A 144,179-nucleotide genomic window follows, 5' to 3' on the forward strand; every position below is an offset into this window, starting at 1 on the left:
AAAACTAGGACCAGAATGAGTAACTGACAATCATTAATAAAATAGTAAATAGGCTAACCAAGCTGACAGAAAATGAGTATGAGGGAGGCAAAGTGGAATCATGTCTCAGAGAACCATTGTCTTCACACAAACAACAGCTAATTTGATCAAGACCCTCTGGGATGCTCTCTGCCATGTGTCAGGCCAATTATCCTTACAACACCCTAAACATTACTTCATTTCTCTTCATGTAAGAACACTGAATACTTGTATAAGCCTCGTGTTTTTCAGATCTTATGAGATGATTTTTAGTCCCCAGAATCCTTTGTAGCCTGTATGAACTCTGTATGCAAGAAAGCTTCAGCAGTCCTGATAACACCAGGAACTGGAGTCTACCTGCTGCTATACAATATATGCTCATCTTTTTCCTTACAGTCAGAACTATTTGCATTTTGTACCATAGCTCCTTCGATGAATTTGGATGACAAACCCTAGCAAATGATGGATGTGATTCAATATTACATTGATTGCTTCATTTGAAAGGATACTGAATTGGCTCCTCACCTGGTGCAAGTAACAGTACCATCTGGCCCATGGATAACAAGCCTGAGGATATAATGTATGAATCTCCACAACAGTGTAAACAAACAGTGCATGTGTGCATATAAAATGCACACAATTAACTTTTTAATGTTCTATTTTCAATAAGCCACATTCTTTTTTATTGGGTCACTCCAGCCGAAAACCATAACAATGAGGAAGCACTTCTAACACTTATGGATGTATCTATGACAAAGGCTGACATACAATATTAAACACATTCCTTCCTGATATTTTATTTTCTTCTCTTTTTCCTCTTGGTAATATACACGCTAGGTTACACGGAAAATGAGATTTAAGGTAAAAATAAACCAACAAACTTATCTGTAGCTCTGTTGCCCTGAAGTTATGATGGAATCATAGAATAGTTTGGGTTGGAAGGGATCCTCTTCTAACTACATGTCTTTTTTATTAAAATATTCTTTAATTCCTCTTAAAAGATTTTAACTGCTATTATTCTAGCTTGATTATAATGAGTTGTCTGAAAATGCTGACTTGTATGTTAAAGATTGAACTGTCAGAGACACGGTATACCTGGTGCTTTATTGTTTTAATCAAGGAGGTGCCTACTCCATTTCAAAAGCAAAAAACTTTGCATTTTTAATTAGAATTATATAACATTTATACCAGTATTCACAACATGAGTGTTCTAAAATTATCAAGCAAATTAGTCTTTTTGCCTGTGTCCATTTCTGCCATATAAACATTCATACCTATTAGCTGATTTATTTTATTTTAAAGAAATGGCATTGTACAAAAAATATAATAATTTTGTTTTGTCAACCCATACCTACTAACCTGAATTACCAATGACAACTGATTATACTCAGTACAGGAAACACGGATTGTATTTCATTTGCCCAGACTCCTTGTAGCAGCACAGATTTGGCTGTTACATAGTCAGGTGCTGCTTCTTCTGTATCATCAGTATTAACACACAGAGTTGCTATTCCTCCTATTCGGCAATGTTATTTTTTGATGTACACCATATGCCAATTAACATCTCATAAATTACCTTGTTATCATCAATCTGTACTTACCATTCTGACTTAATCTTTTAATATTACACATTCCCAGCAAAGAGGGGTTGGGTTGGCAGAACTGTTCTGCTGTGATTGCACCTGATGGGCCATGCAGAACAGTACTGCTCCCAGAAAAGGGTGGCTGCCATGGTTACTGTGATAGCCACGGAGGTGTCAGACAATGAATTTCGTACTTCTTTTGGTTTTAAAAAGGTTTTAAAGGTGCCCCTCTGCCCTGTCTATCGTAACCTCTAAGTTGGTGGTTAAGATAATCTTATGAAGGACTATAGCCAGCGATATGGGGGCTAAGAAGAATACTGAACCCACAACTTTTTTGAATGCTCAACTTTTCAAATGTACCCAAGAAGCAAGCTATACCACCAAATAGCTATCCTTTCAAAGAAAAGGCTAAGCCTTGCCCTGCTGTTAATGAATAATCACAGACGCATGCCCTGAAGAGATGGCACAGGGTAACCAGACCAGAGAGAAGGGCCTCTGCAGAGGCATTTGTAAGAAGTCTGTTTTCAAACATCAAGGCAAGAATTCAGCACACAGCTCTCTTCCCAGCCCTTCTTGATAACCAACTTTAAACAACACATTGCATTCCTTGCTTAATGCTTTAGCCATTCTGACATGCCAGACAGTCCTCACACAATGACTATTACAATTGTGTACCTAACTGGCCTTTGGGTTTCTGTCTCAGGAACAAACCATAAATGACAGAATTACAGTATCCCAATATAGCACATCAATATTTAAGTCAAGTCCTTTATTGGGTCTGCTCCTAATTTAGAGACATTTGGCTTAAAGGGAGCTAATTCTACTCCTGGTATAATGCTATCAGCTTCCACAGAGAGCAGCTGTTCCATTTTATTCCAGTCATCCCCAAAATTTTCCTAAATAGCTAATTCCTAGATCTTTTTGTCATCTTATCTCAGATGCTGGTGAATGAAGGAACAGCTGTGATAGCTCTGTGCCTCTGCGTCTAGTACCTACTCCAGACACATGGAGCAGAGACACTTCAACATGTGAAGCAAAAGATAATACAAATTACTAGTGCTGCTAAGGCTGCAAGAAAACCTCTTTAATGACTAGTACGCTGGAGAGTGATGGCAAAAGGGGCTGAACAAATTAAACATCATGGGGGAAAAATTTGGATTCCTGTTCTGTTCCCATTATTCTGCATGAAATCTCAAAGAGAAGATAAAGAAACCCTCAAACCCCACAATTAGGCCACAGAGGGTTACCTACTATGAAAAACCGTGGCCTGGTGTAGAACTGCTGTCATGTACCAGAAGCATCCATTCCCACTCCTTTAAAAATGGGAATACAGGTATAAGACAGAGTTCAAGCTGTAGATCCCAGAGTAATGAAAAAGTCAGGAGGGCCTGTATTTCAGCTGTTTATCTGTGCCATTTCCCTTTCCATTTGATGCAGCTGTGCTCTCCTCCAAATGTAGATGACTCCACACCCCACCTGCCTCAGATTTAAAACTACATTCCCCTTGCAGTGCATATGAAATGTAGCTATGTAAATCTAGGTCTGTTTTGAGTGGTGAGAACTTACAGAAACAATTGTGGTTTAATTTTATCTTTTATAGACCAATGTATTCTCTTGCATCTTCTTCTCTCTAAGCTTTGCTTTTGTTTATGTATCTCAGATAAATTAAACGGCTAGTCAACAACAGGATATTATTATTTTCTTTGGAGCACCTTGATTAGGCTCTGAATCTCAGACTCTGTCTTTGTTCCTAGAGCACAATTATTAGGAAAGCCTTGAGAGGCTTTCATAGTTAACAAAAGATATTTCTTCATATCATTTTTATTATGAGAAAGCCTACCCCCACTCTTGAAACCTCACTACAATTCTTTCCTGCATTGCCATTGTTTGCTTTAACTGTCTCCTTGAATACTTTCAGACTTGAAGTCCTTCCCAACTATCATTCATCCTCTCTTAAAGCCTTCACAGTAAGTACACCGCATGGCAAGTGGCATATATTCTGCTATCCATAAGCTGCACCTTGTCAATCACTTTACTTGGCTTTTGTGGTATTTTAAAAAGCAAAATAAAACTTCTTCTCTTAAGGATCCCTGGTAGACTCCTGACTTCTCTTATACATTCTCCTCCATGCTTATTTTAAACCTCCAGAACTTGCCCTCCCCTTCATCTCCTGTTTGCACCACATTGTATATTCAGAAGACTTTCTCCCTGTCCGAACCTCTGGTTTGTATCAGAAACCTGCTTTACAATTTAGCTTTTGGCACTGAAGCACATTTTGCCTTTGTCTCTCATAATGCAAGTCTCCTCTCACTAGCTCATTCTTGAAAGTTTCCACTGCTAACTCAGAAGCTGTTAAATTCCATCCTATCATTCTGCTCCTTGCTGTATCTAGACCTTTTCTGCTGGCATCAGACTCCTGGGCAGCACACTAATGTATGCTGCTGTATGCATACAACATATCGTTGCGTGCTGTAAAACACGTCCATAACAAAAGGTGTACCTTTTTCTTATTGCTCAGATAATTTTGTCTCATTTTCTCTTCCTCACTAGCCAGAGTGAAAATGAGACAGTATATTACTCTCCTAGCATGAGGCAGTAAATCCTCCTACCATGGCTACCAGAATGATGTGAATAAATCATCCTGCTGGAACAGGTGACATTCACACAGCAAACCTGTATAAATACTATATACTTCTACAGGAAAAAGAAAAAAAGAAGCTACAGAGCTTTCAGTCTGGGAAAATGAATTTCTCTGCAGCAAGCCTTCAATTTTACAGAAATCCAGGCACTGTTTACTTTATTAGGCTTCCACGGTACACCACATTGTGTAGCCAGTATTATTGTAAAACTCACCGGAGAGCCAATGCAAAAGTCCTTTGGGTCCAATAGTTATTTCTTAATCCATTTCCCCCTTTATCGAGAGTTTTAGTGAGAATCTGGGACATGCAATAAACATTTAGTTGGTCTTCTAGAGCACAGTGGTTTTGTACATTAAAAATATGACAGTGAACTCTTAAGCATAACTGGGTGAGCAGTTGTGCATGTATTTCACTGTATTTCACTGTATTTCACTGTATTTCACTGTATTTCACTGTAACTTGCATGCATGTTTTATTATTGAATCTCAGAGTTTTCACTGCCACGTAGGACAATACTTCTCTTATTAAACTGTATTCCATGATTTAGAATCCCAAATATACAATTTATGTATTTATTGGCTTCTGTGCAGACTTAACTAGAATGAAAAGCATAGAAAATATTATCCAAGGAAACTGAGTTGTAAAATAATCCTGTTGGGAAAGTATTCCAGTTTTAAGATCTGTTTTAAGATCTGTTTTAAGATCTGTATTTTAGAAGGACAAATAGATTTTTAAACACAAAATTGTTTATCCTGTGAGAAAGGAAAGTTCTTTTTTGTTTCTCCTTCGATTTTGTTCTGAGGAAAAAATAGGAATTTTGAGAGATAATTACTGACCACTAGCTCTGCTTGCATTTCTTTTTTACTCTTGTGTCAAGCAGGGACAAAATACCTCAGCTGAGAGAAATATTGGCCTTATTTAAGCCACATACAATTGAACTGCCTCCTGTGACTAAATCATGAGCTTTGGAGGTGCTTTCAAGAACAGTCTGTTCAAATCCATTGCAAAAACTGTACGATTGTAAATTAGAAAAATCAACATCCCTTTCTTGCCAGTACCACGCAGGTGCCCCACATGCAGCTACCATGTAGGGCACCTGAATTCAAGGGGCATGGGCAGACGAGCTCTTGCTGCCTCAGCAGCAGGGGTTCATGACAAAGCTGGCAGGGCTGCCCTCCATTGTCAGAAGCAGCTCAGTTCATAGCAGGAGCAGCAGAAGAAGGGTTTGCACATGGTCCAACAAGTTGTGCACAAAAGCCCATGACCTCTTATTTCTCCATCATCAATAAACAGATAGTTCTTCACATCTTTTTCTTGGCTCAGAAGATGGTAACTAGCTGTGATGATTCGCTGTGGCTTCTGGTGCTTGACAAAGTGTGGATGGTGAGTTTGCAGTCAGATGCAAGAGCTGCTGCTTCCTCAAGTTTGCTGTAGGCCACAGCCACCTCCATTTTTCTTGTCCTACAAATTTGCCACAGCACTATAACCTTCTCTACCTCCAAAGTCATCCTGTCTCCTTAAGTTTTAAACAACAACTTCCATGGAGGCATTAACGGTAACAGAAACAGAAAAGGAAATATGTACTGCCACATGGCACCAAGTCACGGACAAACACGGACTTAGCTAAATGGTAGTATTTAAAATTTGAGAATGCAGTCACTAGAAAACTAAGACTATTAAAGTAGGGTTTCAATAACTGTGAATTCTTAAAGAATCCTACTAAAAATTTTGAAACAAAGACATAATGCTTATTTGCTTTCTGTGTAAGGCTGAACGTATTTTATCTTTGTCGTTTTATATTAGACATCTTTCATCAAAAAGGCAAAATGATGCAGTTTCCTATGAGGAGTGAGAAAGGGTAAGTGAAATTAAATGAATAAATGAGCTTCCCTATTGAAAATCCCATAATTAACTTAACGGAAATAATGAAGTAAATGGATTTTTATTGTTGTTTTTTCAATTACAGCACACTGTTGGAATGTAACAGAGATACAAAGGAATAACATTGAAATTCTGCATTGTACTGAAAAGTGTGAGGTTTGGGTATTTTTGCTGATTTTTGTTTGTTTGTTTTTAATATTTCCTCTTATTTCCACGGTATTCAACCTATTTACTCAACAGCAAAACAGTTTTCCAAGTGACAAGTGTACTAGGTACACATTTATTGTAAGAGTGAGCTCGTATTGTCATTAGTTGTGAATTCCTTCTGAAGTAATAAAACTTATTAAGCTACTCATCAAATAGAAGTCTGTCCACTTCTGAAATCCTGTGTTACTGCAGTTTATCACACCAGTCAAAATCCATGTGGCTCTTGCAGGGCACATGAATAAAAGCTTTGCCAATATTTTTGGTTTGCAATGTTCTCTAATGTCCACATTTACACAAAGCGCTATTTAAGGTGTTTATGCTTTTCATCTCTTGTTTCAATGCATTCACCAACAGAATGATTTCCCTGAAAAATGCTAAAACCAGTTTGGCAATCATTCTAATGCACTTCATGTGTAACATTGTATAGAACAATTAGTAAAGCCTATTTGCTCTTCTACAAGATGTTTTTACTGCAGAAAGAAGGCAAATTGGTTAAGCTTTCAAGATTTCTGCCATTAAACTTGCTCCTGTCAAAGTCCGCTAAATAAAAAATGTCAGTCTTTCAGTGCAAGTGAGTTTTGCTCCAGTAATCACAACACATCCCAGGTGGCACATGCTGGAAATATTTGAACCAAAAATTACTCGAAGCTTTTGAAGATTACAATTTTCCCTAGGTTTACTGCATAAAAGATTAAGAAGCAAGATGATGTCGATAGGTGTATTTTTCTAAGATTAGGAAGAAATTTTGAGAGAAAAACTTTTCTTACTTCAGACTGAATTTTCTGAACCTATTTCAATAGTATAAAGAAAAAAAAAGCCTACTGCTTAGCTAGCGCAGGATCTGTTCTTCGGCAATGACAAGAAGACTTAGAATTTAGAAATGAACACATGGGTTGATTCCCACTGCTACATCAATAATCTTTAAAACTGACATTTAGATTCTATTTTTAAATGTAAATGTAAGTTTGGGGACCTAAAGTGAAAAATTTAAGTTATCCTTGTTTTTGAATTTAATTGCATAAAGTTATTTCAAACCCATTATAGTAGGAGCAAATTTATGAAATTTAAATACAGTTTAAACCTCATAATCTATTGCAAGTTTCTCAAGCAATATTGAATGTTTATGTAAAAATTATTAAAATCCCTCAACTATCACACTAATAGAGAACCTTAATGCCTTCCAATGTCTTCAGGGAACATGTAATTATTCCCTCCCAGTAAATAACCATACTTATTTTTACATAATACCCTGCATCAGAACAATCTTTCCATTCCCAGGGCATGATTTTTGGTCTCAGCCTACTGGAGATCTTTGTCTTAGTCAGATGGGCATCTATGGTCTTTACTATTGCTAATTTTTTGTATTTTCTGAGGCTGCCAAGGAGTTGCAGTGTTGTTTCCTCTGTAGGCACATCCCACTAACTGCTAGTGAGAAAGGCAGGGTTGCCACTTCTTAACACTAATGATCACAGCTCTGCTTAAAATAAGTCATCATCAGATGATGTTGAGGAGGTCAAGATGTACTTCTCATTTCCTATTTCACACAGAATATGAAATATGTTGTTAATACATTTTTAATTGCATGCCCTCCTATAACAAGTTTACAACCCACCAAATGTAGCACCTATTAAAACCCCAGTACTTTACATTGCCGTATTTTTTCACAAATACATTGGAGCATGATTGAAATATTAACAAGAGAATAACAGGGCTGAAAAAGACTATACAACTGATAGAAGAGTAAAGGATCAAACAACACATTAAAATAAAATTAAAGTTGTGATCTCTCACTCACACCAAAATGCTATTGCATGCATAATTTCAGAAAATCCTATTTAATTTCGCTGCATTTTTATGCATTCAGTAAATCTACCATGGAAATGCAATAAATCAGAACATTTTACCTGAATGTTTCCAATAAACTTGTCACATAAAGTCAGGAATAATATGCCTAGAGAACATCATGGAATTGTTTCAATGCTCGATTTTGTGTCAGGCCAGGTCTCCAGATTTATTTTCTCAGAGGAAGAAATACATGTAGTTCAGGGTTTCTCAAATAGCATAAACAAGCAAATGTGCTTGCATAATAATAAGAAAAATGTAGTACATGTATTAATCAATTTGGGATCCCATGACATTTCTTTAAAGTAAAACCACATCTACTGACACTTGCCCTTTCCAAATTTGTACCGTTGCAAAAGCGTAACTAGGAACAGAATTATCTTTTCTGAATCACAGACAGCAAAAGAAGCATAGCTATGTACAATCTTAATATGTCATCATCAGTTGGGTAGAAAAAATTATAGCAGGTTGGACTAAAAGGATAGAGGAAGATTTTCACTGAAGCTTGTTTTCTGGACCACTCTTCTTTGGATGCTGGACTACATGACTAGGTTCCTTCCAACCCAAACTATTCTATGATTGTTTAGAATATTAGTATTTTCCAAAGATAATGGAAGATGACAATGAAATCACTGGACAGCAGACATAAAGTTAGGAAGAATTGTCAAAACAGAAGAAAAATCACAAAGAGGGGTATATTAAAGGAGCTTGTACCCATTGTGCGATAAATGAACTAGGAATTGGATGCTGTTGTGAAACAGCAAAAGTATCAGGGAAAGTATTGCTAATAGAATACAGCAGTACAAATTTCCAAGAACCTGGCGAAACAACATTTGGAATCCTGTGTACATATTGGACCATGATGCTCCAGAAAGATGAACTCCAGCTACATAAGTGAAAACAAAGTCTCTTATGGTGACAGGATGAAAGAGAGCTGTCCTGCAAGAGCTCAATGTCTATGCTATTCTAGGCTTATCTTAACATACATTATAAAAAGAGGCATATTTTGCACATGGAGCAAAGAATAGTGATGCTATGGTCACTAGCTCTGTTGAGTGAATTGCTCTTGAATTAACCTCCTAGAAAGCCCAATTTCTGACTTGGAGAGCTCCTTGCTGAGTCACAGGGTGGCTCAGAGGCTCAGTATAATGTTTAGAATGGTTGAGCCCAGGACTTTCATAGATGGCAGCTTGCATGCCGAATTTGGAGGACAGTCCAAATGTTGAGTATGTAACATCCACAGCTTCCTCAAGATACCCCACACCACTCTTGAGAGCTCTGGAAGACCCTGACTGACAGAGTGCCATGCTCTCTCTGCCTTGTATTTAACCGCGGTGTACCTTCCTCTCAAAGCACATGACTCTCATATGCTTCTCATTAGTGACTTTATAGTTCATTTTAGGGGGACAAAACTAGTAATTTAGAAAAATAGCTTAAGTAACTGAAGATATTTGCTAAGTTACTGACAATCTTGGAGTCAATGATGTAATTTGAAAGATCAATTCTCTGTGTGAAGATTATGATTAGAGGAAGAAGTGAATAACAATAACAATGACTGGGGCTAAATTACTGTAAATTGTTCAGCTAATTAAACAATGAATATATCAAATCAAAGACTGTGTGAATCAACAATAATTTGCTTCTGAATTTTGAAACCATCAAGTCATTGAATTAATACAGAGAATAAATTGTGAGACTGACATAAAAAAATGTCTTAGAAAAAACACTCAACAAACAAAAGAACCTTCAAGTCACGCATAGGGATAGTGCTGGAAGACATATTGCATCACTTTAGAAAACATAAAAGCCAAAAACCTATCCATACCAATGCCCTGTTTGCCACTATGGCCTTGATTTAACAGCTGTAAAATCTGAATATCCATACTTACTGTAGCTCTTTGACTTAGGAGTTCACCCAAAAGGGCAGTGAAATAAATTTTGCTAAATGCAGAGAAATAATCAAGTTAAAGTAGTTTCCCTTCATTCAAATCCTAAAATCTCACTGTGGCTAGAATGAGGTTTTCCTCTTACTTCTTTTGCAGAAATTAACAGATGACTTAAGCACAGAGGTAAAGTACTGAAAGATTAACAACTCCAGAAACATTTCTTTCATCTTAACTGAACTTAATCAGATAATAGTCTAAATGAAAAAAAAAAACCAAACAAAAAACCAAACAGAAAACAAAACCCAACCCAACCAACCAACCAAAAAAAAAAAAAAAACCCAACATAAACCCCCAAAACCAACCAAAACCCCCAAAACCTCTTAATCAGCAAACTGTGAACAGAGGAGCAGTTCAAGACAAGTGGATATTTAAGGTCTGAGGTCTTGTTTGATCTGTGTTGTTCTTGGTGGCAGTTGTCAGGTCAAATGGGAGGAAGACTTTGAGGCCAAGACTAGAGTAGAACCAGAAGAGGCAGAGAACACAGGAGCTGCAAGATCAAGCAGAAGCCAAGGCCAAGAAAGTGGGAAAAGAAGGCACTAGCTTAAAGTCCAAGACAAGAGAGGATTCAGAAGCTGAGATGAAGATTGACCAACTTTATACCAGTCTATATGCAACTGGGGAAAAGGCTGGGTCAAAAGAATATAAATGAATGCTAGAACAGGACCCAGGGATATACTGTCTAAAATAGCATCAGACAGCTTCATACATGTGGGTAGTAAATTTTCTGAGCAGTTCAGTGTGATTATTACTCTGGGACTGGCACTGCAAAATATAACTTCACGTAGGCTGTCTTCTGGTAGTCTATCAAAATAGTTACTCCCTTGAATCAAACTCAAGAAATATGTTACTAGTGGAGCAGTCCACAGAGGTGTGCCTGTGGTCCCCACTTGAATGCACTAATACTCACTCAAGTGCAATTCAGTTTTTAATTTTAAAGTGTCTGTAAGCAAAAGCACAGAAGATCATATGAACATGAATGTGTGGAATAACCTTTCTGTTATACCTTTGAGTCATTGCCTGTGGGCACACACACACTGGATGACTCAAATCTTGTCCCTGACGTACATGGCTTGGAGTCTAACCAAGAGAACCGCAGAAAGTACAGGCACAAAACAGCTAGTGCTTTTGGCTACACGAGGCACCAAGAGACTATAACGCCTGATAAAGTGCACTTGAGTGGAGGCAGCAGCGTAGTATGTGTCAGTAATGGAAACACTACTGACATCTGTATCATAACCAGCTATAGCTATCACTTGATGGAGACAGAACTAAGGATAGTCTCCATTCTGGTAGTCTCATATGGGACCTTGATAACTCATGTATCCAGTTTAAGAATCTAAAGTAGGAGACAATCATACATTTAACTTTCCCAATCACCAGCAGAACCAACTTTGAGGACTGTTTTGTGTAGTGAAAAGCAATACTCCCTCGACAAAGAAAGGATTGAAGAATAAGTTCACTTTTGAGATGTGACATTCTTGGTAAACCACAGGTAAACTAGTCCTCTGAGTTAGGTAGATCTCAGAAACTGCAGGGAACCCATACATTCTGAGCAGGAATGGTAGAACTCAAATCTACTGGCAATGCCACCAAAAATAGAAAGCTACCTAAAAATGTTGACATTGCCAAGGGCTTGAAAAACAGTCTCTCAGACTCCCTTATGTCTTGAAAAAAAATCTCCAAAAGGGGAAAGGCTGTGAGACAGCAAAAGCACTCTATGGGCGTGCTAGCAAGAAAAAAAAACCAACACAAATGCCTTGAACTTTTGAACAGCCTATCAAGCAAACAGAGAGGCCTCCTTTTCCTTCCTTCACTTTCTCCCTAAAACATGGGGATCTCTTATAAGAGTAAGTTGTTTGGACATTTTCTCTTTGTTAAAAAGACCTTGTTCTAATTTAGTTTTTATCTGTTCTCACACCAATGGGTTAAACAGAATGAATACTTCAAACTAATTTGGGCTTTTTTCTTTTTCATTTCAGCTGAAAGCTCAAGTTCCTGTCAGAGAGCAAAGCATTACTTAGTTCTGTTTGCACTTTAAATCAATCCTTTTTGAGCAGTAGCTCAGCTAGAGGATGCTCCCTCCATCTGACAACTCTTTTCTACCCTGCTGATTCATGCCAGTAACCCTGCAACCTTCAGTGTTACATATGAACAAAAAATTGGAATCAGATACAATATTTAAATACACCTTGTATGTACTTGGAAGATGCTATTAATGGCTTCCCTATATTTTCTATTCATTAGCCTAAACAATTCTAATTTTCCAGTGTTCCCCCAAATGTTATGTCTAATCATGAAGAAGTTTAAAACACAAACAACCCTATCACCAATTATCTGCTATTGGTCTTTACTTTTTCTTGTGATCTTATCAGTATCAGGATGTGGAGAACAATGATTTCATATTTTGAAAGCTCATGCCTCTTATGAGCTAAATGTTTATCAACTGTGCAACAGTGTAGTATGACGCTTAGCTCGTTTTTCTGAAAAAGTGCTGAAATTACCAATGGACTCAGTTTTAGCATGTGTGTTACTTTCAGTATACTTACACTTTTAAAACATTTTTTAAAAAAGGATTACTGTTGGATTGGGGTAGAATTACTCTGGCGTATATGCTTAATGTTATGCATGAATTTGTATACTTTATTCAGGCAGCTCCCTGATACACCTGCCAAAACATTATTTCACTTAAGAAATAAAATGTATAAGAAAAGTAATTTTCTTGTGACAGTTGATCATGCAAATGGTCCACTGTTCAGAAGGACCCAGACAGAATAGAATAATATGCTAACAGAGACTTCTTGAAATTCAGCAGGGCAAAAGACAGTGTGCTGCACCTGGGAAAGAAGGACCCCTTGCAGTGGTACAGGCTGGGTCTGCCCAGCAGGTGAGCTGAACATGTGCCTTCGGTGGACCTGGCAGCTAGGAGCACCAACAGCATCCTGGGCTCTGTCAACAGTAAGGATAGCTGATCAAGGGAAGGGATAATTCTCTTCTGACCTGTACTTATTAGGCTGTATCAATGCTCCTGCAGCCCATAATGCACTCTCTTCTCCCCTCCAAGTGCAAGAAAAACTGATAAAATGGAACTGTGCAGGCACCAAGGATGGTCAGGGCTGGAGCACTTGCCTTGTAGTGGGGGCAGCTGAGCCTGGAGGAGGGATGGCTTCAGGGGGACCTAACAGCATCCCCTAGTGCCTGCAGGTGTACTATAGAGGCTCCAGAGCCAGGCTCTTCACAGTGATACATGGAAAGAAGAAATGAGATAACAAGGATAATTGGCAACAAAAGAGATTAGGAACGGATAAGGAGAAATGTTTTCACCACAAGGCCAAGCAAACAGCAGAACATGCTGCCCAGAGAGGTCATGCAGTCTCTATCCTTCGAAGTTTTCAGAATGCAAATAGATAAACCACTGACCAACCTTCTAGTTGATGCTGCTTTGAACAGGCGGTTGGGCTAGAACTTTTGAAGTCCTTTCCAACATGAATTTGCCTACAGTTCCAAACCCCATACCTTTTGGAGATAGAGTAAAACTCTGAAAAAAACAGGGGAATGTCACATCTGAATACTGAATACACAAGTTCAGCATGTACTACTTTTTTACTTACCTACAACCTAGTACATTTACTACTTATGCATGAAGCTGCATTTAAAACTGTCAGCCAACTATATGGGCTTTAGTGGGATTTCTGAGCTTTTATTCTCATTCCAGGGAAGGCTAGAAAAAGAAAAGCTGAGCACACAAAAAAGCCCTGCTCATAAAGAACTCCTTGGACATTTTATTTGTCCCTTATTCTGCCCTTTATTGGTTGCCAGTCACATTTTTCTTTATGTTTAACAAGTTCTACTTGCAAGGGCAAACAAGTTTTCTCCTAATGATGTTCTGATGGAAGAAACATAATTGCACACCATAAAATCTTAGTACCTATTTTAATTGCTCCACAAATTATCTTTAAGTGCTCTGCATGATTTACAGTAGCAAACCATCCTTCCAACTGCCCCCCCCCCCCCCCCCAGCACCTAATAGGGCTGACTGAGATCTTTCAAGAAAACATTTTTTTTTGTAGAAAAAATATCCTCCTGAAAGACCAGCCTTTTTTCAGGGAAGTTTTAATTAAAAAAAATAAAATTGCTGGGAAAGGTTTTAAATTTGGGTAGAAGTTTTAATCAGGTTTAAAATACCAGGTTAATTAGATCTTAATCACAGCAAGGGTACCTGAGTTGTGAGACAGGCAATTTGTAAACTAAGCCAACAAGGTGACAGAAACAGGTTCAAGATATTGCCTTATCCAGGCTGCAGATGAGCAAAAGGCTTGATTTGAGGTCTAGGTAAGAGATCTATCTTGGTTGAAGCTCTGTCTTTTCTACTGTGCTGGAAGTAAGTAAATGTAAAAAAAAAATAAATCAGTAAATTAAAATTTTGTTTGCTGATGAGCCCTATCTTTAAATAATATTTAGGCAGCTGTGAGACAATAAGTAAACATATATGCTTGCACAATCACAGTGATTCCTACACCCCTCATCACCTCAGCATTTTGTAATATCAGACTAAGTGGCAAATCTGATGTAGAGCAGCATGATTTTCAGATGGAATAGTGCTGAAAGTAGAAAATTGAGAGGATTAACATTTCAGAAAATGAAAGCAGTTTCTCTACAACAAAGCTTCACACTAATTAGGCTATAATTTATTGAGTAGGAAATAGAAATCTGTGAGGCATTAGGAAAAGCTTTTAGAAAGAGACAAACTTTGTAGCTGTTCCATCAGAGGACTATATTCTGGTATAATTAGAGTTTATTTATTTAAAGGCTTGTATACCAGTGGGCTCCAACTCATTAATGAATAACATTTTTTTCTATAGAATTAATTGTTGACACGTCTAAACAACGTTGAGCTGTACTTAATGGAATCTGATCTGCTGAATGAAATCCTTAATTATTAGTACTTTATGGAGCCACTTGTACTCTAAAGCTTTTTTGAATACAAAGTACTGAAGCAATCCTGCTCTGTATTTAAGTTGGATATAATTATTTTCTGAATGTGACAAGTGGATGGAAGAAACAACTACAGAGTTTTAAGCTGGAAATACATACAAATGATAAACAAAAACAGACTGTAAGAAGTCTAGTAACTCAAGTCAGATATGCAAACTTTGTAATTAGATAAAATTATGGCCATCAGATTGGTGGCAAGTACTACTCAAAAATCAAACTTAAAGACAGATATTTTTTTGCTGTTCTGTGCCACAGGCTTTACTTAGGAGACAGTGACTTTAAAAACCCCTCAAGTTTCAAACTTGAGGCACCAAAAGCGAATTGACAACACATTTCAAGCAGAACTGAACAACAGTTTCTTATAAGATTTAAAATAAAGTAACAATTCAGATAATGGAAGTTTCAGCTGCTATGGCATATTAATAACAAAGTATGTTTGCATAACTTATGTACCAAATTACGGCAATTAAAAGAAATAAGCCTAAAATAAAAATAAATATACAAGTAAAATATAAATAAAATAAATGTATAATATATATATATACTATATATATTTAAAAACAGAAATAAAACATATAAAAGTGAAATTTTGTGGTAAGATTCCAGTAGGACAAGCAAGAGAAACTGCAAAGTTGCAGAAATCATATTTCATGCAAAGTAAGTGTTATCAGAATTTCACAACTCTGGATGAAAGCAAATTTTGATATTTCAGCACTTTCAATTCACTCCATATTAATCTTACACTTTTGTCCTGGGTTTACCAGGAGCCGTTTTGCTCCTTCTTAGTAACTGGTGCAAGCTCTGTGTTTTGACTTCCAGCCTGGGCAGAGAGCTGATAACACCGATTGGTTTTAATTGTTGCTAAGTAATGTTTATTCTGGCCAAGGACTCTGTGAGTCTCATGCTCTGCTGGGGACGAGGGAGGCCGGGAGGAAGCAGAGACAGGACACCTGACCCAAGCTAGCCAAAGACGTATTCCATACCACAGCACGTCATGCCCGGAGAGGGAACTGGAAGTTACCCGGAAGGGGCAGGCTCTCTCTCTTCGGGGGGGTCGAACTCGTTCGGCAGTGGTATCGTATTCTCTTGTTATTTTCTCTTATCAATATTATCATTGGTGGCAGCAGCAGTGGTTTGTGTTATACCTTAGTTACTGGGCTGTTCTTATCTCAATCCGTGGGAGTTACATTCTCCTGATTTTCCTCCCCATCCCTCCGGGAGTGGGGAGGGTTAGGGGGGGGGGTGTGTGTGAGTGGACGACCTGTGTGGATTGGTTTAAACTGCGACAACTTTACATATTCTCTTTGAAATTATTCACAAGTTAAGTTAGTGTGTTCATACTTTTTGTCTTTATAAGTTACAGTTTCTGTGCTAGAGGATTGTCTCTTCAATGTGTAGAAGTCAGTAACTGGGTACCGCTGGCTTCGATTTTTAGAAATTAAAAAGTAATTTTCAAAATGTGCTTGTAAACACATTTACAGTTACTATTTCCTTCAGGATGATAAACACCAGAGTAGATGTAAGGATAAGATCAGCAATGCTGTCAAAGATTTAAAGAGGTGCTGGATATGGAATCTGAATATATAACAGGACCCCTACCTTTGGTTATTGTTTCTCCAAGCCTGGCTTATTCTCCTCTGCCTTGCGGGCCTTATGCTGACTGCCATTTGAATTTCCCCTTGGAAGTTTTCCCTGGGCTCCTACTTGCTATAACTTCAGTAAATTAAAAACTGACGAAAGCAGCATTCACAAAATGTAATGATAAATGTTGGCAAACTGACTGCAGATGGAATATCCTGACGTGTATTTCAGAAGAAGGTGTTAAGACCCACAACGTTTGACATTGTCTTAAGTGATCTGCAAGTGTATTAGTGACATGTAAACATATGCAGGGCATAAGGACAGAACTTACAAATCACAATAAAGTCAAAGAAATCAACAGGAAAGATTAATCACTGGAAAAAAATAAAGCACTTTTTTTTTTTTTTTATTTTTCAGTTAACAGAAAAAATAGAATTAACGCCTGCAGGAACAAAATAATCTTGAATATACTTGAGGTTTCAGCCCAGGACGATCTCCTGCCTCCAACTGCTGATTTGTGATCTAGCTCTCACATGCCATACTTCGGAACCACAGGCACCAGATCTACTTTTCAAGAATCCTTTTACTCTAAATTCCCTTTATTCTCCTTCCTGGGAGTTCAGGCATTGTGGCTTGTCACCTACCTAAAGCTCTGCTTGCTTGCTTCCTCTAGGACTTTCCCTGGCACCCTTTCCAGACCTTCTGAGAACCTCCAGTGACACTTCTTTCTGGGTAGGATAATGTTTAAAGCAAAGGGCACAAACATTATGATGGAATTTGTAAACACACACATACCTAGATGTTAGGCACCTGCCAACACATATACCCAAATAGGCATGTCTGTGCAAAAACCTATTTCAACCTCTGCATGACCTTAGGAACATAAGGACTTTGCCTGTACCACTGAATTAGGGAGTGTCAGGGTAGAGGAGTTAACTCACCTATTGCTGACATGCTGGAACTGTCCTTGGTAGCACCCTTCTAGCACTTGTCATCAAGCATTTCCCCCGTGACTTCCTACAACTCAGCTCAGGTGCTTGCACAGGCCAAGAACCATCCCTGCTCTGGACATGGCAACCTTGATTAGAAGACTATGAGAATTTAAGTTGGGTTGATGGACAGAGGAAGGCCCTGGGCACTGATGCTGTGGCTAGTAGAGATGCAGCCTTTGAATCTTGGGCCTCACAAGGGTGGCACATATCTTGCACATCTCAGAACTGGAATCACAGCAGGAAGCACAGCAGGCAAGGAGCCATCTAAAGCCAATATGCTTAGCAAGGTCCTGCTCAGTATTAATCAATGGGAGAGCAACAAGAAGGATGTATCTTAAATACAAAATGGTAGGAAAGTACTTGGGAGCCACAGATTATATCTTTTCTGAAAATATCTGTCCAGAAGCCTGTCTTTGAAAGACTGAACAGGGATCACTGATTTTCCACACTTTTCACACTTGGGCGGATGACCCCCCCTGGATACTGTGTGAGAGGAGAGAACGAATATAGAATCATAGAATAGAATCATAGAATAGTTAGGGTTGGAAAGTTCCAACCCCCCTGCCATGGGCAGGGACACCTCACACTAAACCATCCCACACAAGGCTTCATCCAACCTGGCCTTGAACACCGCCAGGGATGGAGCACTCACAACCTCCCTGGGCAACCCATTCCAGTGTCTCACCACCCTAACAGGAAAGAATTTCCTCCTTATATCCAATCTAAACTTCCCCTGTTTAAGTTTGAACCCGTTACCCCTTGTCCTGTCACTACAATATCCTTACTACTGCTTCCTGGCGTCACTTCTCGAAACAAGGTATATCCCCAAATGTATTTTGTGAGAAGATGAACAGATCGTATTGGCTTAGGGTAATTCTTTGCAACTATGTGGCAAGTAGAAGTATCTCCCACAAGAAGAAAATGAGGAAGGAGAAGGGAGGAAGACAAAAAGGAGTTAAGTGCACAAGAGGAGAGGAGTCAGTAAGGTTGCAGACATTCTTATTTTTTCCTAAATGTAGCTGAACTGACTGATAAGGTCTCTTCTCAAAATTACTTCCACATGCTCATGACTGCAGTTGCCTGGGATCATAATGCCCAACTGAACTGTTCTTCACACCCCAAACCCATCCCAGTAGACATGAGCTACCATGACCCGTTTTAGCTGAAACCTATTTCAGTGTGATCAGAAACCAGTTAGAACAGGTTAGCTACTTCTTGTACTGAAAACAAAAGGATGCACATCTGAATCTTCATGCGCGAAAACTCCCAGTAGCATTAGCGGTCTTAAGTGCCTAATGTATCCAGCACAATGTATGTGGTTTTGTACAAGCAGCTGCAACATGCACAGGGAAGGCCACAATCATACCAATCAGAACAAGGTACAGTCACAGCTAAAATTACTACTCTCCAAGCATTCTAATGTTATCAGACAGTTATTATTAAATCAGCTCACAGGATATCAACACAAATAATGCTGCCTGGAAAGTCTGAATCACAGGGGACAGTCAAGAGAGATAAATGAAAGCAAATGAAGAATCTAAGATCTGATCAGGGACACAGAATATTAAATGGATCTATTCCTGTTTATCAACACTTGGTAGCACATTACCAAGACAACATGTAAAACGATCTGTTGTTCATCAGTCTGGAAATTAGTAAGATATTTGTTCACTTATAATTTCTAATCTTCCTTCAAAGTGCTGCTGACATAAATTGTCACTGTGCCAAAAAGTGGATTTGATGGTTAGGTTATGATAAGCACTTTTCTTCAAAATGTTTTTGAAAACAATCTGTCCAGAAGACATACAGGAAAATAAAAAAAGGGGAAACTGCACAGGCTTCTTCACCAGTGTATAATACTTTTTTCTGCTCTTTGAAGCAGGATTGCTATAGGAGCTTAGAACCCATGCCTCTGCTTTTTGGCTAATTCCTGCATTATGTGTGCGTACTGAAGCTAAAATAAATTAATAAACCAGAAATAACAAAAAAGCCCCCACCCAAAGTTACCCTGATTAAGGAATGTAAAATCTAACCCTTAGTTATGTCTGCATGCTTGCAGCAACCAAAATAAAGGTGAAATATCACCTTTATTTTTTTCAATATCACCGACATAAGAAAACCTCGGTAATGTTTCATTTTGAAGGTAATCACACAATTTCAGCACTTCACTCTTCCTGTTAATTGCTAAACAGATGCAGGTAAGCTCACACTGTATGGTCTGCCTAACCAAAGCTCAAGACATGAGGGAGAGTGTTTATAGTAACGGTAGATGTGTCATCTGTGCAGTCTAGTCACAGAATACATAAAACCTTTCAGCCATCAACTTTTTCCCCTGTTAAAAATGTAAATCCTTGGTTTATTTCAAAATAACCATAAGGGCACTTTGTGCAGAACAGGATCATTAACTCTGCAGTGAAATAACTTCACAGCGAAATTACTCGAATGTAACCTGCCTCTAGGACCCCCTTCAACTTCACTGGAATGAGACAAAAAAAATTGCAAGTGCTAAAAAATAATCCCAGTGAGAGACATGACTGACATATATTTCTTTGTCTTATTTGTTTCAATTATTACCTTACGTGATTTTCATACTACAGCATAAATTATTTTAAACAGATTTTCTTTCTCATTTGGAGAAAAAAAATAGAAATGCCAAAGAGAATCCTAAAGTTCATAGTCAGTTTACTTCCTTGTTTTGGATGTCAGTTTTAGTTTGCATAATCATTAGGAGAAAAAAAGTTGAGTACACTGCACAAGAACATATATTAATATTACACAGAAATGCTTGCAGCATTACCTTAGTGCAACAAGGAATTTGGAGTCAAGTGGTATCCATGCGGAACAGGTTTCCTTTGTGCTTCTATTAGCTTCTAATATATGAGTAGACTTTTAAAGGATCAAATAGTACAAACTGTTTTCTGAATAGTGGAACAAATTGCTGCACCAAAAACATACAAAAGAATCTATTCTGTTACATTCTAATGGTGGCAGACTAACATTTAAAATGTTACCTAATTTCTTATAAATTCTCCCTTCTCAAAAGAGCCTTTTATACAAAAAGTGAAAAACAAGGTCTCCTTTGAAATAGAGTTTTCCTGTTTGCTTTAAAAAGTAACCGATCATTAACAGGAAAAGAGAACACCGAATGGGATTTTAGCAATCTCCGTTGCCCACTTATGTGAGGTTCGTATTTTTTACAAGAACATAGGAAAACCTGCAACTGGCTCTGTATTTAGGAAGCAGATCATGCTTAATTTTTTTAAGAAGACCGGCAGAGAGAGAACTACCCTGCTAAGTGTTGGGGTGCCTGCCCTGGTAATGCAAACCAGGTAGGGCTGCAGATCCCAGAAGTGCACAGTGCTTAGGACACCGCACAAGGCTGTAGGAGATTTTTTCCTGCTGCCTGTGCTAACTCCAGCCTAATGGCAAGGAACCAACAAGGCATGATTTGGTCATGCCCTTGGACCCTTGGCAGGATGACGTACTGCTGAAGGCTTTTAGAAAATTCCACTGGAGTTCGCAGTTTCTGATATATCTCATCAGGGTTTGTCTTTTTGATTCTTTGTTGTTTTCATCTGTCTTTCTTTTAATCTTGTATTGTGAAGTCAGGAGAGCCTCACTCTAAGGTCAGTGTGGAATTACCTTGGTCCTCAGAGCTGTTTTTATGGATGGCTGCTAAAATAAATAGAAAGAATAGCTGAAAGACGCTTTGCTATCTCTAAGGCCTGAAAAACTTTGATGTTGGTAGGACTCATTACCATGGGTAATGAGTACCAGTGAGGTATCAGTGAGACATCCCGATATCCTATAAATTCAGAGTCCTGAAAACAGGTACTGAGATTTCCCCCATTGGAAGAGTTAGCCCTCTTCCCTCCACCCTCCCCTGCCCAACCCACCCCCCCAAAAAAAACCCCAAACCAAACCCAAACCCCAAAACAAACCAAAAGAGAACCAAAAAAGTTCAAAGGAGTTAGTCCCTAAGAAAAATAGTAAGCTACAAGATCAGTCTCTCATTCTTTCTTTTTCTGATTGATTTCCTCATCTCTGGTACTAAAGACAAAGCCCGGAATACCCAATGGCCAAAAGTAACAAATTTCCAGAAGACAAAGCAGTGAAGGGCTGTGAAGGTCAGAGATGCCCCACTATCTGCCTCAGGTAGCAAAAGGAGTAGTATATAAGTCTGTTCAAAGCCTTGTGTGGATGAAAACTTATCTTGTTAATTCAATATGTCGCAAAAATAGAAAATTAGGCTGACACAGTTTTTACTTGCATTCAGCAGAAAAATGAAGTAAATGCTTCACTAAGTCAATGAAGCTCATTTATGTTAGATGAAAACAGATTAGGCTCTGTATTTCCCTTGTAATAATACCTTTGCTTTCAATGTCTTATCTTCTTTCAGTGCATAACAGTAATTTACAGGAGTTTCAAGTTGTTTCCTCTGGAGTTTTTCCTTCATAATATTCCTTTGCTGTACAAACTTGGCTGAATGTATCAGACTATACTTAGGAAATCTGTAGGTACCATCATGCCAGAGTCAGGGGAGAACAGTTACTCTAGAGGTCAGAGAATAATTTCAGTCTCCATAGGCTGGAAAGGAGGTCTTCAAAGAACATAACTAAATTCACTAACGATAACCACAAAAAACTGTGCTTTGACAGCAGAAACACCAGAAACAGCAGCTGACAGGAGGAGGCAAGAAATCACCACAACTTCCTGGAGGAGTAAGTGCTAAAATCTGCAGCGTACAGTTTCTCATGTTGTGATGGAGAAAATGCTGATGAATGCACATGTGCTGCTGTTTATACCTCACATGCTGAAGAGTTGAATTCTGTGAGGTGCTGGGGTGGCATTCATCAAGTCAGGTGAATCTCTGGCAACTACAGGAATAAGAAAAGAAAGAAGACTGCCCTTTTGAACAACCCCAAAGATCTTGTCTTAGAACTATTTCTGTTCACCAGAGGATTTTCCTGGCTAGCAGAGACTGTATCCTCAAGTATAATTTGAAAGAGTTATCTCAAACATGAACTCAAGCTGGTAAGCAGGTGATTTGCAAATATTGCTCTTCTCAGGCATAAGACTCTCTCTCTTCAGTACAACTATTTTAATAGCGGACTGGCATGGTTTAAACCCAACCACAAAAGCTCGTTCACTCACTCCCCCCTTCTTGCCCTCCCCCTACACCCGGGGGGATGGAGAGGAGAATCAAAAAGAATGCAACTCCCACGGGTTGAGATAAGAACAGTTTAGTAACTAAGGATAACACAAATCACTACCGCTGCCACCAATAATAATAATGATAAAGGAAATAACAAGAGGAAAGAATACAACACCTCAACACCAGCCGACCAATAACTCGCCCCATTCCCCCCAGCCGAGCACCGACCGATACCTCTCCAACCCTGCAGTCCCCCAACCCTTCCGGGGTAACTCTCCGTTACATCCTGGCCATGACGTGCTGTGGTATGGAATACCTCTTTGGCTAGCTTGGGTCAGGTGTCCTGTCTCTGCTTCCTCCCAGATTTCCCTCCTCCCTGGCAGAGCATGAGGCTCAGAAAGTCCTTGGCCAGACCAAACATTTGAGCAGCAACTGAAAACATCGGCGTTATCAACACTGTTCCCAGGCCAAAAAATCAAAACACAGCACTGCACTAGCTACTAAGAAGGAGAAAAATGACTGCTACTGCTGAACCCAGGACACGGACACAAAGAATTTGTGATGAATTTGAAATCAGCAAGTTTGGAAGAAATTATATTGAAGGAATGGCTTAATTAAAGCAAGAATGAAAACTAATGTTGCTTGTTCGATTAAAAAAGAAGGGGCAGACTAAGTGATTTTACCTGTAAGAAAAAAGGGAAAACTAAAAGGAAACGTAGCTAAGGAGGGCAAAAAATTATATAAGAGGAGGCGACTTAAAGAAGGCTTTAACTATCTGGGTGAAGTTGCAGAAACTCTTATCTCAAATCAAGGCAATTAAAAGCTGCAAAACAGAAAAAGACTCCTTCTGGCATGTTACAGATGAAAAAGCAACAAGCCAGGAAAGCTACAAGTATATAGCTGGGCAAGACTTATCTGAGCAGTAAACGGGAAGGTACATATATTAACGACTGCTCAGAGAATGAAAACAAGCACTGAAGAAAAACCTATGAAATTTCATCCTTTGCTTTTCCTGATTTTGTGCTCTGCATTATGAATTAAAACTACTTACAAATTTGTCCTCTTTTCACTATTAAATTGACACAGGGTAAGATGCTAATGTTAACATGGTCCTTTGGTTATTATCTTGACTGTAGTTCTTAATTACTTTCTCAGGCTGATCACTGAAATCTGCAAAGGAACACTAAGGCAGAGAGTTTTTTAAGGGTTAGAACTGATTACGCTGGACTCAGGTTTGTGGCTGTGAGGGAGTGAGGTAGCAATGCTTAAGCTTAAAAGCAATCTAATTTTGCCCGTGTCTTTTCCCTCTTCTCTCTGAGATGAAGGTTAAATGGTATTTTTTTACAGTACCAGTATCTTTGCACAGTATCTCATTTTGTCATGCAGTCATGTGATATTCCCATACTCCTCATCTCACCTAGCACCTCAGCACTGTCAAAGGCTCCTGCTCATCTGTACTTCCTTCTTCATCTTCTCCCCAGTCTATTTTTTGGGCTGAACTGCTTTCCCCTTGTCAGGGAGGATATGCTGAGGATAGCTAAAAGAGTTGCTACTGTGCAAGAGCTACAAAAGGTTCTCCATGCAAATACTGTATTTTTAATGCCCTTACTCAGAAATCGCTGCTATTTTACCTCACAGACAAGGAGTACTGCAGCATTTCCTTGCAGTCAGTTTTGGAAAATGCCTTGCACTTCTGTGGTGTAAAGGAAGTTATGAGTACGGCTTTCCACCTCTGAGAAGTAAATGTTGTTTTGTTCTATTTAGCCGTCCCTGTAGGCTAGACATGTTCTTGCGTTGCTGTCATGGTTTAAGTGCAGCCAGCAACCCAGACCTACACAGCCACTCACTCACTGCCCCCCCCCCCCACCTTTCCTTCCTTCGCTCCCAGAGGGATGGGGAGAAGAATTGAAAGAATGTAACTCCCATGGGTTGAGATAAGAACAGCCCAGTAACTAAGGTATAACACAAATCACTGCTGCTACCACCAGTAATAATAATGGTAAGGGAAATAACAAGGGAAGAGAATACAGCTGCTTACCACCCGCTGACCAATACCCAGCTCAACCCAAGCAGTGATCTAGCCCTTCAGGGTAACTGCCCTCCAGTTTATATAGTAGGCATGACGTGCTGTGGTATGGAATACCTCTTTGGCTAGTTTGGGTCAGGTGTCCTGTTTCTGCTTCCTCTCGGCTTCCCCTCCTCCTTGGCAGAGCATGAGACTCAGAAAGTCCTTGGTCAGAGTAAACATTACTGAGCAGCAACTAAAAACATCGGTGTTATCAGCGCTGTTCCCAGGCTGAAAATCAAAAACACAGCACTGCACCAGCTACTAAGAAGGAGAAAAACTGACTGCTACTGCTGAACCCGGGACAGTTGTGGAACTAATAAAAAAGCAGAAGCTGTAAGATATGTTTTTTGTTTGATAAAACAGTCATTCCGATTCCTCTCTTCCCATACCAGCAAAAGATCTATATTCCCTTGTCTAGATCAATAAAATATGAACATATATTAATCAACCCCAACCTACAGCTTTTTAAAACAGGCTAAGATAAACTGAATTTCAGATTAAATGATTTTATACAAATCTGATGTTAATTCTGAAATTTCAAAGCTAGATCTCTTGGAAATGCAAAGATAAACTTAATTACATTACTGATGACTTTCAGATTGATTTACATCACAGTATATCACAGATGGCTTTAAATCAAATTAAGGATATATGAAGGATGGAACTCTTAGTGACAGCAGGCACAGGTAAGGCTGATGAAGTTGATGCCTTTCTTTGTCTTCAATGACAAAGTCTCCTAGGCCTTTCTGCTTAGTGCAAGTGTTCAAGGACAGGAACTATTAGGAGCAGCTGAAGATCAAGTTAGGGTATTTCTGTGCAAGACTGATGGAATCAGGTGGTGTACATTCACAGGTGCTGAGACAAACCAGGTTAAACAGGTGGTTAAAACCTGTTGGTGGGTGAACAGGTTAAAAACCAGGTGCCTAAAAAAAACATTTGATAATCAAGCTCAGTGTAGTGCTTAAGGTTGCACTTTACCTGGCTGCTGTCACAAATGGAGTGACAAATGTCACACAAGGAGCTACCCTGGGACATGTCCTGTTTAACATCTTTATCAGTGACCTGAAGAGGAGGTCATGGAGTGCACCCTTATAAAATCTGCATATGACACCAGATCGGGAGCCCCAGTTGATGTGCTTGAGAAGAAACTCCTGGCTGCAGGAATGGGTTGATAGAGACTCCTAAATTCAGGAAGAACAAGTGCAAAGTATTCAGCCTGTGAAGTGACACAGCATGGGAATGCCTGCCCGGGAAACAGCTCAGTGGGCAAAGCCCTTGGTGGCCCTGGGGGGCGGTGAGCTGAGCTCACACCTGCAGCGTCCCTGGCAGCAACAAGGGCTGACAGCATCCTGGGCTGTGTCAGCAGGAACACAGATCAAGGGGAAGGATTACCCCTCTCTCATCAGCACTTGTGTTTCTCCATCTAGGCTAGTACTGCCTATTCTGGGCTGCAAGTAAAAAGCTGTTGATAAAGTGAAGCATGTTTAAAGTCCACTAAGATCACTGAGGGTGGAGCATTTGCACAATGAGGTAAGGTTAAGGGAGTTGGGCTTGTTCAGCCTGGGAGAGAGATAATTTCAGGGGGACCTAAAAGCACCCTCCAGTACCTATAGGGAAGGTCCTGGTCCACCCAGGCTCTGGGTGGTGGGAAGACTAAGGACACTGAGCATAAAATGAAACAGAGGCTCAGACTGTATATAAGGAATTATTTTTTTTTCCCCACCATGAAGACAGTAAAGCAGGAGGGGAGATTATCCAGAGAAGTTGTGCAGTCTGTGTCCTTGAAGGTTTTCAGTATCTTACTGAATACTGAACCATCAACAGACAACTTGCTTTGACAGCACAGCTACCCATACTTGAGCATGTGGTTGGACTGGAGATCCTGAGGTTCCTTCCAACCCGAATTCTCCTATGATCACATAAAGGTCATCTGAATGTTGCACCACAGTAAGCTATAAAGTGTACTCTGTATCAACTAGCAATGCATAGATAACTGAAAGAAAAAAATAATTATTATTACAGAATTAAAATAAGGTCTAATTTAATTTCCACATTACCAACATATACGAGCAATAACTAACCTCGAAAAATCACAGATTACCAAATGATTCCAAATTAAGTTTACAAAAATATCCTGACAAAGTTCACTTCAAAATCCCACTCACTGCTGTCATTAGTAGGCATGTAGAATTCTTTAGAAAGTAGAACAGTTAATGGAGCTGTATGAGAATAAAAATTTATTTTCCTTGTCTCACAATTTTTCTACTGTCATAAAGAGAGACACTCTACCATAAAATTCTTTCTAAAACAGATCAAGATGAGTAAAAAACACTGCCACCTGGGAAGCTGAGAATGTGGCAGGGTTAAAAATTGCAAAATCACAGACTGCTATTAGGCCGTTAACTAATAAGCACTGCTAATTCAACCATACAAATACCTAATTCAACCATACGTCTGTGTGTATATATGTATAAAAAGTCTGAACAATTTGCATTTGCAGAGCATTTTCCCAAATCCTCAACTACATATATTTACAAAAAAAAAAAAAAAAAAAAAAAGAAAAAAAAAGAAATCAGCCAGGCAAAAGAAATATCCTTGTACTGTCAATTCTAAAACTAAGGGTCACTCTGGTGAGTCACTTCAGGGAGTGATGAGAGGTCAGACCAAGTACTTTTTTTCATGTTTCCTATTCTTCTGGCCTATGACATGACACACTTAGCACATGGGACTTTGAGATTGTTCTTTTGAGGCACTGAATAGTCTCCAGTCAGCAAAGACCATAGGTACGTTCTCTGGATTTGACAGTCCCCTCTGGATATGTAAAAGCTGGATGCAGACATACCTATTTAAAGTACTTTAAGACAGTTACAGCCCAAGCTGCAGGAAGGTTTCTTCAAACAGGGTCACAAATCCTCACCTGCAACAGCTAACTCCAGGGACTCGCCCAGTCATTCTATTTTATTTCAAAACTAAAGACCATGATGTTTACTCCAGTTGCATCTAACAGTCACTGAACAAAAACAGAACTTGTTCGAAGAGCATGGACTTAAATTTAGGATTTCCTACTGCTACAAACAGGTAAGATATCATATGGGCAGGATTAAGTTCTCACTAAGATACCTAAATGCATGTTTGTGTCAGTGAGCTATGTATGTATGCTCATGCTATCATCACTGCTTGATTCAGTTGTCTAGACAGACACATTTAGTGATAGTGCCACTAAAGATCCTCCAAGGCACCTACATAGAGAAAATGTGACAAGACTTACGGAAGATCTGCAGGCCTTTGAGGTAGTAGCTGGAGACTGCTAGGGTACATTGTGTTTCATAACTTAAGACATCCCAACTACAGAGAAGCACCTAAATGCACACATTGTGCATCTTTATCTTGAGGTGAGTTTCATCTTGGTGAAAAATCTCTCTAAGAAACATAAGACAGCAATCTGTCTAATAACTATTCTGTTTGCAACAGTTATTGCTCCCACAAAAGCTGAGGTATGCTCATTAATGTGGTTCAACTGCACTATTTAGTTTTGCACTGAAATAGGTAAGGAGAGCCCAGGTGACCAGTTAACAGCACTTCTACAGAGAGTCTAAACTGTGTCTAAATTGCTGCAACGGCATTACGAGGGGAATTCTCACTGCGCCCCAATACTTTCAAAGCTGCGTAACAAACCGTCTCAAATCCCTGTCAGAGTGAAAGTGCCATGTATTTATTCGATCTCTAGACACAAAATCCCCTCTCTATGTTGTGAAAAAGATTTCAAAAAACATGTCCCATCAGCTGTTACTTCAAGATTTATCAAGGATGTGTGTATTTCCCAAAATATCCATTGTTCTTTTAGTGGCATAGAGACATCACTGGTGAGAAAATGCTACCATCTATAAAGAAGAAAATGTGTCCCTTTGTGCCTGAGTTGCTCTACTAATAACCAAAATATTTATTGCTGATAGATCAGCAAATATGCAGTGGTGTGCAATCTAGTGTTGAAACTGTTCTTTAGAACAGGAATATTGAAACAATACGTGTTTTGCTATTACACAGATTCCAGTATCCTCTGTTTTGTGTCTTTACAAAATACTTTTGGATGAAGCTTTTTTAAAAAATTAAAATGAAAATTATTTTAGCAATTAGATACAGGTTCCTTTTGTTTATTCCTTTCCTTGCTCTTTTTGGAATCACGCTTTCAGTGCTGTGGAGGGAGGTGGAAGAACTGATCCTCTACCTTAATCAAAACAAATAAACAAGTAAAGCAGTAACAAAAAGGGCACAGTAGTTCCTGAATGACTACCAAACTTACATACTTATTTATTTTCTTTAATTTGTCTAAACTTATCCAAATTTCTAATGTGATTATTCAGGAACACTTGTTCTGCAAATCAAACGTTTCTGTTGAAAGAAAGTTTGCTAAAAGAAAGCATTAAACAAATGTTACATTCATATACCAAATACATTAATATACCAAATATGAAGTTTAAGAAACAGAACAGTGGTGCGCGTCTAAACAAGTGTAAGAATCACTATTTAGGGAGCCAATGCAAGATCAAAGTAAGTATTTTTTAAAATATTGATATATTTTACATATATAGAAAACAAGGGTTTACTATCTGATATAAATGCATTCAAATTAAGATAAATTATTTACAGTATTTTTAAAAGCAGTGTTTCAGAGATTTTTGCTGACACAAAAACTGAGCTGATGAAACAAGTGAAAGGTAAAGGACAAGATCTAATGCTAAAAATGTTTTCTATTTACAGTGAATATGTACTACTAACAGACATAAAGCTAAAATGTTGTTTATCTATTAGACAAAAAAATGCTGTTCATCATGAACAGTTACCCTCTAAATTTACCACAGATGCTGGACCAGTTAAGGTACTGTTGAACTCGTAGTTTAAAGGCCTTCGTGTTTAAGATGATTCTGTTTAAAACACGTTACTTCAGTTATTATGAAAAATATAATTTCATTACACAGAAATAAAAATTTAAAAATCAGATGATACATAAATATACAAAGGGGATTTTATCAATATTCATTAATTTTGAACAGAAAGGTTCAAAGCAATCATTAAAAGAATTAAATTCATTCAGATTAGATCTTTGAAATCATTAATCAACTCTGAGTGAATTAGGCCTATGGTGCCTACATTTGTGCATACACAAGTAAAGCCAAGCAGTACACAATGAATGTAAGAAAGCTGTAAAACTGAGCACCAGATTTTATTTTGCTCAGGTAAGGACTCTTTTGATTAAATTAGAAACTAAGTCTGCCCTATAAGAATTTTTGGTGATAAGTTACCAAGTTTAAAAATAAACATTTTTATTTCTGCCAACCAACTATTGTCTCTAAAGCACAGAGAAGCTGTACAACTCTTAAAAGACAGGCATTAGTTTCCTAACTTTGAACCTCTATACACCCTTTATGTCTTAACTTAACTTTAAAATTCATAGTGCTTATATTAAACATCACTTGAAACAACTTCCTTTGTTGCCATCTTCACTGTGTATGCAAACAGCAACATACTGTTTTCCAATATGAGAAACTATTTATTCGAAGAGCAGCATCTGGATTATTACATTTTTTCTGTATTTAAAATTGGAAATAAATTGCATTATCTCTGAAACTGCTGGATAGCACAGCAGTTTAAAGTAAATGTTTTCCAATAATGACAATTTTCCTGTCTGGCTCAAAAATTTCCAATGCAATCCTGTAATAAATGCACTGTTAAAAAGTAGGTTGCTTGTTTTAATCAATTTGAATTTGAGCAGAGTTCAAAAGAACACTCACTCTCCATAAAAACAAAGAAAACAAAGGGAATTCATCTGAGAGACAAAGAATAATTTGATCAAGGTTCTCCAGAAATTTGGTTTTTTCTTCTCCATCATAGTCTGTGCTTGAAACGTTACTTTCTTCTGTCTCATTCTGAAGAAGCTGTTCCAGAATCATGCACAAAGGAAAAATATTCTCATACTGGGTAATATCATACATGGCCTGGATCTGGGAATAAAGAAAAATCAATAATAAGCACAGCGTGAAAACATTTCTGCAGCCCACCATTCAGATGACAGTTTAAGGAGTAATGTTCAAATGTGCGGTATATAATCAGAACAGCTATATGCTTAGTATAATTACATCTAAGAAATTTTTTCTTTTTTGTGATAAGAGCCAAACATGTTACAAAATGAAAAGTCAACATAACCTCCTGTTCATGAGTCACAGAGCATTTTCTCTGCCTAATTATCCACAGGCTGTGACATACAATAATGACCTACATCACCACCACTTTGTTTGGTTTAGGCATATAATTAAAATTGGTGGATTTCAGTGTTCTGAGTAAAAACTATTTTTCTTTTTACTTTCCAACTCAAGTGACACCTCTAGAAAGCAAATAAAAAGTCCAAATTTTCACTCTCAATAAAAAATACACAAGCAAGTACTACATATCTGAGACAGATACAAAGTGTAAGAGTAATTTTGTCAAAAAAGCTCACTGACCAAACCATAAAGTTATTAAAAATCTTTAATATAAATTTACTTGTCCTGTATTTGGAACTGCAATTTCAAACTGAAGCTTTCAGAATATCTGCTGTAGATAAAAAAATTAAACCATGGGGAGATTTCTGGAATGAAACTCTGTGTCCTCCTTAACAGCAAATCTACCAGTAATATGAGATGACCTTGTTCTGAAAAGGCTGCAGTTACAGTAGATAGATTATAAGAACTGAAAGGTAAAATCTTAGCTGCTAGAAAATTAACTATGTATTTTAGAAAATGGACCAACAACTGTTTAGGCCTGTGGTACAAAGGCAGATGGTTCTAGGCTTTAACATGGGTCTATGACTTCGTATCCATTTTATCAACCTAAACTGCATCCTGCTAGACTTTCCAAAGTATAAAATTTGTTATGTAATAGTTGTTTTCACAAATAATGTAAGTCATTTTTTATTCCAGTGTAGAATCTAACAAAAAGAAGGAACTCTGCCTTCCTCAGGTAAAGCTGCTACTATCTTCCTCTGCAGTAGATGGTGGCTTTGTCTTTCTGAGCTAGGAGGTCTTAAACGCAAAATCTGTGTTGAAGTTCCCAAAGGTAATGTCTTTCAGGTAAACTCTCACCTCAGGGACACCACTAGGACACAACAGCAAACCTATTGCAAAGCCTCTAAGTAGCAAAGTTATTTTTCTCAGTTTTCAAGACATATTGAAAATCAGCTTAATCACCGAAAAATATTACCCCTAGCCTTGCATGCTCCAGTTCTCTCTTCCCAGAAGCTGGTAAGAATTTGCAGTTCAAAAGCTGCCATCAAGAATTTGATACTGACATTCATATCACAACAGACAGCAAAAAATCTAAAAGAAAAAATGTTTTAAGTATTTTCATACTTCTAAAGTTCAATGAAATCAAATTATGTAATTAGGGAAAACCTTCTTCTAAAGCAGAGGTAACAAGAGAGACTGTTTCTCCAAACATCAAGCATCTGACTCTATAGAACATCTATGTCTATACACTGACTATTTTCACCGTTAACTAATACTAGTGAGATAAATGTATTTATTTGGCTTATTAGACTAAATTACAGCTTTCTAAGTAGAGAAAATAACTGGTATTAGCAATTTCCTAAATTTCCAGGGAATAGATGCTTCTCAAGGCCTACAAAGGCTGCTCTTGAGACTTTCAGTGTAGGAATCATCTGACCAAACACAGGCATCAGCAGGCTGAGATAATTCCTGATTCAATCAACAGAGGTAAGCAGAGGGTGGGATTCATTTGCTTGAATGCCAGTATCTATTGCCATTTTGGATGTTCAAGGGTATCCAAGGCATGTGCAGAAGCAGAGCTTTATATCAGAGTCAGCAGCTCTAAGCTAGGAGTGCCAGTTAGAAATCTTGAGTTTTGGAAACCAAGTAGTTCTCAGGGACTTTCAGGATGTAATTGATCCCATTCTAAACTAGATCCTCTGATGTACCATGTCCTGAAACTCTTTACAGTGATAAAATATGACTGTCCCCAGAAAAATTACTATTTAGAACCTCAAAATTGCAGTTCCATGCTTTTATTTCCTGTAATGTGGATATTGGAAGTACATTACAAGCAAAATCCTTTGATTCTAAACTGTTTGCCTTCTAAACTCACTTAGATCTTCCTTTCACATAAGGAATCAATAGGAAGTATTTTAGAAAGGCAAATTATGTCACTTCACTTATCCCCACAGCCTCAGGCTCTTCCAAGCAGTTAAGCAATCGTGTTACTTTCAGTGGGTCTTAAAAAGTGCAACTAATTGCAACTTCATAAACTATCTAATTGATTGTGGATAATAGAAACCACAAGCTAACTAATTATCTTTCCTCTGCAAATACTACTACACTAAAGGAAAATTATGTTAGTCACACAGAACTGACTTTGCAGAGACAGGGTAAGAACGGAGGAAGTATTTTCTGAGGTAATTGCTTTTCAGGGGACAAATGCACTTTGAAATACTGTTTTATAAAACCAGGAAAAAAAAAACCCAACAGTCTAGAACATTCTCTGGCTCAAGGCTTATTAACCTTAGCAACCCGTTTAATATAATCTGAACAAAACATGTCTCCATTTCTTCTTTAGATGTTTTTTCTAGTACTAATCGACCAATTATTAGCAATGCAAATTTATGCCACACAATTTGTAGAGGCATACCTTTATTGTGACCTAATGGGGCAATCAGGTAACAGTCCTACTAATCTCATCAATGTGTGTAAGTAGGTAGTGACATATATGCATGTACATACACACACAGCTAGTCCATCCAGAAAGTTCAGAAGGTATATCTGCAAAGCAAACCTTATATATAGATGACAATTCCAAAATACCTAGCACCAACATTAAATAACTTTATAACTAACCCCATTTTTCAGAAAATTTTAATATAATCAGTCTTTTTACTGATCAGACGGGTATGTAATATGGATTTTGAACACTTTTTTTTTTTTTTTTGAGATCAGTCCTTGCCAAATTTTCCTAAGTATTTGGAAATGTGTTTTTTAGCAGTAAGATGCATTTTGCATGCACCTCAGTTTTGAATTTAACTTCTGAAATTGTACCCAATCTGTGTTCTAGGCCCCTGGGCCTTTATTATACTTTCTCTTTGCAAAGTAACAGATCAGATGGTCCTGGATTAAATTTCAAGCTACTGCTCTCTTACTGGACTGATTTATTTATATAGAATATATTAACAAAATTTTGGACAAAAAGTAGGTATTTGAAGGCACAGAATTAATTGAACGAACCTTCACAGAATGGCTGATGTAATTTCTGAAGGTTATTCAACCAGATTCAGAAAAAATCCCAAGTGATATTCTAAGCTCAAAAACAGCACTTAGAATATTTTTGTTTTCTTGGCTTAGTGGCTCATCCACATTCATATAATTTATTCAAGTGTTATTCAATAACAGCAATATAAAAAAAACCAAAACAGGAGAATAAATATTAGCTTTGAAGAAATTCTGTACAAGTCTTCAGCCATTTACCAGCCACAACTCATATTTCTAGTGATGAAGTCTGTTAGGGCTCGAATTTTCACAGGCAGAAGACTGATGCTGCCTTCTGAGTATAGGCAAATAAGTTTTACTCCTTTTATATGTCAAAGGACCTACGGAACGAAGACAATACCTTTAGCAGTGCAAACACGAATTATATGAAAAGAAGGAGAGTATGTTCATGGCAACTACTATTTGCTTCCATGCCACTATATATATCAGCAACACCTGCATACTTTCTGGAATAAGCCAAAAAAACCAGCTCTAGCTCAAGAAAGCTTCTTTTTAGTTTAGAATGCAATGTTGAAATAATGATTTTTTTTTTTCCAAAATTAAAACCATTAAAATTCATTGAGAAGCATCATTATGTTTGATTAAGGACAAAAACCTTTCCTCCTTTTCTATCCCTGTAATTTAGTAATATCTGTTTACGCTTTTTTAGTCCCATGAAGATAGTAAGTTTAAACATAAATTGCAAAAAATAATTACACACAACATAATGCTATATAAAATACTGGCATACTAATACAAATTTTAATTCAACTGGAAAATATAAGTGTTTATACAGCTCTGCTGTTTAGAAAGGGATAAAACTGACACCTCTCGAAGACGATTATTTTAGCAGAGAAGTGTTCTGCCCATATCTTTCCATCCTATTCTAACACCATTGTTTCTTAAAAATTTTTTCTTGCAATTTTTGTCACTTCCATTTCTTGGCAAACTTTTCCTATTCATCAGAGAAGTAACTTTTTGCTAGCAAGGTGTCTTTTCTATGTCCCAAGAAATTCTACTTCAAACTTCACTGAAATACCAAGTGTTAACAATTGGTATTTCTATTCTTTTACAGGCATATTTTTCAGAGAAGCATAAAGGGTAGACTGAAATAAACAACAGGAACTGCTAAAGCCTAGTTAATATTTCCTCTCAACGGAAGAAGAGGCAGTAGGAACTGCGGTAGCACCAGCTGCTGCGATCACTTAGTTAAGGATGGAGGACAGAACAGAACCAAATCTGCCATTCAGCTATTTTCAGCAAAAATCCCCCTCAGCCCGTCCCCTCCTTAGGGAAAAAATATTTCTGTGCTCACTATGCCTCCACATAGGAGGGATGCTTCTCTGAATTTATTTTCTGTATTTTACCACTACAGTTGTCCTAAAATGAATATAATTATAAAAACAAGTCCCTTAATGGAGACATATTTGACATCATCACTTTTTTAGGAAAAAAGTTTCTAAATCATCATAATGAAAAGTAAGAAAGAAGTGACTGGCTGGAAACGCTATCAACAAGTGATAAGTATTTAGTAAATTTTTGTTTGCTAAAGTAATACTGACAAACCTAAGCTTTCAGTAAACCCAACACTGTTTTACCCTACCCATCCCATCCGAGTAAGTGGTTAGTGGAAATACATTTCAAGAATGATTGTTTTCTCAAGTTGCAATTCTCACTTTATAAACAAAAAAGATTAATTCTCACACAGAATTCTGTTCTCGACCCTTTATTTTTCCTTGGAGAAATCCCTATTTAGGCTACTCATTGTTGCGCTCAAGTCCTAAACACAAGACAAGCTTTTTTCAGAGTGTGGCATGTACTTTTGGGTAATAGGCATTTTACTTCAAAACAGCAGAGCAAGTCTTTTAACTGGATGATCTACAAGCATGTAAGTAAGCTCTACATGGATTATTAAAATTTACAAAACCAACAACATCCATGGAATAAGAAAGCACACAGCAGGATAAAAGAGGTTATCTCTAATTGCTGCTCAGTTTTTAAATAACATGCTGATAACCATCTCTAAAATATTTTAAGGCAGGCATGCATGAAAGACTTTACTAGAAATATTTGTTCTGATTTTAATAGTGTCATATTTGATTAAAAGGTAATTACCTTGCAAACTGCCACGACTGAGGTTTCTGGTTTTAGTTGATTAGCATTTCTCTTTAATTGCTTTTTGTTTCATGATTTGAAATGTGTATTTCCCTAATATCCCCCCACCAGTAATCATAATCATCATTAACCATAGCAATATTCACCTGCCTAGCAAATTCAAACTGATTTATACCCTCTTTCCTTATGTAAAACGAAATTCACATCACCTACAATTCCTTACTTAAATTTATATCCCCACCCCCAACTTTCAAAGTATTTTCATCTTTTATTCAATGAGCCACTAGGAAATCTCATTTAGAGAAAGAACAATCAAAACACTGAAACCTTCTCGGGATAATGGAACTTTATAAATCTATTTTACTTCAATCTACAAGGCATAAATTTGACCTGTCACTTCTTTCATAGATGTCATTTAAAAAAAAATATTCTAGAATTAAAAATAAAGTCAATTCTTCACAAGCTGAAGCATAAAATATGTTTTTTGGGGGGATTTCTTGGTTTGGATCTGAAATAGACTGTGTAAGTATCTATCACTATAGACTATGTAAGTATCTATTTGGCTCCTTCCAAAACAAATGGGCTACTTGAGCATATTTCTAATTAAAAAAGAACACACACACAAAAAAGTTCTAGACCTGACAGTTGCATGCAAGTTGCTATCAGGATGGAAAAAAACCCAATGAAAATAATGTAATTTCTCAGTTATGAACATTTCAGTATTAAAGAAAGGTTTTTCTTGTGGCTTTTCTTCTGTCAGAGGAGGAGGGATTGCCTCTATTCCTGTAAGCTCATAGCAAAATAGAACTGTGGGAAAGCAGTGGAAAGAGGCTGGTCAATTAAACTAAAACCCCCCGGTTTTAGTTCCCTCAGAGGTATACTTCCCTCTAAAAAGGAGCCTTAATACAATTTACATTGACTTTCAACTGCAGCTGGTCACAAAAAAAACTGACAACAGACTTTACTACATGTTTTGTTCTGCCTCAGCTTCTACCCCATCTTGAAAGTCCTATTTCTCTATCAAGTGTTCTGTTTAGCTTTCTGGGAGCCAAAGGATGGAAGACAGATGATTTAGATGTGGTTATGAATAAGATGCTAATTATTTTATAACCAGAAGGTCAAGTGTTGTATCAAAGTTATTCTAACATATCAGGAAAAAAAACTTGGAAAAGCAGAAAGAATACAAGCTGTCAACCCATGAGTGTCCCCATTTAGTAGGTACTGCCAGTTAGAAAAGCATAAAGTAGGATAGAAAAGAGCTCTCATATTCTTTCTTGTTCTCAGCTGTTCTTAAAAGTGGTAAGGAAGCTCCCCCAGACAAGAAACCTTATGGTACTTTGATGGCACCTGATGCTTGAATGGGCCTCCCTAGACAGAACTCTTGTGTTCACAGTCAGACTTGCCTGTCCTTCAAGATTTCCACTCAGTTCCCTAGGTTAGCCTTACACATATCACGCTTCTGCTTTTAGCAAAAAAGGTGAGAGGTTACAAATTCATAACATCACTGTCTGAAGTGCAATTCTTTAACACAAGCAAGTGTAGGAATACCATACGCAATAACCATATAATTAAAAAAATTGACGTTTTTTCATAGACATAAGAAATTACATGCTCATCCTACAGGAAATCTCATAAAGTTAACAGCAGTGCTAATAATCTAAGCAAGTCTTGAAAATAAACAAACATATAACATTTTTGTAGGTAAAGAATGACACTAAGGTAATAAAATTAAGTTTTGAGTAACCACAATAAAAAAATCCTCTATTAATTAAACTCATCAGAAAACAATGGATTGCTGAAAAATACAGCTATATTAGTTTCAAAACATTTATTGGTAGAAGTTTACATACCTTTAGAAAAGACCCTGAAAACAAACAGTAATAACTTTGCTTTAGTGACTCTAACACAGAGAATCCTGACAGTAACGCAAGATACATACTTATTATTTCATAATACCTAGTAATTGTTCATAATTCATTCTTTTTTGAAAAGAAGCTTTTGAACATGCTTTTCATGTCATAAGACTTTTCTTTTTTTTTCCTAAAAGCATGATAACCTTGCCTCACATTCAGCTTGACTTAGGAAAATCGTCTCTTTAAATATTAGGGATGGAAAATATCAAATTAAAGAAGTTATCTGGCACTGTCAAGTCATTATCTGCTGCAGAAGAAGAGGAGCACCATGAAAAACAACAGAAAACAAAACCCCTAACAAAAAGTGAGACAAGTGATTCTAGGCACTGCCTTACATGAGGAAAAAGTCAAAGCTTGTTGGAACACAAGCCTAAGACTTGTAAGAGAAAAAGTGACACCTCCTTTCTGAACCACTTCCACAGAATCATAGAATGGTTAGAGTTGGAAGGGACCTTAAAGATTATCCAATGAATCCAAAGTTTCTGTATACTTTTCATAAATAATAATAAAAAAGGATAATGCTAAAGAAGCCAGATTTCCTTCTAATTATGCAATTATTGTGTTCATAGTTAGAGACTGAATATTGTATAACTGTTTAAGGATATATTCAACTAAATCAACCTTTGGTTTAGGAAGAAGTGTTTTACTTATCTACTTATACTTCCTCTTGTTTTGGAAAAAAAAATCTTACAGTTTATTGTATAGAAAAAAAATCTTAAGAAAATACTTGTATTTCATATAATGTTTTCACAAACTAGTTACTAAAAATGGATGAATAATTCCCTTAGATATTATCATGAAACAAGACAACAAAATGACGTTTCAACGATCCTAGCATTTGCCTAAATCACCAGCTTTCCACTACAATTATGTCACCAAATCCCATTAAACCCCCCCCCAGTTTTCAAAGAATACCATCAGTCTTCCAAATTTTAACTGGAAGACTCAAGAGGTGTGGTAGGATATTGTAATTTCACAAAAATCAGACAGGATAGACAAGCAGTGCTACTTTCTTATTTAATGTATTTAAAACTATGTAGAATATATACATATATGTAGAAAATAAATCTTGAATGGATTAATAGCATTTAACAATATGAAATTGATGGTTATTCAGCTTAAATACATGAGAAATTAGAGAAGCAAAAATATTTAACTGAAAATCATACACTATCTAAAATATGGAATCATGAGTACACCAAAGTACATCTAAAAGTTTATGTACATGATTAATTTTAGAAGCAATTACTCCTTTGAATAAAACATGACAAAACAGAAAATGGAACAGATTGCTTCCTACAATCTTTTTAGGCTTCACAGCAACTAAATGAGTATAACTGTGAGCAAATATGGTTCCTCTTTCAAATTTTAGTTTTCTATTAATTTTCCATCATACTTTTGTGGAAAGCCCCAAACCAGTAGTTTTCCAGACATTTTCACAGTTTTAATGTGTGTTTCTTTTTTCTTTTCAAATGCTACAGCAGCATAGTAGTGTTAAAAGACAGGTTTTTAAGAGCTTTAGAGCAGCAGTTTAGAACTTGTGAGTGTCACAGTGAAACTGGTGCTGGAAAGCAGTGATATGCAGTTCAAGATTGGCCCTCTAAAACTCAGCATGCCAGGAGTAACTCTAAAGAAAGTTACATTTAGAAAGATCCTTTTGAAACGGGAAATCTTCTGCAGTTTGTGTGGAAATTGCAGCATCCTGACAGAACACAAGAAAGCAAAATAAACTCGAAGGGGATTAAACTATAAATTGACTGTCAGAAACCAATTAGTTTTTCTTTCAATTTTTGAAGCAGAAAGGAATGCAGAAAAATATACAGGAAGGATTATGCGCAGGAAATGCTTAAAATTTAAAATTCTACAAGTTATTATATCATCTGAAACAGATCATGGAAAAATTACTGAAGAAAGATCTGTGGTCTAAGCATCATCATCAATATTGGTATTATTACTATATTATTAAGTTAAATACACTAGGTTATACCAAGCAAGCCCAAGTCCAAGCGCTTTCTACACTTTGATCTGGAATAGGTGGACTTCCATTTAGGGAGTTTGGTGAAAGTTCTCTTGTTATGTAAGTCACAGCTTGCACATGGCCAAACCTGTCATCTGGATTGTTCTGTAAATCTCAAATGCGTCAGCTGGCAATGGTGCAACCGGCCTTAACTAAACAAAAAGATGCTGGTGGGTGCAAAATTAAACGAAAATCTGGATGTATAGCACCACCATTTTCAGCAAGTACATACAGAGTCACAGCAGGCCTCATTCCTTATCCTAACAGGATGCTATTAAGAAACGACAAACCTGGGAATACCAGGATTTGAAATTACCTAGAAGAAAGCAGAATAAAATTTAGGAATATTTATATATGACAACAGAAGCATATGACTTTTCTCTCTTCCCTATCATTTTTTATGCAAAAACTTCTCACAACTCAGTAAGACTACCTAGAACTGACACATAGTAGGGTGGTACAGGCCCATTTACCCTTCCTAGAATCTGTTTGAAGGTTATCTTCTGCAGTTGAGTTGGCTATCTAAGAGCTGGTTACTCTAGCAAAAGTACAGGTGATTTCATCACATGGTTGTGATAAGCCAAAGAACTAAGAAGAATAAAGCTAAAATTTATCAGAAGTCTCCTAAAAGGAAAGGTTTAAAACAATTACGTTTGAAGCAGAAGTATCCGTTCCAGAAATAATTAGAAACAGAAGCCCAATTGGAGCTCAAAGTATGTTCAAAGACAAAAAGATCTGAACGAAGTCCAGTGAAACAGCATCTGCGTTGAGAAACCTAAAAGGTAGCGCTTTAGGCAAATGTATGAGATGTCTGACAGACCTGTTACAGAATGCTGGCATAAATGTACCTGTAGAGGCTCATATGGTACTCTGATAATACTCAGTAAGCTGAAGTTTCCAGAAACAGATTTTCATTCATGTGAATATGGTATGATAGCTGCATAAAAGAATGTCATGGTGTCGAACGAACCCGCCAGAGAATAACGTAAACAGCAGCAGTAGAATGCTGTGTCAGTCTGACACCACTGGAAACCAAGAACATACTTGCATCTGGTAGAAGTAAATGTTGTAGAGTACAAATCCACCTTCCAGCTAAGGGTGTGATATCCCCTAATGGCCTGAACCAGCCGCAACATTAGGTGAATTACATATGAAAAGCTCTCCTGTCATCCTTAGCAGTTACAACCTGTCCTGCCATTCCTTTTCCTGTTGTATTCCCATCTCCATTCTTTTGGCTCTTCTTTATTTTTTCCCTCCCCCATCTCAGGAAAACAGAAGGTAATTAAAATTACTGCACTGGCATGACCATGTTCTGAGCCATCATGGGGCCACATGAATTTGAAATACACAGGAGGTATTTCAAATTGTACTTCATCGATCACCACAAATTCTTCTGCTCTTAAGGTCTCTGAATTCTGAATCTGTACAAAATACATTTTTTATTTAATCTGAACTTCCCACAAGAACACAGTCTTGGGAAAAATAAATAAAGAAATAAAGAAGCAAATAAATAAATAAACGAGTAGAAAATAAGCTGCCATAGTTTAAACCTAGCTGACAGCTGAGCCCCACACACAGCTGCTTGCTCACTTCCCCTGCATCAGGATGGGGGGGAGAATCAGAAGGGTAAAAGTGAGAAAACACATGGGTTAAGATAAAGGCAGTTTAACAAGTAAATCAAAAGCCATGCATGCAGGCAAAGCAAAACAAGGAATTCATTCACCATTTCCCTCTTGCAGGCAGATGTTCAGCCATCTCCAGGAAAGCAGGGCTCCATCATGTGTCATGGTTACTTGGGAAGACAAACACCATCACTCTGAACATCCTCCCCACCTCCTTCTTCTTCCTCAGCTTTATATGCTGAGCATGATGCCATATGGCCTGGAATATCCCTTTGGTCAGTCAGGGTCAGCCGTCTCAGCTGTGTTACCTCCCAGCTTCACGTGCATCCCCAGCCTACACACTAGTGGGGTGAGAGGCAGAAAAGTCCTTAACTCCCTTTTAAGCACTGCTCAGTAACAACTGAAACAAACACCCTGTACTATAGGCACAGGTTTCCAGCACAAATCCAAAACACAGTCCATATTATCTACTAAGACGAAAACTACCCTAGCTAAAACCAGCACATAAGAAAATCTGCAAACTGAAGAAAAAAAGATATAGATCTCTTCATGTTCCCTTCAAAACTACGGATGTTTTGAGTTTAAAATGAAACTAGAGTTTAAAAATGCAATTAGAATATGTCATTTACCTAAATAATTTCAGAACTTAATACAGTTTCAAGAAAGTTACAGAAAACAGTTCCTAATCAACACCACCATTAAGAGATCACAACCTTTTGTGTAAAACAACAGCTAGCATTGCACTAGCAGGATTAAAGGTAACTGACATTCAGAATAGATTCTCAGAGATCATTCTGTTCTTTCTGCAGGTGCCATAATACTTGCCAATTACTAAATGAGCACACAGTAGGCGAAATGCAATTCTAATGTCAGATTTACTGTGCAATCAGAATGCAATGTTAGATATAGCATGGTATTTATTAAAAATTTGTCCTGATGCGATTAAAAAAATTCCAACACTTCAGAGGATTACTAGCCTGTCAAAAGGGTAGCTACACTTCAGATCGGAGGCAGGTTTATTTTGTTTTATTAAATGGTCTGGGAAAAGAAATAAAGCATCTTCCTAAGTGTGGAGCAGATGCAGTAATTCAAATACCTGCTAGTTCATTTTACACACAAAGCTATTTACAATCAACTCTTTCTATTTAATAATTACTAGTAGGCAATACATACAAGAATGTAGCAATGCTTCAAGTGCTGCTAGTAACACAATAGCATTCCTCTTTTTTTCTTTACTACTTCATACAGATAAAATGCTGTCAATTTAACTCAATTTAACATAATTGCTTAATATATTTAGGCAGGAATAAAACCACTGTGAAAGATATTAAAAGATCATATTAACAAATCATACTAAATACACAGGTGACCTAGCTCTTCAAAATTATTTCAGATGACTGCAGGAATTACATTTACAAAAATGTGATAAAAAAATTATTACAGATTGACTAATTAAAAGAGAAGAAACAAAATCAAACCCTATTAAAATTAAGGTGCACTGATCATCTTTCTTATGCTGCAACCGACTCCTAGGAAATTTCTAGTTATTGGGAGGTCTAGGCTACCTGCCATAGTAATTTTTACATTCCTATTGAGTGAAAGACATCAGCTGCAACGTAAAGAAAGCCTCCTACTCTAATGCTCCTACTTACATGATTAGAAAAAAATCACTATCCTGAATATGAGCTTTTATAAATTCCATTACTATCAATGCTCTTGTAAAGAATATGTATGCCATAGTAGAGGGGAACACTTCTGGGAAAATACAGCAATATGCAAACTGTGAACAGATAAGAAATAGACTACTGCTACATTTTAATGGCATTAAGGTAGCCATGTAATACATTCCTTGCAAGTTTTCCTGGCGACAGCAAATTAGCCAATAAGGAACTCATGCCGTGACTGTTTCTGCTACCAAACTTAACTCATGTAGATCAAATTCAGGTTCACCTATGCTACACTGGCATACAGCCATTGCTTCAGAAAAGTTTTTAAGTTTTCCAGTCTACAAACTCTTGAGAACTTGTCATTTGTTTTTGTCACACATCCATCTCTCTTCCGTAATACTGTGTATGCTATATTCCCTACTTTAGGTGGGATTATCACCACGTAGAACTATGGTTCCTTTAATGTTCTTTTCCGTTCTCAGTCCTCTGGCCAATAAGAATTGACAGACTTTGACTTCCTCAATCCTAAAGGCTTCTTCCACCTACTGCTTCCTCCGTGAGATCTCACTCTAGTGTTCAGAACTGTACAAGGTCAGCCTTGGGCCATTACCACTCTGTATGTTGTCTCACCTTCCCATGAAACTTCACTGATAGCTATAATCTCTTTCCAAAATACGCCACATGACTTATTCCAAACCCTTTTGCCCCAGGTGACACAGGGATTTAGCAACAAGTAGGAAATCAATCTGTTGTTTTTTTCCCTTTCCCAACTCTTGAATGTCTGAGATTTGTATCAGAGGGAACTTAAACACTTACGTACAGATGAAGGAACTTAGTACCTGGGTTCTAGACTGATTTTAATTCCACTCCTTTTTGGAGGAAAAAAAAACAAACCAAAAAACAAAAAAACCCAGCATCAAGAACCTATGAGCTGCAGAGCTTTCTTTCCTCTTACAGGAAGCTGCTCTTGTTTTCAGGATCAGAAGAAAACCTGTTTTGAAAGATCTTCATGAGCACCATCCTTGAAAAGGGACAGAGTTAACAGCGATTCATGATGAAAGAAAGTAAGGAAAACTACATGGAACAGCTTCTGGCTGTATATACATTTGTACTGCAACACAGTAAATGTAGAGAGTACATGACCTTAAAGCAGGGGTTATAGTCAAAACCGAAACAAAACAAACAAACAAAAAAGTGATAAATAGCAGGAGGAATGTATCAGGCCTCTTGGGTATATCTACAGTGTGAGGGTAGGTATCTCATCAAACTTTCTCTAACTAGGCCCTCATCTGGGTGACACTAATGCCATTATTTCAGTGTACCCAACTCAGGCTGTACCTGTAGAATGGCCCAGAAGCACGGCTTCTCTGAGTATAAGCCATACAATGGGATTCTTCTGAAAAGTGATTGTCATAAACCCAAGGGATCTTACTATGGTTCTAAAATATTCAGTAAAAAGAAAGACCTCACCCACTCTGTCATCAGAAAGAATGAAGTTACTGATAGGTAGATGATCATACAGAAAGACTTTTCTTTAGGTAAGCACAGAGACTCAAACTAGCAGGTATTCCTTGTGAAAACTGTACATACATCTTGCTTGACAGGTGTCCTGGTTTCAGTTGGGATAGAGTTATTTTTCTTCCTATCAGCTGGTGCAGTGCTGTGTTTTGGCTTTGGTTTGAGAACAATGCTGTAACACACCCATGTTTTAGTTGTTGCTAAGTAGCACTTACTCTGATCAAGCACTTTCCAGTCTCATTCTTTGCCAGTGAAGAGAGGCACAAGAAGCTGGGAGGAAGCACAGACAGGGCACCTGACCCTAAGTAGCCAAAGGGGTATTCTGTACCACAGCACAGTATGTCCAGTATATAAACTGGGGGGAGTTACCTGGAAGGCCCAAATCGCTGCTCGGGTCAGCCTGGGTATCAGCCAGTGGGTGCTGAGCTTGTGTTTTCTGAGTTCTATTGCTTTTTTCTTTGTTCCCCTGTTATTATTGGTATTATTATTTCTATTATTACTATACTTTCATTTATTAAACTGTTCTTATCCCAACACACAGGTTTACATTCTTTCGATTTTCCTCTCCATCCCACCAGGGGGAGGAGAAGGACTGAGTGAGTGGCTGCGTGGTACTTAGTTGCTGGCTGGGGTTAAACCATGACAACAGGGAATATCAGCACAACCACTGCTGGGTCTAACAATCTCGTGATGAATGAATAACCCTTGGGTGGAAAACTCTCCTTGAAGTCAGTACAAAAGCACTGGTGAAGAAGGGCAGTTTATGCATAACTCTGCATTTGTATAGACAGCTTGATAATTAGCTGGAGAAGCTGATGACTCAAAAAAGTGTTAACTTCTTCCCAACTCCACTGTCATGCTTGTAAGCCTTATCTCTACACTTAACAGTTTTCTATTTACACTCATCAATTAGTTCTCATGCGGTCACAGAAGTAACAACAAACCCCCACCACTCAAACCAAATGAAAAGTCACCCAACCTATGCTGTTATTTTTTTTTTTAAATCTATCTATCCATTAGATAGCTTAAAAGTGGAGATGTATTATAATGGCTATGCCAGATGTAAAATGGCGTTGTTAACAGAAATATTCTAGCCAACAAAGGATGCATTCTTCAAAAGGATGCACAGGGATCACATGATCAAACTACAGTGAATGACTGGCTGAAATGCCTCAGGGATCAAAATGGAAAAAAACCTGCAGGCTCATCCCAGCACACAGAGTATGCTGAACTGTGAAATACCCCCTCTTACGACTTTCACACAGGTGACATCTAGCTTTCTAGAAACCACTCAAAATTACTAACAGCAGTAATGGTACAAAGGTCTGTGAATTTCTTCTTAATGCTGGAAAAGGGTAGAAGAAACTGAAAACTCAGCTTTCTGCCTTCTTTACGCATCAGCTGGAAAACATCATTGCTTGGGACAAACATCTTTCATCTCACAGCTCTATTTGAATACTAAATTCATACTGCCTGACTTAAGACACAGCCTTATTGTCAAACAAGACTGCACAACAGCAAAACTGAAGAAACACATGTGACTACTAGCAGGGCTGTAATAATACCAAGAGTAGATAGTCAGTAGAATATTCTTCCTGAACCAGTACTCTTTCTTACCACATTTGTACCAGAAAAACAGCTGAACAGATCAGGTGGGTAACACTTAAAATATTTTATGGAAGTAATCCACATGCACCGTTACTAACAACAAGCACTATTTGAAGGTGAGACTACTGTGACAAGGAAATAGTTATTCCACTCATATTTGGTCTTCCCATCCTCGCCACCAGGTGCCCCATTCTCCTTCTGAAAAACTGATACAGCTTTGAAACATTCAGAAACACTGAGTGGGGTTTTTCAAGGAAACATTGAAGTTTTTGAATTCTTTAGCACATTTAGGACTACTTATATAAATTGCAGCATCTTTTAATGACATTTCCCGAGAAGAAAAAGGTTAGAATCACAGTACATCCTGAATCTACTCTTCTTACTCACCCTTTAGAATCCATTAGATGTGGATCATCAGAGAAGCACAAAGTATTGTATGTACTGCCTTAGTGAGAAACACAACTGCAGTGATATCAACAGTCCAAAGAGAAAAGGTAAAGCAAAAAAAAAAAAAACCCATTACAGAGAATAAACTCATATGACAAGAATTTTCATGGAATATCATCCACACAGAAAAGTAGCTAGAAAGTTCTTGTGCAGCATCTGGAAATCAGAAGAGAAAATAGTCTCGATATTACCTTTGAACAGAAGTGTCTCTCAGATGCAAAAAGCTTTTTTTACCTTCAAATCTCAATGCAATCTAGTTCTTGCATAATGAAAAGTAACAGAAAAAACCTCAGTTTATCTTCTTTATATCGCACACTGGTTTATACGCTGTTTCCTCTTTAAATCACAACCTCTCGTTCTCTCAGAATAGATGACTCTACAAACCTTGTAAGTCTGTTGGCTTTATCCAAACCCTTTCTAGTCTGTTACACATTTTCTGAGAAAACATTACCACATGACCAAGTCTGCTACAACTTATCACCTGTATCTTTACCAGTTTACCTCATAATCCTAATAATGCTTTAGAACAGTTGCTCATCATGGAAATATGATAAGAACCTATCTCCTGTACTTAGTAAATGACACCAAATTTAAAGAACTCACTCTTAAAGGTTAAAAATGTAATCATTCATTACAGTTATGAGTAAAAATTAAAATAACCCATCTTCAAAACTTAAACCTAAAATAGCTAGCACCACCCTGCTACACTAACTGATGAAAAAGAATAATGACAAAATACTTAGAGTGATTTTTAATTTGCTCCTCTTGCAGTGCGAAGCATGATTTATCTTAGGATTTAAAAGTGTGCTTAATTGCATATTAAGAGATAGAAATATGTGCAATGAGACTTTATTATACCCCTGTCATACTTCATACTGAAAACAATATACAGTGGCTCACCTATAAAATGAACTCATAACAAAGGCTTACTTCATGCAAAGTAGCACATTAATATTCTAAACAGACTGTAACTGCTATTCTGATAGTTTTACAGTATTCATGTTTGTAAGCAGTTTTGAACAGCAGTTGAGGACTTGTTCTTTTGTAATGCTTCCCCTGCATTTATATTAAAAGCCTTGGAGAAGACAGTCACTGACTGGTGGGAATAATTTTGCAGGAACATAGGTACATTTTTCTTTAGGTTTGTCAAAGTCTAAAAGTATTTATTTGGTCTTTGTTTTTAAAGAAGTTAACTAATTCAAGTACAGTGATTACTCCAGTAGCTACAGCATTCACTAAGGGGACAATCGAGTTCTGAACTGCAGCATGATAGTAACACCATTAGAGCATATTGACACAGATGCTTAAAAGACTGATGCAAATTTGGTAACCTCTTGTAAGAACGAAGTCCAGATGTTATTGGAGTGTGTAAGTAAATAAAAGGAAAAAGGAGTAAATGCAATACAAATATAAATGACCTGTAATAAAATTAGCATTACATAATACTTAAGAATAGCTTTGATGTGAAACCATGAGATAGCAAGACAGGAAAAATGTAATGTATCCGACTAGAGCCATCCTGTGCTGGTAATCCTTCTATGTTGTCCACGTGTTGTGGAAAGTACACAAGTTAAGTCCCAGACTGGTTTTGCTGTGCTTGTTAATGAAATGTGAATATTATATAAGTGGTATTTCAAGTAGTATGGTAGAGAACTTAGTAGCTGCAAAGAACAGTGCAATCTGTTAGTCTACATCAGTGATTAGGGTGTATGAATCTTCCTAAGAAAGTAATTCTCTGTAAAAAAAAAAATAAAAAAAAAAAAATGGGACATTAGAAGCCCTCTTATGTACTGACTTAATTTTAAAGGACATACGCAAATCTTCCCATTTCCAACTTGAAATGAAAGACTGAGGTGCCTCAGCTAAGAAAATCACTTCGGGTTTGTAAACTCCAATACTACAGGCAAGTTACACAGAAAAACAAAATTTAAGAAACATCAATTTCTGTAACTTCTTCTACTTGATAGAATAGCTGTCTCTCACTTGTATCTACTCCTGACAAGCCTATTCTGAAATATTAATCTTTTTCCCAGCATTACACCAAGAGCTTACTGAAAGATTTCACACTGGGAACTACTTACAAATGGAAGCACTGTGTTATTTTTTCAATTATGTGATCTAACAGTCTTAAGAGTCCAAAGAATATCTGTTGTTTTTAAAAATCAAGAAACATGCGAGACAAAAATATGAATATTTACTAAAAATAAGATGATAGCAGCTTAGCTTCTAAATGCAGTCAACTGAAACAAAGAAATTCTGAAACTGGGAAAAGTGACAGCCTTAGAGCAAACTGCAGAGTGAAATAACAGGGAACAATTATTAAAAATGCAGAGTTGACAGACTTGCAGAAAGATGTAAAAAAGGCAGCAAAACCCGGCTGACAGCAAAGAGCTAAATGGACAGTGAATGACTCATTAGCCCACTTTGAGATGTATACCCTAACCAGGAAATCACATCCACTGCTCAGTCTCAAATATTAGCTGCAAGCAGGCACACAAATTAAGAATCAGAAAAAATTGTAAGATGATAAGAAATCAGTTATTTCATAATTTATAACTAGACAGCCCTTGTTTATATATTATGTGTAGCATTTCCTTAAGTTTGTGACAATCTGTTTTGTGTGTGTATATCAGGCTGCAGGAGGCTGAAATTCTAAACACTCCATGAAACCGAACAAATAAAGCCGTCCTTTGCTGCTGCTTTGATTACTTAGAAATCAACTCTCAAACATTTTTCTTTGAAAGCTGAACTGCTGTTGTTCTCACATCTTATGACACACTTTACCTTTCCTAATTCCTAACTCATATCCATTCACTCGCATTTCTAGAAAACCACTGCTCTTGAAGATCATGTAGAAACAAACTAAATAAAAAAGCTCTCATTTTCAGAACAAATAGTTTGACTTAAAATTTCTTACAGCAAACATAGACAAAGCCAGAGTAGTAATTCCAAATTTTTAGTGATCGTGTATCTGAAAGTATTAAATCATGTGTTATGATGTTTTTATATAGCCTTCAATCCTAAATCTATAAGGGACCACAAAGACCACAGTGCTTGATCTGAAAATTGAAGAGGAAAAAAAAAAAATCATATTTTTTTTTCCCAGAAAATGAATTTCATTATCTTTCAGAAAGATATACAGTTTTATCTTAAAGATGATAAAACTATAGAAGTCACTATTTTTCCTTGTAAGCTGTCAGTATGTCAGCTGAATTTTCCACATATCAACATTGCAAATGAGAACATATGCTGATGCAAAAGTGAACCCATTAAAACAAAAAGTGAAAGCACTGATAAAACATTAAATAATCTATACATAGGGAATAGAAAAGAAGGCAATTAATGGCACTGAAGGTAGGGTGAACCTTTACAATGCAAGTAACTGATAAGAGAAGCTAAAAAGATCACAGAATATCAACAAATCATAAAGTAAAAAAAAATAAAAACCCCACAACATACAAACCAAAACAAAAAGAAATTAGAAGTGTATTAGGAATATAAGTAAAACCACAGATAAAGCCAATGATATCCTACTAAATATTGGTAGGGAAATGGAGTTATGCGAGAAAACCGCAACCAAATAGTCAAGAGTGGTTTCTCCTCCAATTCTGAAGCAGAAGAAAAGGCATTTCTATTCCATGTGATACTGTGGACAGAACTGAAGAAGTGGGGATATGAAACATCATCTGCAACAGCCTAACACTTTACTAAAAGATGCTCTCAAGTTCTTTCCAGAACATCTTTGTAGTATTTCTCACAATTAATGCATGTCAAGACCCACATTAAAACATCAAACATATGTGTACATTAACCCCAAGATCACTGGAAGATCTATTTCGACAAGATAATGTATTTGTCCAGCAGGCTGGGGGGTCTGTCTGTTAGGGAATTTTCTTTCTGCTACTACAGTTATGAATTAACTGGAGCACAGCCCTGTCCCCTGTGTTCAAGCTGACTATTACAAACCCAGTTTCCTGTGCAAAAAGCATTATGTACAATACAAACATATTTCCTGGTTTGCTAAAAATGAGTATCAAAGGAAGCAGACCTTTCTTCTACACAGAAAGATCCTGGCATTAACAGATATTTGATTAAATCACAAAATGATAGTTTACTTTTACATAGTTAATTAATTCCAAAATACCATGAAGAGATGAAAAAGTAAAATTTACTATTATGGTTAACCATTTCAGGGACCACAATTATTTCTCAAATAGTGTTTGTAAGATGACAATTTATTTTAAGTACTCCATTTCACTGTTTGTCTTCCTGGATACAACTAGCAACTAATAAAACCCATCTAGACAGACATGCGCTTATTAGCTTTCACATTAATTGCTAGTATTTCCCCACATCAACAAAGCCCTGAAAGTCTTTTTAGAAATATGCCAACTGCAACTGGATGCCTATATCTGAGTTTGTTTTTTCAGATGCAATGATTTACACTTAACTACTCAGGCTTCTGGAAAAAACAATAATAAACAAATAAATAAATGAGTTTTTAATTTGCCAATCATAGACATGGGTATAATCTGACAAAGATAATTGTTCATTGCTGCTCCTGCAGACCCTTAATATGCCACAATGGCAATTAAACCAATATGCCTCTATTTGAATGTAATTATTTAAAAAAGACTGCACTGTCGATCGAGTTTTATAACTACATAAATAGCTAAAAATTCCTGAAAATCTTGCTGTTTCACAGGATGCATTTGAGTGCATATCCTGACTTGCTTTAAACTTCCTACTGAAGGAAACAGGCTCCTTAGAAATTAGTTGGTCTTTTAAAACCCTTAACTTTAGAATTTTATTTTTTTTTAAAGTTTCTTTGGAATTTGGAACTTGGAACACTGATGTCTTTCAAATGTAAGACATTATGGATAAATAGCTACACATGCTATTTATAGCTACAAATTCTAGAAATCTTGTCTCCCACCAAGTCAAATGCAACCAAGAAAGTATCCATGCTTTGTGCACAGATTACAATAACATTTGCCATGTTTGTGTTAGACCAGCTCCTGCGTGTGCATAAATTCATTGAGAGCCATTACTTCTGCACACATAAACCACCCTCAGTTGCTCACAATGAATTCAGACCTGTACACTGACACTGACTGAGAAGAACCAAAAAGTCATCTTCTTTCCTAATAATGCACTGCTTATTAAAAGAGTAAGTGGGTATGAGGAACACTTCTTTACAGACAGCAAGAAATGAAAATCTGAGATCTTCTGGATGGTGATGTGAGTTAAAAGCCATGTTATATGTTATCTGCTATTCTAACAGAATTTCTCATACATGCACCAGTGACAGTAAAGTGTCTTTAAGGTTGTCGTCAAGGATATTTAAAATGCCCTGCTTTGTTTCCTCTGCCCTCATTTTTCAGGCAGAAGAATCAATCAAGAAGCACCTCGGGATGACAAAAGATGTGCCAAGGTGCCAAGTCAGCAAATGCTCCTTTGACTTTAATGAGAGAACTGCTACTTGCAGGCTTGGTGGCAGGCTTTCTGGGGTGCTGTCACACAGGACCTGAGACTGATGGGGTACCAGGGTCACACAGAAAAGCAAGAGCCCTCCCAGTTGCCTCCCCTGTCACCAGAAAGAAGAAAAGCTTTGCCATGGCAACACCACTATGTATTTTTTATCTTTGCTATCTTTAGTACAGCTTATTTTGGCTGTATTTTTTAGGTGTTTGCATTACAAACATAACATTTCTTCCCTATTCCAACACTAAAAAGGAGTAAGACTGAATTGCTGGAGCAATCTCAAACACCTAATTTTTTTGTATCCTGACTATCCCTCGAAATTCTCCATTCAATTTTTTCTTTGAATATATTATGCTACAATTTAAAACTATTCTAACAAGAGGAAGAAGACAAAGAAAATATGGATGACATGAAAACAATCACAAAATAGTACAGACATCTGAGACTATTAAGGTTTGTTCTTCTTTCTTTAAATCAGACATCTGCATTTGCTACTGAATATATATTACTGTAACTGTTGCTTTCTTACAGGAATCATAACAGAAGTGGCTGATAAGAAGTTTCAAAATGCAAATAGTGTACAGGTTTGCTAAATGCGCTACCCACTGTGAATACGGAGACAGATATAGAGAATCCTGTTTCAGAGCATAAGGTAGGAAAGACAACTAAGGCAGATATCACTGATCAAGTGCAGGTAGCATTACATAAGAGTTTGTTTCATATGGAACAAAAAATTACAAAATCATGTCTTACATGGGGCATAATAGAAAGTACTGGTAAAAGTAAGGGTTATGTGAAGTAGAAGAAAATTAATTATAAATCCCCAGATAAAAGGAAGCTCAATTATATTTACATAAACAAATTCTCAGTTCTTGTTCTAAATCATTATTATTTTTAAAGTATCTGAACTCATCACCTGTATAGTACTATCATATTATAAATCCAAATGCTTAATCCAGTTTGACTGAAAAATTGAGTCCTCTAGAGATTTCAACAAGCTCTGGATCTGGTCTTTAGCTTTTTAATTAACTAGACTAGCATCATGCAGAATGCAATTAGACTATTTCATTCCCAACTATTTTAACTGATACTAAAAATACTGGCATATTCTAAGCATTTTTAGCGCTTCTTTCAAATGAATTCTAATAAAAATTTTGTTCCCACCAGTTGGATTTCTTCCTCAAATAAATATTTTAACAAGTAACAAAACAAATCAATATTTAGTTAATACTACTGATTCATGTTGAATCAACATAAAACTATGTAGACAATTGCTTATGCTCCATTCATTACTTATCTACTTATTTATCTACTTACCATATAACTTTATCTATAAACACTTTTTTTCAGCTGTAATACTATTTCAACATATTCTAACAATGTAGATCAGGGCTCTTTTTTTTTTTTGTTAATTATGACTTAATTCTAGGCAATAAAACCTAGACTGAGAAAGCCAAAACTCTGAAGTTATTACTTAAGAATAAAGAGAATAGTAATTGTAAACAATAAACAGAATCAGTAACAGTTTTCTGATTAGATGCATAAATAACACAGTCTTAAATTCAGCTTCTGGAAAAATTTATCACCCGTATAGGAAGGAATTCGGACTAAATGACTCCTTCTGACCTCAGAATCCATGAATCAGTAATATAATTTAACTTCCAAATGCATTTTAAATTGTTTGCAAGGAAGTTAAGAAGTGTATTCTGAAACTGAAATGTATGATAAAATACATTCTGGAGAACAGCTCTTATGATAAACAGAAGTATTTAAAAATGAGCAAAAAGGCTGTTATTATTAATTCTGTCATTAGCATAAAATAACCCAGAATGGTACATATTATTTGAAATGCTATTCAGGTGAACACAGTTGGAAGATACTTATTATTCAGATCCTTACATGTACATATGACACCACTGTAACTGAGCACAACTCTTGTAAGGTCTCGATCAATGGTGCAGTCCAAGTCTTCAGATACATTTTTCTTCCAGTTCCCAAGAGCTCTCTTATATTACTGTTTTCTCCATCTTTATAGATAAAATATATTATACACAGGTGTTACTGTGAATACTGAATGTAAGTGGGGACATCAAAAGTAATCTGCCTGAGAAATACAGAATTCACAGGACACCAAACATGAAACCTCCAAAAGGCTTTCTCTGATGCAAACTAGTCATTCCTGCACAAAATGATCTGCTTAAAGTCCCTGCCAGGTCACGTCTAATCTACATCCTGATTTTTTATAACTGCCTGAAGAAGAGTTTTAGACTCCCTCACTTCAAAATCCTGCTTGTGGGATGTGATAGTAATTTTCTAAAACGAGTCAAATTTTGTAAATTTTCTGTAAAACCTCTTTCTTGACTTACTGGCATTATTAAATCCTCATTATACCATTTCCCCCAAAATAACCATCAACATATTTCATTCGAATAGGACTTCAGTTTCTTCCAATAGTCAGGAGGACAGAGGACACCTGCAGTGGAGTTTTGCCTCCTTCCCCCTTCCCTGCAACTGATTTAAATTTTGATGATAATTATCAATGTCAATATAATACAGAAATAGGAGTGGAGATTTCTGGCTGAAAGGGTCTCCAAGTGTTTTAATCCCAACCCTCACTCTGAGACAGGCTCAAGTATAATTTGAGCACCCTCAAAAGATGCTCATCATGAACGTACTTGAAGACGGATCAGTAAAAGAAGTTTGGTACCTAACCTTAATCACCAAGTACGTTTCTTCTTGTTCACTCCAGAAGTCATAAGGACTGCTCCTTGTACAGCAACTTTTAACAGTCTGGAAGACTATTACAGCTCCTCTTCCCCCTCAGCCCTCTATTTTCTATATTATTTTATGGAAACTTGTATTTTGTCAACAATATCTTAAAGCAGATTAAACATGCACACAAAGAATCCCATGCAGATGATCTATAAAATGTAAAAATAAGCTATTCCATGATTTACTGTATTTTTAAATAGACTGAAAACGTTAAAAACAATACAAAATAAAAATCACCAATAATTACTATTTTGAGTAAATATAACATATTCTTGACATTTTTATCATAGAATCATAGAATGGTTAGAGTTGGAAAGGACCTTAAGATCATCTAGTTCCGCCATCTGGCTCTTTATAGCATAACTTGCTTAGTTGCGCTACAGAATATTTGCACAATTCTAAGAAATATTGGGTAACATTCCACGCTCCTCATCATAAAGCACCTTTTACAGTTTGGCCTATTCAGCACGCTATCTATGGAAAACAGATGAATTTTGAGCAAAGTATTAGCAGGTCTTCAATAATTTAAAAAATTACACTTTAAAGGTGACTAGTAATGCTGTATACCAAATAACAAAACTGTATGACATAAAGAGAATTCTGCAGGCAGTTTAATTTGCACGACTCCTCTAAAACCACTATGGGAGTAGAAACCCTCTTTCTTTCATTGGCCTTAAATCATGCATAAGGGTTTTATATCTTTCCTGAAAGTTAACTTCTTCTGCTTCTTTCTACAGTGGTGTCTACACTTCAAGAAACAGACAGGCATAGTTTAGAAGGAGCCGTCTATCATGTGATCATTAGTTAATCTTAAGAATCCAAGAAAACTGTACCAAGGAAAACTGTACCTTAACAAAAATACAAACTGGAATTAGCTCCTATGTTACAGACAAAAAATATAGGTAGAAACTGCTAATTCATTAAACTCAAACACTAATCAAAGCATACCTTCATCTAAGCTAAGTAGAGCTGAGTGATTCCTGAGCAACCACCATGTAGAATGAACTAGCGGGGGTTATTCCAAAGCTTGGTCAAAGGATTCATTAGAAGAATTGTAAAACAGTGAGGTAATTAAGGTCTGTGATTCAGACACTGTTCTTTAATATTGCACATTAATTCTCTCATTTATTTTACATCATTTCTTAATGTACTGCTAGCTACCTGCTTTTTATTAGGAATGGCAAGTCTGAATCAATACAATGACACTGCAAGCCTAATTTAACTGTCTTATGCCTACATCTTTAATTATGTGATCACTTACTGTTTGGTTATGGGGTTTGGTTTTGGTTTTTTTTCCCCCCTTTTTTTTCAGGTATACTGGTTTCTGTTACTATAGAGGGTAGTTAACATTCAATTGGAAAAAATACTATTCGGTACTTTTTCAGTCCCTGTTATAGCATGGTCACAAAATGTGTAGCATTCAGTCTCTGCCCTGAATAAAGATTTTTTTTTATTTTATTTTAAATTACAATCATTGGTATAATTCCACACATACCACAAATATTACCTTAACTTCGTAAGTGCTTTTACAGCAGAAGGTAATACTTTAGTCCTTTTACAAAATCTTTTAAACAGTCAAATTCATCCTTGATACCAAACTTGGCTGACTAAGACATGATTTTACAATGCCTGCCATTGCATGGAACTGCAAGAACTCAAAGCAAAGTTTTGTTTTGGCTTCTATGAAAGCTGTGAACACTTACACCTTCGTCTTTAAACTTGGACACATGCACTCACAGAAACTAAAATTTTTTAAAAAGCAAATACAAAAAATGGCCTGAAGCAGGTATCTATAGAAAAATTTTCAGCTTGAATGATTGACATTTGCCAAGATTTACAAAATAAAAACAAGCTCTTGTGATTAAACACACTATCATGTACCTGATCTACAATGTGGCTGAATTTTGCCGGTGAGAGTTGTGTCAACTGTGTCCTGGGCTGCATGATGGGAAGTATTGCCAGCAAGTTGAGGGAAGTAATCCCTCCCATCTGTTCAGCACCGGTGAGACACACCTGGAGTGCTGGGTCCAGTTCTGGTCTCCTCAGCAGAAGACCTGGATATACCGGGACCAGTGAAGAGTCACAAAAAATGATGAAGGGATGAGAACATACAGGGAGAGGCTGAGAGAGCTGGAAGTGTTCCACCTGGTGAAAGGAAGTCTCAGGAGGAATCTCAATGTCTATAAATACCTGGTGGGGGAGGGGGTAAGGAAGACAGAGTGAGACTCTTAATGTCACCCAGTAACAGGACACATTAGGCAACATTGAAATACAGGAAATTCCATTTAAACACAAAATTTATTCTTTTTTTTCCTATCATAAAGATGATCAACACTGGAACAGGCTGCCTAGAAAGGCTGTCTAGTCTTCACCCCCAGAAAAATTCTTAACTTGGTTAGATACAGCCCCAAGCAACCTGTCCTAGTTAAACCTGATTTTAGTCGGGTTGTACTAGAAAATCTCCAGAGGTCATTTCCAACCTTATCGATTCTATAATTCTCTGATTCATTCAATGAATTCACTCTGTTTGAGTTAGTCAACAGGACTGAATTACAGTTCACATAATAAAAATGCGTAGGAAGAACTCAAAATGAGTGACTGAAGAAATTAACCTAAACTAAGCTCTGTTTATAATTTATTCCTATAGGCAGAACTACTCCTCAGATTTTTATCTATTACCACACTCTCGTATTCGTCACACACAACTCCCTATAGTATTCTATATTAAATGTAGTAGCTAAGCCTAGCTACTACAAAAAAACCCTTTGATTAAATGATACACAAAACAGACTTCTTTAAAACAGCAACCCCAGCTAGAAGTTTAGTACTCTGAGAACTTGGAGAGACTAGGAGTATCTTCTAATGAAAGAATTAATTATAAGAATGAAATTGAGGCAAAACAATCTTGTTTCAAGACAGTATACCTAGAGGCTTAATTGTGTTTTGCCAACTCAGTCCAGGCATTGACAGATACCAGGAAATTCAAAACACACAAGCTAAACCTTCAAGGGCTGCACTGTAATCATGAAACCTAGGATGCCATCATTCACAAAATGAAACTAAACAAACAACACCACACACATTTTTTGCTTCTTTTCCCTATTTTCTTGCTCTATGCATTTTACTCAATTTATTTCTCCCTATGTGAACTGCTATTGGAATCAAGTGAAAATAACTCATTTTTATATATTAGGAAGTTAAACTGGAGTGGATTCAAGAACGTTATTTCCTAAAATTAGTTTTAATTCTGTAACGTTAGTGCTACATGCATTTCAAATGTATACTCCAGCAGGAAAGAAATAATTCTAGAAGACTTGCATACAGATTGTGCTGCCATAAATTATTCTGTGACTGCGTGTGCACATTGACAATTGTGGTTCAGCCCAGCAAAGGTATCCGGTTGCCTGTATTTCATCCTAGTCCAAGACTGCAACCAACAATGTCTTAATCCTAAATCTAATCAAGTAATATAAATCATATCCTGACCAAGCATACTTTACCATCAACTTTAGCAAAGCATTTTCTGCTGTACCAATCCAAGCATCTAAGCCTTGCTCTCTACCTTAACACCAACCCAGCAACTCATGTCACTAACACTCAAATCTAAACACATTCAGCTGCTGCGCCCTTTCTCCTTCTCCACAAACCTAGCCTAGCATGCTTTCCTGTATCCCCAAACCCCTGTGAGTCCCAAGCTCACTTCTCATTCCTACACTTACCTAAGCTCACCAATATATTACCTCCAGTGAATTAGTTGCGGATTGAGAAGGCTACATCATCAGTACCCGTCTAAAACTGACAACCCTGACTCCTAAGCTCTCAACAAGACAACCCCAAGTCTAGTTCTACGACATCTTCTGTAAATATGTTCAGCTTTAGCTCATCATATTTTATCTCCCTAAATTAAACTTATACTAGAAATCCTGTCAATCTAACAATGAATAGGAGTTGCTAATGATACCAGTCCTGAAACATACTTCCGCCTCTGGGCATAGCAGTAGTTTGCTGGCCTACTAGATCAAGCCTTAACCAGGCAGGTACAGTACTGTTACTCAAAATCTAGACTAAGTTTATGATAAACTACAGAACTGGATTTCGACACATGCACACCTCAGCCATGCAAACTATAATTCCAGCTACAAAACAAACACCAGGTAGCCAATCCCTTTCACCCCAGGCATAAACCTCTTCTATTAATGACTTGTACATCAGTTAAAACCCAGCAAGATGAAAACTCTGCTTGTTTTGGAGCCAAACTAGGGACAGCAGCTCCTTCTGGATGTGGTAGCACTCAGTGCAGCTCATAGGCGTATGCACTCAAAACCACTCCACCACCTCAACTGCAGCCTGCCATAGTTTCAATTGAGGACATAACCAGTGAGCTTGCTCTAACACCAAATCTAACCTGCTTAACAGCAAGCTAGCAGAAAAGCATAGTCTGGCTGGTCATGGTAAAACACTCCAAAGTGCAGCCTTTCAAACATTTTGCCATCCTAAACCTAAATCCTGTTCTAACCGTAAACCTAACTCTAAATGCACTACAGCCATCCTTCCCCAACTAACAATCTAAGCTAAGCTATGTGGTCCCTTGAAAATCCAGAGTTCAATCCAAGCGCAAGCAGGATCAAATCAAACTTATTGCTAATCAAAAAAAGAACATGCAAAGAACAGAAGCAGCTTTTTTATGCTTGACAGCACACCACAGCAGACTGCAGAAGCTATGCCACTTTGCACGTGCTTAGTGGTTATAATGTCTCGCAGTGAGCTATATAATGAGTTTTTAAAAGCACTTCAACATTTTATGGAAAGCACTGAACAAACATTAGTTAATCTTCCTGGCATTGTGATTTAAAGTAGTGATGGTTATGCATAAGCTCTATAGGTAGATAAATACAGCTTCAAAACTATTTTTAGCAAAAAAACCCAAACCAATAAATGAGGTCCAAATGGGGCAAGTTGATGATCTAAATCATTAGGTACAGGTCTGTCCCACGTGTTTGAAGAGAGGCAAGAGTGTGAAAGCTAAGTAACCCAAAGATCTTGATGTGTCCTATAAAATGAAAATAATGTTTTGAAAGAAAAATGATGATTTTATTACTATCCTCTATCATTTCATAGTTTCCATTTACATTGTCCTGTATTTAACTAAAGACAGTTTTAATTTTTGACTGTAATTAGTCTTCCAAACATAAATCCATTTTATCAGTAATTTCTAGGGCTACAACTCTTCTCTTTTCCACTCTATGAAGATATGAAACACTAAGGCAGCACTACAAAGCCACTGACACAGGAACTACGCATTCAGTGATAATGAAAATTTTAAACAATCCTCCAGAAGAAGAAAGAAAATCAAAGGTAAATCTGCAACAAAATGTTACTTTGCCTGTAAACTGAAATTTTAAGAGCACTTATGTTATAAACACTAATTCACATACACAACTCCAACATCCAAAAGCATTAAGGAAGTGGTGCTTAATTTTCTGTGACATCATTCCATTTTGCAAATCACTGTCAGTAAGCAAGAATGCTCCATGAAGAGAGGAGGTTATCAGGAGCATTAAAACTACCTATTTGGAGACACAGATTAATAATCAAATGGTCTTCCAGACTTAGCAGATATACCACATATACCACAAAAATCAGATGCTGCTTCTTATTCACATTCTGCTTTCAAGCATGTAAAAGGATTAACTGAGCTGTTAAGAAAGAAATAGGAAAAGAAGTTACACTGAGAATAAGGAAGTAAAAGCAGCAGTGAAAGCTTATCTGGGCTGATGCACTTTTTATTTTTTTTTTTAACTGTATCAAATTGTGTGTGTGGGTTTGGGGTGTTTTGTTGGTTTTTTTTTTTTCCACTTTTGGTCGATTGGTGGGTTTTTTTGTGCTTTGTTTAGTTGCCTGGGTTTTTTTTAAGACTGGATTTTGTGCATGATTTGAAACAATGAGATTTCCAGGAATATTACTTATTTACTCATTGAGGTATAATATATTCTGATTTCTGTAATTAAGCATTATTCCTTTTCCAATATTATGTTTTCATGAATGAGATGATTCAGCAGTATTAAGAGTAATAATTCTCTACTCGGCAGTAATACAGGGTTCTCCTCATGGAATCGATATTTGTTGCTTCTGTTCCCAAACACACCTGAGGTTTTCTGATTACATGTCATCTTCAATTTGCCAAGCACATAAATGCAGTCAAAGCCCTGCTACCTTTTAGCTCTGTGAGAATACTTCAAAACTCCTTTCTCCTTAGCGTTACCATTTTATGAAAGTATGATAGGGAAGAGAGAAACTGCATGAACCATTTGTCATTGTCCAGTTCTGTCTGGCACACATGCATCTTAAAATCTAATCTGTAACAGGGGATGACATATGCAGCAAAAGCCAATACACACTTCAAAGGTGTATGGCACTCTTCTGACATATACTGAGTTTAGACTGATTCTTTCACTCCTGTCTTTCAGGGGAGAGATTTATGTTTTTGCAAGTACTTATCTTTAAACTAGCTGCATATCTATGAGACAAAATGCAGATCCACTGATTATTCTATCCAGCCATTATTTCACTTGTTACCACTAGCATAAACAGTCACATGGAATGAAAAATAATTCTACATTTACCCAGCTCACTGTTTTGCAGCATCTTTAACCATTCACAGTGTGAAATATGTTGCAACCTGTGCTCACCAACATAAAGAAGGAAATGAAATCTAAAAAAGGATGAGTAGGTGTCCAGACAGAAGTTTATTTTAATGAAGTTTACATGGCATTGATCTCTTTTGTTTTACCTGGGTGAAGTATCAATAATATGACGTGTTAGTAAAAGTCAACAGTACAAACTACAAAAAGCCAAGTATGCTGGATAGCCATTTTAGTACCTTGAACAACAGTGGACTGCAAAATGCAGTCCAGCTTTTCTAGCTGCATGATACTGTCAGCTATTTTTTCTAATTAATTATTTTAGCCGTATCTACCATATCTGGGAAAAATAGTATAGCTTTTTTCCTAACCCATAAAAAAGCCATATTACAACATAAATAAACTTAAGGTTGAATTACATAAACAAAGGAGACTTCTTAGAAAGAGAAGCTTATCTGTTGAATTTTCAGCATCACATCAGATATGCTTTCATTCAGAATAAAGCATGTGGTGGGTACTATACCTGCCTAGAGCATCCACTGGATACAGAATGACTGCATGGAGAAAGGATTATGAAGACAAGCCCTGACATTAATAGCTCTGTCTTTAGCACTTTAAACCTTCTGTTATCTAGCTGAACACAGCTCCAGGCAAACTGCATTTTCCCTGATGGATCGATTACCAACTGAGCTAGTCCATCTTGACATTCTCAATGTCTCTAATTTGCAGGCGTGCTAGAAAAAATAATGGTTCTCCAGCCACAGGAATAGTTCATCCCTTCATTTGCTTCCATGTAGAGCTGTTGCCACAAAGTTTGACATTTCAGTGACATGACTGCTATACAGCGCTGAATGGCAACAAAAATCTCAGAAAATGCTCAAAAATCATACTGCATTCATGCTCCTCCTTATTCGTTTTCTTCCCAAATACATTGCCTGCAAGCACAGTTAGTTTCACAGAGCTTCCTATTTAAAGGCATATATATCAGACACACCACAGCTTCATGCATGTCACAAAAAATCTCAGATACACATATCCTGTGCTCTAGCTCATCAGTCACTTCCAACATGTACACTCCAAGAAGTAGAATACCTGAGAACTAAGTTAACTTATTAACTACCCTATCTGAACCATAGCTTGTTACAAACAGCTAATAAGTTTACTTACATGAGCTCGTCAGTGTTCAGACAAAAGTACAAACTACAATGACTACCTATTACAACTGTTCTGTAGGATTAGGCCCTTCCTGGCATAACAGCTCTGGCCCAGATCACCCAAAAGCAACCTTCAGAGATACAATGGGATTTTCTTCCCTTAATTTCAGATGTCTACAACATAAATATCTGTATTTCAGCTAATCAACTTCAGTTTCATCCCTCATAGCCAGACAGAAGCAGACAACTCTACGGCCAACTATTATAATTATGTACATCCAGTACAGATGGGACAAGAAATGCCTTTCCCTCCCTTGGCTATGAAGGAAAACAGAAGTAAGCAAATCAGATGGAAGCATCACAGAAATCCAAACTTAAGTGAAACAAATCTGACCATATGCCTAACTCCTTCGGCCTATTTGAGTCAAAGCTATTCTACTGTAATAAGACCAACTCTCAAGAATTTATGTAATACTCAAAGCCTTGCACGACTATCCATCTTCACATTGGCAGATTTTTTTAGTTGACCTTAGCTGCTTGGCTGAGTTCTATAAGAAGTAGACAGCACTGTCTACTACATACAACTAAACTAAATAGTCCCACCCTATATCTTGAGTCAAAGTGTAACTGCATCATTAATTTCAAGGGAAAAGTTAGCACCCACATGTGGATTGGGACTTAACACTTACAGATAATATTAAGAATTACATATAAATTGGTTTTTCAATTTTAAAGAAAAACCTATTCAGTGTACAGGTTTTGTGACAGAAATAAAGTTTTAAAAGTGGAAAAATAGCGTTCAGGGGGTAATGGGATATAAAAATGTAATGCCAGACAAGCTATGTATCAGCAAATACTAAATAAGAAGGCTTTCCAGAGCCTTGCAGTATGTCTTCCTTTTTCTATTTTCAAATCTATTTTCTGGGTTTTAATTTTCTTTTTCAGACCTCTTGGAATTAACACCTGGGGTGGGGTGGGGATAGAAATGGGCACTGAACCAGTATGTGCTTTCCATTTCTGGTCCTCTGTCTTTGAAACAGTTATCATGTAGGAAGATCTGTTATCATGGTGAGAAGCTCAACATTTCAAAAATAATCCATCTTTCACAGTATCATTCAGCAATCTTAGTATCTCAAAATCGTATCTGCTCTGCAGTACAAATCCATTTGGGGATCAGATGATTTCTATTCCATGGTAAGATAAGGTTCAGTTACTGTATTCTTATAAACCGTATTTATGAAAAATGAAAGGGTCCTACTAGAAATAAAAATTAAATATATATATCCAACATAAATAAAATGAAAACAATGAAGGGATCCAACTGAGTTTATATTAATATGCTTTTGCGTAGAAGTCAGTGTCCCGGTGTCACCCAAGCAGCGAACTAGGAGTTTCACTTTAAGTACATGATGAAGTACTTCAATGAATTAAAACAAACTACTAACTTGCTTGAGAGTTTACTACCAAAAAACTCATCCTAACTGGGTAAAAAATCAGGATAACTACACTGTTTTATGGGCTTCTTAGTTACTTTTATTTCCTACATTAACATCAGGATATTGGTCCAAAATACTAAAAAAAAAATATTCATATAATTTGTCATATTCTAGCAGTAATTGAGATGCTTGTCATATTCTAATATTAACACATATATTCAATTAGGGGAATATAAAAATACGCAGGGCAATCTGCATAATGTGTAGTTCATTAGACAGATACGCCCTCCTACATTCAACCTATATTTTTAAGTTGTAAAACTAAGGGCATAGATAGCTCTTTAAAACTGTGGATCACAGACAGATAAGCAGGGCCACAGGCAGAAAGATGGCAGATACAAACTCAGTAAAATCAGTCAGAATTTTAAAGTAAAAAATTTTCAGTAAGTATCAAAATACATACCCACAAACCACATAACCTGAGCTGAATATAGTTCCTATTGAAGAAATGACTGAATAGAAAATTGCCTATATCAGAATGCAAATATTTTACAAACTATAACTTAGCTCAAGTCTTAATGAGGAAGTTAAAATTAGATGAATAAGCTCATTTTTTAATTTCTATATTTCACCAAATGCTCGTAAGTCGATTAACTGCAAGTTAATACAGGCCTCAGATTGTTTCTCCTATCTGACAACAACAACAAAAAAAACCCCAAACAACAAAAAACCTAGGCATTACACACCTCTAATCACAGCTAAAGGTCAGAGTCCCTAATTTGATTATCTTACCTGGAAAACATCAAATGCCTTTTCAATTAACAGAAGTTTTGCTTAAGCAACAAAAGACGATTAGGATACTTGGCAGCTAATGAAGTTTGATTATGTAAGGTATTATCCTTCTGCAAATTCTATTTTCAGTATTTATGAAGTTTTTTATTAAAGCTGTCACTTGATATATCTCAAACTGATACTGTATTGTTAGCTTTGATTATAAAACAAGAAAAAAAAATCTTTTTAAGAATCATGACTACTATAAGTAATGCTACATGAAGACAGAAAGATTAAGAAGCAGGTCTATAAATTAGGCTGTCAGAATTACTACAGTTTAGTGTCCTATTGTGTTAAGTAGAAAGGGTTTTGTTAAGCACTATTTCCAGACATAATTATCACATACAGAATGTATAAGGGCTTGTAAATGAACACAATACATCTATTTGGAGTAAATGCAAGAATGCACAAGAGCTTTAAAAACTTTACCATCACAGCATGCTACGCAAATCATAACTTCAGCTACTTTCCCTATGTGAACTGCAGCTTTTCAAATCTTACGACATGTCAGCTACAGAGAGATGCATAGCTCCTGCTTCAAATTCAGAGCCTTGAACCTTCCACTCTTCGCAGCATAAGACCAACACTGTGTTTGCGGATGAACATTTCAAGACTACTTTATCATTCTAAAGCTATTAACTGGCTTCTCTACCTAAGTGCCTGAAGCTCACTTACTCTTCTGATGGTTACTTAAATGCAAAGTGTTTTCAAAGGACTCAAAAGAAAGCCCCATAAGCTTTAGTAAAATCATATGAAAGTCCTATTCCAGACCAGCATTTGTGTTTGGCTGGCCAAAACGCATTAATCTTCCAAGAAGCACTTATAATGCTGGATGATGAAAATATAAATAAATAAAGTTATCAATTCCCTCCCCCAAAAAAAGGGGAAAAAACAAAAAAAAAAAAAAAAAAGGAGGAAAACTGAAAAAGGAAAAGAGACAGTCTATTGCATTTCAGTACCAGAAGAAGGCAGACTGACAACCTAGTGGGAGCAAGCAAAAGCAGAACAGGTAACTCTCTTTATGTAAATGTGGCTCTAAATTCCTGAATACGAGAAAATCAGATTATTTCTCTGGGTGAACAGAAAGGGCTATCTAAAAAAAAAAATTCTGTGGACTGATAATGGCTAAGATTTGCATCAAGCACAAGTACAAGGTAATTAAAGTGAGAAAGATGGAGGGCTTCAGGTTATGAAGCCTTAACCTGAAAAAGGACTTGGTCCTGCAGCTGAAAAGGTCAAGTAACAAATGCATTTTACCATCTCAAATTTCATTCCACTTATACGAAGTATGAAGAAACAGAATAAGTTTAAAAGATAAAAATAACTTTTTGTTTTGTTTTGTCTTTTTGTTTTCCCCTTGTCCATAAACAAATGTAAGTGTCTCTCTGGCAACTCTCACCCACTAGACCCACGCCTTCCCTTCAGTGCTAGACATAACTTTCTTCGATTGCTCTAGAAGTACCATCAAAGGCTTCCATTTCTTAACAGTTGGGGAAGGAGAAACAGTAGCAATAACAACCAACAAACCAACAACAATATAAACTAGGGGTATCAAGCCATCCTAGACAAACTGGCATTTAAGCAGTTTATTATAACAGCTGTGGTATACGAATTGTTCAGGGATTAAATTACCAACTTCTCCATATTTATATATGAATCAAATATTCTAATATTTAGTTGTAAATAAACAAATTACACTGCTGGTAATAAAATAACTTGCCAGTTCAAACAATCCAAATCACTTCTGTAGTTAAAGAGAATCTTTTACAATTAAAATCACAGGATACTAATTTACTTCCATCATCTCAGCTGCAAATTATACAGCTCTGTAATCTCTCTAATTATAAACTTAAAATCAAATATATGATTCTTTACAACATAAAGCAGAGCCAAAGAGGCATCAGACTTATTTTAGACATTTTTAGAAGTAAATTTTATGTACCAAATACAAAAGCAATACTTAATCCCAGTATGGCAAGGTTAACTAGTACTGTAGTAACTAAGTTAGCCAAGTGGAATGCTCAATGTAAACTTTTAAATAGTGTGGAGCAGTGGAGGATTCAGTGTTGCCACTGGCAATAACTCTGCTGAAAGGGATGACTAATTCTGTTAAACAGGTGAGATTTAATAACGCTAAAAATGAGCAACCTATTTAAAACTTAAAACCCAGATTTTTTTAATTATTATTTTTTAAGTACACACTTCCCTACCCTTCCATTTGTTTAATGTCTGTTCTCTTTTGGCTACCATCAATAACTCTGTTATGCTACTAGTGATTTCAGAATAAAATTCAAACATACTAGAAACTTGGGTTGGAAATTATATGGTCCCTTGCCAGCAGTCAGAACTTACTCCCATATCATAACCTAGAGATTAAAGCATAAAGTTTATACTGTTTGAGCAACACTTAAAGCATTAAACTAGATATACCTCTGATTAATGTTTTATATATACATATCAGCAGCTTTATTTGGCACCAAATTAAAAGCTGCATGCTTTCTTTTTATTGACCCTTTGAGGATAAATCATAATGCCAAGTGAAATTGAACAGTTTGCATTAAATACATGAAAATATCTATGAAAACCCAATTTATTTCAAACACCTCTTCTCCAAATATTAAACATCTATTTACCTTTCTTAGAACAAAAAAAATAAAAACCCAAAAAACAGAAAAAAACCCCACAAACCCAAAAGAAAACACACATAAAAACACCACAAACAAACAAACAAACAAAATCAAACCCTCCAAGCTCTCTGCCATTTACTGGAAAAAAAATTTAACCCAAGAATAACTTTCAACAAAAATATTATCCCCATTCTATTCTGTTCTCCATCTCCTACTCAATCCAATAAATTATATAGAATTCTAAGTGTTGGGTAACTTTTGCATCATGAAAATTAATGTTATAATGTGAAACATAAAATCTAATTCTGAAATAATGTTACTTTCTTTCCAGTTTTACATGAGGTAAAGACAGACAAACTTCTTTCTGGGTCCAGCTGGATACCTACATTGTATTATTGCCTGCATAGACAACAATTTACATGTTGCAATAACTGTTTTAACCAATTATTTCAAAGTCTTCTCTAAATTATATAGCATGATCTTAAAACCTATACGGTCTATATATTACACAGTCTGATGATTTTATGTTTGTCCATAAGGGAATTTTCTTTTACTTGGTATCTCTTTTTTTGAACTTGCTGTTAAAGGTAGGTGCTAACATTTTCTAGGTTCTTAAAGCTGCATATTCTGTAGAAGGATCTATTACCTTTTATGAAACAAACAGATACATACAAAACACTTTCGAACACCACTCTTTAGCTCTTCTCCAAAAGATGACAGTACCTGTTGAGCCTGCAACAGCTGCTCAGCAAATTTACGTACTTCTGATAGTAGAAGAGATATTAAAGAATTCCTTAGTATGTTGTTCCTTCCTAGCAAAACCAGCGTGTGTGATACAGCATGCAGTGCCTGAAACTAAAGAAAAATAACAATATATGTAATCCTTTTTATCCCAAGCAATGACTTCAAATAAAAATGTGATTTACATATTAAATAAAAAAGTAAAATTCAAAATTTTAATGTTTAAAACTCTATTAATTGCACACGTATGAGATCTATGAGAAACCACATCCATTTCCCAGAAACTCTCTTTTCTTGAAATATTAGCACTACAGGAAACCATCACATGAACAACTCATCCAAGATTGTGAAATCCCCAGCTGGTAGCTTTTCAGCATTAGCTGTCATCCTGCCCATCTGCTGTCAGAGAAAACTGGTGACTGCCCTGCACATATAGTAATTCTGTTCATCACAGGTAGACGAACAAATGAATTCTTTGAAATTCAAACAAACATATGAGCAAGCTAAGAGCTATACTGAGTTCTTTGTCAATAGAGTTATCAGGACAAACTTGATTAAATGCGAAGTAATACAAGACACCATATTTTCAAATTCAAACAACTCACTATCAGAATGTTGCTTAACAAGCTGTAACCCAAGCATTTCTCCTGAACCACAGGAGAAGTGATACGAACTTGTACGAGAATTTTTTCCCCAGTCTTTTTTTTTTGTATAAACAAACAAACAAACACAAGACCACAAAAAAACCCCAAACCAACCCAAAACAAACAAACAAACAAAAAACCCAAACCGACTCTCTTCTTTGTTTCCTATACTGGAAATGTATAGCTATTATGCAATGAGACATACTACTCTCAAAAAGTAAACACTACTAGAAGAAATTGTCATTTCTATATATAAAGTACTGCAGTTCTTTCGAAGAAAAAATACACATAAAATTACACATTAAATATAAGTGTAATCTATATTTTTATATAACGTACACCCCTATGACATTAACATTCAGCATCTCTTTGTAAATGAGTCTTTTTGACCCACAAAAGGATATTTGACCCAAATTTGTATGTCTAACTACATCTTAACCACTTGAAAGCAGACCACTACATCCTATTAACAATCTTGTTTAGTTCACTAGCCAGCTAATGTGTGTATACACACACACCCACATGCACGCACATATATATATACATATATACACACATATATATACACAAACACAAATAAAAATACTTGCCCACCCTTTACAAGTTTGCACTGGATGAATCGTCCTGGAAATTATTGAAACAACATTTTTAAGTTTTTGTAGTTATTAATGCTATCAGCTGAGATTTAACTAAAATAGGATTTTTCACAAAATTTCGGTATCCTTTCTGGTTAGGAAAAGTCACCATTTTCTAGCTGGAATTTTGTAGGACTAGATAACAGGGGATATTCAAATTTAAAGCCTGAGCCTCTACTAAAGGAAGTAAAAGGGATTTTGTACTGACTGTACTTATGATACTTGAGAGATGGGTATTGATGACACTGAAAAATCTCACCTGCTAACTGATTAATTAAAGAGTATGGACTTAATATTCTATTTTGGTGGAACCTTATTTTAAGGGAAAAAAGGAGACAACAAAAAAGGAGCCAACAAAAAAATTAAGGTTAAAAATAACAGACTATATGCATTAAAATCAAATAGAACAAATTTATATCATATAAGCAATGAACCTGTAAATAGCGAACAGAAGTCTTTGTGTTTCTGAGCAATGCTCATGTATTACTAATTAAACTCTGGAAACATTCAAACTGATACTAGTTCAAATAGTATGTAGCTTCATTAAAGATAAAAGGGTATCTTTAGCTCTCCAGTCTATCAAATGTTACAAAAGGAACTGAAATCTTTTAATCCCTTGGGCTTGCTTAATGGTATAGATGAAATAAAACCTATGCTCTTCAGGGATTCTCAGGTACAAGCAGTCAGAAAATTAGATTGTAAAAAACATACAATCAGAAACAAGAAAATAATGCAGCTCGGTTCACTATTCAGGAGCTGCACCATCCGTCCCCAACTCTCTAACACCTGGGTTTCTGCCCTCTTCCCATGTTCCTCAGGATGTAGAGCAAGAGAGAGCATTGCTGCGCCAGTAGCTGGGAAGGACACATGGATTACTGGCCTGCTGCTGCCAAAATGAATATATAACGCTCTGCTTGCCTCAAGCATAATGATTTGGTCTCTCCACCCAGCTGCTGATTTTAAAGCCTACTGGAAGGTATTTTTTGACTTTCTACTTCTTCCCATGTGATTTCAAACTCACTATCAGTGTCAAAAATTAGTAGTAGAGGAAAAGACTTACAAGCAAAACAAACAGCACACTCCTATGAGTCTTGTTTCCTCAGAAAATTGGGATAAAAATCTTTACTCATGAATTATTTGTTTAGAATTCATTTATCAGAATGTGTTAGACTTTTCTTCAGCAACAGCTATCCAGAACTTCTGAGTTCGACTGCTTCATGAGCTGCCATGATACACTGCACCCCACAACTATAAGAACGTTGCACCACAGTTTCTGTTTTACTTGTTTACAGCTTTCATGCCAACTAATAGCTCTCTTCCCAAAGTGACTGGCATACTTGGCAACACAGGACTAAGGCAAATAATTACTACAGGTATCCTCAGATTGTGAGGTGTTAAAACAGGATTTTTGCCTTTGAATTCACATCACCCTTGCCCTCTGCCGATTGAAGTCCATCCTCTTTTCTAACTCATCAATGTCAACTGAAAGTTTCACTTTCAGACAGAGAACCTTAGTAGCCCTTTTTAAATTTTACTGTCATGTTGCTTCCTTTGTTAACTTGATAGCTGTCATTTTGTCTCTCTTCCTGTTTATGCTGCACTATTTCTCCTATCTTCAAGTCTTGGGATTTGATACATTATTCCAAATCTTTCCTCTGTAAACCTCATCTCAAACCCTTGCTTTGCCCTTACCTTTGCCCTTTGCCTTTCATAATCTTTTTCACTCTTCTAAACCTGATGTTCTCTGCTAGGACCATCAGTTAGCTTGGCTGCTGCAAGCTGCCTTTTATATTACAGTATTTCAGCACTTTTTTGCAGAGCTTTAGCTGAAAACATTCTGGCAGACAGTGTGACATACAATAGACGCAGGTCTCTTTGCCACATTTGACTGCATGCACCAGAAATATTACAAAATCCAAGGAAAAATGCAAAAGGGGTGAACAATTTTTATTTTTTGTTTGTTTGTTTAAGAAAAGGTTCAGAAAAGGTGCAAAAAATAAGAAAATATTTCAGCATCTGGGAAAGAATTAATGTAATACAGCACCTGTATGCTGTGCAGAGGATGGAGATGGAGAAATAAGTAATCTACAGTCTGTCTACTAAATATTCTAAAAATTAGAACACTCTGGTGAATTATATTGGAAAAGCCAGAAACGTCCGCAGTATATATTGTGATACTCACTGAAGTAAATGTGCAACCTACTGACTTAGCTGCAGTTTTGTTGAATTTGTGGAGTGAAGAAGGAATATCTCCAAGAAAGTGTACTTCTGGAGTGTACTGGTAGGAGAATGAACTCCTACCAGTTGTCTTTGCTGACCAGGAAGCTTGTATGTCAGACTGGGAGTATGAAGGTGCACTCAAGTATCTTTTTTAGGTTTATTTCTTCATGGCTACCTAAAAACCACTCTCTGATTCACCACTGATCAGCAGGGTGCCTCTGGTTCCATACATGCTTTTACACAATCCAATATCAATTCACTAGCAAAAGATGCAGCAATTAGTGCATCTGTCAGCTCCTGTCCACAAGGAAAAATAAGCCAAGTCGGCTGCTGCCGCCACATTGTCAAGGAGAAGGAGAGAGAGAGACCAAAGAAACTGCTGTGAAGAGACACTTGCAGCCACCTTCTCATTTACCCCCTCCCCCCTTACTGCTTCTTCACACCACCAAGACCTCTGGTAGAAGTAGATTTCCTAGGTCTTTATCCTCTCCTTCCCTGCACAAGGGAAGAGTTTTACTGCTTAAGTACCAAGGACAGACTCAGACCAGAACCAGCGCACCTGCGGAGACTGGACTGCCCTTTAAGTGGCATGTCCTCTGATTGACTGACATACACAAACCTTTCCCCTTCTCTTCCTGACAATTGTAAACATTTCGTACACAGCACAACTTCTTGCTACTTCTCTAGTTGCTTTCCTTTCCAATTACAAAAGATTAAAGCACTAAAGAATATCTTCTTCAGTTTCATTATTCTTCCAGTATGTGTTCCATAACAAATACTTTCTTGAACACCAGACAGATAAAAGTCACCAAATCTTCCATCTGTAAACAGTTTATTTTACAAAGAATGCTCTTACATTGCTCTGCTACGGTTTACCTCTGGTAAACTCATGTTGCATTTTATATAATTTATCTTTAAATCTTGAATTATTCTTTCATTTTAAATCTGTTATGAAGTGTTTCCTGTTATTGAGATACACTGCCACCCAGGTAACTTCTCTAACCATTACTTTCAAACACAAAGCGTGCTGCATTAGATATTCTACAGTTACAATAATACCATCTCTAAGTCTTTGATTCTAAACTTATTTCACTTCTTTTTTCCTTTCAGTTTCATAGGATAAAGACTTGTCTTTTTCATTTTGAGCACACTACGTACTCCTGAGTTGGATAATATATAAAAAACAATGATACCTAGTTGATTGGATAAATTACAGACGCTGTTGCAAGTTTCTGTGCTTGTTCTTTGGTCTTTTTTAAACAAAAAAAAAAAAAAAAAAAAAAGGCAAACCAACCAACCAAAAATCCCTAACTCAAAACTAAAGCGCAACCTGGACGTCCTTAGAATTCTGGGCTGCAAATCACTGCCATGTTTAATTTAGTTTCTACCTTAAAAACAGTAACACCCACTTCCATACACTAAAACCAAGTACCTTGCATAAATATCATCTCACCCCAATCACCTTTACAGGAAAGGCAACACTTTCCTTGAGGACATGCAAACACAAGTTATCAGTTAATCTGAAGACTGCAAAACTCTGATGTGTAAAGAAATCCAGATAACTCCTAAGGACATTAGGGATCCCGCTGGCATCAGTTTTCATCGACAAATTTACTTTAAACAATGCTATCTTGGCAGAGAGCAAGGACATCTGCATCTTCCTGGGATTCACGAGTTAAGCATCTAAATATCTAATTCATCCAAGAGGCTGGATCCAGTAAATATCGTCAACAGGACGCCATTATTAATCCCAGGTAAACAAGCAGCATTCACAGCAGCTGCCACTCAAAGAACTCTGATGTTACTGCTGCCCATTTTTTTAATACCTAGTGTAAATATTCTACTGACAATGAAGAAGCAGCTCTAGATACAAAATTTTCCATCCCTAAGAGATTAGAATTTATATCACTTTTTATTCCTCCTTCTTAACTAGTCCTGGTCAGAAGCCTAGAGGAGTGAAGAACTGCCTATCTTGGTGATGCTGAGTTGCCAAGCCATGTTAATAGATGCAGGAAACACTAAGCAGTAAATGTAAGCTCACTGAGAGCAGAAGACTTACGGATTAAAATCTTTTATCTGAGGACTGCTTAGAAAAAGTCACTGGATAAATTACAGAAAACAGGTATTCTTCAGCTTTTAGATTTTTAAACTAAGGAGTGAGCTGGTCATACTTAAATTCAGGGATCTAAATCAATGTCTCATTTAAGTATCTAAGATTTACAGACACTTCCTGCAAATGAAAATGGATTTCAGACATTTATTCCCCAATCTTGCACTCTTCTTCCCTCTGCCCACAGTGTGAGAGCTACTTGCAATACCACTTACAGATGCCAAGTACCTGGCATGAATACCTAGGAAGAAGAGAGGTACCTTGTTCAGGGTTGTAGATTTCACTGCAGTTGAGCAGTAAGGAAGTTAGGCAAAGAATACTCAACTGTCTTTGCAACTGGCTGCAGGTAACAGGCTCTACAAAGCTTAATTTCTGTCCTATGACCAGAACATCCCCTCCATTTGGACACACAAAAGTATTTCCTAGGGAAGCTTAATAAATTTAAGCTATGAGAAAACATTCATTAGTAAACAGGCAAAAAACCCCAAAGAAACCCTGTGATTATTATTAAAGTATGTACACGTACTTTAAGAAACGGTTGAGGTCTACTACCAAAAACCCCTTGGGATATACAGCCACCTTCAAAAACTAGAGGATGTAATTTTCCATCAAGACCAAATAAATAAATAAAATTTTATCTGTTAAAAGCAACAAAAGCGAACTTTTCCATGAAAAGACAACCCTTACAGCAGGAACAGCCCTAGGCCTCCATCTGGAAGTGACCCTAATGGAACTGAAGTGCTGGGGTAAGTAATGCTGTGATGGAGCTATGGTGGTCATATAACCCCTTTGACTAATCACCTTATTATGGTACCCCTGAGACAAAAAAAAAAAAGAAAAAGAAAAGAACAAATGTATTCCTTTCGTTCCGTAATACAGCTAGAATAACAGAAGACAAGGCCTAGATAGAATTCAAGCGCTTTTGCACAACCATGCTAAGTGAAGGACTGAGGGGTATGCTTTGATGTTAGTGTTCCACATGGTCTCAGCTGCAAATACCACAGAGATGCCAAAACAGCAAAATGACACTGCTAATTCAATGCTACAGAAAGTTAGGAGAGCTTTGACAGAAAGCATTCACTGGACAGAGACTGAGGGCAGAGGTGAGAAAACAAACAGCTTTTGATATATATTTTGTATCATATTCAAGAAAATCAAGAACTTTCTGCATTATCTCATTAAGGGCCTCCATACATTTAATTTGTAAATCACGCAAATGCCCATTTGTCCTGGGTTTACCAGGAGCCGTTTTGCTCCTTCTTAGTAACTGGTGCAAGCTCTGTGTTTTGACTTCCAGCCTGGGCAGAGAGCTGATAACGCCGATGTTTTCAGTTGCTGCTCGAATGTTTGGTCTGGCCAAGGATTTTCTGAGCCTCATGCTCTGCCAGGGAGGAGGGGAGGCTGGGAGGAAGCAGAGACAGGACACCTGACCCAAACTAGCCAAAGAGGTATTCCATACCATAGCACGTCATGCCCAGGAGGTAACTGGGAGTGACCCGGAAGGGTTGGGACTGCAGGGTTGGAGGAGGTATCGGTCAGTGCTCGGCTGGGGGGAGTGGGGTGAGTTATTGGTCGGCTGGTGTTGAGGTGTTGTATTCTTTCCTCTTGTTATTTCCTTTATCATTATTATTATTGGTGGTAGCAGCAGTGATTTGTGTTATACCTTAGTTACTAAACTGTTCTTATCTCAACCCGTGGGAGTTGCATTCTTTTTGATTCTCCTCTCCGTCCCTCCAGGAGCAGGGGGAGGGCAAGAAGGGGGGGAAGTGAGTAAAAGAGGTTTGTGGTTGGGTTTAAACCACGACACCATTCCATCCCTTTTTTCTCCTCCTAGTGGAAATAATCTATTATACCCTGAATACTAGTTAATTACGTGGTTAAAATCAGGAAATGACATTATTTGTTACTAGGAAAAGAGATGTCCTGACAAAAAAAGCTTCACAGGGAGGTTGGAAACCATAAAAAAATTTTGCCCTTATGGTAAAAAAAAATAAAATCCTGCTAACTTCATTCTGTAACTGCAATAACTGTAGCTTTAGTACATGATGTGTATCAGCTGAGGCTGCCTGAGGAGGCAAAGGGGACAAAAGTCTGAGTCAGACAAAAGTTCCTTTCACTCCTTCATTCATTCATTCATTCCTGTCTAGTTACTCTGATCCACTTTACTGAAGTAAATGAGAGTCAGTCGTTTGGTGATTACTTTAGACTGTAGCGATTTACGAGACAATGGATTTTGATTACCATTTGACTCGAATAGCTCTCTCCATAGGACAACAGATCGCTGAGAAAATTTAATTCAACAATCAAGAGATTAAAACATTGACTCTTACTAGACCATAAAATCCTCGCAAAACATTTTAATATTCATGCAAATGAACTGCTCTTCCACTACGCAAGCAAAATTGTTTGGCCACTGAAAACGCACCATGGCACAAGAACCACAATATTCCCCTTGGGACTCAATTTAGGAAAACTGAAGGCCACTAGTTTTATAGTTGGGAACTACCAGTGACATGAATGACTATTTTTAATTTTTATTTGGCCCTGAAAAGGCAAGACTCTTGTAAACAGTTATGCACTGTCCTGGCAGTTACTAACAAAAGATAATGCAAATTATACATGACTGGGGAAACTTACTGTGACCCACAACTAGTTGGAACGTGTATCAAATACATACTGCTGCATGTATTAAAGCCATCAAAGTTTATGATTACCCTCTTCCAAGCAAGTTCAGTCATTAATGAATCATAAAACTATATCCAAGATATGAAAAGATTCAAAACCATTGCTTTAATTAATGTCTATTTTTTCAACTGCAGAAGCACACTTCCATATATTTAATTATATAATTGCCAATGAGATTAAAATATTCCTTTCTGCTTTTCACTGTACTACATTCCAACTTGTTATTTTAATGAAGAATTGTGAATCCTTTCTCACACAAACAGTGGTAAAGGCATTAAATTACTACCCAGAATGCACGTTTAGCAACAACTAAAACATCAGTGTGTTAGCTGCATTCTCCTCAGACTAAAGCCAAAACACAGCACTGCACCAGCTACCAGGAAGGAGAAAAATAACTGTTGCAGCTGAAACCAGGACACTAAGGAACACAGAGAGAAAAATGGAAACAGGCAGTAAAGTCCCAAACAGGGTAAAAAAAGTTCCTAGACACTGTGCTCATATCTCAGTAACCACAAAGATACTGGATACACAAACCAACTTCAAAACAGCTACCTTAAAGGTAGAGTAGCCAATTTCCAAAGGGGGTTAAAAAAAAAAAAAAAAAAAAAAAAAAGAAAAAAAGAAAAGAAAAGAAAAGAAAAGGAAATAGCACGTAACAATGAGGATTTATTTTTCTTTCATTGTTTGAAGGGAGCAGGCAATTCATGACTCTTGACAGAATTTTCTAAGCCAGTATTGATGCTTTAAACATAGCTGATAAGAAGCAAACGATCAGAGTTCACTGAAAAACATCACTCTTCCTTCTGGGTCTTGTTTAAAAGATATTATGAGTGAGGTGGGGCAGATGGTTGAGGTGTTTGTTGAACAAGAACAAGGCACAAGAAAGCAGTCTCTTCTGACAGCCCTATACAGTTTGACTTTAAGAATCTTGAAGGCAGAATCTTGAAAGCAATATATCACTGTCTTCTATTCTAGCGTTTTGATTAATTCCTGTCCTGGGTTCAGCAGTAGCAGTCATTTTTTCTCCTTCTTAGTAGCTGGTGCAGTGCTGTGGTTTTGACTTTCGTCCTGGGAACAGCGCTGATAACACCGATGTTTTCAGTTACTGCCTAGTAATGTTTACTCTGACCAAGGACTTTCTGAGCCTCATGCTCTGCCAGGGAGGAGGGGAAGCCGAGAGGAAGCAGAAACAGGACACCTGACCCAAACTAGCCAAAGAGGTATTCCATACCACAGCACATCATGCCCTGGATGCAACTGAAAGTTACCCGGCAGGGCTGGCTCACTGCTCGGTCAGGCTGGGTATTGACTGCTGGTATTGTATTCTCTTCCCTTGTTATTTCCCTTATTATTATTATTGGTGGTAGCAGCAGTGGTTTGTGTTACACCTTAGTTACTGGACTGTTCTCATCTCAGCCCATGGGAGTGACATTCTTTCGATTCTCCTCCCCATCCTTCTGTAAAAGAAGTACAAGCAGCGAACTGAACTTCTGTCAACAATGCTGATAAACTACAGTGACACAACTAGGGATCATACCACATAAATATTATGTAATGCAGCACCCTGTGACTGTATTTGTCCATGACAGCTTTGAATACAGCTGAAATGCCCTGAAAGAAGCCAGATACAAAAGTATTTTTGTTCTACTTCCAAAGCAACAAACAATCTAAATTCAATTAACAGTAATTGTTTTGACATTTTACACAGCTCTATATCCAAGAGATGTAAATAAGACATGTATGAAGTATCTCAATTTCTGTTACAGGGATTTGACTTCTAAAGCTGACTCCATATACTATGAAACTACAGCCAGCCCAAGTTCATCACAGAAGGTTTCCACATAGGGCTTCAGGATGCTGTGCAAAACCTTCACCAGAAACATAAACCACACATGCTAGTCCGAACAGCACAGGGAGTTGGCAATCTCCAGTGCTTCTGACTGTTGCATTTTCCTGATATAGGAGAAATAACTCCTTTTTCTGAAACGCCTTGGACAACAGAGACAAACCTCAACAGAACAGGCACATCTCAGTGCCAGTGAGTAAGTGATGCATCTAGGAGCAGGAGAAACGCACATTCGTTATGTCCCTGTGGATACATATAGAGACAGCTGTCGTCAAATCCAAAATGGGCAGATTAAAGAAAAAAAATGTTCCTGTGATTCCTTTCTGCAGGAGAAGAGACAAAGTTTCTAATTCACTGGAACTCTAATCACATACTTCCGCTTTTACAGAAGTTTTCCATAGGAAATGGTTTCCCGTGTTTTGTCAGGTAGTAGAGAACAGTCCATTTGAAAAGCAGTCAGTGGCTCAGCAAACTGAATACAGTCTTGCAGAGCTTTTCTTGTAATACACTTCTGTCTGTTTGAAAGCAGGACTTACAAAGAACCTGCACAAATAGGACAGTGGTTCTGCTGACATCGGAGTGACTCAACATGAATGAACGATTTGCACCTCAAAAGGCAATGCATCAGTAACACACACCCACAACAAACTTCCAAGAGTCTCAGTGCTGAGGACTCAGAAACTGGTGACAACCAAACCGCTTGCTCCAGAGATCAGCAGTGACCATAGCAGATCTTACAACAGCTGGCTGCAGAGAACAACAGCTCATCTGTACCAGAATTACACAGGATCCTCACAAGCTCTTCTGTGGCAGTCATACAGGGATGTCAGCAGAAGGTGATGACGCAGGCCTTTGAGCAGATGATTGAGACCTTTCATGACCTTTAGATGATTTAGAGCGCCCATGCTTCACCCTCAGCAGTTGTGACTTGAGGTTCCTTCTAGATATTTTCAAAAGGCTTCTTCCAAAAGCCTGTGTGTCTGACAGCTGTGTGCATACTTCTGAGCTGCTCTCCAAACATGGAGAGAGAACAAGAATTAAAAGGGACATTCAAGAGGCTACTTTCATTTGCAGTTCTTTGATTTATATGTTTGGGGTGGTTTTGGGGGAGTTTTATAAATAATATTTTATTTTACCTCTCATAAATGATAGATTTTATTCTTTTTTCCCCCTCTGATATACGTGTGATGGTTTGGCATTTCAGGTCAAAATACTATCCAAAATGCACAGCTTTACGCAACTGAATCCATGCAGAAAAGCAGGAGTATGTCTGCTGGTTCCTGCAGCTTCCAGTGCTTTATAATTAGAAACATCTCAAACAATAGGACTCAACAGTTACAGCAAGTAATTCTGCTGCTGTTTTTCTTCCTTTGCATCTAATGTAGGTATAATTATTTCTTTTCCAATTCTCAAAGGTTTTTAATGATTTTTAATTTGCTCTGCAAAACGCTGAGACTACTTTTGAAGATGAGGTTTAAGTGTAATCCACAGCTATTTCTCTCTTTGTTCACTTTTTGAAGGTGTTTCTGCAGCCCTTTGTGCTCCTTGACAGTCCATAACAGTTCTATAGGTGAGGATGGCAATGAGAAAGTTGTGTCAAATAGTATAGCTGCACTGGTGGCTGTCTGTACAAAAGCTTTTTGACAGTTTGTAAGGTCAGCTACAACAAAATTCCTAACGTTTTTATGCTGAAGGGATTTGAGCATCCTTCTGGAACCGAAATTTATAGTTTGCCACTCTTTCCAGATGACAGCCTTGTAATTAATGGTAATTTTATTTTAAACCTATAATCTTGATATTTCAATCACTGCTTGAGTAAACAGTGATGATTAAAACTGAAGCATAAAGTGTCCCTGAGAGTATCTGGTACACAGCACATGAAGAATTAGCTACACAGTCTCTGCTACTGATTTTGATTTCTACATGTTTATTTTCATATTCTATTCAGTTTAAAGAAAACTGAACCTCTAAAAAGGATTTTTTAATAAATCTTTATAAATAATGAAATTACCACATACATTCTTCCTTTTTCTCTAGAAATCTGCGAACTACCAGAGTTATCCCTTAATAATTGGTCTACATAATTTTTGAACTCTTTGAATCTGTTTGATTGAAGTAATGGCTGTCAATAGGAACGACTGTTAAGTCAATGTTTTGGTGGAAGCAAGATATAAAACATCTCATAAAAGCTATGTGTTACAGTGAAGCTATTCAGAGAAAAGATGCCACCTGCAAACTGCATGGACATATTCCACCCTTCTGGAATGACTTATAAAAGCAGTCTGCAGACTTGAAACATCCTGATCTATCAGAATATTTTCTCTCATTTAAGATGTGACACCTCTCACTTTAGGCTTTGCCAGGTTCCTGCAATGAACAAGCAGTCCCTTTCTGGAAAACCTTTTGGTTGCTCTCCTAGAATTAACATTATTTTAATTATTTATTATCTTCCTCTTTGGGTAGAGGAGAAGAACAGGTGGAAACACTGGACACAATCAACTATGAAGAAGTCCTTAATGAATCCCTGCTCATGTTTGCTGTGTTCTTTACCCTGTAATCACACAAAAAAATATAAAAGGAATCACACCTGCATGATTCTATTCCTGATGTCACACAAATGGTATGTAAACTCACATTCTTTCAAAACACTGGCCATGGATACCTCTAATTAAAAACTAAGTATCACACCATGGCAACACTGAAATAAAAAACACCCTGGTATTAGAGACACTAGGCTCTAGCCCTGGAAAAGCTTCAGTATATGAAGACTTCTTTCTGAACACTTTCTAACCAAAATACAGGCACATCCTCTCCCCATCCCCCAAGTCTGGCAGTAATATTTGTCTAATATTTGCATTCTGGGTAAATACTTAATACACTTAATGGGATTAACCTGCACCTGAGACAGGTCTTTTCCAACCTAAATGAACCAGTGAACGCAATTTCAATAAAGATTTTGAAGAATGGTGAAAGGCTACTTCTTCCTTAAAAACAGGTTTTGGACAGAGAAAGATTAACCTTATTGCACTGAATAACTTTCCCAAAATAATTGTTCATTTAAGTATAGGAACAAAACACAGCAAAACACAAAGATAATTGGTGGAAAATGGCTATGTCTAATACATGTAACCAGTGCTGTTTGGCATGTCATGTCAGGCCAGGATGGATGGGGCTTTGAGCAACCTGGTCTAGCGGAAGTGGGGCTGAAACTGGATGACCTTTGAGATCCCTTCCAACCCAAACCATTCTATGATTCTATCTGCCCACAGGTGTAGCAGACGTCTAAGCTCTCATTTTGCTAAAGGCAACTTTCGAGCTCATCCTAAAGTAGGGACCTAGTACCCTGTCAGCATTCATTAGGCTCCATGGATTACTGGGATACAATCTTCATTTACTATAATGGCAGTGTAGTTTACATACATGTGGACACTATACTGGTACATCTAAGTCTCAAACAATTCCACCATGACTTTTCCAAGTTGCTCTAAAAGACAGAACAAAAACCAAAAAGCCTAAGACAGACAATGGAATTCAGTACTTATGAGAAGCCTTGTGAAGACAGACTAGGGATATTTCAGTTGAATGAGGAAACTAACAAGATGATGCATGGAACAGTGCAGAATAAAGAATGCAGACAAAATCCAATTCAGTCCTGCTGCTGTCTGTGCTGGGGACATGCTAGTTCTGAATTCCTCACTCATCTGCTGACTTACTTTTAAAACAGAAATTTGCAAATGTATAGAGAGTGACAGAAGTTATCTGAAGCAAACCAACTTATTTAGGTGCACAAGAAAGACTAAAGAAATCATATAGTCATTACTTTGTGAATATTTACAATATATCTTTATATAGCAGGTGGAACGATGTAGTTTCCTCTCATATTTTCTATAAAGTTGTTTTCATCTGCCATTTTAACAGTTTTTAAAAGTCCTATACTCAGGAGCAGAACAGAAGAACTTGCATGCTTAAGCAATAACTTTTTCAAATGCTTTAGAGCAAAAAAAAAGTCCATATTACAAAAAAAGAACAATCACAAAAATCTCCAAGTACCCTTCAAACTATAATAAGACAAACTAATATATTAAACCTGCATAAAATACAGGAGAATACTGCAGTATACTGAAATGGCATAGGAAAGATGGAAGATGTTTTAAACTTACCCTATTGACACTGCTGTTTCTTAAAATAATCTGTATTAGATTTTTCTTAAATTCTTCCAGCTTCTTGAAACAGTTCTTCAAAACATGATTAGATAATTTATTATTAGTTATGAAACTGATCAAAACAGAAACTGCTTCAGTAAAAAAATCTGAAACTGGAAATTTAGGACTGTTGTAAAAAACAGTCAGTCCATCAAGCAACTGAGACACTGAATTGCGTATGGTGAAAGAATCATGCTCAAGCTCCGTGAACTCTGCTTGAAGGATTCCTTCTTCTGACAGTTTTCTTATTTCAAGCAGATGTTGCAAAAACTGCACTGGAGCAGTCAAAGACTTCTCCTTGCTAGTACTGCACAGACTCAGTGGAGGAAGTCTTTCCAACAAGCATTTAGAAGTGTCAACATTATGTTCAGATTGGTGAAAATCAGAAGCTATGCCTAAAGAATCAAATGCATAGTCATTAGAGACATCACATCCAGAGTCTTCTAGTTGGCTTGAGTAACTCACAGGGTTTATACATTCCTGATCCAGAAGAGTTTCAGCAGAGGCATCTGGTTCTCCTGAAACACAAATGTGAAAAATTACAATACATGCTTATGGAAAGTGTCATATAGCCTTTTTCCTTTTGTTTCCATGCAAAATTCACATAATATACATGTTTGCTCCCCAAGAACTTCCCATGACTAGAATTTAGCTGTGGAAGACAGTGACATAAACTTTCAGAAGGTAGTGTGTATTTGTGAGCAAGATGATTTATGCTCATAGCAATATGAATAGTAATTTTGAGTTTAAAATTCCTTATAGCTTTCAATTTTCACATATATAATTTAAGCAGACATCACATGAACAATTTAACTGGTCATTTATTCTCCCATTAATTCCCTGGGAAGGAAATGCGTGTAAATTCCTGGTCCCCCAACATTTTCACTATTTTTATTCTCAAGAACTCAGACTGCTTTTAAAAGACAGTGAAGGTCTATTACTATAACCGTGTCAAATGAGATCTCTTTTATTTGTACTCTTCCTCCCGTCAGGTAAGGAATTCTAACAAAGTTGAAAACAACATTATACTTTAGATTTTTTTTTATTATTTAACAGAGGAAAACATTCAGAATAAAAAATATCTTCAGTTACCACTTATCTCATACCATCTTCTTCAAAGGCACACAAACTACATTACAGAAGGTATGCATGGCATTCACACTATTAAATTATTTTCATACACCCTTGTAGAACCTCTTTCATTCTATTTCACACATTAGATACATTTGAGTCAGTGCCTCTGGGCATAAACTCAGTACTAGATGATAACAGGCTCCCTCTCTGCTATATGCTACCTGTGCCAAAAGATTACAGTCAAAACAAGCATGAGACATTAGAGCAGTGAATTGGAAGGCCAACACACAAACCTCTCAGTTCCACAAGGCAAGGCTCCAATCATCTGACTAGCTCTTGTTTGTGCCCTGCTTACTGGGTCACAGCCACAAACTGCTTCTCCTCTCACTCTTAAAAAAAAAATGCATATACTGTTCTTATTTTCCACAAGGGTCCATAGCAATACCTCTGTGTTTGTATTCTTAAGTGAATAAAAAGATCTTATAGATGGTTTGGCCTGATGGGAAATGAATGTTTTATTTCATGGCAAGCTAAAAAACCCCAAATTTTAATGTAGAAAACATCAGTAGGCAGCAAACTACAGTATTCTGTACACTAACAAAACATTACCAAAAAAAGTTTATATAGACTTCATTAAATACACAATTTCAAATTGAATTCTTACCATCACTTCACTTTCAGAAAACAGACCAGATCATCCAATGAGGGTACTACTACTGAGATGAAAGCTGGAAATGTGATTTATTTATTGTTTTCATGTCTTGTAATGTTCAAGCATACTCAAAATTGAACACAATTGGTACTGACTCACTGAAAATAAAAGGGCTAACTGTAGGGAAATCAAAAGACATTTGCAGGAGATAGCAAAAGCAGGGCTTGTAAGGCCAGCCTAGCATTTCATATATTAACACTGTTCCCAAATGCCCTGCATTCCCAAGCTTGGAAAAGCAAGCAAAGAAGCAAATCACACTTCCCATGGCCTGACTAACAAAAACAGGCATCAATCTTTCATGTCTTCTCTCTCTAAGGTTTTAAGCAAAAGACATTCCAGAAGAAAAAAAAATTGAAAGCTGTTTTTGGTGCTGTTTACAGAAAATAAGCCCTTCTAGGGAATCCATCTATTGTGAGTTTCACTGTGCGGGTATTTTGTTCTTGTTCTTAAACCCATGGGGCAAACATGAAAATTGCTAGAGGATGTAATGCCAGGAGTCAAAAGAAGCAAAGCAAGAAATATGTGCAAAAAAAGGTACGTGTGTTTACTGCTTCTCTTGTTGAAAGGGGAGGAAGAGGAGGAGAAACAGCAGTGGTAGAAGAAAGGAGAATAAAAGAGAAGAAAAAAAGGAAGTAAAGAATAATACAGAAATAATACAGAAATCAGTAGGAACCAAACTTCAGGCTATCCCCAAATAAAAGAGGTAGTATATTCAGTGAAACCTTCCTACCAGTAGGAAATAACATTGCATTTATGCTCAAGGTTCCTACTCACTGAGATATCAAACTCCTGTGCCATGATGAGTTTCCAGAAAACCCTGTCACAGTAAGTCCCCAATAGCGGCATATTTCCAGTTCAACGAGTAATACAAAATGCTTTAAAAATGTTCAGTTATTTATATGCTCTAGTCATCTGGGAGCAGGTGGAAGTTTTTTTTTTCTTTTAAAATAAATCACTTACCAGAAAACACTCATTATTTCCCTCAAAATGTCTAGAAACAACTTATCATTTATTCTTCAAAGAAGGTAAACTAATCACTTTGTACTTACCCACAAATGAGAAAGTAGCCTTGATAATCACACCATGTGGTTATCAAGTACAAAAAAAAACCACCCCAAAATGAAACAGCGATTAGCCTACCTCACACTAACAATAATCTTTAAACAGTAATTTCAAGAATATTTGACTATAAATACAGTGGAACAAGAAACATGAAAATTTAGTGTATATGATAAACTCACCACAAAATTTTACAATGCTTTTACACAGGTAATGAAATATCTGGACATGAGCAATTTTACAGCGGCCTTAAATATGTCACATCAGATTCAGGAAATATTTAAACTCTTTAATTCCTATTTAGGTCTTTAGCTTCTTACCATATTAAGATCCTGAGCTGAAAATCAGAATTGTGTGCTCCCCAAAGCAAGACAAGGTCACAAGAACAGCTTTGGGGTGTAAAAGCTGAAGAACTCTACATATTCACCACTGCAGAAAGTATCTGTCATGAAAACCAGCAGTCATCCAAGGGACAAAGGAGTGACAGTGTATAGCATGTAACCAACATTTGTAGGCATTTCTATGAAGCATATGAACTCACATACTGCTTTGGGACCACAGAACAGAGTGAGATGCCCATCAGTCTTATGATTAGAGAGAATGGAGTCTTCAACTAGTCCTAACAAAGCAGAGCTCTCGCAAACACCAAAGTCCATCCATCTCCCAAATATGTTCTGTCACTTCTGAATAGCCACCCTAATACAGATACCAAGACTCAGGTTCAGTGATAAGAAAGGGAGAAGGAAGATCCAATTGCTTTATCAGGATAGGAAAACACCTTTTGTCTCCCAAATGCCTGTTGCCAGCAGTCGGATCATAAGGATTCTCAGAGCTGTGATGAGACAATGGAATGACCCAGCTCATGGTACTATCCAACACAGTATAAGAAATGCAGCACCTGTAATGTAGCAGGAGCGGGGATGGTAGAAAACGCTTTCTCAATGTGCTACTGGCTGCCACAGACTGCACAGTGTTTGAATGAGGAAGGCCACATCCTATATGTAGTTAAAAGTTTAAAAACTGAGGACCAGTCCCCAGCTGATAAAACTGCAGTGAAATCATAAAATGGCCTTCAAGACTTTTGAAAAGCTTAATATACCTGCAGTTACACCAAAACCAGGGACTGTAAAAGAGAAAACGGGCTTGAAGTTGGCAGACACAAGAAACAAAAGGGAAGACATGGTTTGACTTCTGTAAAGGAAAAAATTACTACCGTTTCAAGCATTAGGCATTGTTTATATTCTCTCATTTTGAGAGAACACACGCTGATTACTACTTGAAAATAAAAACCAATGATGTTAGACATATAAAGCTCTCTTAAAACTCAGTTACAATTGATAGGATGTCTTTAATGATACTGCATTCTGCTTTCCAAGTAGGTGTTCAGTCAATAACTACTAAAAGGATATGAAAACATATGTGAACTTATTTCCACTTTTTCCTATTGTATTCACTTTTCCACGTCTACATTTTTCAGGAGACTCTGTTAGTCTTCATTTAATCTTCACTGATTGGTTTTTGCAAATGCACTTTCAATGAATGATGAATCAAGCTCATTCTCTTCTTAAAAAATAAATAAATAAATAAATATTATATAATATTATATTATAAATATATATATATATTTATATATATAATATTTATATATATTTATAATGACCTGGATGAGGGAACTGAGTGCACCCTCAGCAAGTTTGCTGATGACACAAAACTGGGAGGAGTGGCTGACACACCAGAGGACTGTGCTGCCATTCAGCGAGACCTGGACAGGCTGGAGAGTTGGGCGGGGAGAAACTTGATGAAATTTAACAAGGGCAAGTGTAGAGTCTTGCATCTGGGGAAGAACAACCCCATGTACCAGTACAGGTTGGGGGTTGACCTGCTGGAAAGTAGTGAAGGGGAAAGGGACCTGGGGGTCCTGGTGGATAGGAGGATGACCATGAGCCAGCAATGTGCTCTTGCGGCCAAGAAGGCAAATGGCATCTTAGGGTGCATTAGAAAGGGAGTGGTTAGTAGGTCAAGAGAGGTTCTCCTCCCCCTCTACTCAGCCTTGGTGAGGCCGCATCTGGAATATTGCGTCCAGTTCTGGGCCCCTCTGTTCAAGAAGGACAGGGAATTGCTTGAAGGAGTCCAGCGCAGAGCCACAAAGATGATTAAGGGAGTGGAACATCTCCCTTATGAGGAGAGGCTGAGGGAGATGGGTCTCTTTAGCTTGGAGAAAAGGAGACTGAGGGGTGACCTCATCAATGTTTACAAATATGTAAAGGGTAGGTGTCAGGATGATGGAGCTAGGCTTTTTTCAGTGATATCCAGTGATAGGACAAGGGGCAATGGGTGTAAACTAGAGCATAGGAAGTTCCACATTAACATCAGGAAGAACTTCTTTACTGTAAGAGTGACAGAGCACTGGAACAGGTTGCCCAGGGGGGTTGTGGAGTCTCCTACACTGGAGATATTCAAGGCCCGCCTGGACAAGTTCCTGTGTGATGTACTGTAGGTTACCCTGCTCTTGCAGGGGGGTTGGACTAGATGATCTTTTTAGGTCCCTTCCAACCCTTGGGATTCTGTGATTCTGTGATTCTGTAAATAGATCTCCTCACACATATTGACTGTTTTCTTTATCTTTTCCTCATGTGTAAGCCTGTCTCTATTCTGCTGTTTTCATGACTAAACAAGCTAGCTGGTTGAAGAAAAACAACACTCTCTCCTCATGAACTCCAAGCCAAACTTATGTATGTATCAAAGCAAAAAATATTGTCTCACATACTTGAACATTTTGAAATAATTATGAAAAAACAATTGAAAGCTTCCAGGATTCTCTAAATGAAGAAATTTTAGAAGCCATGTATACCACACTTTGCTTCTGCATTTCCCTGTTGTTTTGGTTGGTTGGTTTTTATAACCAGCTTGGACAAGAAAGCTCTTCTCTTTAAAGCTAAGGTATTTCATGCTGACGTACTTTATACCATTTCACAGTAATTTCTCAGAAATGAATGAATATAGGACCGAGTACCTAAAATTCTCAAATTAGCTGCTTGGCGCCAGGATTTAAATGCTTCTTGGAAGGCTTAGAAACATATACTTAAATTTGTCAGGGATTTTGCTGACATAAAGCATTAAACATTCATAATTCAGTACAGATTTTGAGGATATAAACAGTCATTTTTAGGAGATTTCTGTAGAAGACAGCACAAACCTTTGTAGCTCAAATCAAATAATGAATACTTGCAGTATAGATATGGAAGGATTGATAATCAGGTGACAAACATACAGATTTGTATCAGTTACTGCTCACAAAACAGCTTTCACAACAAAAGATCTACTGTATGCTTTACAATACTGACCACCTCAGTGAGATGACTGAAATTTGAGTTTTTAGCTAGACAAAGATATTTCAAGAGACTAAGGGAATTAATGTTACCTATGAAGACTACCTGACTGAACTATGTCTTATTAAAAATGCTTTTGCATTTTCAAACAAACTGAGCTTCATTAAGAGGCAAGAAGTACCATTCAAGGCAGACAGCAATGATCGAGGGGCAGCTGTAACTACCTGAAGGCTGAAATTAGGTGGACTCCCTAAGAAATCAGCTTGGGTGCGCATTACTAAAAATATCTTTCTTGAATGCAACATGGTATAAATATTCAGCTTTTTTGTTTTATATATCCAGAGGCCCACAAAGATCTGCTTGAGGAACTCTAATCTATGTTCCAGTTAGTTTAAGGTTGCCCAAAGAGGTTGCAGAATCTCCATTCTTAGAGATACTCAGAAGCTGTCTGTGCATGGTCCTGCCTGCACAACTGGCTATGTGTGGTCCTGCTTGACAAGGGGGTTCGACAAGATGACCTCCAGTGGTCCCTTCCAAGCTCAACCATTCTGTAGTTCTGTATTTCCAAGAAAAAAAATTGTTTGATCCTTAGCTCACCACAGCAGACTTATAGGCAACAGGATCCTAGTTGCCATGGCCATAATTCTTAATGTGCTTTTACCATATACATTCAGTTTTCACCAAAATTATAATTCTGTTACCCAGGAGAAAGGAGATGAATCTACAATAAGTTATGAATTCTACTTGCTTTTATGAACCTTATTCCTAAAAATAGCTATGCATCTTGCCTATACAGGGAATTTATAAAATAATAATAAGTCTTTTCTCGTGCTGAGACAATTCGGTTGGTTTTGCCTCTGAAGGGGTTCCTTACACAGAAATCTGGAAAGAAAAGGATGCTTACTGGGTCCCTTTGCCCCAAGTATGTGCTTAGAACAGCTGTAGCAATGCCATCTGATAAGATAGACAGCATCTGCTTTCAAAGGGAGAAACCAAAACAGACGTGTTATCCATGGAAGGAGCAGTACTGAGATTTCAGTGAATCATTACACTCCAGCTGGTGCTTTTTCCAGATTGCAAATTAACTTATTTAATTATCCTGAAAAGGCCTCAGCTTTCATAAAGTTCCCCATTGTGTCACTACAATTATAGGGAACAGATTTATCTCATCATCATATTCCAAGAGCCACAGTCCCATAAATCAGAGCTAAACACACTTTAACTTCATTTTTGTCATCTCATGTATCTGTTCTCAATTCCCTCCTACAAAAAAAATAATTTTTAGGTTGTGAGACATTACTTGCAATGCTGCTGATGTGCATTAGTACCACTGGTAGAAGCATGCGAGTACAGTAGTACACTTAAGATGACAAATGACAGTTCAGTTTTGAAGGACTGTCTGTCTGACACCATCATGCCTTAGACAAAAAGGCTGAGATGGCTCTTTGTTAGACCGGGCTGCCCTTATGGATGTGTAAGGAGAGAAGGCTGCCTTTGGGATGTGGGGAGCACAGGGAGGGAGGAAAAATCTCTCTATGCAGAAAGATCACATTCCTAAGCACGAGATGAAAATTCTAGTCTATATTCTTCTACCTTACTACCATGCCATAGAAACTAAAATCTTTGCTTAGTGCTATTCAGGGCAGTTTTAAACATTCCACACCATTTAATCTTCTTTCTGGGGAGGGAAGTAATTTCTCCTAGAATAGACTAATTTGTTTTTATTATTGTTAGTCTGATTTGGACTTCTGGTTCCCCCACTATTGAGGAAGATTCCTTTATGAGCCTACAGAGAACATATGCACTAAAGAATCTGCATACATTTTGGTTTGATCTTTATGAATGCATCTCATGGGTTTCTCTTTGAAAACGAGCTTAAAAAAAAAAAATCTATTATCAATTATGGTCTCTCACTGCTCCTTTTAATGTAAGCAGGCAGAGGAAACATCACAAGGTAAGTTATTTAAGTCATAGCGGACAGTTCTGTCCTTTCAGTGGCTTGAAATCAAATTATTCTGAAAAAAAATTAACTGGCTATCACTCTTCCTGCTCTCAAAGCAGGACTTTTCTGGTGTTTTCTTTGCCTACCGAGGAAATGCTGGCTCTTTAAGGTTAGTACCCAGAGTTTCTCCCTGTTCCTACCAGGCAAGAAACACACAAGCTTAAACACCTACAGGGAAGTACAAAGCGAAGCAGTAGGTGAATTCTGTGGCCCAAAACAAGGCTGGTGGTAAACTGGAGCTGTGTATCTTCCACAACCGGTTTTACTTCAGCTGATGTTCAGCTGGTTCCAATTCTACATGCTTCTGCTTTTGCAGCAAGTCTGAGCTCCATCAAGAAGGAGACTGAAGTGTCTTCATTCATACTTATCTACAAAGGAAGTTGCTCCCTTTTTCCCCATGTAGAACTAATTGCCTCAAGAAACACACCAAGTTAAGGAATAAAGCAGGAGATACAAAAATATTTTTTGTCTCTGGCTCTTATTTCCTGAAGAGATACAAGTTGCTCCATATGTCTTGACACAGGAAGCAGAACTTTGGGGACAGTATCCTGAGAAGTTAAACACAGCCTCAGGACACAGCTGAAAATCAGACATTCATGTTAATCACATTCTGACTCAGAGTTCAGCATTTCCCTAAACACAGGCACACTATGGTAGGGTGGGCTGGCAGCCACATGCTGCTGTGGAGGCTAAGAACACAGGAGGGGACTTTGGGCATGACAGATTAAGCTCTACTCTAAATGATCTATATAAGGAAGAATAATTCAAAAAAGGGGGCGGTGGGAAGGAGAGAATCTGAGGTTTTTTTTCCTTTTTAATTAGAGGAGCTAACAGTTCAGTAAATTCCTACCCACAGCATAAGAAGGAAACAATATGAACCAAGATTGAAGGTGAAGCTAAAGAAGAGATAATACATACTCAATACAAGTTTTGCTAAACATATACCCTGGATAACGGATTTGGAAATCCTCATGAGTATCAGCCTAAAAGCAACCACAGCAATAAATGTATATCCTCTGAACTGTCATTGCTAAAATACATGCTTGGCAAAAAAGGGTAGAGTACTGCATTTCTGCCTTCTCAGGCTGGAGTAACAGCTGCAGGCTTTTCAGATCTCTTGAACAGAAGCTGTCAAGAAACAATATGACTGTTGATTTGATGAGCTGATAGCAGCTAAGGAATTTATCTTAGAGGACAGGTGCTTCAATCCATAAATCTATCAATTCATCAATGCTTTGCCTTTTCATGTAGCTCCAAAGCAAAGTGACAACAGAATGCTCAAAATATTTTATATCCTTTCTTTTGGAATAACACCAATAAGATTCTCTCCTCCTTTCTGTGAGATTTCAACCTGAACCAAAATAAGGTAAGAAACTTTGCTTAATGTGACTTTTTTTCTTCTCAGGGAGACAGTTTTCAAGACAATGCTGGCAAGGTGAAGAATAATAAAATGACAATTACAAAAAGATTTGCTTCTCCTCCCCCTTGGATAGCTGACATGCAACCAAAAGCACCATCATATAAAAGGAGTACTAGTGTCCTCATATTCAGAAAGACAGCTGCTGACTTAGTCAAATAAGGAACTTCCAGACACAGCACAGTGAATGAATATATACCACAGTGATTTTATAAACAACACATTAAACTGCAGCAACTCATACTACCTAATCATGTAGCAAAGCATGTTTCTTCCCCTCAGTGAGGAACCCCAAACTTTTCTAGGGTCTTTAAGGACAAAGAAGTACTCACATGGGTCAAAAATAATTTAGACAACGTATCTCTAAAAATGGGATACTTTGTTCTTTCTACTTGATGTGCTTGTGCATCCATGCTGTGGGCCAGCTACCTGGAGAAGGAAAACAGGCGTCACAGCTTCAAAGAGCTCACACATTTCTCACATCAGGGCAATAAAACTCCATGGGCAGTCTCTGATCATTCCAGAAGCCTCTGAAAGATCTACTATTATTATTACAAACAGCAGGTGGGAAAGTCAGAATGCAGAAAGGGAAGATACAGCTGCAATGTGAACCTTGACTGAAGGACTCAAATTCTCCAGCTCACAACAGGCAGCAGCAGATGCAAATGCAGTATCTGATCCTTACTGTATTAAGATTTTCCAGTGGTGGATTTTGTGAAACTCTAGTATTTTTGCATCTACAGAGTTGTTAGAGAACACAAAACAGCCAAAGAAAATATGAGGGTTTGAATTTTTTAAAAGGTTACATTGCTTTTAGCAGAACAACTCCAAAAATGAGGCTGGGGAAATGAGCGCAGGAATAAAAGGATCCATGGTATCTGTTGATTACCTGACCACAAGAACAAGCACAGGTATCCTTGGCCCTAAAGAAAACTTCTCCGGTGTGACAATAGGTAAACTTGGGCAATATACCATCAACAACAAATGAGAACAATGGCTTGATGAATTTGTAGTAGCCTTCACATGAACAGGACAGAACACCACTTAGACCACCTCTTCTCTCAAATTAGGTTCAAGCTCCTTATGTCTTCCTATCTCAGCAGTGGCTAGCCTTTAGCTTCTATTCTCCATGGGCTCAAAAACTCTCAAAACTGGCACAACACACAAGAGAGGATTTTTTTTTCCACCAGAGCAGATGATGCCAGTGGTGAAATGGCCCCTCTTACAGGCAGGCTTTGCAACAACCTTTAAATGTCAACCACAGATGTTCTGCTATTAATATACGTCATCAATTTTATCACCACCAGAGTGCACAGACCTCACTAATAGATAATCCTATCAGCTATCAGTAACACTCTTTGCTCCAAAGCAAGAGACTGAGCATTTGTCTCCAGTGTAACTGTAACCACGACTGCTCATTCAGCACTTATATCTGTCTGACGAAGAACATATTCTTTCCAAAATAACATGTGGCTCAAATCTGTTATCAGAAGGGTTCATATGTCATACCAAGGTTTAAAGAGGGAGGGGGAAGAAAAAACCAAAACAATACCAAAAGAAACAGTCAAAAGGAAGACATAGAAGAAAACACAGAAAATGGCGGTCTCAAAACTAGACTCAAAGAACTCAAAAGTGTCCTTTCAATATTAAGAGAAATCTGTATGAAGAGACAGAAATTATGATACAGTTCTGATTTCCCACACATTACTATTCTCTTACACCCAACTGCTCAAGAGAAACTGAAGGGAAAGACTGTGCCCTACTCCTCTTGGACAGCAGGTGAGGCTGATGTGAACTCCCATAGGTATTTCAAATGTCAAAAGTTTTTCTGTCTAACAGATTTATCAACACTGTAATCATAAACATAAACATTTGAAGTGAAAAGCAGCTATACTCTAATCCTTCAACTTAGTGGAGCATTTCATTGGTTTTGTACCCAGGGGAAACTGAAACAATATAGAAGGATTATAAATACCACATACGCATCTTTACTATTTATGTTTCCATTAGCTAAACAGAGACTGAAACGAAAGTTTGTCTTGGCTGAAAAATAAGACTTGGTCAGCTACCCAAGGTATGCTCGAACAGGCTGCTGAGACCATAAAAAAAAAATAAAAAGACATATCTACAAAGAGCACTTCCTGAACTGCTTTATGAAGCATGGGACTTTTTCAAAACCAGATAGCCTGTTAGTAGCAGAGAGATACTGAAAAGGAATGTCTTTTGTGGACAATTCACCATATTCATGTTAGTGAATATCACAATGGGTCAAATGAACCACAAAGTGTAGAGTAAGCATGCTACTTCCCTATATAGATAACGAAGAAGGCACAAAAAATTTAGTGCACCTGTAGGCATCTAGTATTACAAAAGATTTATCATATTTTAGGTCTATAAACAAACTTCACTGTGACTAGGGCAATGAAAATTAGCATTTTTTGGTCTTTCAAAAGGTATTATCCACCAGCAATAGCTGCTCTTCTCCACCTGTCTTGCAACTAGGAGAGCTTACTTTGTGAAATGAGATAGTATTATTCAGTTCAGCAGCTTAGGGTAAAGAATCTTTAAGAAGTTAGCCTTGGAACACTGAAGTTTCAGCTGAATTGATTTAGTTTCTCGTGTTCTGCTCAATCCACAAAAAATCTCTCCTAATCATATGCATCACACGCAATCAGTTCTTCACAACATTAAGACACCTGGTGCAAACACCAGCTTGAAAGCTACTTTTATTCTTAAATAAACATAATGTTTGTAACAGGGTTGCAGAGAACACACACAAACAATAACTAAGTATGAACAATCACTGAATCACTTCTCTAGAGAAAAAGGTCTATTACTGAGAAACAAACAAACAAAATATCCCAAAACATAACCAAACCACCAAACAAGCAAAACCCTAAAACAAAACATTAGAGCTTCTAGCCAAAGTCTAATACATCCCCCCTCTCAAAGTTAGAATTCAGAAATCTTTTCACAACGCAATAAAGCAGATACCATTTCAGTATGAAAGCACTGCAAGTAAAGCTGCATCAACTTTTCTATCTGGGAACCTACTAAAAATCTCAAGGCATAAACTTGTCAGAAACTATTTCAGAAACTTACCATTTTCCAAGCAGAATCTGGGACAGATCTTGTTCAAAAGAAGTTCCTGACGTAATCGAAGAACTTCAGCTTCCAGCACTTCAACTTTCGATTTCCATCCAAAATCTCGTTCTGATACAGTTTTGGCAAGATGCTCAGTGTATTCTTTGCAACTCTTCCCTGGTGGTTTTGAGTGGATAATTGCAAAAGCCAATGCTAGTTTTGATATTTTCAAATACCAAACTTCATTTTCTCTTCTGCCTTTGATTTCTATTACATTAGAAAAACAGAAAACAAAAAAATAACTTCGCTGTGAGGCTGTGCTAAAAGGAAATTATGCACAGTATTTCCTTGGCTTTGAAAACTGTTCAACACTGAGACCAATTATCTTATTTCTACTGCATTTCTAAATCATCAAGGAAAAGAGAAGAAATGTAAGCAGCTGTGCACGACGTGAGAATAAAACATACATGAGCTGCACTCCAGCTGTAAAAATAAAATTCAGGCACTGTCTGAGAATAATTGTGGAAACAGAAAGCACTTCATATAGGTTTATCCTAGTGAAATCTTAAACGCAAATGTTACCTCCACTAAAACAAAGATGAAAGCACTAAAAATACAAACCTCAAAAAAAAAAAAAAACCCTGACCCTTTCCCCCAGAAAAAGAATGCATATGTGCTTCTTTATACTTAGCTTAAGCACAAAACATACAATTTCTTGAAAGTATACCAAAAAGTCCCCATACTCAAAAGGTAACACTTCTGAGGTTGTTGTCACTTTGATTTTGGACACCTGGTATTGCACACTTGCAGTTCTAAGTCTACATTAAGCCTCAAACCTGCAGAGAGGTCTATGCAGACATCTTCAAAGTAATGTAAGTGGCTAGTAAGATAAGTTATGAAGACAGTTTCATCAGCTTCTGCTGGAAACAGTCAGGATGGGGTAAAGAGCACTGTAGGACTCAGAAAGAGCCACCTTTTGAATATTTCTTTCACCTTTCAAATGCTTCTGAAACGCACAAAAAATTCCTGTGTACTCCTTGCATACTGTCCATTCAGACACACCAGTCAGTTACACTTTGAAACATACAGAGCACAAGGAATAAGACTGCAAATATTCATTGGGATCTATCTACCTACAGCTATGTTTTAATCTACAGTTCTCCACCTGAAACTGTCAGGGCAAAAAACACCTAGTCTATGCCACCAGTGCACTCTGAAAGCTAATGGAAGAGTAAGCCTTTACAAACTGAACTCTACTATCTACACCTACTGTTTAAAGCAGTTATGCATGAAATAAACGGTATGTTTTGCAACATTTCTTACTTGTAAAAAATCTCTTTCACACAACCTTTCCACTCACATCTGAGAATACCAGTGAAAAGCCGAAGTTAATTCTTAGCCTCAAACGATCAGCACCTCTGTGGGACAACAAACTGATATAAGACTCTTGTTTGCCTTATACATCAAAAGAAATGTTTTACAAATACAGAACCATGAAACTAATTGAACTGCCCTCAAAACTGTGAATAAAACGAAATACATAGAATCACACTGAAAGAAGAGTAAGTAACAGTAATGTATCCAAAATCTTTGGCTTTGAACCTGAAAGGTGCTCCCCAGATTATCTTGTCTTAATAGAAGTTTTACCCAGATATTACTCAGTGTCTGTCAAGCTCCATTCTTACGAAGCTCCTTACAGAGCAGAGCCGCAAATTAAGGCAGGCAGAAAGATGCCTTACAAATGGATTTCACTGCTGGTTTATCATTTTGGTATCTCCAGAGACTATTTTGCAAAAGCTTTCTGATTCACTTTCCTTTTGAAAAAGGACAAATAAGAGTTGCTTTGTGCTTTGTAACATGCTCTGTCAGTAGTCGCATCTTCCTTTAAATTACATTTAGGGGAAGTTGCAGAAGGACCAACGTTCCAGTGTGGGTCAGGGGATGGTATTTAGTTTCAGCATTTCAATAATGGTCAGATGCCTTTTATCATTAGAGTTACCATCAACCCCTTCTTTTCTATCATGCTCTGTTTCTACTCACATGACATAATACTACAAAGAAAAGTCAAAGTTAGCTGTTTGACCACTGATACTTCACCACTATGCACTTTACAAATCTCAGCCCACAAATCTAAATCCACAAATCACAATCATCATAATCTTAAATAGCATTCCACCTTAATAGTTAGGACATACAGTTAAGTAATAAAATTTGTTTTTTAATGGAGGCCTTTTCCTTTTAGCATTTTATACAGACCCATTTCTATAGCAGAAGTGCCTTACACCAAATGAATTTACTGAGGTACCTTCACTCTGGGAAGGAAAAAAAAAAAAAAGGAAAAAGAATCACTCATTTTCTGGAATAATTACTTGTAAACATGCCTTATAAAAAAAAAATAAAAAAGGAACAAGATAAAAATCAAAGAAGTTTTTGGAGAATTCTGTTGTAATCTCAAAATCTCTAGTTTAAAACCAGGTAATTATTAAAAAATAGTGGCATACCTATTTCCACAAACCGTGGATTTTGTAAAGATTTTCTAGAAAACATACAGCTCTTCTGAAAAGAGAAGTTTGTGAAATGAAAAGCAGGAGTTTTAAGAGTTGATTCAATTTTTTCACACTTGCCTAAAGGGACAAGTGCTCTCTCAGAAAGCACTGTAAAAATCTTTCAAAAAATAACACTGGATGATGCTGTGAGAAGTATAGGGATGCTGGCCAACTGTGCATTAGCAAAAATTGCACAGCCTGTGTTGCTCTCAGGAAGTGCTGCATCGAAGACCACCAAATGCAAATGCACTCCACTAAAAGCATATTGGCAGCTACAGAGTTTTATCAATAACATTTTTGCTCATATCAGCACAGAAATGACACCAGTAGTTAGACAGAAAAAAAGATTTACAACCAAGTCAGAAACCTGGAAATAGAACTAGGCTAAGAGCAGAAAGAAGTCACCAGCCTAATCCTAGGCCCTAATGCCAAAGTATGTCTAACAGGAACTGACAGGATCAAGAATTGTCCACCAAAATACATCTGGTACCCAAGTTACTCAGGGATAATAACTACTTACTAACAAAGCTCCACTTGACCCTTTACTCAGTGCTAGGGAGGGAACCAGTAACCACCTGCAAACTCTGCTAGGAGCCTAACAATAGATACCCTCCTGTGACAAGTTTCCTATGCAAACCTCAACCCACAAGCTGATACTGGGGGTGCACTCAGAGGGTAGGAACAACTAACACTGCTGTCAAACAGGACTGGGTCTCCAAATTTCCTACACAAGAGACACCCCTCTCTCTCTCCAGCCTTCTAACCCTCATGCAGGGAGAGCATACTATACTGAGGACCCACTGCCCTGCTGAGGTCCTAGCCATGGAAGGCTGCTGAGTAGCTAGTTAGTCAGCTGCAGAAATAATGACATGAAGTCAGGAACTGTCCTGTACAGCTCTGCGTTACATAACCAAGGGAAACTAAGACGTGGTGTAAGATCCTTTCAGGACCACAGATATAAACAGTAAACAGGATAACACAGGGAACCAGGATAAATCTGATTCGTAAGCACCACCCTACTCTGTCAACCTGCTAGTCCCAGTGTTCTGCAATTGCATTCAATGCAGCAGCTCATATTACACCATTAACTACAGCAAGATACCTTTCTGGCAAGTCTCACCTTGGTTTTGACTCTCTCTGCAACATGTGAAGAAGAAACAGTTCCCACTAATTAGAAAAAAAACAAACCACCCCAAAACACTAGTTTCAGATGACCACCTTTTCAGTTTTCATCTCAGTCAGAAGCTTCATATTCAGCTCCATTCCAAATGTCAAAGGTTACACATTATTGTTTAAAGCCTTAATTCATTGTTATTAAAAAACTGAAAACATCCATTAAAGCCATGAAATTTGCATCTAAACTTAAACCATTCACTAAAGAAATTTTAACGATAAAAAAATTGTATTTCAAAAAAACCTGCAACCTCACAAAAGGACTGTTCACGCACTTTGCTGATAGACCCCACTTTCATATGGATAATGTGTTGTCAAAGTCTGGAGGTTGAGGTCAAACATGCAACACCTTCAAGAAACAAATACAATTTCTGAGCCTGTACTGGTGCAAAAACATCCCTTCCTCTCCTAGAAATCTCTCACAGCTGTCAGAAGATCCTCTCTTCTCTCTTACCTCATTTCTTTTTTCACTGTTAACTACACACAGCTGAACAGCCCCAGCCCCTGAATTCACAGCAGTTGCTTTCACTGCTGCACACAATACCAAATTAAGTCTCAAGAGGGAAAAAAAAAGTACTCCTGGATGCTGTTTGGAGTTTTTTTGCCTCATGCCAGAAATCCACCACTGTCAACAACAGGCTCACAGGGTTAACAATAATTTTCTGTCTTTAGAAGAAGTGCAGGCTTGATCGCTTCATTATTCTTTGCATTAGCACCCCTGAACTAGAGGAATCAGCTTCCCAGACAGGCTTAATCTAGAAAGGGGTACAGTTAAGCCTGCAGTCAGATCAAAATGGTCTGCCCCCAGAGGAAAAAGCCAGTGAGTTTGGGATGAGCCTTCCCCAGCTCCTGGGCCCATGCTCATTGGTCTTTTCCAGCCAGCTCTGGGTTCTTCTACCCAGAGGAAGAGCAGTGTGTGCTGCACCCACCCAACAAGGAATGAGCAACTCACTTTGCACATGTGAATCCTCAGCTCTAGGGGCTTTTATGGGTAAGGGAGGTGGATAATTTTAGGTAATTTACCTTTCTGAGTGCTACAGTTTTCTGTCTGACCTTGGAAACAGGGAAGCCACAGAGTAATTGGGGAAACTGGGCTAAGTTATATTGCAATTTAAGGCACCTCAAAATAAAACCAATCTTGTTTGAAGTAATTCAACATTTGAGTAATATTAATTTACGCCACAGAACTGCACACCTTAGGCATGGTCTCTAAGTTTGCCCATGAAATTTATGACTAACAATGGAAGAAACTTCTGCAAATCTCATGGACAAAACCCAATTGCTTACAATAGGACATTTACTTGTTATTCAGATCATATAGAATACTTTAAAATTTAGCACAGTAAGGCACAAAGTATATTGTAACTCATTTAACTTCCAAGCCATTCAACAACTCAGTTTTCTTCACATTTGAAACAGATGGGACATCTATTGTCAGAACAGAAACAATTGTCATTCATCACTACTACACAGCTAAAAATCTTCATCAACCCTAAAAACTAGTATGTAACAGCCAAAAAATCGTTTTCCTTCTAAATTTAAGTATATGGTGGGTCTTTAAAGGCACAAACATAATAGGAAAAACTGATTCTTTGCCACAATTTTTACTTTAACTAGTCTATCAATTACATGCTGCAGATAAAGGTGAAAAAATTACCCACATCTTTGTAACCTTATTCTGCATTATACAACAGCAACCAAGATACTGACTCATTAAAATAGCGCACAAAATGCTGTGAGTGCTCTAGCGGAGCTGGGCTGAGCTGCAGACCCATAAGGCCATAACATTAAGCAACAATAAAATAAACTTGATTTAATTGGCATGCCTAACATAATACTGTCTTTCGTATAGACAATAAATAATGATAATGGGACAGCTGCATAATCAAGATGAACTAAAGTATGCCATGTGTTCCAATTAAGCAGTTTTTATTGTAAAAACATATATTAAACCAAGGCTACTCCACAGCGTTAATTTTAAACAACCTATACTCACAATACACAAAGACATCTGATGTGGACATACTCACTGAGGGAAAAACTTGCTTTTAGTACCACATGCCTATTGCTTTCAGTTGCTTTTAGTTCCACAAGCAATGAGCCTGTGGTACTAAGCCAGCTTTTTTTTTTTTTTTTTTTTTTATGGAGTCAAGATGCTAAAGTGATACTGAAAACAATAAATATTTAAAATACATTATGTCAAAAGCACAAAGAAACTTTATTAAAATGTAACAGAATTAATTTCTTCACAATTTAACCTTCAAATAACTGTTGCTTCTAAAATCAACTCATGTAAGTTCTCCAAAACCAAATAACATTAAAAAAAAATTTTAGAGTTTTTTTAAGATCCTCAATTCTAAGCATTTCATAGCACTTAAAAACATACACAAGCATAATCGCTCAGTATTTCAGTAACTTTTTAGAGGTACAATTTACCTCCTCTTAACTACAGAAATCCTCAGTTTAGAAGGCTATAGCTGAGTTTGCTGTCTAGACTTCCTTTACGATCAATGGGCAGAAACAACTGTTGTGAATGTTGAAAATACGTCAAGTGATCTGTACATCTACTTTGTGATGAAGTTAAGTCATGGCCCAGGAACACACTCATTTCCCTCCCAGGATTATACTGATAGTTAAGGTAACTAGATCAGCTCCACATACATGTATTGCGGATGGCTAACTTCAGTGAGACAAGTTGGTGCATCTCAGGCACCTAAATCTGAGACATTTGAAAAGCTATTTAAGTGACTAACTAATAAGAGAAATTTTGCAAGCTTAAAATCAGCACCTTCTTTTGAAAGAAATTTGTAATCCTAGATCTTTATAATATCTCGGGAGGGGTGGGGGGGCAGGAGGTGGTGGTGGAAATAGGGGGAGGGGGAAGAAGCTTTCTAGAAGAAAACCCAAAAATCATGGAAAAAACTTGTGAGAATAACCTTGTGAACATTTAAACACTGCCTATGCACAAACAAAATATCATACAGGTGCAAAGGAAAACACATGGGAAGCATCAAGTATGCCCAGAATTAAAAGAGAATAAACCAATCAGTTTGGCCCCTCATAAAGTTCCTGTGCATCACTCTTCAGTGAGATCACACGAGGAAACTATTTCCTCCCACGTGAAACTGTGTAAACTCCCAATTTAAGATACTACAAGTATATTGATACTCCCATAACTATATGCTTAGACTAACTCCAGATTTGGACTAGTCTGGCACTTTGGTTTCTGAACAGAATCACCTGACAGTTTTTTTTTAACTTCTTTCTAACATATTGTTGTACTGGCCCATCTAGAGGAAAAATACCATATCAGATTTAACATATGATAATCCCCAAATTGCTCAGAAGTTCAACTCTGGCAATTTTCTTGAAAAAGCATTACGAAGTATTGACAGCAAGGACAGCTTATGCACCACAGAAGTCCTACAGGATTCACTTCTGCTCTATTCGCATTAGAATAGGCCAAGTGAAAAACACTAATGTAAGCCTGAGATTTCTTGTTTTAAATTATGTATAAGTTCTCTGTACAAGTTGCAAGGTTTTTTTTGCACTCTTTCTTCTCCTCAAACAGGCCTTTTTTGTTGTATCACTTCCAATGATATCTAACAAATCTGGCATGCAGTACCATGTTTCCCTTTACTATTCTTACTTCTTGGAGACATGCAGAGAAAGGAATTTATTCTATAAAGCCTGCAGTTCAGAAATCAAAGTATAACTCAATGGTGTCAATTTATCTGTTCTTATGCCACCACAGGTTTCTTCCCGTACCAAAACTGTGATCACTTAAGCCTGTGGATATAAATCCATTTAGTTTGTAAATTGAGGATATACTTTTCATTACAGCTTTATGAGATTGTAAATGATTCCTTGAATTTCATGGTCTAACTTTCATATGTGCTAATAATAATTATAGAAGGTGTATATTTACAGTTGGCATTTTTGAGTGTGGAAGATACTCCCAGTCTTTACATACTCATATTGTAACAAGAAAGTAGCTGTTATCTCCAAAGTTCTACGCATCCCAAAGACTGTATTAGCCCTCAAATGAAGAATTTCAAAGCAGATTAAAAAAAAAAAAAAAAAAAAGCAATCATGAAGTTTGGAGCATTATAAAGGGATTATTTTGCACCTCTCCTCTTCCCACATTGAAGTATATTGGCTAAAACATCACCATAATTTCCTTTTCAATTGCACACTTCCATCCTTTACCTGAACAGGTTAATTTCCACAGTTTTTTTTTTATCTGCAAGATTGATATCTTTCAGTGAACAAGTTTCCTTCAGGTTAAGTTACTAAACAGCATCTGCTGTGTTTTAAAAGCCTTGTTCTTGGCTTTCTTACACAAATTGTATATTGGCAAAATGAAAGATAAAATTGTTCAAAAGAAAGGAAATCTCTGCAAGATGACATGGAGGAGAGAACAGCTGGAATAGTAGAAATCTACTACTTCAAAAAGCATGTAGTATGCAATGAAGTCTTACATATGCTATAAATACTAACAACTATAACCACATTTAAATACTTAGTGTCTGAATATTAGTTTATGAAGCACTGGAAGCTGGAGAAGAGTGAATTCCATAAGTGACTTGCCAAGCATTTGCAGCCAAGTCCATAGACAAGTTATTTTTTAAGCTTTAATTCAGCCCAATTACTAGTTTATCCAAATTAAGAAAGCAACCAGGAAGACAAAATTACTTATTTTTCTCCATCAGTCATTGAGAAAAATATTTAAGACTGAGCACTATCATTTCTAAATTCCTAAGGACAGAGTGCTCAGAAACAGTAACTTCAGTGCACTAACAACAGAAATAACCAGTTTCAGGTAGAAACACTGATAACTCGTTTCCAATAACTCTTTGATAACTCTTTTCTGTTGTAGTTGCATAATTAATGCAATCTTATTCTACCAAGCCGAGCACTAACAATGTTAATCGAATTCAAACACCTACCCCATATAACTTCGTGACAATAGTGTTCTTACTTGTGACTTGGGTGAAACGAGCGGGAAAAAGAAATTAGAATTGTCAGATATCAGAAAAGAAAATTAAGAACCTGAGTACATGCAGACAGAAGTAATTCACAGCTTCTCCATTAATAACAAAGAAGTTGTGCAGCTTTCATGAGAAGGCTGGCACTTCCTTCCAATCAAACTAAATAAACGGAACCTTCATTCAGGAGAGCAAACTACATAAAATGAACCCTCTCTCAGGAAAGCAATCCCTAAGCTCCCAAGCCTGCCCATCCGAGGCTCCCCATTCGCTGCCCTCGAGCAAAGGCCTCATCCAGCCTGACCCGCCTCTGCTGTCTCGGCAGACCCACGACCTCCACCGAAAGACGCGGGGCTTACACGACGGTGTCTCCAGGCGCCGCAACAGCCGCGGCCGAGGCGAGCAGCCCACGACACGGAGCAGCAGGCAGGCTGCGGGGCACCTCCTAGAGGTCTGCCTCCCGCCCGGAGCCCTCGCCAAGCCGCAGGGAGGCCGCTGCCACCCGGAAAGCCCTGACGGCCCCGGGCCACAACCCACCTGCTGCAACGGCAGCCACGCCGCCCGGGGCGCTCCCCGGCTCCATGGCGATGAGCAAGCAGAGGCCGGCAATGGCCGTTCCGGGCGCCCAGAGCTAACGGGCCGCTCCCGGGGGAGGGCGGCACGAGTTCACTGCCCCTGCTGGGCACCGCCAGCCCCTCGCCTAGGTCCGCTCCTGGCGCTCTTTGGTGGCAGACGTTGGGTACAGGCTGTCCGCTCTTCACTTGTGTTCATCTCATGATATGGCCCTATATTTCAGCTCGCAAGCCAGGGACGAGCTGAGGGACAAAGGCCACCTTGATGCAAAGGCAAAAACTGCCTTAGTCGGGAAGGTGACGGAAAGGGAAGCAAGGGAGCCCTGGAGGAGACCTCTGAAAGCCCCTTGGGCTTCCCCCAGGCAGGGTGGGGAGCGTAGCTGAGGGCAGGGGTTGGGCAAGCCTGGCTCTGTGGAGGGGAGCAGGTGCAGCCTCCGGCCTCAGGCTTGTTTTTCACCCTCAGGCTGCTAATGGTCGAGGTGGAACTCACCTCAGTCACCTGAAGGGGCCCCTCATGCTTTTACTTAAAGCAGTAGTGGCATCTTTACTGCTATAAATTGCATGAAGGTCGCTTGAACTGTTTTGTTGATTAATGTCATAGATTTACAGAATGGTTTGGGTTAGCAGGGACCTTAAAGATCTTCCAGTTCCAACCCCCTAGCTACAGGCAGGGGCACCTTCCACTAGACAGGGCTGCTCAAAGGCCTGTCCAGCCTGGCCTTGACACTTTCTAAGTTTGGATATTTTAAGAGCAAATAAGATAATAAAATTTTAAACAGTGTTTATTTAACAGTACGTTGGAAATAGAAGCTGGCTCTTAGGTGAAACACTGATCAGAGCTTACCAGTTAAGAAATTGTTTGTGTATATGAAATTATATTCTTTACCTGATCTGTGCTGAAAAGGCTGCGTTAAGACTTGCTGGCCAGAGATGGAGTCTTTTCAGTTAAAAATGGTGAGGATGGAGGATAGAAGGAAAGATAAGAAAAGTAATGAAGTCAGATGCATTAGGTGCAGTTAGGCTTGTCACAATACATCAAGTTCTTAAGTGGGGGGGATTGATCTTTCTAAAGACAGAAGTATTCAGATGTGACAAACAATGTACTTTTAAAATTCTCATCCCCGTTTTTTTGTTTTGGGGAAATTATTTTTAATAACTTTATTCAAAAAGCTAACTTTTTATCAATACAGCGGTAGACTTCTGTCGTAATGTACTTATTCGTTTTTAACTGGAAAAAGAAATACACTACCCAAAGTACAGAAAACTGTTAACACATTAGAACTTTCATTTTAGACTTCAAATGACAAAAATAAATTAGGCTTAATAATTTAGAGACTATTTTCATTCTGACAGCACTACTTTCTCAGTGAAACCCAGGAGAAAAAAATACAAAGCATTCTCTAGCCTTTTATTATGATGCTATATCAGCAGCTACAATTTGTTTATCACTATTTGTGCATCTTTTGCGCATGTAAGTGATGCAGATGCTTTGCAAAGTGGACAGTTATTACACAGATTGGAACGTCCACGTTTTCACAGACATCTTCAACTGTGACTGAAATAAAAGATTCAGAGACATCACTGCTTTTGCTGCAGATCTGGGCTTTATATACAGAGAGCTGAATCTCAAAAGCAGAACTGGGCAAAGGCAACATTATTAGTGTTCTGAAAAAGAAAGCGTCTCTGCTTTTTGTTAGAGTACCAGTCCCTACTTGCAATTGTAGGCTTACTGAGAGGCACCTAACAATCCTACGAACTTCTACCGTTACACAGCTGGAGGGATGTTTTTTACATGATTATCTTGTACTTAAACATCTAAGAGCTAGGTAAATTTTAGACTAACACCCTCCCCTATACATACCTTTTCTTATATGGGGCTAGTAGTAGTTAAAATGAATGTGTCTTGAACTTATGAAATCGTGGCATCCAACTTTCAGAATACCACCCAAGGTATACCTTTTTACAGTTTTTACAGTGTTTAGATTTGTCTTTAAAATAAATTGAAGCATCCCAATATTTTCAAAACGGAAAAAACCTGATTTATCTGAAAGCAGCAAATACGGGTACGATCAGCCACAGGTTCACTGAGATGTGTGATCCTGTTCTATTGAAGAGCACTTTACAAAAATTATTCATAGAACTTGTATTAACTCTGTGCTCTGAATATTCCCAGTGATTGCATAATCTAATAATACTTTTTCATAAACGAACAGTGTGTGTGTCTGTACATGCATTTGTGCACACGTGCAAATTAATGTTATAGCCAATAAATAGACGCGGTTCTTATTCTGGTATCAAAACATGGGATGATTAGCACTGTATGTAATCTCAAGTGAACCAACAGTTAAATCAAGCTTTGATTTGAAATAAGCAGTTTGTAGATCACGAAGGAAGCTGACGCTACTAGTTGCAGATAAATTCTTTTGATCTTTCTTTCTGAAAGTGCTTTTGATCTCCAGAACAGTCAAAAGATATTCATGGTAAAAGGTCATACAAAATAATTAGCTGCCTGTATTAATAACTATACATAAAAGCAGTGCAGGTGTTTAATCACATTAGAAGTCATGAATTCTCAGTATTTAACCAATCCACATGCTGAATAATTGCAGACAAGTTAGTGGTCAACTGAGAAAAAGCTCCACAACACAGGCTTCAATCAGTTATTGAAAGTAAGTGGATTACATTACTGTCAGACATGGAAGCCCTGCTCTTGCTTGATGCCTGCAGTATCAACAACAATTTGTGTTTGGATAGCGACAATCTTTCAGAATTCATCAGACATCTTTATATTTTTATGCATCTGAATTTACCCAAGAGCAGGAAGTGTCTGAAAACACATATGAAATATGCTGTCTCAACTGCTGTAGTTTGCAGTTTTGTTCAGCAGATGTGGGGCAAGAGATATACCATCTTGAGAAAAGTGTGTGAAAATCATGAGCAGGAACTTCAGTGTCTTCTCATTTGAGCTTTCATTCTTCTGTTACAGTGCCATATTTATTTAAAAATAAAAATTTTGACATCACAGTTCTTCATTACTCAACATCATGCTCTTTTCAAGATAGATTATGTTTGTGATGACTATTCTGTGTGTAATTCTGATGACAGAAATATGGCTCAAGTAGTCCTTTTGATCATAATCTGCAATTCTAAACAAATCATCTGATTTAGGATGTTCAGGGAGTTATGCAATGACTTCTTTGTTACTGTTCAGAAATAAAACATTACCATCAGGAAAAAAGATAACACTTCAGCTTCTGATGCAATGAAAACCTCATTCTACAATGATAAACATAAAAAGTTAGACATAATGTGAGAACAACGAAACAAACAAAACTTGCTACCATTAAGAGGCAACATGCCAGCAGTTCTGACAGTATGCTCTGTTATGAATAGATACTTCACAGTGCTTTATTTAAATGTTATCACTTACATAAAAGTAATGACAGCAGATTCCATTCTCTTCTGTACAGTATGTACTAAAGGAGAAAAACTTTCCCTCAAAGGATTTCACCATCTGGAAATCAATACTAAAAGTTTCCCACACCATCAGGTAAGAAAAAGGGTAAAATCATGTTAGCGAGGAATCAGAACGATGGTCATACGTTAGTGTAGAGATGTTTAAAAATAAATGTGATTGATAGTATAGGAGAGTTTTCTGCATTTGCATTTCACCATCTATTGATGACTAACAAAACACTGGTGTGAAAGCTTTTTTTCCTTTTTGCCTGTATAGGACAGCAAACACTTGGGAAGAAAGAAAAAGTAAGGACATATAAAAAGAGTTTCCACTTAATTTAGTACTTTTTACTGTAATTCCACAGGGTTTTCTTTATGAAGTCTATAGAAAACGTAGAGAGAGGAAAAGGTAATTGCTATCAAATAGCTATCCTAGGGTATACAAAATTCAGATTGCACTTCCACACACAAGGCTGGGATCAAAGAGCATCTGAGCAGTCCTCCCTAACTGCCTAACATGCAGAAAATAGAGTGCATTAAAGTATCCGCATTATTCTGATTTAAACCTGAATCATTTTGATTGTCATTCCTTTGTGCAAATGTTGGATGTGAGTTGGACCATGGGTTACAACATCCATGTCTTTCTGTTGACTAGAATGGGTCATGTAAAAGTTTTGATAAAATGAGTTTCACTTCTTGGAACATACTTAATTACACTTCATGCACAAAAATTGCCAGATGCTAGCCTGCTTAAGACAGAGTAGTGGTGCTGGTGTTCAAGGTAGCTACCATCTGCATTTTGTGAGAATTTGACTATTCCAGATCTAAAATCAGGAGATGTTTATAGGGGGCTGTGCACTGTATGTGGACATACCTGCTCTGATCTACACTGGAGGAAGTTGTATACAGCCTGGCAGTCTTGTACGTGGGTAAGAATTTTGACTCCCTCAAGAAGCTCCTCTCTCGGCACCTACCTTTGTAGTGTCATTTTTCCCAGGAGACTTGTTGGCAGTGCTAAGAAGTCTCCTGCTAAAAAGTTTCCACAGTCTTTGTACTGCGTAACAACAGAGAGGTTGTTTTCTGGATTGGACAGCATACCTGTGCTCTATCATGGTGCCATCCAGGTCATGCAGTGTGCAATATCAGTCTGGTTGTGCCACACAGCTGATGTCAAGCACAACAAAGCCCTGGATTTGCCACATTAAGAAATCCACACTGATCTGTCAGGCACCAAAGTACTCTTCCTCATTTGGTCCACAAAGGACAACATTGGCATTTCCTCATTTTGTGGAAGCTTATATGGTTTATACACACTCACTTGCACACAGGGGCACAGATAACAGACCTATTCTTGCAGACTAAGCAGTCAGGTTTAGTCTTCAAAATTAGGGTAACTTCTCCCTGCAAAAGGACAGTACTGTACTGTTCTTGTAGGTGAGGAGGGCCATCTGCTCTGCCATGTAAATCATCACCATTTTGTTCATTTAAAAGGAGTTTTGTCAGTTAGCTTTAATTGTCACAGTGTCCCACTGAGTTTAACAAGCTTAAACCATTAATTCATTTGTTTTTCATTCATTGGTGTGAAATGTAGGCTTTGGGTTAAATGATTACAAATGTAGGTTCCTGGTGCCCAGAACTCCTTGTACCTATGAGCTACAGAAAAGAGATTGGTGAAAGAAAACACGTTTCTCAGAAAAAAAAAAACTTAAATATTTTAGACTAGTCAAACTAATTTCTCAATGCAGTGTGTAGTACAAGTAGGTCATATGCAGAGATATGCACACTTAAATACATATATACACATTTAGACAGACAGATAGATAAAAAGGCAGACATACCTAGGTACAAATAAGAGAGTGAAACAGATTGTGGTAAAGAAACAGAAAAAGTAATTTTTTTTTTTTTTTTTTTTGGGAGGGGGTGATTAATATGTTTCAGCTATAGCACCTGGCTTCCAAAGAGAAAACACTTTGTCTCCTCCACACACAACTTTCCTTCCCTTAGAAAAATCCCGTCACACATCCTAGTTCAGTGGTTACTGAGCTTTACAGCTGAAGGGTTGAACATAATCTTAGTGGGTGAAGGGAGCTGGAATCAATACTGCAGCTTTGTGTCTGCTTTGAAACTCTTAACCTGTGCTTTCTGGGGCTCCTGGAGCCCATCAGGGAAGGGCAGTGGACCTGACATAAATCCTTTTTTCCAGCAGCTGGGCTGTTGCTGCAGAAAAGAGCATCTGCTGACAGCACGAGAGGGTGACATTACCATGGTTCCCATGCCTGAAATAAAATGGTGGAGGTACATGGATGTGAACATCAGTAGATAAAAATGAAGATGCTGTTTAAAACTTGCATGCCTCAAGTGACACAATTTCAGATTCAAATAAACCCCCTACAAGTTATGCCCTGATGCAGCTGTCCAGAAACCTTAAGATTCATATGTGGGCCTCAGGCCATGGATTAGAACCACAAAAGATGAGCTCTGCATATTTTAACGGGAGAAAATGGCACATGCCCACAAGTCTCCACAAATAGCCATTTCATAGGAGAATTTAAGAGGCAATCACCCATCTGCCAAAAAGTTTATGTTTAATCATGTTTCTTCTGAATGCATAGAAAACATCAGAAGAAAATAAATAAATAAGAAAAACAAACAAACAAAACCCACCAAAAATAAGATTGCTAACTATAATTATTAAGAAAACAAATTATTAAAAGGAATTGGCTTCATTGAAGGTGAATCTAAATTTTATTAAATGTGTAATTTTGGAACTAGAGTGACTTGTCATGACTTACAACACAACTGAAACCCTTGTTCGAGGGAAGGATTCTTCATTTAAATCTATGAAAACCTCTGTATAAGTATAGTTCATAAAATGAACTAAATTCAGTTCTAATTGAATTCTACTTAATTTAGTTCCAACTACATTCTAAATTTTTGTTGAAATAATTCAGTTTGATTTTTCAGTTACGGTATGTAAAATCAATGCACAGTTTTTCATTTCAACTGTAAAATTTGGTTGCTCTTTACTGTAAGCTGTATTGGTTGTATAACTCTAGGATTTGAAGAACAATGACAGAAAAAGCAGCAAGTCAGCAGAGTGAAATTCTTATGTAGGTTACTTGGATAATTAATATCTCAGAAAAAAGAAATCTGAGTTCTGTGGAGTACATGTGATACTTGATAAAAGTGCTATATATATAATTCCTGAAAGTCTGTAAGAAAGTTAAACTGAAGTTTAATCAGAAGTTTTGCTCTGCGCTTATTTGTGGGAACCTAAGGTGCAATTGGACCAAGAAATGTATTTATGGAGATAATCCTCTTGTATTCCCATGCACTTTGCCTTTGGAGGGGAGTTATTTTCCAATAGCTTTCATCATTTTAATTCCTTCTTCAACTCTACTATTTTATTTATGCTTTATCGCTGTGTTCTACACAGATATATGTGCGTGAGTTCATTGAGAGTCATGCACATACACACACATTTTTCTCAAGGGAAAATGTGGCCTTTAATAAATATGCAATGTGGCACAGTTGTGATTGAGGTAGGCAGTTTTAAGATGCATAATTTGCTTATTTCAGAACCAGATTTCATCAGACATGCCAAAGGCAGGTATATGTCAAACTAAGTTACATGAATTGGAGCATAAAAAGGAATCTAAACATTTTTCAAATTATTCAGAAGTCTGGTTGCTCATATTCCATAACTCAGAACCAGTCAGACTAGATTTTTACTACACTTTCATAATAATTCATAGTTGTGTAGTGAACAAACATGAACAATATTGACACAACAGATCATGTTCTTAAACCTTTAAATGTCATAACAAAAATACCTCCTCAACCACAATTATGGCTGTTGAAAGTGAGATGCTATAAAAAGTAAGAAACAGACATTCTCCTCATTTGAAGTGTTTAGTAGCACTCTGAACACTATTCCTCACTATTAAATGTCTTCCAAGGAATAACACTTTAAGTGCTCCAGGCTGCTGAAAGTTTTGAAGTTTTGTCAAAGTTCAAAGAAACCTATCATCTTGCCACTAGTGTTTCTTTGTATGCTAGAATCCCTCTCTTCCTCAGAAGTAATTACTTCTACATTTGTTTTCAGAGCTAGGAATTGCTCTGTCAATATTCATGAAGACCAGCCTGTCCTCACTACTTTTATTTGTGGAAAACAAATCAGATAGACTGTCTGAATGTTCTGGGAGTTAGTTCAGTTTAACACCGATACCAAGCCAAAGGGATGATCCCAGTGTCCCACAGATCATTCCTTAGGCTGTCAATCAATACAGTTTCACCAAGGTATCCCTGTCTGTTAAGTCCATTACTAAGTAACACCAAGGATGGACACACACATAAGTTGAAAACATAAGAAATGCTACAGTAGGTGAGTCCAGAGTCTATCTAGGCCAATTTTGTCTCTCCTACAGCAGCAGTGGGGAAGGCTGATAGAATACACTGGATGGAAGGAATGCCATCCAGTGGGGCCTTGACATGCATGTGAGGTAGGCAGGTACCAACCTTATGAAGTTTAACCATGCCAAGTGCAAGGTCCTACACCTAGGTTGGAAGCAATCCCAGGCACAGCTACAGGTTGGGCAGAGAAGAGATTCAGAGCAGCCCTGTAGAGAAGGACTTGGGGGTGTTGGCCAATGAGAAAATGAACATGAGCCAGCTTCAGTGTGCGCTTGCAGCCCAGAAAGCCAACCGTATCCTGGGCTGCATCAAAAGGAGCGTGACCAGCAGGTCGAAGGAGGTGATCCTGCCCCTCTACTTTGCTTTTGTGAGACCTCACCTGGAGTATTGTGTGCAGTTCTGGTGTCCTCAACATAAAAAGGACATGGAACTGCTGGAACAAGTGCAGAGGAGGGCCACGAGGATGATCAGGGGACTGGAGCACCTCCTGTATGAAGATAGGCTGAGAAAGTTGGGGCTGTTCAGACCTCATAGCAGCCTTCCAGTACCTGAAGGGGGCTTACAAGGACGCTGGAGAGGAACTCTTCATTAGGGACTGTAGTGACAGGACAAGGGGTAATGGGTTAAAACTTAAACAGGGGAAGTTTAGATTGGATATAAGGAAGAAGTTCTTTACTGTAAGGGTGGTGAGGCACTGGAATAGGTTGCCCAGGTAAGCTGTGAATGCTCCATCTCTGGTGGTGTTCAAGGCCAGGCTGCACAGAGCCTTGGGTGAGATGGTTTAGTGTGAGGTGTCCCTGCCCATGGCAGGGGGGTTGGAACTAGATGATCTTGAGGTCCTTTCCAGCCCTAACTATTCTATGATTCTATAATTCTAAGATTTTAATATTAGAGATTGCTTGCTGGCATCTGTCTTTTCCATTGCTTATTGTTTCAGCTCTTAGACACTGCTGAACCCTTCATTACTGCTATAGCTGAGCATCCTATTGTCCTCTACATCTTACTGATAAGAATGTGGTATTGCTTAAATTTTATGCGTGAGACAAGGAATCAACTACAGAGTGAAAAATTAAACTTTCATCTCCAGCTTCTTTACTGTCTAATCAAGTCAGTTGTCCTATTTGATCCATGTGATTAACAAAGATATTAAGGAGCAACTAACTTGCATAGAAGTATTGCCAACTGTTTCACCTAGCTGCTTTTATAGGTATTTATTTGTTTTTCCTTCTTCAGTTTTTTTATCAAGATAATCCATTTGGTTCTCTTATTTGTTATGATCAAAGCAAAAATTCAAATTGTACAGATAGTATTTAGTGTTTCAGGTGTTAGTGATCATATTTAAGATGGCTTCAGCTAATCTTCCATAGGAAATAGGTCACTTCTTAGCCATTAGACACTCCATTAGGAGTTGAAATAGGTCAATAAGAGAAGATAGCAAACTCCTTTAAATGTAGAGAGTAAGATGAAAAAACTGTCTTCAGTAAAGCATAAGGGAAGGGTTTAGCAAAGCTGACAGAGAACATGAAGCAGCAAAAAATTTAGGGGTATCAAGGGGAAGTTTGTTTCCACTAATTTTCCTTTCTCTCTCAAAAGTGGCTGCTTTCCATTTACATGGCCCTCAAACCTCATTAGCTGTAGTGTAAATTTCACAGGGCCTTCCCTTTTTTTCTGAAAGACTTACTTCAATGGGTTGAAATTATGCAGTGTTTTTTTTTCTCCTGTGGTGAAATGAAAGGCCATATACAACGCTACTATTTATATTTCCCAAAAACACTGAAGCACTGATGTTAATTCAGTTTTCAAAACCTGGATAATTAGAGAAAATTAATGATAAATTAGAGTAGGTTTTAGCATGTGTCCAAACCATTGTTCCACAATTCTAAATTCTCTGCACATTTGCAGGACAGAGTACTTACATTTTTCTAAAAGAACTTCCAAATAAAGTTACTGTACCTTTTGTAACTGAAAAAAATTGCTCTGGAGTACTGTGTCAAATGCCATCCCATACTGATTTTCTATGCTTAAATTATTGTTTCGTGAGTTATATGCAGTAAGCTTGCACCACAGGGCTAAGCAAGCCCCTGTGAAATATCTAAGTAGCTCGCAGAAACCTTGCAAAATCCCATCAAATATAGGAAACCTTAAAAGGATTATTCAGATGTCCCTGAATGAATTCAAAGATGATGTACATGTCCTTGAAAATAAAATTTTATAATTGAAAATCTGACAGGTCCTTCACTATCATAAGTGCAGCTCAAATCAGACTTTTACAAAGGCTGAGGCAGCGAGTTTTCAAAGCAAGTCCTTGAAAAGAAATGTTGAGTTACTAATATCAGAAAATTGTGAACAATGGATTGTTAGATGACTAGAACAGTTCAAGCTAAAAAGAAAAAGATAGTAAAATGTGGATTTGTATTTTCAGTTTGAAACAATGAAATAAGTTCTAAGCATCCTCAAAACTCACAGGGAAAACCTGTACATAGGAAATATTTCTATCTTCTTTGTTATTTTTCCCTGTATGATAAAGGTAGTGTCGATTTTTAATTTCTAGAATCACTTAGAAGCTAAAGTTTCTTGCATGGTAGTTAGATGTTGCTTTTTGGTGACAGTACATGGAATGATCCTCTAACAGTTTCAAAAAGAAAAAAAAAAAAACCAAAGCAATCTTCTGCTTAGTAGCCAATTCTCCAATACCCCAGTTGTAAATACCTCAAAAACTATCTTATTACAAAATTTATAAGGTAAATCCACTTCTGATTGTTAAGAGGCTAAGAGTATGTTTAAAATGTTAAGATGTTAAAAATATTTGGCAGTTGTGGTGGGTTGACCTTGGCTGGGTGTCAGGTGTCCACCAAGCCACTGTATCACTCACCTTCTGGGGATGGGGAGTGGAGAGATGGGGTGGGGGAGAAAATAAGATGGGAAAATCTTTGTGTGCCAAGATAAAAGGAGTTTAATAAAGCAAAAGCAAAGGTGGCACTGGAAGCAAAGGAAAAACAAAAGATTTATTCTCTGCTTCCCATCAGCAACCACTTCTGGGGAAGTAGGGCTTAAGTATATGTAGCAGTTGCTCTGGAAGATAAGCTTTGTAATAATGAATGTTGCCTTCCCCCCTCACTTTCTCCTGTTATTGTTGAGCAGGCATCATGGTATATCCCTTTTGTCAGTTTGGGTCAGCTGTCCTGGCTACTTCCCTTCCCAGGATTCCCTCACTCCCAGTCTACTGGGTGAAGTTGAGGAATGTTGGTGAGACAGCCTTGATGCTGTGGGAGCACTGATCAGCAGTAGCCAGAACGCTGATGTGTTATCAACATCTTTCTTCCTACCAATACAAAGCACAGCACTAGGAGTGCAACTGTGGGGAAATTTAACTCCACCTCAGCCAGACCAAATGCAGTAGTATCTTATTTTGAAGTATGTTTTTAAATCTTTTCAAAAGGTTGTCATCTTCTGATGTCTAACATGAAAAAAAGCATTGCTGCATAAAGAAGCTTCTTCTTATTTAAATAGACAAGAATAACAACTGAAATTAGCATCAAAACTCAGAAACTGTATAAAAAGAACTGTGAAAACTTTCTGCCTAGAAACTGGAAGCAAGAACCAAGAATTATTACAATTACTTCTATTGTTTTTCTTAATGCAGGTCTCTGCACAGTATGTTTAAGCACAAAAATATGCTACTCAGGTGTGATTGAGCTGATTAAAAAAATATGGATATAAATTTTTAAGATGAAAGTGAGGGTACTTTCTGTCCAAAAATAAAAACACTGTAGCAAAGACATACACCTAAGTAACCAGTGAGGTGAAAATCAGCTGAACCTGCTTTTTTGATACTGCTTTCTAGGAGGGTAATCTTCAATCACTTCAATCATGGGTCAATGAATAAAAAGGAAGTAAGTAATTTCACTGTTGATCAGTACCTGCCATCTTTACTGGTTTGTCCTAGTGTGCTGCTAGTCTCACTGAGACAAACGTAATCCTGAGGGAGCACAAGTGGCACAGTGGTTTTGACACTGAGATATAACACTATATAAGGTACTTAGATTTTCTGAAGACTGTAGATTGTGTGTCTCTTGCAGTAAATGTTTTGGAGGTCAAGGTGTTACTTCCAATATCAGTAGATGGGCAGAATAGACTCTTTTTTCAAGAAAGATTGCACATCAGTTTCATTCAGCTCCTTCCACATATCGTTTAGAATGGTGGGCCTTTGGGTCAGGGACCAGGAAACTGTTACATTTCCTTCTGAGGTCAACAGAAGGAGCTGATGCTTTTCAGCTTTTAGCAGAACTCTACCGGGCTTCCATGCAATTGCTGGGCCAGGCAAGTAGATAACCTGCGCAAATGGACTCTGTATGTGCAAACCGGCTCATGCAGTTTTGCATGTACAGCACATCTCAAGCATCAGGCATCTGGGATTGGACCTACAAATGTTGATAGGTGGAGGACAAGCTGTAGGTCTCCTCAGTTACTCTGTAGTCAGTGTTGAGATGTTACTAGCCATCTTCATAAAACTCCCCTTAAAAATATTCCTTGCAAAATTTTTATGACAAGTAATGATCAGCCAGGAATCTCCTGTGAAATTAACAGAGAAGGGGAGGAGGAAGGATACAGAAATCTGAAAAGTAATATGAAAATTGGCATATTCTTACAGATATTTTGGAGGCAAGCCAAACTTTTAATTTGGATTATTATTTGAACAGTTTAGTTTGTCAGTCTTTCTTTTACATCCTGTAAAATAAGAGGAAAAACAAGGACACAGAGCAGGATTATAAAAGTACTTCAGCTGACAATCCAACTGTCATACAGGTGGAATCCCCCAGGCAATAACTCCGTGCTCCTGCAGTGGTCAAGCCTCTCTGCTTCCAAAGAGCTTGAAGAGAGGCATAGGATATTGTGAACCCAGCAGGATCCTTTTCATAGGTTTCTCTGCTAGAAGGGAGCAGTAATGTGCATTAAAGGCAACCTTTGTTGGTGGACTGGATAAACTTTACTACTGAAATAAACAATTTAGATCTACAAATAAATACTGTACTTCTGTTGAATAAGTGGAGGTAAGAGCTTCACAGCTAAACACAGAAGGCCAAATTCCTGAAATACTAAAGCTTCTGCAAAATTTGATTAAAGTTTTGTATAAGCTGTAAAACACAGACAAAAGAGAGTCTTCAAGATGTGATTCATTGTACCTGCTAATATCCCATACCCTTCCCTTTTGCATTTCTCTCCCTATGAATGAAAACTTGTAAGTTGAAATCAAGTTTTCTGGCAATTAACCTTTCTAAGGACAAACAAACAAACAAAAAAAGAACCATCAACAACCCATACAGAGGCTTTTGGGAAGTCATTTAAGAGCTTGAAATTCTGCCTGAAAGGAGTTTTCCCTTTCTCACTGATCTTATTGCTTCCTCCTTTGATATCTCTTCCTCTGCCTGCAGATGAAACATTCGGTCGTGTCTTGCTGGAGAGAGTTGATGGATGAAACAGTTTCGTACTGGAAATGATCTCTACACTGCTAGTCAAGCTCTTTTTGTCCCAAATGGATTCTGCATATGGCTGATTTTGCCCATATAGAGTTAAGAAGTAAACAGAGAGTGATAGATACTGGCTTTCCATCATCTGAACTGTCAACTGATGTACACTAAAAAGTTATCTATGCCTTTAATTGTGAGTAGGAGAGGGATTTAGAGCTTGCAGGAGCATAATTGTTTCACAGTAAATCTCCATATAAACCCCTCTTCCTTACTGCCCACACACAGTTCCACTGACTTAAAAATATTAAATTGCCCCTTTCCCTTCAAACGCTGGTGCCTAAAGCAAGATCTATTATCCTGAAGCTTTCTTTGTAGCTTAGACTAAAGAGATGCCGATATTGCAAACCAAGAACCAAAATGAGGCAATATTAAAATAAAGGATAAAGCTGCCTTTATTACTGCCATATTTCTTTACTATATTAATTTTGAGACATGTTTCTGTCTAATGCCAGTCTTGTGTTAAAAGTTTTGATAATTGACAAGTTTCTTTCTCATGTGATGTGTTTCTGGAGAGAAGGTGTTAGCATGTGGGGGAGGGGAAGGGAAGGGAGAATTTTATCTTTTAATGTGCCGGAGACTGTGAAATTTCTTTCAATTTACTCAGTCAGCTACAACACACTTGTTTTGATGTCTAAATCTCAAAGTTTGGTGAATTGCGTATTCCTTGTTATGGGTGAGTTTGAAGTGAACAAATAGCTGAAGAAAATCAGGTAAATGGTCCTATGATTAAATAAATATCTGCAGTCCCTCTGGTCTTGTCATTGTTTCTTTTGAGCTCCGGCAATCTTATCTTGTTCATGCGGTGAGGATACAAGAATATGTGCGTATTTAGCAAAAAGTACTTGTGTAAATGAGCTAATGAACACTTGCAGTTGCTTGTATTCCCCAGCCTGCCTAAGAAGACAAGTGGTTTTGCTTATTGATATTATTAATAAAAGAGGAATGCACACCAGAAAATCGCCTCTGTTTATCCATCCCCTGTTCACTGACAGTAATTTATACTACAGTAGCATTGCTCATGGATGTAACATAAAGGGATTTCTCATTTAGGGTGGGTCTAATTGCATTCTTTGAATCAGTGGGTGATTCAAGGGAATCATGATACAAAAGAGATAAACACTGCTTGCACCAGCACCATGTATAAGACATGCCGTTCCTGTCTTACCTCTCCAATCAAGCAAGACTGGTCACATTAGGCTGGTCACACCATCAGAGATTTTACGTAACAAGAGTGACCAGGGCAGGGGACACAACGATGTGGCTGAACTGCAGCTCATCTCTAGGTGGGCTTCCTGCTGCTACCCAATAAGCCTGAGAATCACTAATGAATGCTGATAAATCTTCTGAGTGAGGTAATGCCTCCTCTGTACCCTTTTTCACACAAAGCAGCCAATTATCCCAGTGTCAAGGATACTTGGCATTTTTACAGATACACGTGACTATAGATAGATAGTTCATTTTTGCCTTGACTTTCATTTTTCATTCCGACTGCCCTCATTCTTTCCATTCATTTCATGAAAGCATATCTCTCAACATGTACAAAGAGGCATACTGAAAAATAAAATTTCAGATAAATTATAGGAATAAAACATTTTGACATTGTGCAACTTCTTCTAAAATGAGAGAATGCAGTAATAGCATTCGGCTTGAAATTTCCTCCAACAAAGAGGTGATCTACATTCATAGTTTCCTTAAAGGACAGGATGATATGAAACGAATACTTAATAATTTGTGGGATTTTTTTTTTTTTTTGCTTGACACTTGTCTTTCCTTTTTAATTGAGTTAATAGAATTTTCCTGTGTGTTCTTTTTGTATTTCAATAACCATTTAGTGCTAAAATTTTCAGGTAGAACTTCAGATACTCTGAGTAACATTCTATGTGCTGAGCAATGATGAATAGAAAACACAATTCTCTTTCTTTTCCCTTCTTATTTTTCTAAGATGATGGAGTATATACTGCTACAAAGCCAGTAGAAACTACAAAGTCAGGATGTGATCCCAGTATTCTTTACGAATGATACAATCATACGACTCAATGAATATACAAACCTAAGTGGAAAAACGATAAGACTTTTACAATAGCCTCTGAGATCGACTTGATTCCATATTTACTGGCCTGTGAATCCGATTTTTATATGCTTAAGTATTCATAATGATACATTTTAAAGATAATAGTATTCATGTTATTCTGTGGGTACTTGGCTATAGGGAATAGAAATATATCTACATAGTAACAAACCTGGCCACGTGGAGGTTCAACAAGGCATTAGGTGATATAGCTAATCACAACCACAAAGTAAGGTGGTGGAAAAAGAAGGGAACTGACCACTGACTTTGTTCAACAACCCATAACAGTATAATATTAATCCTGAAACACTGACTTGTGGACCAGCCAGTAAATTGTATAAATTACTTAAGGACCTTCAAGGGTTTATTGATTTATGACATTTGCAGCACACAGCATAGAATCATAGAATAGTGTTATATAGCATGTCACATCCTATTGCAATACTCAATACGTTATGTGTAACCATCTATCCAGGCTGTTGTTGCTAAATTTTTGTAGTTCCTGCTTGGTATATGAGAGGATAAAATTCCATCTGCTTCTATAGTTTAAGGAAACAAAATGGAAATTTAAAGCTGCATGGAAACCATTTCTTACTTTGATGTTGAAATTTCTCCTCTAAGAAGCTATTACGAGCCAAGAGCATTCCCAGTCAGACACCAGGGCTGTTGGTTACAACTGACTGTGAAGAAGCTAACAAAAAAGCAGACAGTTTCTGATAGTTATTAACTTTATTCACTTAGCTTATTATTAACTTAGCTTAGTAGCATTTCAGTTTTATTGAGCATGGCCAACTTATTTAATTGAGAAAAGAGTCTTTTAGAAGAAATCCAGTCTTCTAAGAATTTGGGGAGTTACAGACATTTCAGTGACTTTCTTCACTGATGCTTAATTTGTAAGTATCAATCAGTAATATTACTATACCTTGATTTTTTTGCAACGGATCTCAAAATGCGTATAAGCAGATCAAAGAAAATCTTAGATTCTTTGATTTTTTTTTTTTTCATGATTAAATGAAATCTGAACTGGTGCAGCTGGCTGTTTACTGAAGTGGTAGGTAACCGTGAAATTGAACACCTCCAAGACTCGGGTTTAAAGCTGGCTTTCACCTACAGCAATTAAAAAAAGAATAACCATATGAGCTATGTCAGTTATGTCAGTGGCTGCCAACAAAGATTTGACTCATACAAATTAATAATACATACTCTGCAATCTTAGGTGATCCCTTTTGCAGCAATAATCTTCTTGCAACAGGAATCAGCATTCATGTTGTCTCAGAAGACAGTATTGATTGACCACTGAAAAAAGCAAAGGATATAGAAGTAATTGACCTGAAGAGCTACTTTTCCTCATTGCAGTAAATGATCTTTATGCTAACCCACCTCTGTCAGCTCCATCCACAAAACACAAAGGGGGAGGCAGAGTTGGTCTAAGGATTTTAAGGAGAAACTATGAAGGTTTTATTGTTTTTTCCCCTTTCCCTCTTGTCCCAGAGAAAGCCCTCGTCTTCTTCCTCCACACCTTAGTTCTTTGTTCATGAGCAGAAGAAAAGGTTGATGTAAATGTGCTGAGACGCATGCTTCTATACTTATTTCAGCTTTAAGAACAAAAAACAATGCTTGATCAAGGCTTCCACTTCAGTGAAACAGAGCTTTTTCACTGTCTTTTAAAACTGTGAGATCAGTCAAAACAGCTCCATCACAAAAAAAAAAAAAAAAAAAAAAAAAAGAAAAAAATAAGGTACATGGAGTTTTGTAAAAAGTAAATGCTAGTGCTTGAAAGCAAACTTTTTTGTCAAAAAAAGCTCAAAAGTAATTCGCTGTGCAGGAATGGCTTCACAATCACATCCTGATACTAGATGTGCCATTTGATGAATTGTGTTTAATCAAATTTCAAATTGTTTCTTATTTGCAAATGAAAGATATGACGGGCTTTCTATTTGGATACATCTTTAACTTAAAGTATCAAAGAGTAATGACATAAGAAAAAAAAGTCTGAGAAAGTTTAATTTGGCACTAAAGAAGAACTTCATATTGAACACTGACAGATTTAGCTGATGTTTTTTGTCCCACTGATTTCCTTTGTCTTCCTCTGTGTGGGTTATGAATGAGAATGATTTACTCAGTGGTTCCCTTATTTATCATGAAGCACTTCATATAATGAGAGCACTGTTCAATGCTTTATGGCTTTTAAGTGGATCAATACTCAGTGACATTACTTATGTAATATTACCTTAAATGTGCTGATTTATGAATAATATCAGTTTCCATTTCCCCTTTGTACTTATAGACATAAGTATACTTCTAGCAATAATCTTTGAGAAATGCAAATAATATACTTCTGTTTTTCTTGGTTCCACCTTTAATTTTGCTCAGATAATGTTAGTATGGTTTTATTTGTTTCACTAATTTTCAGAAATTGGTATTTATAGTCCTTTTGAGTTAGCTCAGTCTGGGCTTGTGCTATTGGCAAACTGCTGTAAAATGGTTTAAAAAGTTACTTCATTATCTTCTAATGACAATATGTCTTTAAATTTCCTTTGCAGAGTTTGAGATGCAAAGCAATGCAAACAAAAAAGTGTTCTCAATTATAAAGTATTAGGACTGAATTCTGGGAGAACCATATGCAGATCTTTTCTTATGTAGAACAACTTGCTTGCCGAGAAAGGTTCTGTTAATGCTAAGATCATTTTGGTGCACATTAAGGTCAAGCTCTGTCTCTGCAGACTGTCGAGACCTGGCTATGCCACAGGCAGTTAGTGTTAGCCAGCTGATGTCCCTGTACATGGAGGACATGCACCTTTGGAGAGTGGTAAGGTCCACCTGGAGCTTCGGCTCTGAGCACAGCTGTTCCTGTCTCCTTCCATTAGCCGGAAAAGGAACAGACCAGCCTGTAGATCTCTAATCTTTAGAAAGTTGGGGTAAGGTGGGAGGAATTGTGACCTCAGCAGCTTAATGCATTACTGCAGACCTTGCCCTGCTGGGCTACAGGTATTGTTGACAGTGTGGTCATGTCTCAGAGCAGCAGCCATGAAGATGCTGACCTGAGCATTTGCATGGAAGTGGCAGGTGGTGATCATGAGGGTGGCTCACTGCCATGCACCACGGCAGCAATCAGCAATCCAAACTGTGCTGGCACCATCCGCTGTGCCACGGTGCTGCAGCATAGGAGGACGTACATTTCCAGCATGCACCCCCAGCAGCGTTGCGTCCAGACTCCAGCTTGCTGGCTGAGAATGGGGCTGGTGTGTGATGGGAAGGAAGGGGGTTGGGTAAATTCGGGAGGTGGGTGAAATCTGCAGCTGGGTCACAGTTAGTGATGCAGGGGAAAGAGCTGGGTAGCCATACTGTGTATTGACATGAATGATCATAACCAGTGGGTGGTGAAGGAAAGGACAGTGGCACATTTTCTCCTGCATATGTGCGCAGCCTGAGAACCAGGAATTGTGGTTATCAGCACCTGAGCTACCTTCAAAAACAACTGAGCAAATTAAGTTTGAGATGCCCTGCTATAATATTTTCCCAGTGCTTCTCACTCCCAGAGCACAGATTAGGACCAAAGTAAATTTTCTCTTTCTGAAAAAGCCTGACACAGATGCAATAAAGTACTGCTTACTAGGATTTCATTAAATAACTAAGAATTCACTGTTGGAGCTGAAGTTATTATTCAAGACTTGTGCTCTCATGAAAAGGCTTTTTTCTCATCTTTAAATCTTCTTTTAATGGTGTGGTTTTTATTGTTTGGTATAAGGAATTGTCTCAATAGAAGTTTAAGCAGTCTTTATTCTCTAACTAAAAGGATGCACAAAAACAAATACTTCCAAAGATATTTATCAAGTGTATGCAAATTCTACAGAATCGTCTCTTTTGAAGCAATTTTGTAAAAACACTTAAAATCGTATAGTGAGACATAAGTCTTATTAAAAAAAAAGCAAGTAAAATAAATTTAAAATATGCAGAATGGACTTAATTTGTGCTTGTTTGTGAAGATTTATTACTAGGAGATATTAAAGCAGAATGAGCAATATTTACAACATGCTTATTCGCTCTTCTCTTACCACTTCCGGCATTTCTGTAGTGGAGATAAATTTCTGAGAAATTATTATTGGTTTGTAATAGTTTGCATGAATATTAGGGACTGTAGTGATAGGACAAGGGGTAGTGGGTTCAAACTTAAACAGGGGAAGTTTAGATTGGATATAGGGAAGTTCTTCACTGTAAGGGTGGTGAGGCACTGGAATGGGTTGCCCAAGGAAGCTGTGAATGCTCCATCCCTGTTGGTGTTCAAGGCCAGGTTGGACAGAGGCTTGGGTGAGATGGTTTAGTGTGAGGTGTTCCTGCCTGTGGCAGGGGGTTGGAACTAGATGATCTTAAGGTCCTTTCCAACCCTGACTGTTCTATGATTCTGTGAATATAGAGGAAGAAGTGGGTCCTCCGTTCACACAGTGGAAGCATGGACAGCATGATGGCCATATTTTTGGAAGCTCATATACCTTTCCAATGCCTTACAGAGAAATCTTGGCCAACCCTTGCATTACAGCTAGGTCTGTAGTTCCCAAAATAAGCTTGTGCATACATGCCCTGCAATATAGCTCTGAGTAGATGGTCAGGGCTCTGTGCTGTGGAGGAAAATCTTCACACAGAGTAATCCAGCCCAGGAAAACCTGAGTACTAGATATTTTTCAGTGATTTGGAGGCCCACAATTCACTAGTAATAAGCAAAGAAAAGACATTCCCAATTTTTAGTGGCTGATAGATTAACTTGTTTGGTTTAGCCTAACATATAGCACAAGCCATAATGCCTTACCAGCTACACTGTGTTAAAGCCTGGAGACTTGTTGCACTGAAGTATGAGAGTTCTGAGGAAAATAAACTACACCAGAGAGAAAATAGAAAAAGCTAGAAGTGTCAGCAGTGCACAGGCTGGTGTAACAGCACAGGAATGGGTTCTTATGCTGGGCACCAGCTTTCCTCTGCTCCCATTCTGCAGGTGAGTAAGGGGTAGTCCAGCACCTTCCTATGCTAAAGGTGCTTTTGACTTCTGGACCTGGAAATAGATGGGCATGCACGACACCTACAGAGAGCACACGTTGCAGGCTCTCAGGTAGCCTCTGTTTGAAGGAGTCCTCAGTTCATCAAACTGAATCTTGATCTGTATGAGGAAAGGGTATGTCACCTCTAGCCTGAATAAGTCTCCCCAGTAAATACCTAGCTTGCCCCAAGACCTTGCTTTAGTTGTCCCAAAAAATGAGAATGCCCTTTACCCCTGTGTACCCAGCAGTATCTGTCATGTCTCTGTGGCCTCAGAATTTTCTGTGACTTAGGCTGTGCTGCACACATTGCCAGCTGCCTTGTGTGCTGTGCCCATTCCTGCACCAGGTGACAATTCAGACAGCTCTGTCTTTGTGAGTAAGGTGAACTTCATTCTCAGGTGTGAGGAATGAGTTATGGAGGCAGGAGATTAATCGCTTTGTATTTAAAAATTAGGACAGGCATAGGTAATCTGTTAGGTGCTTCCAGGAGGTGGATGAATTAAAATGCAAGAGTCATGACTGTGTCAGACTTTCCAGTCTAATTCTTGTCTTGAGCCACACGTAAGCAATAATTCTGTTCTCTGGTGAGCTGCTCTGTGGACGCAAGTAATTATAATCCCTGACACATAAAAACATGCATTGAAGCAAACAAAAAGAAGAAGGCTAGAGCTAAATGTTCAGAAAGTCATTTGTATGCTTGGCTTTAGGCAGTCAGCTCAAGTTTTACATAACGAGGAAGTCTGCATGTAGAAATCTGGCCTTATAAGTGGAGTTTGTGTGAAGAGTAGTCATTAGAGTTATGTGTCCAGTACCTGAAAAGAAAATGGTTATTCAGTTTGAATATTTCATTAGGTAGTACTCAAATTAAGGAGTGTGCAGAGATAGATACACTGCTTCTAAAGTTAAAACACAATTCAGTGCTAACATTTCTATTGTAACTAGCTCAGTAACATTAAATAACTTTCCCCGTTTCATTAAAATACTAAAATAGTTACTAAAAAGTAAAGAGAAAATTACAAAATTCACATGACTTAATGTAGTTAGTTACTATAGACTCCTCTTAGAGCTAGTGCAGATCATAGAAGCAACCTCATGTTCATCCTAGAGAAGATGTCTTCAGTATACTATAGATACGTGTATTTAAGCAAAATGACCTACCCTAGCAATATAGAAAGCTTATACTTAGAAATCCAATCTCCATGCATTAGGATTTCATTCAAAATAAATCTGTATCCTGGGCTCCATCAAAAGGAGCGTGACCAACAGGTCGAAGGAGGTGATCCTGCCCCTCTACTCTGCTCTCCTGAGACCTTGCCTGGAGTATTGTGTGCAGTTCTGGTGTCCTCAAGATAGAAAGGACATGGAACTGTTGGAACAAGTCCAGAGGAGGGTCACGAGGATGATCAGGGGACTGGAGCACCTCCCGTATGAAGACAGGCTGAGGAAGTTGGGGCTGTTCAGCCTGGAGAAGAGAAGGCTGCGTGGAGACCTCGTAGCAGCCTTCCAGTATCTGAAGGGGGCCTATAGGGATGCTGGGGAGGGACTCTTCGTCAGGGACTGTAGTGACAGGACAAGGGGTAATGGGTTAAAACTTCAACAGGGGAAGTTTAGATTGGATATAAGGAGAAAGTTCTTTCCTGTTAGGGTGGTGAGGCACTGGAATGGGTTGCCCATGGAGGCTGTGAATGCTCCATCCCTGGAGGTGCTCAAGGCCAGGTTGGACAGAGCCTTGGGTGAGATGGTTTAGTGTGAGGTGTCCCTGCCCATGGCAGGGGGGTTGGAACTAGATGATCTTGAGGTCCTTTCAAACCCTAACTATTCTATGATTCTATGAATCTATGATACCAAATTTGCTAGCTATCCACAAAATGTAGAAAGCTTACCAAGCAAAAAGCTGCAGTGGAAACCTGTGCTGGCCACCTAACTGTCAAGACACATTTGTAGGTCAGTTCGCTTCAGTCTGATTTTTTTTGGTTTTGTAGGGAAATTGACTACATGGCTACATAAATTCATATAATTGCCCTCATTTCCATGTTTCCTTACCTGAAAGAACATCATACTGAAACATGTATGTGGTGGAAATTCTGATTCCACTGAAGTCAAGGGGAACATTTCCTTGATATCAGAAATGCCAGGATTTCACACGGGGACAGGGATGGTTGTGCCATGTCATCAAAGATCTGCAGAGGGAATTAATATAATCCCCCAGACTTCAAAACAAAACCAAACAACCACCCCCTACCTCGTCTGGCAGGTTCCTTATTTCTTGTTCCATGAAGACACCTGTAGGCAACTCTGTCATAGGGAACAAGGTGTCTTGTTCTTAAAATGTGAACAAAGAAATGAGTGCTGGAGTTCAGCAATGACTCACATCTGGTAGTGCATATCCCTGTCACTTCTGAGCGGCGCTACCCTGCTCTGCTCCACAGAAATATTTTAAATGATGTGGGAGATATTTTACATGGAGAAGCAAAGCACTTTGTATGTGACTCACAAAGAGCTTGTTATTATTTTACCCTTTATTCAGATTACTCTTTAGATCAAGATTGTATTAATACTCATAATGAATTTGGTCTTACATAATGCTTTTAATCCAAGTATCTCACAACACTTCTTGAGCATTATCTAATTAAGCTAGTCACAATATCTCTGTGATTTAGTCAAGGAATGTGTGTGGCTTGTTTCATCCACCACTAAGAAAAAGTCATCTCTGGGGTCAAGTAAGGCAGCTGTTCAATAATGCATAGTAGTATCATGCTGCACTTTGGGAGAGGAAGTGAGAAATAGCATCCCTAATTGGATTAATTAAAAATGTAATTATCTGGAATTTCAGATGTAAAGGTGATAACTCCACTTTCCCTCTGAAGATTGTCAAAGGCTCTTTAATGTCCTATTGTTTTTTTAGCTCATGGTACAGATGTCTCATAAAATACCACAGGTCCTCTGGTACCCTATGATCAGAGGAGTGCTTTACCATGTCATGATTTTATAACCTATTTTACTTTGAAATTCTTTATTTACACATAGCATTTATTTGCCCTAAGTAAATGGCTAGTGTAATACTTTGATCAAGACCTGTAAGCAACTGCCAATATTTCACATTTCTCCCTATAAGGCTTATTTCAAGCAGTGTTATTATCCCCACTGTACAGAAGGAAACTGGAGCACTGGGAAAATAAATTATCTTCCTGTATAAACTGAGAAAGCCAGTGATTAAAGGGTCATCAAATCTTATTTTCCAGGCCTATGTTAGTTTGCTAAGCTTTCACTCATCCTTCTTTCTGCCTGTTAAGATATTCCTAACATTCAGCCTCTATGAGAAACTCTTTCTGTAGTTTTAATACCCTTAACAAAAATATATCTTGAAAACAGAGTCTAAAATATTCTGCCTAACAGGAGAGCTTTCACTTACCCATTTTAATTTGTTCCTCTACTAAAACAAGATTTAAACAAAAAAAAAAAAAAAAAACAACCTGCTAACCCCAATGATGCCAAAGCTCCCCAAGTGTCTTGGACAACTGCTCCCCAAAGCAGGAGCTCCCCGGTTGTGCCTACTGCTGCTGCAACCCACACCGTGACAAAGTGCAATAGACTAGACAGCAGTCACCCAGGCTGTTCCGGGCTTCACAAGTTGAGGCATGTGGGACACGGGGCTTTGGGAGTCTACCTAAGGGGGATAAATGACTTCACATGCAATTTTCGTCTTCTCCGGAAGGGGCAGGAGGAGCAACCTCATCGGCCGGATAGTCACTGAAAACAGGTCTAACCTTTTCACAGGTCCTTCCAGCCAGATCAGGCTGTAGTGATTTCCTGTAGCCTCCTCTATAGCTCAGAAAACAGCAGATAACACTGAGGAATGTTTGCATTATATAAAACCCTAATCTCAATTTAGATGCTGAGAGACAAAGGATCCACTGTGGCTCTAGGTAAAGAATTGAGATGGAAAATTGCACTCACGACTGAAAAGCAGGGACTACTGAATCTTGAGCAACTCTCTATTATAAGAAAACATGTCCCTTGTAGATATTCATAAACAAGCTTGCCTAAAAGGAGGAGGAAGAGAGGAGCCTGAAAAGCCCGGGTACTTTTGCCAGGGCCTAGAAAAGCTAAGAGGGACAGAAAACTCACCTTTCTCCAGCCTGCTTATAGTACAGCCATTTTCCAAACCTAGACTAAACGGGTTTTTTTTTCCAGTTCCTCTGTAACAGAATGTGTAGTCTTATGAAGCAAGAAAATTGAGAAATATGATAAAGAATATGTTAAGGATTCTTGATGGTTATTAAATCTTGAGAAAGCACATCCACTACTGCAGAACCTGGAAGATACAAGTCTTAAAACACACAGAAAATTACATGAGAAAAATCCATAAACCCAGTATTTTTACTGTCTAGTAATGATATATTTTGCAGTGACTTATTCCATCCTCCATTTCATGAAAACTGAGAGAACTGATGTACATTATTATCATGAAGGGAGCAGACTTGACCATTCCCAAGGTGAAAACACCTTTGCAAGATGACTCTTTAAGTAGAGATCCAATGGGGACGAAAATTCTAGTTCTAGGATGATTTTATTTTTCCCCAAATCTTGATGCTTTCAGATACTTTATGAAAGACCCATTCTAGAAAAAAAAAAAAAAAAAAAAAAATCCATCATAGTTCATTTTTCCAGGTTTTTTATTATAGAATAATTACAATTTTGAAACAAAGTAGTTCCTGGAGGGAAAAAGTACAAAGAAGTATTTCAGTCTGGAAAAGTATTGTAACAAAAAGTTCTGACATGCTCAATTTATCTCTATGTTACTTGAGTTAAAATTAACACAGTTTCACATTTCACCAGAGCAGAACATCTGTCAAAGTTTTAATAGCTATTGTTGTGTTCTTCAAGCAACTTCACTCACTTTAAATAATAATAATAAAAAAAAGTTAATTTCAGGGAGAATTCTTTAGAAAGAAAGTTAAATTTTCTTTGCAATTACACACAAAAGTATCTACATCTCCTTCACAGTAGATAAATTCCAGACAATTGTATTAATCATGTTCATTATGGTGTACATCATGAACAGCTGTAGCTTCATGGCCACAGTGGCTGCATTTTTATTTTCTTTGTCGAACAATGCATGCCCTTTCTCCTCAAAAGAGAGGAAGAACATCTCTAGAGTCAGCTAATAATAGCTGAAAAATGCCAAGTTCATTGTATTGCAGGGCAGGGAAATGCACATTGTGTGCTGGGGTAACTTCAGGGGGCTAAAAGTTAGACAAGTAGAGGTTGAGCTCTTCATACTGATGAGGGATATGGGCTCCTAGGTGATTTATCTCACTCCAAATGAGGTTCCTAATTACACACCTTCCCTAAGTCAGGGAAAATAATTGCAAGTTGGAAATCCCTGTTATTCTCTGCTGACACTAAAAGGAGCAAAAGGTAGCTAACTCATTCCTTGATAGCTAACTTTGTCTAAATTTCTGTGAGATGATCCTACCCTGAGTGCCTACAATTATCCTATTTTTAAACTGCTTATGGATTTTGATAACCATTCCTAAAACTGACAGGAAGCCATCCAGCCTGGGCAAGTGCCAGGGATTACATGGCTAAGGGTGATGCTAGAGCAGAGAGAGACATTAGCAATGCTAAGTGTGCAGCAACAGTGTGTTATAAACTCATATTTCAGGTTTAATCATACAATATTGCATTTGAGTGAATGAATGGATGAATGAATGGATAAACATGTTGTCTGAATATTTGTATAGCTGGAGCTTCTGCTGCACATAAAGTAGATGAAATATCAAAGTCCGGTAGATATGACAAAGCACAGGGCTGTAACCAAAGCAGAATAACCAAATGTCTTAGCTTGTAACAGATTTGTGAAAACTGCTATATGCGGAGCATACAAGACCTTTGATCTTATTTGCACAAATTTATGCAAGAAATTAAAGCATTATTTAGAGCCAAGTTTATGCTTTAAATGTGTGTTTTCTGGTGCAAAAATCTAACTGAAGAAATCAGTTGGGTTTAGAAATGTAAGCAAAAGTATTGCTGCATGTCATGCTCTATTAGGATTTAGAGGCACTTGGGGGGAAAAAGTGTAGACAACCAGCTGCACTGATACAAAATGACTGAACTCTCCTCTTAACATTATTGACACATCATGGCTAGCAGAATAGCAGAAATATCTAAATTAAAAGTTAATTTGGGTATCTCCACTATGTGCGGCAGTCTGACATATTTTAGGTTGACTTCAGTGGGACTGCACAGATGTTAGAAAGGAGACAGCAAGCCAGTTCTCATAACTTCACAACATATGTTTTGCTGTACTGCTCAGATTTGCTTGGCTTTACTAGCCAAATTCAAAATGCATGAAAGGGCAATTTCTCTTTAGTTGTAAACATTTACTCCATTGCAAAATTGGATCACTAGTGGAAAGGGAAAAAAACAGGTGATGGGGAGATTGTAAACAAGAGAAAAGCAATGGAGGTTCTAGAAGAATGACCAAGAGACTTGTTTGCACTGAAACACTAAAGAGCATCTCAGATGCTAAACAGTTCAACTTCCTACCTGATAAACCATACTTAACCAGCTATACAAATTAAGACCATTATAAATAAATTAACCCCCCACCCACGTGCAGTATTAACCAAATATAGACTCAAGACATAAGGAGCCCTGAGTACAAAAGGAAACATCTCATTTCTTAGTTGAACTCAGTCAACCAGGAGAACAGATGGCCCTTAATAGCGTGCCCTGAAATGTCTAATTACATGAGAAACTTTATATAGTTTTTCTGGAGTTTTAATTGGTCCCCCAACTGTGTGTGAGGAAAGCCAAATATTCTAACAGATGAAATACTAAGTATCAAGATAGGCTCTGTGACAGCAGGTACAAGACCTTGCAGGGTTATCATTAATGTGGATTTTAAAAATACAGGAATGCAGGGAAAGGCTCAGCCCTGTGAGTCCAAACTGTCATGCAGACAGGTTATACTCATTTCTTCGGAAATCCTCCTCGTAACAAGTTGGGCTCCTTGCCATCCCACGAAATAGAAACAAGAAAATGTAAATGATGACAGATTTAGGGTCACTGAGAATTTAGCCTACATAAATGACATGAGAGATGCAATGGCCAGTAACTATCACAATCAATGAAACCCTGGCAGGGGAATGGCCATTACACATCTGCATGCCAAACTGAGATGTATCCATATAACTAAAAGATTAACAATATATAGCAAAAGATCTAATCTACTGAAATAATAAAATGTTTTACTTATATTATTAAAACAGTTCATATATATTTAATGACTAAGATGTAGTTAAGTATCTAACAGCAGAACAATGTATATTCAAGTTCACAAAATCTTCTTAACAGACACAGAAACTAAACATTAAACGAGGCAAGAAAAAATCAGCAATGTTTCCTCTCTAAGTCATAGGAGAGCATCAGAGTTCTGCTGTTTTGGTCAATCACATCATTTAATCTAGGTTGTGATCATGCTGTTTAACCACACTAAATTTTGTGCTGCAATTAGAAAAGCTGTTCCAAAATATTGTTGCTTTGACGCTTAGAAACCTTCTTTTCAGTATAAATTTATTAATGGCCCTTTATACCCATTTGTTCTTGTGCCAGCAGTGGCTATTAGTTCAAATAGCTTTTCGCTGGTATATTAACATGCGTTATTATAGACATGCAACATTTTGTTAGGCTGTGAAAGACAAGTTCCTCTCAGAAGACAGAATCATAGAATAGTTTGTCCTGGAAGGGACCTCTAAAGGTCATCTAGTCCAACCCCCTCTGCCAGTGGACAGGTACATCTTTCACTACATGAGATTGCTCAAAGCCCCGTGCAGCCTGCCCTTGAACACTGCCAGGGATGGGGCAGCCACAGCTTCTCTGGGTAATCTATTTCATTGTGAAGAATTTCTTCCTTATGTCTAATCTAAATCTACCCTCTTTTAGTTCAAGCGGTTACCTCTTGTCCTATCATTACATGCCTTGTAAAAAGTCCCTTTTTTTTCTCACAAGCCCGCTTTGAAAGGCTGCTCTTCCCACAGCCTTCTTTTCTCCAGGCTGAACAACCACCAACTCTTTCAGCCTTTCTTCTATGAAGGTTTCTTCTATGAGAGGTGCTCCAGCCCTTTGATAGTTTGATAACCTTTCTTTCCCTTATTTATGTTAGAAGTCTTTCTCTGTTTTTCAGCATGTTTAATTCACTTTAATTCAGATATCTCTATTCAACCCTTCTTCAGGATCTGTGACAGTACTTCAAGGGCTGCTTCAGTGAAATCTCTTTTGCAATCCTTCCAGAACACAATTGACAAAAATCCCTTCTGTTTTCATCCATTTAACCTGTATTTCACTGGTGGTTATGACCACAGTGGTTCTCAGTCTCACCAATTTAATTTTATCTTTCCTGGAGTGCACACACTTATTTTCCACTGATGATTGTAATTTCATTACAGTTCTTCTTGTTGTACAGGAAAGAATTAGATGATTTAAGAAGATCCCAATTGATGAGCAGTATTTTAGATATATTTCCAAGAACACAGAGGGATGTAGGAAATGAAAGTCAACAGGCAATCATGCCATAAAGTCTGATGTGCTAAACTGAAAGCAGATCCTGTTCTGCATAAGCACAAAGTGTTACACAGGTGAAATAACCATGTAGAAGGCATAACACCTAAAGTGATAGTGCTTCCCCTTTTGATTTATATAGTTAGCCAGAATGACACACCTTATTAGCTGTTTTTGCTGCCTCCTTATCTCTGTTCACTGGGGAATCTGATTCAATCTCTGTTTACAAGGGGTTTTTTCCTCTTATCAGAGGAAAAATCTTACAGCAAATTTACAGTGCTAGGCCTATTGAAGATTCTGCTGCTCATCACAGGGGGGTGGACTAAAGGACCTTTCTAACCCAAAGTATTCTATAATTCTATTATCAGCCAGTATTTAACTCAAGAGCGCCCTCCCTTCGGAGTACTACAGATGTTTTCTCAAGCACTTGTGCTAGTTTGTCCCTGAGAGTTCTAGTGCTCATTAACCAAATACCAGGACTTTCTATGAAGTCCATTTCCTGACCTTTCATGCAGATCTTATTATATGGACGTATATATATATATATATATATATATATATATATATATACCTATATATATAAGGAGGAAATTCTTTCTTGTTAGGGTGGTGAGACACTGGAATTGGTTGCCCAGGGAGGTTGTGAGTGCTCCATCACTGGCGGTGTTCAAGGCCAGGTTGGATGAAGCCTTGTGTGGGATGGTTTAGTGAGAGGTGTCCCTGTCCATGGCAGGGGGGTTGGAACCAGATGATCTTGAGTTCCTTTCCAACCCTAACTATTCTATGATTCTATGATTCTATATATGGACTGCAACTTTGTAAAAACCTTGGCTTTCAGGCACTGCCCCTTTATGCCCATTTCAGGCACTTTTACCATGAAAGAGCTAAATTGCATTTAAGGAGGTTGTCAGACCCCACTCCCGCATCCCTCCCTAGGGATTGTGTTGAGCTGCAGTTCTGCAAGGCATACACAAGCACCCAGGAGACAAGACGGTTATGCCTATACCAGTAAATGTACCAGTCCTGAGTTCCACTCACTAATCCCCCCAACTCCAGCTGGTTTTCCATGTCTGTGCCCATACTGTTCGTTTTTCTTATTCTCCAGAATGGGGTGACAACTTCCAAACTGGCTATTGTGAATGGACTCTGGCCCAACCTGTGCTGTGGAGCTGCTCAGAAGGGTACTAGTTCTCCCAGATCGAAATGTGCCAGGGAGAGTTTTAATAATTCTTGCATGCATACATTTGATCACATCAGTTTAAATTATCACTGAAGACAGCCACAATGGTGCTCATGCTCTAGCATTTCAGTTACAGCACCCGTATGCATGTATTTTCCTTTGTGCTCCTGAGAATTATCACTACTCAAGGTTGGATATTGCTAGTGCCATTTGATATTACTAGCCTCCATTTGCAGCTGTCAGAAGGTCTGGGAGTTCAAGAACTTCTAAGATTATAGCTCCTGAATTACAGAGATTTATGCCTAGCAGTTACCATTTTTGCATCCCCAGGTCTTGTCTTTCAATGGCATACAGGCAACCTGCTTGGGGTGCAGAGCCCTGTGGCATTTACTGTTTTGTTTAATGATTTCCAGAGCCTGGAAAAATTTCCTTTAATTTCAAAAAATTTACAAAGAAGTACAATAAAAGTGTAAAAAGCTAGGAAAAAAAAAAATTCTTCTGCTCTTTAAGTATCATGACAACTGCACTGCTAGAGGCAGAGCTGTGCTATTGGAAGTCTTCCAGGATGTAGAAGTAGGATAAGAAATAGGATAAGAGAAGTAGCATTAGGGAACCACAAAGCCCCATATTACTCACAGGATGCTTGCTCTGCAAGATGTCCAAAGGAAAGAAGATTGCTGAAGTGATGGCAAAAGGGAGAGGTAGAAGACAGCTGAGCTTGGGGAAAATAAACCTAGCATCAGCAGTCCCAGGAGCTTGAAAATACTTAGATATATTGTCCAAGTTGTCCTGTTCTTATGCTGAAGGAAGAGTCAGACCACGGCAATTCAAATAAGGCAATTCTGAAGCAGTCAGAAGGGCCATGAGAAAGCAAATTATAGATAAAAAAAGAAGAAAGTTATTTGGAAATACTATTTTGCATGATAATGGGCAAGCCAAATAACATTTTGGATGAAATCACCTTACACAAATAGGGAAGGTGAAACACAACAGCCGTATAATTGAATACAGTACTAACTGAGATGACTACTTCTGATAAGCATTCAGCACACAGGATTGCAAGTTCATAAAGGAAACAAGAGAAAGCACATCCCAGAGACACCTACGTTTGTGATCACTATTTAAGCAATCAAGCAGATGAATAACTCAAGTAAAGATTAGGTATATTAAAATTCTTAGCATTATATTAGAAAAAAAAAAACCCACAAAAAAACCCTTGTTTGCAAGTGAACAGGTCTATTCCTTTGGAATTGGAAATATGAAGGAACCGTGTTTGTAAAACTGTGAAAAAAGTTCTTAAGTAGCAATACATAGGGTAGTTCAACAGGTAGATATTCTGCATTTAAATTAAATGTATGCAGCAGTTAAAAGTTGCTATCAACACAGGATAAACCATCTGGATAGCATGACAATTTGTTCACTATTGCCTATCTATTTGTGTGTTTGCTTTCTTGGTTTTGAGTTTTCATTCCATATCTCCACAAATCTTGCCTTCTTCAAAATAAGAATAGGCAAATTGAGGCAGAGGTATTGTTTACTGGGTGCTTATTACAGTCTGGCTGTTAAAGAAATTGATTAACCTTTCAGAAACCATAACACAACGAATCTAGATCAAGGGACAGGGTCACATAGTCAAATTAAGCTTCATTTCCCGTCATTTTCTATGGTTACCTCTAGGCTTCCAAATTAGACTAGACAAGGCATCCAGTTATTGCTAGCCTGCTACATTACAGGTAGAAATTGCTTTAATTGAAGTACCTGGCCACTAAAAGATGCACTTTATGCATTAGAATAGTTTCCAGACCTTCACATTCTGAAAGATACCATTTCTTTTTCATAGAAATATTTAAAATGTATTATTTCAGTCTGAGATCTTGGTAACAGGGGTTCCAAGAAAATAGTTTTATATGCAATAAATTGGAGCCTAGCATAACTTCATATTCTTCATATATGAAAGCAGAGATAACAAATAATCTAAAGTCAAATTGTCAGCACAATGAAACAAAAGGTTATAACAAAAGATCTTTTAATTATTTGTCTGCATTTCCCCAGGTTTAAGCCAAGTTAAATCCTCTACTCTGGGTTTAGGATGGATATATGTATATATGTATGTATATGTATGTATGTCTCTGTGTGTGTGTAGAAACAGTTATAACTGTGTGTGGATGAGGAAATAGAATGTAGTTTGGGATGGTCTTGTTTACCTTTTAGTCAGAAGTAAACAGCAACACATGAATGGTATAGACTTCTCTAGAACTCTCAGTGATAAAAATGGTAAATATACATAATAAAAAGATGGTGTAATAGTAATGAAATTATCAACAAGAAAATTAAAAAAAAATTGAAAATATGATAGAATTTCACTGTAATTATGGAAACAAAAGAAAGAAGTAAAAGAGTCCTAAAGATTTAGACATAATATTGCATAATTTCAATATTCAGGTTTGGTGTTTTGTTTTTTTTTTAAAGAAAGGCAGAAATAAACAGAAAAAGATATAACTAAGAACTCCTGAATATTCTTCATTTATTAAATAAAATTTTCTTTCTTTTTTTTTTTTTTTTTAAGAAAAGGAATGGATACCAAAAGTATTCAAAAGTATTCCTTTGTACTTAGATTAGGAAGCTGCTAACATCCCAGACACAGCTCTCTTAAGTATTTGACCCAGGTTAAAACTGGAGAAACAGGAATTATAAATCATGTCAACTGCCTGGCCAAAATGAGTATGACCTTTAGCTCACTTTGAATCAATTCAGACTAAAGAATTAGGATCTCAACCTGCAAATAAATAAACAAGTAACAAAATACAATGTCTCGAGATTATTTGTGCTTTTCCCACAGTATCAGCGAGCCTTTTAGGCCTGCATCAAAAGGAGCGTGACCAACAGGTCGAAGGAGGTGATCCTGCCCCTCTACTCTGCTCTTGTGAGACCTCGCCTGGAGTATTGTGTGCAGTTCTGGTGTCCTCAAGATAGAAAGGACATGGAACTGTTGGAACAAGTCCAGAGGAGGGCCACGAGGATGATCAGGGCACTGGAGCACCTCCCGTATGAAGACAGGCTGAGGAAGTTGGGGCTGTTCAGCCTGGAGAAGAGAAGGCTGCGTGGAGACCTCATAGCAGCCTTCCAGTACCTGAAGGGGGCCTATAGGGATGCTGGGGAGGGACTCTTCGTCAGGGACTGTAGTGACAGGACAAGGGGTAATGGGTTAAAACTTAAACAGAGGAAGTTTAGATTGGATATAAGGAGGAAGTTCTTTCCTGTTAGGGTGGTGAGGCACTGGAATGGGTTGCCCAGGGAGGTTGTGAATGCTCCATCCCTGGCAGTGTTCAAGGCCAGGTTGGATGAAGCCTTGGGTGAGACGGTTTAGTGTGAGGTGTCCCTGGCCATGGCAGGGGGGTTGGATCTAGATGATGTCGAGGTCCTTTCCAACCCTGACTATTCTATGATTCTATGATTCTATGACCATGTGCAGCTCTGAAGAGTAGTAGTATTTATGGTAAGTGGAAGAGATAATACAAAGCTAGTTATGAAGGAGGAGATAAGGAAAGAGCACCAACAGGGAAACAGGGAGTTGGAATCCAAAAAAAGCAGTTTTTCCAGGAATTAAAGTAGGTCTTTAGCTACAGAAGGCTACTCAAAATAATAGCGTGGTATTGAAATGAAAGGTCTCCGTTAGAGACCTGAGAGCAGACCCATGTTCCTAACTTAGTACTTTACAAAGACCATACTATTACAGTGAAAGATGGGGGTGGAGGAGGAGCATTTCTGTAAGACAAAAACACTCTTTTAGGATGTTTGGGTATTGTTCCTAAGTTTCTGGATGATCTAAGTTCAGATCAGTAAAGCAGCCTGTGGGAAAATACATAAATCAGTCCCAACCATAGTGCCCTATAGTGCCAGGATAAAAAATATATTGCCTAGTAAATAACTTGAAGGTTTTCTTCTTTGGGAGCTTCTTGCTTAATTAAGCCCAGTATTTTTATAAATTATGTGTAGAGCTGAATTCCATCCTTTCAAAATTAAAAACCAATCAAATAACAACCTCCAAACCCAAAAGCAGAGGTTGAAATATTTCAGCTTGCCACTGGGAGATTAAATCTTAGTTTGGGGCTGGGTTGCATGGCACTGAGGTGGTTAAGTTTCATGAGGTGAGTAAAAATAGAGTGGAGGCACAAAGACCAGCTCTTCAGGAGTCAGTGCAGCTGTTCAAAATACAGACTAAATTGTAGGAAAATGAAATTAAAGGCTTCAGTTAAGCTCACAGTGAACCCAGTATCTGGAAATGTCAAGAAGTGTTGTTTAGCTTAGAATGACAAAACAAAAGAATGGGATGCTGTGAAATTTTACTGCTGTGTAAAGAAAGTGTCAATATTTCTTTTTTTCTGACAGAGCACAGATTTTGAAACCCTGGCATTTTCACAGGATGTAAGTATTAATTTGCAGGCAATTCTGATAAATTCAAGCACTGTATACTGTTAAGCAAAGTATGCGTGTGCAATGGCATGAGATGTATGTCTTGACCCTTGCCTTAGGATGGAGACCAGAAGACCAAAAAGTTCTTTCCACGCAAGGAGAGATTTTATTAAAATATAAGCAGCTCCCTCTGCTCCCTAAAGTTTCTCTCTGCCATGGTGGGGGTTGAGTTATGGGTGAGTCAGGTCCCGGCCTCTTTCAGTACTATCTCCATGAGCTACAGCTTCTGCCTTCTTGCCATTTTTCTCTCACCCACAGACACTTTTTCCCTCCCTTGGGGCCAGTGACCATTTCCTAGCCTTCTGGAGGCGCCACCTGAGCCCACCACTCTCTGCTGAAAGGCATGTCACGTTACAGGCAATCTGAGAACAAACTGTCCTGCACATGCACCACAATCTGGTTTTATTTAGTTTTAGAATCTGGTATTTGGACCACAGAGCTATACTGCTTGGCAAGGTGACAGCTTTCTGATTTAGTGAGTTAAAAACTATCATTTATTTGAGTATATGAGAGGAATGTTGTTTCCTCTTTGTGAATCCATTGCCAATATTAAATTAGATTTTTCTCTGTATGAGGGTTTTTTCCTCTCTCTAAGAAAGTCTCCTGATAAAGTCTTTTGGAAGTTTAAAGACTTTATTTAAGCTGTATTTAACAGCTTTTACATCAGCACAATACATTTTTACTTTTTAGTGGGTGCCATTTTTATAGCAGCAAATTAAGGAAAAAGTTGAAGAGCTGTCACCTCCAAAGGAGAAACTATTTCAGTTTTATTCAAAATAGCACAAAGAAAATTGCCTGAACCAAGGAAAATAATGTACATGTATACTGATGAACATACTGGCAGCTTGGAGATGATGAGCTCCAATATTCTGCTCCTGGAAGGAGGCACTGAACGAAAGACTCAAAGACAGGAAGATGTTCCTGAAATAAAGACTCACCACGTGCAACATCCAAGAAGACATATTGAATCAATGTGATCTAAGCCCAGTTCAGGACACTTAACTACAAAGAGTTAATTGCAATAAAAGCTGCAATATTTGCTGAAGAAATTGGTTACTCATATAAAAAATGTTTTCTTGCCACTGTAAACTGCTTCAGCAATTATCTGTAATTCTTATTCAGTGCACAGCCTTGAACCAGTACCATCACGTATAGACATCCTTAGTGAGATGTTATACATGTGGTATATTTAAATTTAAAAAAAAAGTTTCCATTACATTAGTCATATAAGTTAATTTAAACATCCGAGTAGAAAATACAGTCCCAAATTGGGAGTATATTTGTGCAGTCACCAGAATTACTTGCAAAATCAAGTACTCATTCACACAGATTTCCATTATAAAGGAAAATGATGGTATTTCTGTAGAGAAACAAGCTCACAAATTTTCTGTCTCTGTCTGATGGCTGGATTTGCGTATCTATAAGCAGGAATGCAATAGATGTGGCACTAGTCTTCCTTAACATCTTGCTCAATGAATGGACAAACCTTTTGGGTTTTCTGAGACTATCTCTGGAATATCTCAGGGTGCAGCATTAGTTGGATAAGGTACCAGAATTACTTTTAAATAGATTATGAAAAAAAGACATTACAGTGTGAAAATTACCATGAATTGTAACAGTTTGGTTATTTCACTGTTTTGTGGAATCATTCAGAAAGAAAATGTGTTGAGAGTCCAAGTAATTAAAAGGTATATAAAATGGACATGTGGTGCTAAAACCTCAAGACAAATATACATAAGAGATCCAGGAAGAAAATACTGAAAAAAATAATTGAAAAAGAGCTATCTGTACGGTACAGCCATCTGGTTAAAAGCATTAGTCATGTTTAGGCTATACTTGGTACTGGCTTGAGCAAATAGCTAACCTGTGCTTTAGAGAGAAAACAAGACAAGCATGTTAAAATTGAGTAAAATTGCATGCGGGGATAGATTAGAGAAGCTTCCACTTTTGTTGCACCTGGTCCTGTGAAAAGAACCGTGATAACAATAACATTAATAAACAAATAGCAGTCTTAATACTAAAAGTCATGTTATTTACTGGATTTTCTTCTAGCGGCCTTCCATCATGAAAATCTGTTTTTCTTCAGGAAGTCTTCTGAATTTATTCAGACAGGTTATTCTGTTAGAATGAAAAATAGAAGTTTATTGAAATTGTCCTTCTATACATATAGAGAAAATACACACATTTAAGTGGAAAGGATTTCATTAACAAAAGAGGGAAGCGAGGCACTTTTTTTTTTTTTTATCTGTATGACCAGTTAAAACCTAAAAATCCTTAAATTGTCAAAGAAATTTTCTTTCCTTTCATTCCCTATTGTAATAATTTTAAATCCAGAAGGTTCCTTTTAGGCTTTATAGCACTAGCATATCACCCCAGGCTTTATGCAAGACCCTGATATTTTTGTGTTGTGTCAAAACTAAAATGCATCTACATTCTTGGCTGCTTCTGAGCCTGGCCTTGACATCTGCATCTGACCCTATGGCACATCTACTCAGTGCAGTGTATTGCCATAGAAAGTTGACCAGACACTTCTGAATACCAGTCTCAAGCAGAGGTGGTCAGGGTTCAGATCCTGTGATCAGCCACATTAGCACTTTTCAAAAGGACTAATTCATATGGGTGGAGAGGCTATTGTGCTTCTGCTTATAGACTAAGCTCAGGTTTCTGTGTGTAGCACTGCACTAGACGATATTGATACATTTTTTACTTTTCACAGTCAATGGGGAGAGATAGGTGCTGCCCAAAGGCAATGCACATTATCTATCTTCTTGCTATTCTATGATTCTACACTTATCTCAAGGTGGACTAAGTCACTTTCTCAAAGACTGTGCTTCAGTCTGGGCCCTCCAGGGCCTTTCCAAAGCTTAGGAAAGCTTATGCCATTTGAAGGGAAGGGAAATTATGTGCAGAAAATTATTCATTGCCTAGAATGGGTTGGAGTAGAGCTCTTCATAACAGAATGCTCTTGCAATTCAAATGGGGGGAAAAATGGTGTTTGGACAGGAACAGAGCAGAGACCTATAGAGATCAGCATACTAGGGTGACACATTTTGACAACTTAAGGAATATGGGCAATTGTTACCCCTTTAAAAAATGACATAGGATTCCAGAAGTAAACTGAAGGAAAAGTGTAATCTAATGTTTTAACCTGCTACTTAACAATTTGGGGTTTATTTAACCTGGCAACCTATTCTGCTAGTCTGTAAAGCTGTTCAAACTGGTGGCTTATAACCATTAATGAAACTTCATTTAGATTAATAAATATGTCAAAGTACTTTAAGGCCAAATCAATACTAAAGCATAAAGAGTCATTGTTCTATAGGGTGTCTGACATATGATGGTATGTTTCAACATGTTCTCCAATGCATGAAGAAAAAATGTGAGGCTCATGTAATAATTGAGAAGTCTCGAAGAAAATCCCACCTAAATGTCAGAAGCATTTTTCTGCTGAAGAAGATTGCTGTAACTGAAAACATGAGTAGTACTGAGATTTGCAATATGGATATCTTGTTCTAAAAGATCACCATAACACCATGTGGCTCCCTTCTAATGGCTGCAGAGATGAATTGCAGAGGGAAAGCTTATCCTCTGAATGCAGTAAGTTTCCACAGAACTTACATTTTTTGCTATTGAGAAATAAATCAAAAGCATTAAATTTTCAAAAGCATGTATTCTTATTCAAATACAATGCTAATGTCTGATAAATATATCTTTTTATTAGAATAATTCTAACTGCTTGAATTTGTACTTTGTGAATTGGTTATGGAGGTAATTATAACCATTCTTACATGTCCTCTAAAGCCTCACGACCATAAGGCTCAGTGAGGGTGAGTATGACAGAAGGCAGATCATGTATTCTTACCTATTTAGCAGTCTTTCAAAATGCCAGGAAAATTTATAGGAGAAGGAAAATTAATTGACATTATTTACTTACATTTTGAATCTGCTTTGACAAAATCTCTCACATCAAACAGATAAAGAAATACAGCAGGCTCAAGGTGAGAGGCAATTTGTTGCCATGGACTAGAAATTGGCTAAGAATCAAAAAAAAAGGTGACTGCTGATGTACAGCAAATATATTCATGAGATTTGTGCAGTTATATATGTGTAGCAGTGTTCTGGGAGGGTGATAAACAGCAAGATAACAAAATTACATCAAGCAAACCCAGGCAGAACTAGAAGGACTAACATGGGGAAACAGGCAGTGTAGTGAGGTGGCAATATGAAATTCAATGCTACAATAAATCTGGATGCAGTCCTAGATTACTAATCACAGCTCTCTAAGGATCATTGCTCAACAGAGATGAAAATCAGAAAGTAAATATTAGGCTACAAAAGGCTGGTGTGAAGAATAAAAACAAAAGGATCAGAAGACCATTTGTAAATC

The 144,179-nt window shown here is 37.7% G+C and overlaps 1 protein-coding gene and 1 long non-coding RNA gene across 3 annotated transcripts; one reads left to right on the plus strand and one right to left on the minus strand.

Annotated features, from left to right (window-relative positions):
• The first annotated feature begins 16,366 nt into the window (after nt 1-16,366).
• Nucleotides 16,367-23,941, plus strand: LOC136015435 (uncharacterized). Of its 2 annotated transcripts, none has more exons than XR_010613203.1 (2): nt 16,367-21,836; nt 22,340-23,941. It is a non-coding gene; the product is annotated as an uncharacterized LOC136015435 (long non-coding RNA). The 2 variants fall into 2 exon arrangements; XR_010613204.1 differs by having other exon boundaries at nt 16,367-17,421.
• Nucleotides 23,942-29,378: 5,437 nt separating this feature from the next.
• Nucleotides 29,379-105,488, minus strand: MEI4 (meiotic double-stranded break formation protein 4). The gene is made up of 5 exons (XM_065681392.1): nt 105,045-105,488; nt 95,819-96,067; nt 83,082-83,641; nt 68,764-68,895; nt 29,379-30,903 (listed from the first exon to the last, which is right to left on the minus strand). The coding sequence occupies exons 1-5, from the start codon at nt 105,088-105,090 to the stop codon at nt 30,652-30,654; spliced, it is 1,239 nt and encodes a 412-aa protein (XP_065537464.1). The 5' UTR covers nt 105,091-105,488; the 3' UTR covers nt 29,379-30,651.
• Nucleotides 105,489-144,179: the final 38,691 nt, after the last annotated feature.

Source organism: Lathamus discolor, chromosome 5 (assembly GCF_037157495.1).
Source record: "Lathamus discolor isolate bLatDis1 chromosome 5, bLatDis1.hap1, whole genome shotgun sequence".
NCBI lineage: Eukaryota > Metazoa > Chordata > Aves > Psittaciformes > Psittacidae > Lathamus > Lathamus discolor.

What these genes read in the sequence shown, in the direction of transcription:
- MEI4 (XM_065681392.1), bottom strand. Translation starts at nt 105,090, where the DNA reads ATGGAGCCGGGGAGCGCCCCGGGCGGCGTGGCTGCCGTTGCAGCAG. An exon ending in CAGATTCTGCTTGGAAAATG is followed by an intron (nt 83,642 to 95,818) that starts GTAAGTTTCTGA and finishes TTTGTGTTTCAG; the next exon opens with GAGAACCAGATGCCTCTGCT. An exon ending in AGCTGTTGCAGGCTCAACAG is followed by an intron (nt 30,904 to 68,763) that starts GTACTGTCATCT and finishes CTTTATTCCCAG; the next exon opens with ATCCAGGCCATGTATGATAT.